The 140,951-nt window shown below is 42.7% G+C and overlaps 6 protein-coding genes across 15 annotated transcripts; 2 read left to right on the forward strand and 4 right to left on the reverse strand.

The window, feature by feature from the left end:
* Window positions 1-6,456: 6,456 nt before the first annotated feature.
* Window positions 6,457-17,105, reverse strand: LOC308220202 (deoxycytidine kinase). 2 transcript variants are annotated; one of them, XM_080615998.1, is made up of 7 exons: window positions 16,812-17,105; window positions 15,388-15,506; window positions 13,205-13,398; window positions 12,496-12,643; window positions 11,296-11,411; window positions 10,717-10,816; window positions 6,457-7,741 (listed from the first exon to the last, which is right to left on the reverse strand). In XM_080615998.1, the coding sequence occupies exons 1-7, from the start codon at window positions 16,879-16,881 to the stop codon at window positions 7,715-7,717; spliced, it is 774 nt and encodes a 257-aa protein (XP_080472124.1). In that variant the 5' UTR covers window positions 16,882-17,105; the 3' UTR covers window positions 6,457-7,714. The 2 variants fall into 2 exon arrangements, with proteins under 2 accessions (XP_080472124.1, XP_080472123.1); XM_080615997.1 differs by having other exon boundaries at window positions 6,457-10,816.
* A 518-nt stretch (window positions 17,106-17,623) lies between these two features.
* MOB1B (MOB kinase activator 1B) lies at window positions 17,624-56,612 on the reverse strand. 3 transcript variants are annotated; one of them, XM_080616020.1, is made up of 7 exons: window positions 54,834-55,608; window positions 35,412-35,482; window positions 34,839-35,005; window positions 31,766-31,859; window positions 26,260-26,393; window positions 24,043-24,206; window positions 17,624-23,467 (listed from the first exon to the last, which is right to left on the reverse strand). In XM_080616020.1, exons 3-7 carry the CDS (start codon window positions 34,891-34,893, stop codon window positions 23,390-23,392), a joined length of 525 nt encoding a protein of 174 aa, XP_080472146.1. In that variant the 5' UTR covers window positions 34,894-35,005; window positions 35,412-35,482; window positions 54,834-55,608; the 3' UTR covers window positions 17,624-23,389. The 3 variants fall into 3 exon arrangements, with proteins under 3 accessions (XP_080472146.1, XP_080472145.1, XP_080472147.1); XM_080616019.1 differs by lacking the exons at window positions 35,412-35,482; window positions 54,834-55,608 and adding an exon at window positions 56,516-56,612; XM_080616021.1 differs by lacking the exons at window positions 35,412-35,482; window positions 54,834-55,608 and adding an exon at window positions 55,985-56,012.
* A 5,352-nt stretch (window positions 56,613-61,964) lies between these two features.
* On the forward strand, window positions 61,965-71,213 carry GRSF1 (G-rich RNA sequence binding factor 1; the record flags this gene model as incomplete). Its single annotated transcript, XM_080621184.1, has 10 exons — window positions 61,965-62,150; window positions 62,550-62,694; window positions 63,561-63,716; window positions 64,009-64,149; window positions 65,532-65,661; window positions 68,022-68,182; window positions 68,335-68,459; window positions 69,202-69,337; window positions 69,573-69,655; window positions 71,048-71,213. The coding sequence occupies 9 exons, from the start codon at window positions 61,965-61,967 to the stop codon at window positions 69,629-69,631; spliced, it is 1,239 nt and encodes a 412-aa protein (XP_080477310.1). The 3' UTR covers window positions 69,632-69,655; window positions 71,048-71,213.
* A 255-nt stretch (window positions 71,214-71,468) lies between these two features.
* On the reverse strand, window positions 71,469-118,542 carry RUFY3 (RUN and FYVE domain containing 3; the record flags this gene model as incomplete). 7 transcript variants are annotated; one of them, XM_080639139.1, is made up of 18 exons in its annotated part: window positions 71,469-73,840; window positions 74,411-74,485; window positions 75,019-75,046; window positions 75,964-76,034; window positions 77,228-77,330; window positions 79,620-79,739; window positions 82,966-83,063; window positions 83,756-83,923; window positions 84,440-84,520; window positions 85,226-85,318; window positions 87,293-87,362; window positions 87,467-87,532; window positions 88,616-88,677; window positions 89,339-89,462; window positions 90,457-90,558; window positions 92,286-92,403; window positions 93,130-93,303; window positions 118,482-118,542. In XM_080639139.1, the coding sequence occupies 17 exons, from the start codon at window positions 93,287-93,289 to the stop codon at window positions 73,697-73,699; spliced, it is 1,683 nt and encodes a 560-aa protein (XP_080495265.1). In that variant the 3' UTR covers window positions 71,469-73,696. The 7 variants fall into 7 exon arrangements, 4 of the variants coding, with proteins under 4 accessions (XP_080495265.1, XP_080495263.1, XP_080495264.1 ...); XM_080639137.1 differs by lacking the exon at window positions 118,482-118,542 and adding an exon at window positions 117,657-117,957; XM_080639138.1 differs by lacking the exons at window positions 71,469-73,840; window positions 74,411-74,485; window positions 75,019-75,046; window positions 118,482-118,542 and adding exons at window positions 75,084-75,299; window positions 117,657-117,957.
* A 3,530-nt stretch (window positions 118,543-122,072) lies between these two features.
* UTP3 (UTP3 small subunit processome component) lies at window positions 122,073-123,802 on the reverse strand. Its single transcript, XM_080626999.1, has one exon. It carries the CDS (start codon window positions 123,739-123,741, stop codon window positions 122,143-122,145), a length of 1,599 nt encoding a protein of 532 aa, XP_080483125.1. The 5' UTR covers window positions 123,742-123,802; the 3' UTR covers window positions 122,073-122,142.
* A 4,538-nt stretch (window positions 123,803-128,340) lies between these two features.
* Window positions 128,341-134,209, forward strand: JCHAIN (joining chain of multimeric IgA and IgM; the record flags this gene model as incomplete). The annotated part of the gene is made up of 4 exons (XM_080613773.1): window positions 128,341-128,404; window positions 132,037-132,172; window positions 133,441-133,521; window positions 134,008-134,209. The coding sequence occupies 4 exons, from the start codon at window positions 128,341-128,343 to the stop codon at window positions 134,207-134,209; spliced, it is 483 nt and encodes a 160-aa protein (XP_080469899.1).
* Between the last annotated feature and the right edge of the window lie 6,742 nt (window positions 134,210-140,951).

The raw sequence follows: 140,951 nt of genomic DNA on the forward strand, positions 1-140,951 counted from the left end.
AAAATTCTGGACTCTCAGAGTTGAGTTTTCTTTACAATATACTTAGCATTTGTGGAGACAGACTTAAAGCATTCTTTCTTATGAGCCACTTGGAATCACGATATACCTGGTGCGTGTTACTGCCACATCCCACAACCTCAACACAGCAGAAGCCAAGCACAGTTAAATGAATTAGATATTCCAAAAGGAGGATCCCCAGCTTTCTCTTGCTGCTGTTATTACAAGCCAGATTTAAGACCCCACCTAGCTCTACAAAGTTTTTACCAATGTGTTTACTCATAGAGTGAAGAATGCAATTCAGAAGACTCGTTAAAGCTACATATATTAGTAACCATTCTCCTAATTAATAATTAGCAAGCCAGATTTAGAAACATCTACAAATTCTGACTGAATGCTTGACAGGAATCTGTATGCAGCAGATAAACACATCAACAAAACAGGACAGAAGTGATCAAACTTGCTCACATACATGGTATCTGCTACATGGTGAAGACATTACTTTGTTCATAACACCCTCCTTGATATGAGTACTTAATAAGTATTTCTATTCAGTAAAAGGCAAAGCTGGACCCAAAAAAAAACCCAGAAGCACCCAAAATCAACCCAGATTATTGTAATCCCACAGCCTATTACTGAAACCCAGGGCTCCTTTGTCTTGTATGATGCACTTACCTGGCTTTTAAAGGTTGCGCAGACACTGCTAGTTCTGGGAAAACTTTGACGAGCTTATCATGTACCCATAAATGAAAAGGAAAGATTGAAACATGACTCAGAGATGCACATGGCTGCTTTGCAAATCTGAGACAATAATACCAAATGAAGAATCACAGAAGCACTTGGATAACTGGTGTCATGCAGCTCGGTGAGGCAAAGCAAAGCTCCTGTCAGTTTCTATCACCTATGGGCTACGGAGTGCAAGATTAAACATCTCCGGCAGAGTTACACCGATCTGGACAGGTTCATTGGCTCGTGAAGATGGAAATACTGGTGGGCTGCTCTCAGAGCTGGGTGTCCCACCCTGGATATCCCACTCAGACAAGCCCATGGGTTTGGGCGAGCTGCTGTTCCACCCTGGATGGCGAGACAGCATGGCAGAAATGGATTTCCACTTGTTCAAGCCTTACCATAAGAAAGCTGAGTCCTGGCATGGCTAATGACCAAGAAGGAACTAAGTGTGGCTTCCATAAAGCTTTAAGCAAGGGTAGAAAATACTAATTCTATTTCATTCTTTTTAATGCAGTTTCAATGTGTTTTATTCGGAAGAGCTACAATTACGCAGCTGTAGAGAAAGGCAACTTCTGAAGGTATAATTTTGTTTTCTTCAGACTGTTCTAGCAGTTTTCCAAATTTCCAGTTCTGGAGTAGACAGACTAAAATCAGGGCCCACAGCTTTCAGAAAGGTAGGTAGGGTCTTAAACCTGGCTTGTAATAACAGCAGCAAGAGGAAAAGCTGGGGATCCTCCTTTTGGAATATCTAATTTATTTAACTGTGCTTGGCTTCTGTTGTGTTGAGGTTGCAGGATGTGGCAGTAACACACAGCATGTATATCGTGATTCCAAGTGGCTCATAAGAAAGAATTTTTCCAGATTACATTTGTTTGCTTTGTTTATTAGATGTCCAAGGCTGGATGTTTCTAGGAGACAATTACCCTTCTTCCTAGAGGAAGCAGCTGATGACTTCACTACCTCTTGCTAGCAGCCTCTTACCTGCATTGTGATCAACACAACCCCATCATCACACCAGCGCTTCTTGAGACAGCTCATATTACCTGGACAGATGCATGTGCCAAAACTTGTCTGTCTTTTTCAGTTTCACCCTTGATTTCATAAACACACTTCCCAACAAACACAACTTGGAGATGAGGAACTAACTAAATCACTCTCAGAACTGAAGTAAAATGATGGCAACTACAAAAGTTAGAACTTGCTCCAATTGTCACAGCATGCATTATGTGGCTTTGCCTTGAACTGAATCACAAGGGAAAAAGGCTTCCAGGCCCCTGCAAACCCACTCCCTTCCCATCAATTCTCTCCTTTCTGCTCCCCTATCCCAATGTAGAAACAAAAAATAAGGTAGCCAGATTTATTATGAATCTCTATTGCGCAGTAAATCTCACATTAAGTTGTTCCCTTGATTACTTCAGTTGACTTGCTGTTCCCCAAGGGCAAGTGGCAGCTCCGATTTGTCTACTGGTAGCTTTTATCTGTGCTAATAATAAAAGGTACAGGGAAAGGGAGGCAGAACACACATCACATTTGCCTCCTCAGTAAGTCAGGACGTCATCCTCTCTGTGCTCCCCAAGAATTAATGCATCTTCAGATCACAGGTGGGGAAGCCTAATTCTTCCACCCAGACTCAGAAACTAATGATTATATGCAGATAGGTATTGTTACACAAAATATTTGGCAAATGGTTTATTTCTCTAAATTGATAATTTTCTGTAAGCTATTTTTTATTGGCAATTTTTGGAATACTTCCTTCAGAACAACATGTCTTTCTTCATTCAGTTTAACCTCTCCATCCAGCAAGCATTTCTTCCCTTCCATGTTTCTGATAGAACACAAATCAACAAAGAGATCTCTTGCAGTTTTTCTTTCCTGTGTGTCACTACAGGACACCAACCAAGTGATGATGATTAAATAATTCTGGAAACCAAGTCTGCAGGCTTCTTGAAGATCCCCATCTGTCTGATTAAGGCTCTGGCCCACCAAAACTACCACACTCAGGGCAGTGTTACAGCAACAGCAGCCACTGAGATCACCTGAAAATTAGATTTGAGTGTTGAAGAAGGATATTGAAGGTGACACCTCAAAGTGACTTCAAAAAGGAATTTAATGTTTGAGGGTTAAAGTTTTGGACCACTGACATAATTTGAAATTTTGTGCTGAAGCTGGATGTATTTCAGAAGGGAGGGGTTTTTTTGGGGGGGCAGAGGGGTTCTTGTATTTCTAACCTTTGCAAAGCTGTGCATGTGGATACACAGGCACACAAATAAAGGAAGATCAATGCCACCATAAGCATTTACACAACTAAGCTCAAAGCGTGCAGCACTTTTGTAATTCTATGCCTTACAAACTAGTGCAACACCTGACACTGGATAATTTCATGCTAAGACACTTTTGAGCCTGCTTCTTGAGATTATAATTCTAAGCATTGAGTTTTGTGGGGGATATATTTAATTTTGTTTTAAAAACCTCTTCACACGATGGTTTCTAAATTAAATGTTTTGGTAATATGTACCTCCACTAGATGGCTCACTTTTAAAATACATTTCCCCATTTCCTTCCTTCTTGCACATCACCAGGAATATGGAACAGCTTTCAGCAATGTCACCAAGAGTTATCCCAGGCTGCAGCTCTTTGACTGAAAAAAAGCTGCCATCCCATTCAGTAGGGTGAAGCAGCAGCAGGTACTGTGGGCTGCTTGTCACCCTCCTTCGCTGCAGGGAGGGCCCTATCCCAAACAGAGCCTCCAGTGGGCCACCACCCCGGGGCCTCATCCAAAGCAGCCTATGGGCTGATCACGTGGCTGAAACTGCAGTTGTCCTGCACTTGCCAGGTATCCCTGTCCTGAAAGAGGTGGCCTTTCACATGGTACGTTTCTGATAAGGAACGTAAATTCAGTCCGTGTGTGCTATTCCTTTCACACACACCTAATGTGATCTTAGGATATCTACTTCAGGATCCAAATGATTCTATAAAATCACCAAAAAAGCAGTTCAAAGTAAGCATTGGTTAGCACTGAAGTTGACTTTTACTCTTCTTCCTGAATTGAGAGCTCTTTACATTTGTCATCATTCTCCATGTACTTTCCAGTTGTCCCTGTTACTCCTTGGAGAATTACTTCTTTATGTTTCCTCTTTTATTGAAAAAAGCAGTGCTCTTTCATTAAAACCATCCTCAGGGTTAATAGAAACTTGTAGGGAACAGCTGAGGGAAAGAGCCAAGGTGGCTTTACTTATCCACCACCTGAGGGAGAAAAGAAGCCTCCATGATGCGCATTATCAAGCTTTTCTCTATACACGTCCACAACTGAAACAAGCTGTGCAGGGATAAGGTGGCCACATGATGTTTGCTCCATCACTCCCCACCTTGTTCTACCTTCTTCTCAGACTTGATCCACCTGCAAGAGGGCAATGAGTGCAAACATTCAAGAACTTGTCCATCCTCACCAGGTAAATCAATTATGAGCATGAACAAAATGAACAAGGAACACCCAGTGATCCAAATCTTCTGGTTACCTTTTAACAGCAACAAACCTTCCCCTTTACTGCTCTATTTCTGATGTGTTGACTGGGCTTTGCTGTGAAACTTTGTGTATGCTAAGTATCACAGTATCACAGTATGCTAGAGATTGGAAGGGACCGCAAAAGATCATCTAGTCCAATCCCCCTGCCGAAGCAGGAACACCTAGATAAGGTTACACAGGAATGTCTCCAGAGTACATTTCTCCAAGACAGTCCTTTATTGTGAACCACGGCTCAACATCATGATGAGCTAAGAGGCAACAGGACCACACAAAGGAATCCTCGAGCCCTGGTCATGGGCTGATTTTACCTACCACCAGAAATGTCACCGTGTGCAGGGATAAAACTCCAGCCTGTTTATATGGGGGATGTAACACAGGCAGCTGAACTCAGATGAATCAAGGACCATGATGAAAATGAATCAAGAACCAGGATCTGCAACTCAAGGTCCCCTCTGGAAACACCTTTTAATCAGTACCTTTAAGGTTCTGGCTAGAAATTTTCCATGACATCTATCAGTTATTTTTCCATTGACCCAAACAGCTTTGCAAGGGATAAAATAATTTGCTAAACCCTTTTAATACAAATACTCTTTCTTGACAGCTTCCATGCTCCCCCAAGTCTTCAGTCCAAGGGCTGCAGCTAACTCCCCTGCCCTTGTGCATCTGGCAGCAGGAGCTGCTCAGTAGCTTACAGCGGGCTGTTTCAGCAAGATTAAGTTATTTCAGGAAGATACTGAGAAATCCTGAGCAATCATACACCATGTAGGATCACTATCAGCAAACACAATGCAAGTCGGGAGGTTTGGGCTGAGTGTAGGAACTGCACCTCAATGGGATGCTTAGAACACGTAATGTACACATGTATCTTCAAAGAGAATCATGTATCCAGCTCCATCTAGCACTTCTATCAAAGACATGTGGAAGTACATAAACCCAAAAATCATTTGCTAGAGAAGAAGGAAACCTCCCTTTTTCCCTACAGCCACCTGACAGTATGAGGAGTGAAGGCATATCCCACTGGAAGGTCCTTTAGATGTAAAACTGAAGGGCTCCTGACCAATGTCCCTCAAGAAACAGCAGAGCTTTGTGACCTGCCATGCAAGACGCAGGGCATTTTTCTTCCAATGGCTGGCATTTGCGGACTTATGAAAAACAGAGCTTCCCAATATTCCTACTATAAAGGAGACTGAAGGAACTGCTCAATACAAAATACCACACTAAGGTCTGAATTGTGAAAAAGCTTTAACAATTTGCCATTAAAACCCATTCCCAAAGACCTACACATGGACAGAGGAAAGCATCTTTTTGCTATAAAAGCAGAGCTGGGCAGTACAGATGACAAAATGCAAGTACCAAACTAATGACAAGAGGGGGAAAAAACAATAAAGGGAGAAAAGGATGACTAACAAGCAAGAAGTTAGAGAGTAAAAAGTGAAAAGCCTTTAGATAGGTTCTCCAGGTGATTGAGAAGTAAAAATAAAAGATAAGGGGGCAAAAGGGTAAGTAGTGGAGCAGTTCATTACATCACAGGTAAAGAAAAGGTAAAGATAACCTGCCACAGAATTTCTGTGTGCACTATGATGGGTTCAGAAAGAAGTCTCTATTAGAGCTCAGGCTTGTTTACTCCTGTCAATGAGCACTGTCATTCCAGTTCTGTAATTAAATCCACAATTTTGACAACTGAAATTGTAGGAATAATTGCAGTTAGTCAAAGTAAGTTGTTACTGTTCAGACTGTTGCCAAGAATGTTTTAAAAGCTTCTGCTTTGTACTTCAAAGAAAATCTGAACTCAATCTTCATCCATTCCACCTCACTTCATTTCTGGAGCAAAGATCTGAAAAGCTCTCCTTTTCCTAGGCAATCTGGAAGTCCAAACCACGACTTTCTACCATACTATTGATACATTCCACAGTAACATAAATACTACACAACCATTTTCACTGATCAGTAAGTTATACATATGACACATTTTATATAATCCTGTATTTTTATCCCATAAACACATTCTCCAGACATAAAAAAAAGTCTGAAGCCAGTCAGTGTTTCAGAAATCTTATAGGACTTGGGACAGCCAACACACTGAGAACACATACTCCTAAATTCCTTTGCTGTACCAATATGACATTCCAATCTACAACATCATTTCTTTTATGAGACAAGAGAGCCAACACTATCAAACACTGAAAGAGTCTTTTCAACCACCTTTATTTTTCAGTCAAGGGTTAGAGCACACCAGCACAATACCAACCACAAAGGAATTTGAGATTGCATCTCAAATTCGCAGGTAACGCAGGCATCACAGCAAAGAATAAAATGCTTTACAATCAACTTTGGCATTCAAAAGCCAACTGTGCAATCATCCAGAAATGTTTAAAGCAGAACAAAGCAGCTCATAAAACACCATGTTGAGATGTGTATTCTGTAGTCTTTTCTGCACCTGAAACAAAAGTGGCTCAGTCAATAAGACACAATGCACTACAGCAGCAGCTACTCCACAAAAATCTCCCCTTCTTACTACACGAGGATGAGAAAGGACAGGGACAGCCTACTGCCAGTATCGCTGGATCTCATGTAGGCACTTAGAAGGCCCAGTGAACAAACGGAGAAGCTGGAAGAAAAGCAGGAAGCCACCTCTGACATCCAAAATGTGATTAAGGGAAGAGTTAGAAACATGTCTTTTACAAATGGAGGACTTTTGCAAAATGTTCTTCCTTTTATGGTAGTCATCAAGCAAACATAATCCTCCACAGGAGAAGACGACTTAGCAACAACAAAAGCATCTCTGTTGTATTAAGAGCTTGGGAAAACAGACTAAACATGCTGAACAATGGAAAGCCTCTCAATAGCCTTATTTGCAGCATACAACCAAAACCTCATTTGATACCTACAGCATTTCAGACACATTTGGATTCGGTTTATTTCAGTATATTCTGTGCAGAACTTCATCTATGAAAACTGTCAAATGACATTTTCTTATATCTTCCAATTTAAAACTCCAGGTTATATTAAAATTCCCTCAGCAGCAAAAATGGGGTTTACTTTTTCCTTCCTCAGAACAAGACATCCATTACAAGTCAATTCCACTAAAAAAAAAGTCAAGAGATCTAAAACCTCACTACCTTCTTGAACATTAAACAGCTATTGGGCACAAAATAAATTTAAAAAAATACAATGAAATACTCCAGAAGAACTTAATGGTCTGATTAGAAACAAGCAAAACATTTGAGAACTCTTGGAATTCGAGTATCTTCAGAATTTGTGTGTGTTACTTCATATAATATTGAACAGACCTAGTGATTCATTTAATAATTTCCTATTCACAAAGCTTGTTTGTTCCTCACAATTAAATCAACAGTATTGAGTCCTGCCTCTCCAGAGGCCTTCTATAAAAGCAGAAGCTGCACTTCAGACTTTGGTCGTGCAGATGTTTGGAACAGTATGACTCTGCCTGTGCTTCAAAGAGGATTATAACATGCTCAAAAATTCTTTGACCTGCAAAAAGAAACAAATATAGTCAATCAAACAAAGTATTTATCAACAGAAATGCACAGCAACTACATTTACCCCCCCATTGCCTTATGCTTTACTACAACCTACAGAAACAGGAACTGGGAAAAAGAATCTTAGGCTCAGCTATGCCATTTCTTGTCCATCAAGAACTTTTTCAGCCATGATACCTGTAATTTAGCAGGTGCAGAGACACACTCAGTGGAACGATGCTCATTCCTCCCATGGTCCTAAACTATGGCCCTATGTCGCAACTGATTTATCTTAAAAGCAAGTCTAACCTAAACATGAGGAAGATAATGAGCACCTCAAAACACCAGCATTTGGAAAACACCAAGTCACACCCACTGCCAGAACACTGCTCACATTTCACGTCAATGAACAACCCAATGTATCTAATTACTATGTTCCTTGGAATCTGAGGATAGCAAACACTACCCAGCAAAACCATAGTTCCTGAAAAAAGATCTGATGCTATAGAACAGTTCCATAAAGAGTTCAGGTACTGTTGAACTCCATTTCCAGTACTTGAATAGTGGTTCAAATGGCTACAGCTACCTAAAAATTAAGTGGCCCACAGAAAGCTACCTAGAACCCTGAGTCAGAAATCCCTGATCCCACAGAGAGCACCAAAAAACAGCAAAGCACCTTAAATAATCCATGCAATGGCATGAGAACAGGATCCAAACCAGGCAGCATGCTACCATTACACTCCTAAGTGTGTGGTCACTTCAGACAACATCTTAAATTCAGGTCACTACCAAAGGTGGCAGGAAGACAACATGCAGAGAACTTGCTTCTTGCCATATATACATGTGCTGCCTTGTCATACCCCCTTCCCAAAAGGGTAATTATCCCTCCCTTTACAGACTTGGGGTAGGAATATACAGCAGAAAGGGCCAGACCACCTTTTTTAAAATACAACAAGACCCAAGGAACACAGAACTCTTATCTCCCAGTTTCAAGAACATCCTAGCAACTAGCTGCAATACAGCCTGAACTGGGAGCATTTTCCTCTCTGTCCCCTCAAGCTAGACTACTGCCTAGAAAGGAGTCGACAAAGTACTAAAGAACATGGTACTATCCCTTTGGCAGAGCTCTCATACACAGAGCGCATCTGTAAGCTTTTAGTCCAAATTCTTGATGTGAAATGGAAACAGATCTTGGATCGCGTTCTCCACCTGTGACCCTTCCTTTTCTAGCTGAGGGTTCAAGGAGGCAAAAAAAATAAGAGGTCAGAATGATTTCCTGGAGAGAAGGGAACACATAACAGTGCCAGCGCTCTAACTGGGAAGGTATTATGAGAAAGCCTCCCTCCACTTCAGGAAGGACCAAAAGCAGTAGTACACTATGAAGCTTAGCACCAGGCATAGTTTCAGGACAGGTCTCTGCATGTCAGCGTTACAGCAGAGGTAAGAAGCAAGCAGACAGGTTTTAGGTCCCCACTGCACATGAGCATACACTGAAGGCCCAAGCACCAAGCCTCATGAGGAGTGTAGCAGTTCTGGGACTCCACTTGGAATTTGAAAATTTAGAAATGCCAGGAAAAAAAAAAAAAAAGCCAACACAGGGCTTAGGCTGCTCCCAGATAACCTGACAGCCCTGCACAAGTAAAATCCTCTAAAATTCCTACACAGGTGCCTGGGCTTGGCCTTATCTCATGGTGCAGATGGGAAGCATATTCACTCCACAGCTGTGATGTCCAATCATTCCATCAAGTATCAAACTTTAAAAGAGCAAATACCATGAAGACTGGTTTTAATCAGATGAGCAGTTCTACTTCTCAGAGGATCAACTGAGATCAAAGCTGGTCTTCTTGTGAGGTAAACAATTTATTTCCAAAGAGCAGAAATATGTGCACATAACATCGCTAAGATCTGTAACTCATTGCAACTACTCAAATAAAAGTCAAGTTGTCCTCAGCTGAACCCCACCAAGATTCAAATATGAAATACCTGAACAGCTAAAATGCTGATGGCTTGGCCTAGCTTTAAAATATATATTACATCTTTTTGTGATAAGGATTAGATCTTAATGCAAACACAAACCTCACCTTGAATTCTTTGTATATCAAATAGACAGTATTTTTTCCATGCCTTCAAATAAAACTAGAAAATGCTTCTGATGAATATTCTGCATTACATCCCAAACAAAGTTAGAAAGCTACATTTGAAAAGTACTGCCTCAAGTTTCAGACCCTGCTTTTGAGGATTTTGACTAACACTTTCATGAGCACAACTGAAGGGAAAAGCTTTCATGATAGTTCCAATTAATAAAGAACGCTAAAAATACTGCAGCAGGCTGTAAGACTGTTCACTATCCAAATGCAACTCGAGGACTATTTTAGAATTGATGGGTATACACTGAAGTGTATTTTTAGAGCAAAGGATCCCTGCCTGCATCAGCTGTACTGCCCTTTGCTGTGACATGTGAATCAGGACAGAGGGCAGCCCATACTTTCCTTCGTTTAACTAGAGACATCTACAAAACCTAAAATCATTTGCCATTGGCTCATTGCTTCAGATCAGAATTCAGCTGTGGGTTCAGAACACTCACCCTTCAGTTTCCCCTTGTCCTGGTTTTGTACTGTATTTTCACAGTACCTGGAACCAAAGTTCTTTTATTCACTAGTCCTGTAGGTGAGAACTTTCACACCTAACACAAGGAAGACTTTCAAACAGTTGACGGATATTTAAAATAAAAATTCCATTTACAAACAAATCTACTAGTGTCAAAGTCTTCTCAAACATGCCTGAAACATTTCCTCCCCTTTGTTTTTTCTTTTTTTTTTTTTTTTAATGGAAATTTTATGTAGGAAATACCACAAAGAACCACAGGTTCTAAGCCTAGTTTGACTTCAAACAGTGCTACGCTTCGGGGTGCAAGAAGTGTACTGAATTCCTTTTGACATGCTGGCAACAAACCTCACTCATCAGTTTGTTCTGCTTATGAAATCTTACCTTTTCAGTCATGTGATCATATCTGTCCTTTTTGCCTTTGAAGTCTTCATTAACATCTAACGTTAAAATAGGTATTTCCTGGAGATACTCAAAATCCGTTCTTTATTAGGATAGGAACACAGAAAATGTTAGTAGCTGAAAACAAGTACCCACTGTTCAAGTCTCTGTCAGCATTTTCCTTGTTAAGAATCCCATGAGAACTGCACATATAAACTACAGCCACAAACTCTGAATATAAAGCAGCTTGAATTTACAGTGGCACCTAAAATACATGACTGATTCACAAATATTCTTTTCCCCCAGCACCTAAAGTTAAATTTAACTGCATATTAAATTAGCTCAGCTGAGCCCTCTGCTATTCAGAGTTCTATGTAAAGAGAACTCAAGGCACATTGCGTGTCCTAGTGATAATTAACATGTTGTCAAGCCAGTACTACTAAAGAACTACAGATAGAAATATTTCTAGAGTTTAACTTTACATATTATACGAAAAACTGAAGTTTCACTGGTGGAAAATGCATTATGGAACATCCTTACAAAGATTTATCCATCCTTAAGTAACCATTAAACAAACCCTACCGCAGTGTCCTATGCTGAAGCCAACTTTCATGTTTATAGTGAAGCTTCTCCAGATATTCAATGGGAATTTCTTGCTCTTCATCTCTTCCACGCAAGTAAATCCTATTTAAGCATTTCTAAAGGCAAAAGATAATAATTTAAAAAACTATTGTTTCTGCAGAGAAAGTCTAGTTTGTGAAAGTTTTTTTTGCCAACCCTTCCTACTGTGCTCAATATACCACTCTCTGCCAGAGATGAATATTCAACTTGTTAACTATCTTACTAGCATAGAAACACTATGCCATGTTCAGCTGATGAAGCCCAGACTACAGTCAAAATCAAAGGGGGACCCAAGCAAATGTATCATGTTATTTCTCCACTACAAATAAAGTCTCAAGTAAGCTTTTTATTAAAAGAAGGGGTACCTGTGTATTGCATGAAAAGAGCACAGACTGGCATTACACAATCTCATTCTATATTTCATACTCTTAGGAAACCAGTTTGCCCATGTAGTATATCATTTGTTCCTGTCCTGAACACATCCAGAGTTTCAATAAGAAGCAAATCAAAACTGTTTAAAACTCTTGTATTTTCCTGTTTAAATACATGTTCTTTACTTAAAAAAAAAAAAAAAAAAAGCCCTCAATAGCAAGCCTAACAAGAAAGCTCTCAGAGAAACTGTAGTTTCCAGTTCCAGTGGTATTTTCTGGTTTACTCTTGCCATGTATTCTGTTTTTATAATTAGAAAACCATTATCATCACATTTTATTAAAAAATAAACAGGCTTCATTTGAAAGAATATCCTTTTAAGTATTTCCAGACTGATTAGTCATAACTCAAGCACTGTAGCCATCAGGGGAATATTGCAACCTGAACTAAACTGGAATCATTAGGACCGTTACAGAGAAAGATAAAGGCAGCTCAAGATTTTAAGAATATCACATTTCAACAAGCATTTTTCAACTGTTTCTTTGCCTGAGACAGCCGAAGCAATCCTGAAAACAAAGACGCAGTGACATGCAGTGACACACAACTATGACCTTACTGGAGTTGACTGCAAGCACATTATTCTGTTATCATAAAAAAGGTCTAAATCATAGTTAAACACTATACTTAAAAAAACCGACCAAACAAACAAAAAATCCTATGGAAGCATAAACAAAGATCAAATTTTACAGGCAAGGCACAGAACATGCACTCTCGTTTTCTGTAAGGTCACACCTCGGGAGTGGCTCTGAGATAAATGATGCCATCCAGCGCCAACCTCTGACCAAAATGCTGATTCATCCAGTAGTGCCAGTCTTGGTAAATAGTCCACTCAGTTTCATTCATGCAATCGGACTCATATAAATTGGCTGCAAAGATGTACCTGTGAACGCATAATAGTTATGGAAACAGAAGTTAGCTTGAACACAGTTCTTGCTTTGTTTGCCTGAAGTACTGTATTGTAAGTAGAGAAGAAGCTGAGCATAGTAATTTTGCAACTTCTTTGAGGTATGCTTGGAGTGGAAATAAACAGCCGGTATCCTCATCCTCTACGTCCATTAGAGCTGGCCAGAGATGTGCCCACAAGAATCAGTAACACTGGCATCTCAGACATAAAATCTAACCTTCTTACTTATCAACTCTAACCTTCCGAACGCAGGAGCACAGGGTACAGCACTATGAAATAGCTGTAATCAAGGACCATAAAAGAAAACAAGGGTAAGTGACAATGGAAGAAATTGTTTGTGACTTTTCTTGATGCCTGCTCCTCTCCTTTCTTTGGAGAGAAACATGCATGCACAAAGCATAAAAAACCTACCCTCAAAGAATGAGAAACTACACATCCTGTTAATTGAGGATATACAACAAAATTACAAACCCTCTAACCAGTAGTTTTACTTAGGAGAATTCTGATGTTTGCTTGAAGGACTCCAGTCCAAAGTACCTGTCACTGTAGACAGATCGCTCAAAGAAGACAACGGGATTCTCCGCCTCCCTCAGCTTGCCATCAAGGGACCTGAGCTGAGCCCGGATCCTGCTCAGGCACGCGTATGTTTGGAAAGTGAAAGACCACCTCTCTGGTTTTTCATACATCATCTGAAGCACATTTCCGCCACTCTTCTGTGACGTGGTCAGCTCCTGGTTGTTAACAAATACAGAGACCCCTTAAGTGAAGAAGGTGGGCAATTAAGGTGAAACAGAATTGCTCTACAACATTAAAGCTGTTCAGCATTTACTTCAGGTTTACAACTGCTTCATTTACCTCTCAACCCTCTTTGTAATACAAGGCATAAATGCCAGAGCAACTCCTATGGCACTGAGCTGAAATGAGCAGTTCTCTGCAAAACACAATGCCAACACACCCAAGTACCAAAACACTTTGATCACTCTTTACAAGGTAAAAAAAAAAACATCCTATCAGTACAAAAAGTCAACAACATGGTAGAAAAATCCATGTTCCTCTTACTCTGGCAAGTGTGAGCTTAAAACTAGCCTTATTTTGGTTTTTCATCTATTAATTACAGTTCTTCCTATGGTAACAGCTACTGACAGACCTCTCACCTTACCTAGGAGGTTCAGAACAGACTTCAGAGCAAAGATCTTCCTCAGCCCACAATGGAGATCCAACACCTTGAGAGAACCACTGAAGCTCACGGAAACAGAAAGCTGTGTGACTCAGGATACCAAAACCCCAGTCTACCAAAGACAACTGCTTCTGTCTGAATCTTTTTGTTACATTAACACTAAGTCCGAATACTGACATATTTTCAAAAGATTCTTGAATTCCAGGTTTCATCCTCGCCTCTAATTCCCTGCAATGATACTTGCGGTAGTAAAGCAAATATGCCCAGCACCATGCTCTGACACTGGCCAAGCAGCATCCTAGAGGACTGTTCATAGCACACCACCTCCAAAGTCTCCAGAAGGACACACCTAAGTGCAGTGCGCTGTCAGCAGAGCCCTGGGCTATTCTACTGCCCAAACCTACCTGGGAACTGCTTGGAAGAGTCCCAGCTGGCACAGGACAGAAGCCTGCTAGAATCAGGGGACACAGCCTGGTTCCACTAACCAGGATATGCTCCCCTACTCTGTCATCAAGCAGAGAGGATACAGCTACAGCAAACCTCTCACAGGTCAGAGGACCCTTGTCAGAAAGGGGAAGGAAAAGGGGAAAAAACAAAGGCCTATTGTTTGGGCTGTACAGTATTCATACCACCAAGCTGGTGTGCAGTCCTGTGCTGTTCTATGGCAGCTGCTGCTGGTACTGTGTGAATGAGACAACAGCAAGAACATTACAGGCTATTGACAAGGCAGAAAAGAGTGTAAGACACCCACAGACACATCCACAAACAGCTTAACACCGAGCATTGTCTTGTTCTTAGGAACCTTTTTGTGTCTCCTGTCTAATTTCAGGAGTCATCTATAATGTCCTCAAGCCTTTCTCCCTTTCCCACTGTGCCCCTTAGCAAGTGGGCTGGGGTGGGCAGGAAGCTGAGAGGAACAGAGCCAGAAGAGCTGACCCCAGCTGCCAATGGGATATTCCACACCATAGAATGTCACATCTCCATTAAAAGCTTCCACTTAAGTTCACCAAAACACATTGTACTTTTCGCCAGAGCTAAAAAAGAAAATCATCTACAGTCCTTCAAAAGCTCCACACAGCCAGGACAGTGGCCACTTGGTAGGAGCTGGATTGCCAACAAAATTACAGGTAGCTGACTCGAAAAAAAACCCACTACAAACCATTTAACAGTTAGTTATTTCCTAGACATTTTAAGAGACACCTTCAGGGTCACCTAGAGAACCCTCTGCCCATTCACAGTTGATAAAGTAACTTTAGTACTCTCTTTTTTCCCATCCTTTGCTTTTATACATAGAACAGGCTTTTACAGCTTTTATCATTTATATCCTGACTATGAATAACATTTATTTTACAATTCACCAAGCAAACTGAAAAACAGGAACTCAAATACTGAAATAAGAATCAGGAAAAAAGTGGCTATCACATATGTTTTCTAACATACTTCATCTATCATATGTACTGGTCTTCTGAAATTAGGAGAACATACAACTGGGGTTTGGGGTTTTTTTGTTTCTAAAAAGAAACCTCAGTTTCTTGTGCCATACCTCACAATCCTCTTCAGAGCTGGACTGAACATTGCACCACCTTGCTATAGGCTCAGGAACAACTTCCCATTCTTCATTAGCTTGTTTGAGAATCTCCACAAACGTCGATTTCCCTGCAGCTGTAGACAAAGCATGCAGGAAAAACAGCAGTTAAAATCCACATTCACAAGGAAGAGTGGCATTATTTAACCACTATACAACTCCAGTTTCAAGTCCCATAAGGACGTCTCCGACACCCATGTATTGTTGACTTGATGTCAAGCATCAGAGACCATCCAGTACCACAGATCAACAACTCAGTGAGCATCAGGTTTTTCTTTTTGGTTGTATACCACACCAATAGCCAATTCAACAACAAAACAACAAGATGTCTCAGCCCAGCTCAGTTATCTACATTATGAAAAGTTATATTTGCAATTAGAACACCAAGTCTTAAGTTTCTAAGGATACCGAGTGGTCCCATCTCAGGCATGGAGTTACAGCCTTCCAAGTTACCTTAGGAATCTAAAACAAACCCCACAAAAAAGGCAAGCAGTGTTGAAAGAAACATAAAGCAGAAGTGACAGTTTCTCAAATGGAGATACCAAGGTGCGTTACTAGTCACTTCCCATGCAAGGGTTCCCATGACCCATGCAAGTCATTCATCTGTCATTAATCTGTCAATAAGCTCAGGAAAATTTAAAGAGAGACACTTGAAGCTGACAGAGGCCAACAGTTGGCGCTATCAATTGCCACAGAGTGGATCAGTAAATGAGCTGACAGCCTTCAAAGTCGGGTCCTCGATTTTAAGCACATCCTCTTGCAAAAAAAAAACCCCAAAACCATATAAATAAAAAATAAAAAATTTCCAAAACCCCAAGCACCAAACAAAACCCAAAACAAAGACCCTCAAAACCACCAAAACAAACAGAGGAGAGTGTCTTATGAACAGCCCCTAACTCCTGCTCTTCATAACAGGCTTCTGCTGCTCATTAGGAGTCTTGAACGTGACAAGTTTGACCCGACAGTCTGCACTGACACCGGTGTTCCACCCTACAGTCAGAAAGGCTGTGAGAGAAGTCTCATCCAAGACTCCAACGCATCTTTAACGAGGTGAATAAACTAAACCCTCAAGTAGAAAGTTCCCCCCCCCTCCATCCCCCCATTTTTATAGCATCAATTCATTAATTCCTACGGTGCCAACAAAGTTATCAACGTTACCGGCAGGCTTGTCGGCACAACACACCGCGCCGGCGTGACTCACACCTCATTACCTCACGAAATGTCTTTTTCGCAGGGCACAGGTGACGAAGAGCCCGGTGAGGAGGGAGAAAGGAGGGAGGTCGCTCGGAGAGGGAAAGTAGGAAAGGAAGGAACGAGGGATGGGGGATGGGGGAAGGAGGGAGGGAGGGAGGGAGGGAGAGATGGCGGCGGGCCCGACTCACCGATGTTTCCCTCAACCGCGATCTTCTTGATCCTGTCCTCCAGCCGCCCGCGCTTGGGAGGAGTGGCCATGGCAGGCAGCAGCCGCGGCGTGAGGGGCCAGCAGCGCGCGAGACCGCCAACGGAAATAACGGCCGCCGAGCTTGCGCCCGCGTTCGAATCTGGCGCGCGGAGGGCTCGAGAGGCGTCACGCGAAACTGCGTACGGTTGGCGGCAAGGACCGAGGCGGGTGGCAGGGAGGGCGGTCGAGCCCAGCGCTGCGGATCTGCGGCAGGAACGGAGCGCATCGATCGGCGGGCAGCACCCCAGCCGGGAGCCGCCGGCCCCGCCCCAGCGGAGGGAGCGGGATGTGCCCCCGCCCAGGAGGCGCTGCCCAGGGGCGACGCTTCGCTCAGACCAAACTGGCGGCAGCCAGAGCAGGAGGCGCAGGGAGGAGAGCGGGTGCTGCCACGAATTCAGTATCTCGCAGAAACATATCAGAAGTCACACGCAGGTTGGATTTAAGAGGGACCGAGGCACTTGTTTACAGTTGAAAACCCCCAATCACCCCCTGACCCCGCACTTGACTAAGTGCTTCCCAGAATACCATCCCAGCATAGCGCTATCTTGGTTCCTGAGGGTCAAAGTTCAACAGGGAAAACCCCTCCTATCAATAGAAGGGAATCGTGACCAGCACCCACGCTGGTGTAAAACGGTGTACGAGCCACTCCTGGCACGGTCCCTCAAACATCCCCAACCCCAAGACATGGGGATTAACAGAAGATGTGAGATTTTCCACCACCTTTCCAAGCCAATGGCACAAACCACTCATCGGGTGCCGGCAAGAGGAGACTCAGCACAGGTACGCGCATGAGGAGAGAAGGCAGAGGGAATCGGATGGCAATAGGAAACCTAGAGTGCTGGGACTGGCAGGGTCGTAAGAGGCTTTAGGGAGAAAGAAAGAAGGGGAAAGAATAAGAAAAGGTGCCTATGCTGCAAAGCAGGGCCAAAAGCAGTCTGGATTTTGGGAAAAGTGGTGACCTGAGGCAGCGCATTGCAAACCTTTCTAATGGCCCTGGGGATCAGTGCCTAGGTAAAACCATGGCAGACCCGTGATCTGGTATCCCAGACCAACTCCATCCACACTGGGTTGACTCAGGTCATGAAATACGGCACTGTCTCAGGTTCGTTTATTGCTATGGTGTCTGCCTGCAATAGAAACATTCACAGATTCCAACAACGCAATTACAGATATCAGATTTCTAGGTGTAATAATGTTCATATATGGACAATATACAGGGAAAAAAAAAAAAAAAAAAACAACAAAAAACCAACCAGCTATCTACAAGGAGAAGATAATTTAGAAACAGGTTCAAGAAGGAAATCAAGACAATCATGGTCAAACATAGCTATTTATTTTCTCTTATAAACAGCCTTCAGCTTGTCATTGAAAAAAACCTAGAATTTAAATATTCTGTCCCATCACATACAACAATCTGTATACAGTATTTACAACTCTCAAATAAACATAGCGCAGATTTTCAGACATTCAACTTTTTTCCTTTGTAATTAAAAGCTGTTCTTATTTAAAACTAAAATATTGATCAGTGACTACCAGCGGAAGCGGTATTGGCACGGTTAGCTCACAGTAAGGGTTCTCATCTTGCACTCTGTAATTTACAACACATTTTATCCCATATATTTCACGATTCTAAAGGAGGAGAAAAGGTTAGTGTTGCTTTCATCATCTCCAATTTCTTTTTTGCCTTCAAAAATGGCCTTTTATTGAAACCTTATTCACTTTATTGCCTTCTCCTCTCTCATGCATGGCACATCAAGGCATGTGCCTCTAGGTACTAAGTAACACCACCACAGTGTAGCCAAGTAGTACCACAAGCCTTGGAAATGTATGTTTCCTCAGCAACACATCTCTGGAAAATGTTCCAAGTTGCAAATGTACAAAAATAATGATTATAGTTTAGTGGCTATAAAAATTAATTTCCCCTAAAAATACAATACTCTATGAACACTTTAGGGAGTTGGAAAGCAGGAAAATCAAAAGATTTAACACTTAAAATAATCAATCCTAGAAGAGAAGATATCCAGGGAATGATGAGGGCATCCATAAAACTGCTAGTGGTTTTAATAGTGCAGCTTGGAAAAAAATAACTGGTATCAGCAGTGAAGAAACTGGACCTGTCATAACAGGGAATCTTTTAGTGAAAGGAAAGCAAAGAGCCTGTGTTCGAGCCACAGCTTTTTAATAGCCCAGTGGAAAGGGGGTGGTTTATATACAGTAACAGAGCAGTCCAGCAGGTAGGAAGGGTGAGAGGGCAGTGAGAGAAGAAACAACTATCCAAAAGGGATGCGTTTAGAGTGAAATTGTGTCTGGTGGTTCCACATGAAGGGAAGGTGATAAATCTGGAAGGTAAGTAAAGTCCATAGCAGCAAATAGGTATCCTTACCTGTTACATGCATGTCAGGCAGACTGGGAGAGTATTCAGTTCCTAAATACTGAGTAAGGAGAGTGCTCCTCTCTAGCATAAAGTAAAAGCAAAAGTCCAAAGCTCTACATTGCATAGTAAGCAGTAAAAGAAACTTGATACTTGCAGATGGGCCACCTGCCCATGGAAACCTATTTTCTCCCTTCCGCTAGCATTCAGCTACCTGCAATGGCAGAACATGGCGGGTTTATTTTTTATGTGCATGATTAACTTGAATCCCTGCCTTGAGTTTGAAAGACTAGAACGTGACGTATCCACACCACCTCAGCAGTGCCACCACTGGCAGCGGTGGCTCAACTTGACCCGCTTGGCAGCGCCTTCCCCATCCCATCTCGAGGTAGATGAACCTCCTGAAGTTACCACTAAAGTCACTGATCTGCTCCAAGATGCCAGTGGCCGGAAACCACCACAAACCATAGGATTTAAGGACCCGCTTACATGGGAAGGCCTCAGGCAGCACTGGCAGCCCAGCCTGGCTCAACCCCACCATCACCTTCCGTTCCCAGTGACAGCAAAGCTCAGTTTTAGTTTGATGACACCACAGTCTGCTTTAACGTGGCCTGGAGCAGCGCAGGGTTTGTTCAGGATTCATTTCTCTGGGGTTTATCTGGGAGGCAAGAGGGTGCTCTCTCCTTTCCCCCCAGTAAATGCACTATTTTATCAACACATTCACTCCACTCAGACTCCATCTGTACATCATGGCAACTTTTGTTTAGCATTTCAATGTGCCCTTGCTTCAAGAGTGTAAACATGCATCAGCTTCTGGTCCCACACCTTTCTGAAGCAAAAAGCTGCAAATATAAACAGCACAGGGATACTAAATCCCAAATGCTGCATACATGTCTTCAGTATTGTTATTTTCAAGTGTTGTTGTATAATTAAACAATGTGTTAATACAGCTGTCAGGCAAATCATGATCTCCAAGCTTTTATTACAGTCCTAGGAACTAGTCTGTAACAGGGTTTTCTACTGCCAGATACTAAATCCAAAGAACACACTATCCACATGAGACTCATTTTTTGCATAAGAAATTCTAATTCTGACTGGCTGAACTGCACCAGATGCCTCTCAATTTCTAGAACTGGCTATTTAAAAGAGGAAAAAAAACACTTTCCAGAGCAGAAGTATGCCAAAAAAGAGAGCTACTGCACTGGTATCACTCCAAGCAAATCCTAACACTTCTAAATATTTTTCTCGAGTTTCTTGCTGGTACATGACACCAAACCAATGAGACAGCTTGACAGCTTCAAATCTAATGGGGGTTATCTCCCATTTAGCACATTGGAGCAGGCTTCTGCCATTCTCCTGTGTCTTGCTGTGATAAATTGAGCTCTAGCATGGGTCAGAAGGCTCCCCTCAAGTGTTATCAGCACAGGGAACATGCACACACAGCCTCTCCAGCAGCACTGACTCAACTCAGCAAAGCAGTTTTCACAGGAAAATTTACAGGACTTTTTAATATCAAACTGCATCTTCAGCACTCTTCATGCCTCTGTAAGCGGGGAATTTCAGTCATTAGATGCTCCTCAGACAGAAGCACACTCTTAAATTCGGCTTCCTGCATGACCGGAGTCCTGCACACAGGAGAGGCAAGATCCTCACCGGCTGAGAAGGGATAAGACCTTACTCAGCCTTTTTTAAATTAGGAGTTTGTTAAAATACTTGAGGGAAAGCTGTTTTTGCATCATCAGCTTAATTCAGCGTGGACTAAGGTAACTCCAATATAATCCCAACATTCAAGGAAACCACCATATAAAAGCTCCTTCCTTTGACATCTGCATATTAAGAAAACTTGGTAATGCTGTATGATATCAAAAAATTAAACATAAGGACAACTGAACATTTCACTTGTCCTTTGAGGAGATTATAATGGGCAATGACATTGATCTGCCAAGGAGCCAAACACAATACATCTTCTTGAATGGTAATGAAGTTCTGAATGAAACCAAGGGCTGTCTTCAAGACAAATGCTGAACTGCAGGTGGTTTGCAAGCAGCCTCGCTGTCTAGTATTACTGTAGCCAAACCTGAATGCAGTGAAACAAGCACATAATGCCATTTTCTAGCTCAGTAGTGGGTGCTCTCAATTGTTGTCATGTCTGTCCAGGGAGGAAAGAAAAGAGAGACTGAAGAGGTAACAAACCATTAAATCGCTTCTCCAGGAAGCAGTTTAAGGAAACCAGGAATTTAACTGTTGAAGGTATCATAGTTCTTAAAATACCCTTCTGAAATATATCATGTTAACACACAAGTAGTAATTCTAGTCTCTCAAATGAGTACATGTTTATTACTGTGCTTAGATGTTCGTCAGAGGGCTGTACTCACAGCCACTTGCATATTTCACAGGCTGCTGCACAGTATTTTCCCCTTTATTCAGCATTTTCAGTCAAGCAAAGGTGTACAAAATGTAAGCTCAACTTCTCTCACATGCTAACTGTGGCTTCACCTGTAAAGTTTAGAGGTTCAAGGTCAGTCGAGCATATGCCAGTCAGTTAAGGTCTTTGTCACTGAAGTCTAAAACTGGTGGTTTGTGTACTCACAATCTAGCAAAAGCCTGGCACCATTAACCACCACCACCTCATGTACTCTGGCAACCACTGGTACTACTGGAGAGCACACTGAAGAACCTAGCACAGATTTCTTTGAATCCAAAACACGATGGCTTTGACGATACATAAATGAACAAGAGCTACTCATATGGGCTTCTGCAATGGGAAACCTGACTGATGATAGAATTTCAGCAGGAATACCCAAGTCACTGCCTGCGGATCATTCTGGAGGTCAACTTCTCCCAGGCCGTTCCAGTATCTGGTTTGAGAAAACATAAGGCTGGAGAGGCAAAGACATGAACCGAGTGGGGGAAGGCCACATTTTGATTTGGTTTTCTCAGAACCAGAAGATGCACTTACCAAATGACAAAGCACTGACAATCCACCAGTACATTCCTGTTACTTTTCCGAACTGCTGTTCTTCCTTGGGGACGGGCTGCAATTTTAAGTGGAGGAGAACACCCATCATGCCAATGTAAACCCAAAGTGGTCCACGGAATCGTTATTTCCTCCAAGATATATCTCCTACCACAGAAAACACTGGCCACCAGAGCTCCTCCATGGAGCTTTTTATTCTTAACTTACAGGATTTTATTCTTAACCAGGTTTTTTATTCTTTACTTAGAAACATTATTTCACTTATTATTTTTCAAGCCATATCTTTCTTACTATTACCCCAGTGCACTTTTTGTTTAATATTAACTATTTTTTCTAACCATATTTGTGCAAACTAACTGTTCATTTGGCAAATGCAAGGAATCTTCACCAAAGTGACAGACCCCAGTGGATGCTTCCCTGTTAAAAAAATAAAAGCAGCTATGAAAAGCCCAAAGCAATGGCAACAGACATGTAACCACTTGCTAAGCACAAGTTGTCATTTTGACACACCTTCATCACTCTGCTTTAGCAACCAAAACTCCACCATTGCTTTTCCTTATAAGAAATACCTACTTTTGAAAAATTTTATATTAATCTCTAAAAAAATAAGACAGATATTTGTATTAAAAGCTGGAGATCACTGATTTCAGCAAGTTATGGCTTTTTTTTTTAGTGTAAGCATATATTTTCTTTTTCCCTAAAACAAGTAAGTGTCCTGGGTGTTAGTTTGTATTTTCTGTTTCCAGCAATGTTCAGTATTGTATGTGCTTTGCACCTCAGAAGTGAGTCTGCCAAGGCACTTAGAGAATGTAAGCAAGTCTTTTAGGGACTTCATAAGAATGGGCTACCACTGACACGATACAGAACCCATCCACCAGCAGAGTCAATCCCCTAACCAAGCACATTTCCTTTACAAACACTCAGCACCTCCTAAAATTCCACAATGAATAATAATGATGAAAAATAAGATTTTTTTTAAAAAAGCTATTTACCACGTGTCACTAACAGAGAAAAGATTTCCCCCAATAAAAGCACAGAAAGTGGATTTGGCTGTTTGAAGTAACAGCTCAGGGGTTTGTTTTGTTTTTTTAAAAAAAAAAACAAATGAACAAAAACCAAATACCACACGCTTGCTTAAAGAAACAAGTGACTTCAAGAAATCCTTTTTCTTTTATCTGTCCTTAGAGGTGAGTTTTTCAATCAGTTCTTGAAGAGGTGCAAGTTCTCTTCTATCAATAAGGTTGAATTCCTGCAACAAGGATGAGGAGAAAGACAGGGTTTTATACATACAGCTCTGGTGAGAAGTCTTATTCAGACAGAAGTTATTTGGTAGGAGGCTTTTAGAGCCCAGGCTTTGCCACTGCCGTATTTTCTGCCTGCCATTACCTGAATAGCAGTGCTCAACTGCCTGAAGCTTTTTTTTCCCACTTAAAGGAAGAAAAGTTAAGAAGATGCTCTTTTTCTTGGGAAAAAGGTGAAAGGGGAAAAAAGGGAAAGAAAAATGTAGCTTTGAAGCTTTGCAGCTTTTCAATCTGGCTTCTGATGCCATCCTCCCTCTTTCGTTAGGAATGCCTGTTCTACTGTACCATTTGACAGGGAACACTTTTCAGTATTCAGTTTTATAGGAAACTGAGAACTTTTACATTTCTTGAAAGCTTCTACCAGTAAATACACATAAATATGGGATAAGACACTAGCTTAGGGTCCTGGAGGTATCGATTCTCCTATGAACATACCAGCTGTTACAAAACTGAAGGGGCATTACTTTGGAACATCACTTTTTCCACAATATACCTGTAACCATAATGCTCCTGCCACACGTACCTGAACAAAAAATATAAAGTGCTTGAAAGAAGTGTTGAGGTGTGCCTCTTCTTGTAGCTGGATCACTGGATCAAAGTGCTGGTGATAAATGTGAGCATAAACTCTGAAGAGCCGCTTTAAAATTGTCTTTGCCACTGACATGAAATTTTTTGGGAATGGTACACCTACAAGTAAGAAAACAGATGGCTTATTTTCCAACGCCCATGCCATGGTCATGTCTTTTGAAAGCCACTATAACCGAACCCTACGTCTTGCACACGAAGGGCTGCTCTGTTTCACTCAGCAATTAATCTATAAATCACACCAATGTACTTGGGCTGAAGCACACCCACAAGCTCATTGAAAGACCACAGGGGATGTTTCCCTTCCTTCAGCAGACCAGTAGCTCCTGAACTTTTACCAAGACAATCTGACAATGTTTCTATGCTGAAGCCTCCTCGCTTCAGCTTCCAGCTACTAAACCTTGTTATGCCTCAGCTGAGTTCCTTGAAGAGCCTTCTCTGAGAAAGAATCTTCCTCCCATTCTGGCACGATTCAGATACCCAAACAAAGGTATCTAATGTGCTTGTAGGTGCCCTCCAAGCATCTACCTGGCCTCTGAGTGCCAATGCTGAAAAAGGGAAGCCTCTTGCAGGCTCTCAGCCTCATCAGGGGCCCTGCGCATGTGTCCAAGATACCACAGGGTATATACTCCAAGGGACACCAGATACCTTTGAGTAGGTAACTGAAATCACCTTTGGTATCAGCCACTGAGTTTTAACGCTTCTCCTGGATGAACTGGAATCAGAAATAGGTTCTCTTCCACCTGTCTTGTGCCCAGCTAAAGAGTCCTCCTTTCCACCCTGCTCACACCATCCCTTAGCCAGAGGCTACTGAATGCTTGCATGACCGCCTAAGTACTCTGAAACATGCTTTTTTCAGTCATTTCTATGAAAACAACCCAACAGCAGACCTTTGTCGTGCACAAGTTTTATTAAAATTGGTTAGGAAACAGCAACCAGCTCCTGGGAGCAATAATCTCTTGACACATCCGCAGGCTAGGAAAGATATGCATCAGCCATCTAAAAAGATTAAACCTGTCTAGTTTGTCATCAGGGAGCAGCTTCCCCAGTCAGCTCAGTTCTCCTGCAGTCTTTCCAACCACTGAAGTCCTTTCTGAAGGCCAGAGGCTAAAGCTGGTGCTCTATGCCAATTATTATTCCACCAATACTTTAAAACCCTAGCAGTAAAATTTTCATACTCCTACTTAAGCTTGCCTTGCTTACATGTACATTACATTTCCTTCACCGGCTGCTGCATCACATGGGAAGTCCATATTTAGTTGGTTACCCACTGTTGGCCTTTAAGTCTCTTTCTGAATTGCAACCTTGCAGAAAGGCATCTTCTTAAAGCCTTCTCTGCTTATCTGCTTAACTACAAGTTAAAACAATTGCCCCTTGATGTTAACAGGTACACCTGCTTTTCTGAAGAGACTTACTGACAATGTGTCAAATGCTTCAGAAAGTCTCCACAAAATAAAAGCAATTAAGAGATCTCTGTTCTTTTTTCCACAATGATCATAAGCCTAACAGTAATGGTGCACTGGAAACCTGCCAGTTAGGAGCTTTGGAACAGTCCTTCACACCTCTAGAAGCAGAGTTTCATTCTTATTATTGTTTCCAAACTGCTGGCAGACCATTATTTTCCTCCAGCTCTTCCGAAAGAAACCTCTTTAAAATGTACATCTTTCATTTTCACTTGAAAAGAAAATAAATCATTAAGTTAAGATCAAAGAAGCAATTCAGCTTCTTTGGAGGTAAAGCCTAGGAGAAGTCCTTCCTGAGGACCAAACATCTTCCCTACATCAGAAAGCTGCCAGTTTGTAGCCATTACTGCTTATGCAGTTATTTCTAAGGTAAAAACTTACCGTTCAAAATGTAAAATCAACAGATTTGATTAACAGCGTTATTAAATGGAAACAGTACTTCCCACATTGAGAACTGTTATAAATATTTAATAACATATTATGTATGTAAGTATTAACACATGGTTCAGAGTTCATGTACTACTGCATCAATTTTATCTTTAGTGATAAAAGTGCTTTTATATATGTAATGTATATTTTAAAATTTGCTCTACTTGTCAGTCATTTAGGAGACCTTTCAATGCTGTAAGATTTGTATAATCCTGTACAACTGTAATCCAAACACATTGTTAAATGTTACTTATTTACCTTACCTATTTTGGAAGGAAATAGCGTTTCATCATCCAGCTGATCCTGGACCCAAGTCATCAGGTAATCAATGTACTTTGGTGCAGAACACTTAATTGGTTTCTTTATGTTGGTCCCATCTGCCCAGTGGTACTCATATCTGGGTTGGGTCAACAACAACAACAAGGTATTTCTTAACACATGTGAATCATGCACATGAAGCCTGGAAGGCTGCTCTCCCTGCTCCTCATTACCCCCCACCCTCCCACAGCCCTTCCTTGAAACTACGGTCCAGGTGCTCCCTAGTCATCTGCAGCTGCTCTGTGCCCCACCTCCCCCCTATAATCCTGCCTTAGCCAGATCCTCTTCGCAGTCTGTGAAGGTCTTCAAAAACTGCATCCTTTACAGCACAATTCATTCACCCTTTGGTGCAAATCTCCTGCCAATATCCACATGACAGCCTGAGGTCAAACCTGCATTCCTGTATGCCAAAAGGTGCTGTATGAGTAGGTTTCCAAGTCCTGAATGGCCAATAGCTACTTAGTCTTTTTTAAAGCTTCCCCTCCTCCAAGAGTCTAGAGAAGAGGAGGCTCAGGGTGGACCTTATCACTCTCTACAACTGCCTGAAAGGAGGCTGTAGTTTGGGGGTCAGTCTCTTCTCCCAGGTAGCAAGCGATAGGTAACAGCCTCAAGCTGCGCCAGGGGAGGTTTAGACTGAATAGTAGGAAAAATTTCTTCACAGAGAGGATAATCAGGTATCGGAACAGGCTGCCCAGGGAAGTGGTGCAATCACCATCTCTGCAAATGTTCAACAACCGTGTAGATGAGGCCCTCAGTGATATAGTTTAGTGGTGGCCTTGGCAGTCCTGAGGGAATGGTCGGACTTGATGCTCTTCAAGGTCTTTTCCAACCTACTTGGTTCTATGACTCTAAGAAAAATCCATTACAGCCTGTTGAAGTGAAACATCCACTAGGTACATGAGATTCTCACACATACAAAAGCTCAGCTCCAGGGCTCAAATTGGTCAAGGTACCCAACTGATTTCTAATGTGAAACTTCACCCACTCCCTAGCACTGAGCTTCTCTTCACCTCCACTGGCAGAGAAGAATTGCAAAGTGAGTGGCAATGCCCAGCCAGCCAGACACATTACACTCCTAAAATTTAGCTAATTTCTTTATATTTCAAAATATTCTTATAGATTTTTTCATAACTAAAGGCCAAGCTACATCAGTTCTTGCAGAGATCTCAAATTACGTTTGTATTAGAGACAGGGAAGAGATTCCGAGGTAGGTTAATATCTAGGAATACTCTTGCACAACTGGAAGCTGGTATAAAATGCCTTTCAGCTAACAGTTAGAAAAAAGCTTCTAGTCTAACCAGTCCTCCTTAGGAAAGGTTCATATCTGAAGATCTTTTGCAGATTCTTCTGAACCATGCAGCGAACCAAGGTTCAGAAGAATCTCAGTAACTGGAATCTCAGTTTCAAGTTACACCACTGGCCCACTTGATGGTTGCAGACCAGTAACTGACTTGTAGATTAATTCTTCCATCTGTAGATAAGCTGATACCACGCCTTTACAAACCACTGACATGACTCTGGAACAGTCAAACATGTGCTCTCTTTACCCTTTTCCATCCATAGAGCTAGTAATGTTCACATCTCATGCTCTATTTGATTGTTATTTCTTAGGACAGCAGTAGCACGCCACAGTGTTTGGGCTGCAACCACCTTCCCTTGCTATTTCCAGTTAGTACTGTGTGGACACTGCAGAAGGTGTTCTATTTTAAAGATCACACACCTCATTTTATGCAAAGCCTCACCCTATCTGATAAATCTGGCTCCTGGTTTTGTTTAATAAATTCAGTTTTGTCAGAACAGTATCTGGGAGAACATTGTCACAATAAACAACTTTACAAGTGATCACGAGCACACTGCTCACAATGGTATAAAAAGTTCCCATTTTTCTAACAGCAACAAATCAGAGTCTCTGGAAACATTTTCACATTGCATCTCAAACACATGCAGAATTTCCATAGACACTACCACAGCATGCCTGGATTTCTGAAAAATCAGTATTTCTCACTACCCAGCACTACCTAATACTGAGGTTTAAGTGGTATTAACATAGGACAGGTACCAACACTCAGTTGAGGTGCCAGTTTCGGCCTGGAGACAAAGAAAACAAATGGAATTGGACACTAAAAATCTCATCCAAATAACACATATCCATAAGAAGCCTCCTTCTCTCCCCACCCCCCAATACTATGGCTTAACTCTGTACATTTTAGAGGAAGGAATGCCAGAGAAGGACCCTTGAAGAAGCTCTAAAGTGAAAAAAAAAACCCACAAAGAGAAATATTTCCCCCAGGTTAGAATCATCTGAACTGCTACAGGAAATGAAGGGTAAAAATCACATTTCTAGCTCAAGCTTCTGATCAGACGCCTACAGTTCTAGTGATAGAAACTAACGGACTTTATCGTGATAGGCAGCTTCCCTACAGAAAAATACATGTTTAGAAACCTCTAACAGCTCAGTTAGAGGTTCTTAAGGACAATCAAAACACTGTGTCAAGGACAGAGAAAAAATACAGTTCACTCCAGCAAGCGCAGGGGAAAAGCTAAGAACTCCCAACGACTCTGGTGGAATTCTCTCATGCTAACAAACAAGTTATTTGCCATCTATAAACAGAAAACCCAACTGTGCTTCTCAAACAAGAAAATATCCATATATATATATATAACCAGCACAGGACCAGCACCTCCACCACACAGCCCCAGTTTTGACATCCAGCTTTGCAAAATGCAGTAGCGACGTCCCTCCTTTGGGCTCTTACTGAACACTTGTAACTAGGAAGGAAAATAAAGAAAATCCCCATCACCCAATGCTGGTTAATAAACAAAGTACTTCTGTGGAGGTTCTTAACTTATTATCATACCTGCTGCACTGATGGTGATCCTGCAACTGACGTAAGAATAGCACAAACCAAAAAGGTTCCAAAACCCAACTAGGTTAGATTGGGTAAGAAATGGTTGGTCTTTACTGAAGTGAAAAGAATGGACCATTACTCTGAATGATCATGTTTTGGGACAAATTAAACCAATACTTTATTCAAATTGTTAGACAAGGAGCTGTACGGCAGGAGAGGGAGAGCTGTTCTTGATCTTTATGTCAATCCTGAACTAACTCAATGTTCTGCCCCCTGATAAAATCTAAGTCAGCACTCCTTACAACAGTCAAGTCCCTCTTAAAGGGGTTTTGAAGACAAAACACCAGCACCCAACAACATACAGGAAACATTACACTTCCACTCTGTTACCCTCTCACTTCAGATATCTGGTTTAACTTCTCCATAGACTGCTACAAGTTTGTCAGTTGTACCTTGAAAATTGTGACTGAGCCACAACTTTGAACAGTCATCTCTGAATGCACCAGCACCTTACAACCCTTTCTCAAGACATCAGCCATAAATACTTCTCCAATGGAACACAAAAATCAGACTTTAAAGCCACAGAATGCTTGCTGTTTTGGTTCTCCCCAGCTACTCATGCTGTGGCCAATCTAACCTGTTTCAAACAACCTCATTTAAGTTGTTTCAGATAACTCATACCGTTTCTCTGAAAGAGGTGAAAATGAAGCCATGGATGTGAGCAGACAGCAACCTGCAGCCTAGAAGCACTAATGAGTACCTAAGGCTCAATGCCTCTTCAATGAACATAAACTGAGCCAGAAGAGGACAGGACACAGGTGTAAGAACCAGAAGAAAAACCCCGTAAGTCTCAGTGTTTTCATGCTCACAGGTTCTCCAGCAGTACTTCCCTGAAAACAATGTTTTAAGCAAAAGCAAGCCACACTCACTTCAACTAAAGAACGAGATCACCTAATAAAAATCTTGTCAGAAAGCATCTTCAAGCATCTCTTTCCTATACTGCTTCATAACTATTTGAGGTCATATATTTCTGGCAATGGTTATCAGCCTCTTTGGAGAGAAATTCTTTAGTCTGGCAACCAGACAGCTAAATCTTTAATAATTAACCTCCACCCCTAAATAACTGCTTCTCAGCAGGCAAACAATAAAGCAGAGAAATATTTTCATGCTCTTATCTAACAATTAAAGAGTCCGCTCTGCACACCAAAGTACAAAGCAGACAATGGGCTATGGTATTGCACAAGTTCCTTTGCATACTGGTGAACTTTCTCTCCTTTCGTACTTCACCCCTTCCCATGCTGCAGCAGCAGGTCTGTCTGCCCACACTGGTTTGGCATTTGGCATCGTCCGTTTTCAGTTCAGGATTGTAGTGCCAAAGCCTTTCCTGGTCCATCAAGCTGTTTCTAACTAGAAGAGCTCCTGCCCTCTCCATCTTGCCTTCCCAGCAGCAGCCCTGGTCCATGCTCAGCTCTCCACCAGCAATTCCTGACTTCACACAGTAACAGGAGGAGGAAGTGGAGGAGAGGACTTGGTTTCGCTTTTGTTTATTTAAAAGGAAGCAGCGCCCTCCCTTGCCACTCACTGAGAAACACAGGTATTTTCCTCTGGAAGATACTTAAGCAACTGGAGAGCAAGAAAAAACAGACATGTTGGATGTCTGTACAAAAGCATAAGCAAGAATCAAAGAAGTGAAACCTCACTGAGGAACAGGGTAGTGGATTCTTATCCAGTCTACTAAAATCTGTAGCAAATTTATTTCTAAATAACACCTAAAGGAAATATTTTGGTAATCCCCAAGTGAATGTTTGCCAATAAAAACTTCAGATCTTAAATTAAAAAGCCCTCATTAACATTTCAGTAAAAAATAAAATTAAAAAAAAAATTAGTTTGATAATGAGTTTACTTCCCAGGACTAAGAAAAACAAAGAAAAAACCCTACCCTAAGAAAACCCACCTTTTCATTCCCTATTCCCTTAAAGGTTCCAGTTTCTCATCCCTTCATGGGTAACAGGAATCACAGAATCACAGACTGGTTTGGGTTGGAAAGGACCTTAAGATCATCCAGTTCCAATCCCTGCCATGGGTAGGGACACCTTTCACTAGACCAGGTTGCTCAAAGCCATGTCCAACCTGGCCTTTAACACTGCCAGGGATGGGGCAATCTGTTCCATTGCCTCACCACCCTCACAATAAAGAACTTCTTTCCTACATATAACTTGAACTCCTGTTGAAGTTTAAACCCATTCCCCCTTGTCCTGTCACTACAGTCCTTAATGAAGAGTCCCTCTCCAGCATCTTTGTAGGCCCCCTTCAGATACTGGAAGACTACTATGAGGTCTCCATGCAGCCTTCTCTTCTCCAGGCAAACTTTCTCAGACTGTGTTCATACAGGAGGTGACCAGCCCCCTTATCCTCATGGCCCTCCTCTGAACTTGCTCCAACAGTTCCATGTCCTTCTTAAACTGGGGACACCAGAACTGTATACAGTAACCCACAGAAGTTATCTTATCTTTGGCACTTGTCTGAGGTAGTATCAAGTTCTCAAGTGCAAAGTCATCTAAAAAATTGCATTTTCACAACAACACATGAAAAAAGACCTTACTTTGGGCCAGCAGACATCACGGGGCAGCTCTCTTCTGTGCAGAAGTCCGTAATGGTTCCGTACAGCATATTGATCTGGTTGAAGAAGTCGACAGCTGTAAAAGCATTTAGACCATCAGTTAACAATCTGCACTTTAACAGCAACACAAGCTTCCCGCAGCCTTAACAGCACACATTGCTCAGAGGGTCCTGGAATGCTTTTTGTGAAAAAACTTCACTGTTATCACTTTTTAAGAAGTATCATAAAGGAGATGCAGAATGCAACCACCAATGTCCTACACCACCAATAGCAATGACTATTCATCCTGCTGTCAGGTTACTGAAGAAGAGCCTTGCTTTCAAAGAGTACCAAGTATTGTGCCTGCCCAATCAAATCTGCCTTCCTTGCCTAACTCTGTTACAGAGACATACACGTTTGCTGTAGTGAGACGGAAATTGGCATCCCAAATGTAAGCACTAGCAGATATCAGGTACTGTGAAAGGAACTGATGGCTGAAGGAAGGCGAGTGTTAAATACCGCAGCTCCTTAAACTTCAAAGATTACACGAACATCATGGTAGCAAGTTACAGCTATTGTCCAGCAGATGCAAGATACGAGCCACAACTGTGTCATGCAACTTCCCAGGTATTAAGAAAGAGAAGCAAACAAAAACTGGTATGGCATGCTCCTAGCACAGCTCATCTCTAGCAACAAAATCTGGGTGGGTTTTCTCCCCCCAGCACAGCTAAAGCAGAAAACAGCAAAACAACATTGGGAAAGTTAGACAGCAGTTACAGAGGCCCAGGAGGACTCCTACAGCTTATTCGGGCAAAGGGAGGAGGCAGTTAACACTACCAAAGACAGGAAAAAGTGGTTATAGACAGCCCTTGTTCCTTAAGTGTACACAAGAACTGTTAATTAATTTTCCATTCCCTGCTCCCAGTGGAAACCACAGACCAATGTTTGCTTCAGGCAAGCATGATCCCAAAACACACACAGACATCCACAAGATGACTGACTGTTGCAAATCCCAAACTCCAAGTCTCAAAAGGCCAGGAGACACACCACCCCATCCACCACCAACAGCCAGCAGTTTGCAACAACCAAGAAAAACCAAGAACCTCCTTTCCAGCACGTGTAAAGCTGTACAGTGTCTCTGCCTATTTTCATTTCCTCTTTTTACTCATTGTTCTGAAGTTTTGAGGGCTTAGACTATTTTTTCCAAGTGCTTTTCTATTGGAAAAAGTGCACACTGCCTGGTGTTCTATTATAAAGATATGGGCAGGATGTACTTACCAAATTAATTTTTTGGTATTTCAAATCAAGGACATTTCAAATTAAACTCAAACCAAACTGATTATAGAGTTTTTACCTTTCTATTTTTTAAACTTATTTCAAAAATCTACATGTACACCAACTCACTGCCAGAAAACATGAGTAAGGCTAAGAGTTGAGCAAGGAGCAGAAAAGCAGAGCCATGCTTTCCTGTGCTTTCACTATTGCAAAGGTCAAACCCAACGACATTAAGTCCCACATTTTATCTCCTTATTAGATATCTCAATCAACAGAAGGGGCTCACTGCTACCATTAGCTGGTACTAGGTGTGGTAGAGGGATGCTGTAAATGAAGGGAGAATGTAATCAGTTAATCACTTGTAAACAAAAAAAAAAAACAAATCACACACCAACAACATTAGAATTCTACTCTGCTGCAAGAAGGCACGACCAAGGACCATTTCATTACAGAATGCAGCTGTTACCCAAAGGCAGCTCCCACTCTTTTTGTCATCCAGCTCGTTTAGCAGTTAAGTCATTTGGGAAGGGAAAAATGCCACTGCCACAGATAGAGAAGAAGAGACAGGGAGGGAGTGAAGAAAGCACCGAACGGGAAGAATGCCAGCAACATCAGAAGCCTCTTTAGTAATGCTTACTCAGAAAAATGGGATGGCTTTTTTTTTTCTAGACAGTTTTGCAATACCATATGAATAGACTTTTGTAAAGAATGGTGCCAGCAATTTCATCATTCCCTGGAAGCAGAAGCAGGTCATATACCAGAGCTCTGTGTGGCTCATTCAGAACTGAAGGTTGAAATCAGTATGACAGTTTCACTTCCTGAACATGTCAAAGAGCAAGAGGAAACAGAACCACAATTAGAAGACATTTCTCTTGAGCATAATTTATACTTCATTGCAATGCACAATCAATACCATGCAATCACAGAAACAGGCCAAGTCAAAGACCTGAAAGATAACAAAATAACCAGATAGGGCAGAGAGTCTAGCAGCCAGAACTCCACATAGGCTACAGAGCATGACAGAACTTGGGTTAATCCACTCTTTAAGAGTGGAAGACAGGCAGCAAGTTCACGCAGCAGGGAGAGGAAGGAGGAAACATGGTCAGGCAATCAGAAAACACTAATTTCGGCCTCATTGTTTGACCTGACCTAGCATGAAGCACAGGGTTAGGACAAACAGCTTTAGAGGAAGCAAAAATAATGACATCAGACACTTACCAGAGCAAAGGCTCACAACTTGGTAGGAAAACAAGGAAGGAACTAACGTTAGGAACATTGTAAAGATGATCTCTGGGTTTGTTATAGGCAAAAGGAAAGCCAGGCCATACACACAACCGTAGTCTTTAGCATCATTTAAGGTCTTCACGCTTAACTAAATTAAGAGTTTATGCTTAGCTCAGAGAGGGTTGACTATACTATTGGGTAAGAACCCCAGCTGGAGAAGAGCTAGATTAAACATATTAAGATGGCACTGACAGGCTACTTTCTAAAAACAGCAGTGAAACTTCTACTTCAGCACTTGTTTGTGATCTAGTGCTCAGAGTTTAAGCACTAAGAGGAAGAATTATTTTGTTAACAGGAACATATTTTTTACACAAAGAGATTAAGAGTGTTTTGTCTCTGGGAGACATACTGCATCTGTCAGCTCTACACAGTATTACATTCACCTTTCTCAATCACAGCAAGTGGTGCACAGAGGATAGAAGACACCCTACTAGAAAGGAGTACAGAGTTGTCCTCCCACTAGTGCCTACCCACATTCAACACCCCCCATTAAGAAAAAAAAAATGAGCCCACTTACTGTTCACTGCAACCCATTCATTTAAATCTTCCCCCTCTGGAAGCATAACGGCCATCCGGAGATTACCACTTCCCAGCGTAGCTTCTGCATGCTTTAGCAGCTCGTACTGGTGAGACCCCTCTGGAATATTCTTCTTTGGTTTGAAGGTTTTGGAAGAGCGACTACCACTGTGTTAGAGGAGGAGATATTTAGAGAACTCATGGAAAGGAAAAAGAAAGAAGCAAACAAGGCACGCATAAGCACAGGATTAACATTAAACACTTTCCCAATCCCGTATTTTCATGTGGAAAAAGGATATTTGACACAGACTGGGATGCAAAAGTACAGGTGCTTTGACTTGTTTGAAACAGTTAAATGATTCTCCACTGCCCTGCCCTCTCACCTGCTCACTCTGCTGTTAAGCCAGCCAGACAAGTGGGATGCTAAGGCTCCCTTCCCTCTCTGGGCAAACTGGATCATGGGGAAGGTGAGATCGGAAATATTTCCTTCCCCAGAATTCGGACAGCTGCTTATCAAGGATAGCACCCAAGCAAAACAGAAACCTTCTTTACTCTGAACACTCAGAAAGCTTACCTTGGTTTCTATTTAACAAAAAATCCCATGTTCTAACATCCACCTTCATCAGACATGAAATGTCATCGCACCTACAAAAGTGTAGTAAGGAGGCATGGGCCTGTTCAGAGCTCTGATTTTCCAAATGAGGTATGATAAGTAATTACTATTAACCCCTCAAAACCAAGCTGCTAGTATTTAGGAAAGTATACTTTCTGCAGGCCTAGCTGATCCAGAATATTATCTTACCTACCAATGTAAAGTAACTTTTCCACTATCTGGTATTGTTTATGAACTTGGCTTTGAAAACACAGTTGCTCAAAAATACATTAACACTTTAGCTGTTGCTGATACATTTCGACATTTCCCCTGAACTATCTCTGCCATTTTCCCCTGGTGTCATAGCATACAGACCTTTCATCCCCCCAGTTAGTAAAGAACTAAGGACGACAACTTTTACAACTTTCATATAAATAATTTTCTTGCCTGTAATTTTGTTTGGAAAACATGGACTGACTTAGAAAAAAATTTAGACATTTGAATTTTAAATGGTGGCAGCGAGCCTGGATGTACTTTATCCCTTAACATGCCAGAAGCACGCTGTGTAAAATTACGTATTTGCAAAAAACTGTCAAATCAGCCAGCATTTTTGAGTGGTCTAGTGTATGAGCTGAGATTTCGGTCAGAAAAGGAAAACTGAGCTCCGAATTCCAACGGAAGAAAGTGGAAGCTATGTAATCCAGACAGCAGAGTTTTCACGGCAAGTATTATCCAGTTCTCATTTCTTTATATAAAAGACTTGGACAATTTTTCACCATCTCTCTACAGGTCTAAACAGAAATTTTTATTAGTGAGGCATCAGTGTTCTCTCTCCAGCTCACTAAACACTTAAACCACATGTTGAACACATGACGGTTGTACCTTCTCATTGCGCAATGCTAGCGCAGCCATGCTGTCACACAGAAGCACTTCAAGAAACTTAAGTCTGCATGTCATTCCCCCCACCACGCCACACCACAGCCATCAACAGAAAATTAATTATGATCTCTTATTTCTCGAATTCCAGACACAAACAGCTCTAGCAGACACAATGTGTAACAAAGAACAGAACAAAAACTGTTCTTTCCAAAATACATGACAGGTGATTGCGAACATCTCATTTGCCAAGCATGTGACAAAACTGCCCAACAGCTCACCAAGTTCAGTTTAGACCTTAACAAGAGCAATGAAGAAGAAAACATACTGAAACGGGAGATAGAATAATGAGCTTTGGCCAGGTAACAACACCTTTTCGCAGGTAACAGCATCTTTGCAGGTGCATCTTTGGGAATTGAAGAGACCCTACAAGTCTGTTTGGTTCAAGATTTACACGGTCCTGGTGCTACCCTGACTGCAGCAGCATCCTCCCCCTTCCAGCCTCCAGAGTTTCCTCCTGTTTTCTAACCTGATAAGGAAGCACTTGACTGGACTAACAGGGATCACGGAATGATACAGTACAACAAGCCACATACATTCACACAGACCGCAGAGCAATACTAATGCAGTCAGATACTAAATACAACTATGAGCCCGAAGTCGGAAGAGGAAACATACGGCTCCCATATATATTCTGTTACAGGACCTTGCTAACATGCAGCCAGTCATTTGCATTTCACCCTATGCAAAGATACCAGATCCAAATCTTAAATAAAATAATTGCCTCCCAGTGGGAGTATGAAGCTTCTATGGCTCAGGGAGTTCCCTTCACTTCCCACCCCTCCAGCCACCTGCATTTGATGCCAGGCCAGTTTCAAACCAGCTCTGACAAGAAAGCAATCAAAAAAGAAACCCCACCAAGCAAAAAAACACTTCAGATCTTTCAACTGACTACTTAAGAGACACAAATTTTGATCTTTGGGAACATATCCACTTCATAGCCACCATGCTAACACATATCTAATACAAACCTATACATCTGGCAATTGCCTTAGTGTATGATCACACAGACAGGACAGACACAAGGTAATATTCAGAGCAACTGAAGAGCAAGAGAGACCGGTATTGTTATCATTCCACATCTATCAGTGTAGGCAGAAGAAAACTAGCACATGCTAAGCACAAGCACAGCATTTCCTACCTTGCTAACTAGACAATGGGGAAACCAACTCCTAATACTTTTATAAAAAGCAAACCAAAGGTTTACAGAGACCTACCCCCACTCCAAAGCTCAAGTCATTCATTTATCAGAAATAAGAAAGTAAGAGATCCTTCCTTGCTGCTTACATACCCCCAATTCCTAAAACTTGAGTCTTCCTTTTACCATGTTTCAAAACTTAACATACATCAGCCTCTCTTCTGCAACACTATCATTTTCATACAATCATCAAGAATGAAAAACTTCACTCCTGTGACTGGTCTGGTGAAGTTGCCCCATGCAAAGTGTGGAAGTTCATTATACAAACTACTACTGGGCATGTGCAGCTCCCCAAGCTGATAAAGAAAGCTCTACCCAGATACAGGGAACACTTACCACTTAATCCCTGCTATTCCCTTTCCAGAATCACTGTTTCCTTCCCATGACCTGGCAAAAGCTGTAACAACACAATACACAATGATTTGCTCCCATCAACCATTTTAAATAAGTCATTTCATATCTGCCTCCACTACTTCTCTGATCACTACATCTCAAATCCAGCACGGCCATCCTAAGACAGCAGGAAATGGTTTCATGCAAAAGGCAGGCAGGCATCCAAAAGGAAAAGCAATTAGGATAAATGCAGGCTGCATTTATCGTCGTGTGCTATGGAAATATCTGCAATTTTGGCAATAACTTATGAGAATTCCATGCATTTATGCAGTTCACCATATGTGAAGCTGGTTAACTGCATGCACTGTCATACATTCCTTGATACAAACAAAAGCTCAGGGACTCAACAACCTAATACAGCTTCCCTAACACAAAACCCTTACAGACATGTTTGCTCCTGGGAAGTCTGCTTGTAAATGTTGCTGCAAACATTATTTCAACTACCTTACTAGTTCATAAACTCTCCTATTATTTAACCAAAACCCATCATCGTTTATTAACAACTTAGCACCATCAGTAAACTAACCTTTCAAATGGTTACTTTACTAAGTAGTCCTACTTCCTCACGAAACCCTGCCCACACCAGCATCTTATTCCTACTATCCTACAGTAGGATTCCCAGTGCTGAGCTGACGGTATCTTAAAAAAAACCCAAAAGAAATAAGTAATGCTTTTTTTTTTTTTCCTATTATGTAAATCTGTTACATGTGACAGATTTAAAAATCTTCTTGTTCCAGGTCTATTTCCTCAACTCCTTGAGCATTCAGGGAAAAAGTTAACTTTAAAGAGATGTCCTGATTGAGTGTGACACTTAATTTTCACCTACATTCCATAACAGAATTAGCTGTATCTGTGTGCTTTTTCTCTCAAGACCCTGAAATGCTCCAAGCTTGTGTGCAGCACCTGCTGCCTTTCTTTCCCAGTTAGTTCTTTGAATCCTCCCTCAGTTCTGAAACATTACATTAATGCAGAAGCAAACCCTCAGAAATACCACACTGAAGATCCTATTTTCCTTGGGCATAAAAAGGTCATAAAATGGGGCACATGATGCATCACCTTCACTATTTGTCACTACCAGTCTCTAGCCTGTCAAGAACAACTGGCTTCTCAAAAGATTCTTGCAATTCCAAGGACGTTTTACTCTCTTCACTCCCACATCTACCATTTCTAGCAAATTATGCCCTTCTATTTTTATAGGTAAGTGCAGCTACAGCAGTGTCAGATGCAGTTTGACCTAGCACTAAATCAGGAAACGTGTCTGAAGTGATTCACTCCCTGTGTCAGGACAACCACTGAAGCTGGCTTGGAAGCCACACCTCCGAGCCACAAGAAGCCCAAACACTTCTTGGCCTCACACAGACGTCACAACTTGCTTGTAAGCAAGAACACAACACTTCCTCCAAAGCTGTAATTTTATCTAGTCATCTGCTGACAAGGAGGGTTATTAATGATGTACATTCTGCAGGCTGCTCTGTCTTAGGTTAGCAAAATGGTGTTTCTAGAAGAAAGGCAAATTTTCAGGCATCCTGCTGACACTTCACTTCCTGAGCTGCCTCAGCAGCCCACTTCAGTTTCAAACACAGCTCTGGCAAATTTTTTACAATCAAAGCCATTAAATATCCAGCTTAAATTCTTGATACACTTCTTGTTAATTGCAGGAAAGGATCCACTTAAACCTTCATGTTCCTAGGAGAAGCACCTTGGCTAGCCTGGCTTATACCACCTCATCCCCAATTATTTGTGCACTCAAGTCTCTTAATGGAGCTTTTAAGTATTTCTGCGAAGTCTGCTGCATACCCAGGGAAGCCTGAATTAAAACTAAAAAGTTTAGGCTCCTTATGCCTAACACTTCAGGCTTTACAGCTTGTTCTTACCACAGAACTAACCTCAAGCTCTTACTGTTGTGTCTAACACTGCTCAAGCTGACAAGCAAACAAACCAAGCATCCTTCACAATCAACCATAAGGATGCAGATCAAAGCCCAAATCCTGCCTCCACCCAGGCTGCCAATCTATTCCTTCTGCAGCAGCATCACAGCCTAAACCACTGAAATACCCAAAGTGCTCCAAGGTCTTCCTCAAATTTCTCTTGAGGGAACAAAACCAGACCAAGTTATCCCATAATTCACTAACAATTCATTACAGCACCTTAAATTAATGCAGTACTTAGGCAGTATGTGATTACTATACCATTGGCAAAATGGAAGAAGAGACGCCACCTGGAGAAGACAGAAGCATCTGAAAGCCTTTTTTTTCCCTGCACACAGAGTTGCACATCACACACCAAACTGACATGTTTTACAAGAAATTTAAAGATATTATTTTATAATACCACAAGCACTCAACTTCCATGGAAGGTATAGAGAACACTGCTCCTCCAACCTGCTTCAGGCTACCTGGAGGCTCAAGAAGACACTGCTGCAATTCCCATCAATCATTTCTTACAGGCTCCTCACTGGATAGTTTTATCAAACACTGGAAAGGACAGAAATTTGCCCTGGGGAAAAATAAATAGAAAATGCTGCAGTGGCACCATTTTCAGGATACACCTAATACCTATATTCTCCTAACTGGCATATAACGCTGAGGCTATGGGATATCATCTTTCTTTCACCACCACACTCCAAGTGAAACATTTGAAAGTGCTCAAGAGATTCTCAAAAAGATGAACTCAAGACAGTATGCAGAACATTCATCTGGGGCATGGAAACTTTTTCATCTTTCAACCTCTGCTTTTTCATCTTCAAAGGCCTTTGTGAGCATTAATTAATCCTCACAACCTATCTTTGAAGTCGGCATCATTAGCATCCTGTTAGCTACACGGAAACCAAGGCAGCAACTCATTGCCAAAGACCAAGGAGTAGATTTATCAGAGAAGTCCTGTGTTTTAGTTCTGTACCTCGTCTTTCTCCTGCTGCTTCTCTTTGTAAACCCTGATGCACAAACACTGGAAGGCCAGAACCAAATTCCAGAAAAGCAAACACTTCAAGCCTTCAAACAATAATATGGAGCTTCAAATGATAACAGCCTGCTAAGAACAGACACACAAGAGTATGACCATGTTAGTTTCCGAGAGCCAATGCATCACCATAGAAATTAAAATGAAAACTCAAGCTACTTTTTGGCAATCGAGTCAATAGTGGCAGTATTTAAATGCATTTTCCCTGAGACAATCACAGCACCAGAAGGACAGCAGGTAAAATAAAGTGGTACACATTCAAGAAATGCACTGACAAGATTTAACATGAGCATTTCTATTTATTAAACTGAGCAGTCACAACATTTCTGTTTTGAAGAAAGACAGTGTGTGAGCCAGGCATTATTTTCTTCAGCTCATACAATATCAAGTTGTTAATTGTTTTCCAGTCAAATTCCCACTCATTAATATGCCTGTCTCAGTCCTCAGTCAGTTCACTTTAATTTGGAGGTAACAAACCCGATATAAGATTACAGGAAGCAAGCATTCCACAACCCTTTGTTCTTTTGACATACCACTATGCAGCAGGTCTCAAGTCAAATGAAGTGGCCACCACCTTAGGACAGAGAAAGACATCAAAGAATAAGAAATCCCAGAGCCCAGCTACTCAAGAGCTACAAGCAGTTCTGCAATTGCTGTTCTATTCCCTGATGTTGCTTCCCATGAAGGAGAATCTGAGACCCCCTGCACAGAGAAGGCTAACGGTTTGAAATGAGACATGATGCTGTCAATCCTGCCAAACAGAACTGAGAAGCCTGAAGTGCTCCAGGACAGTACAATACTGGGTTTCAACTCAGCATTAAGAGGTATCTAAAGGCTGTTCAACACTGTTGAGTTAAAAGTGAGCATGCATACTGGTAAGAGGAGATTCTAAATGCACAAGCTGATAGGGCTCACCCTGAAAAAATGTCCCTGTGTATATTTTTCAGATACAGTCACTGTATTATCCTGAATACTAACAAAAGCAACATGCTTCTAAAGAGCACTCTCATCTGACAAAAATAGCTCACAAACATCAAGCTGTAAAAAGTGTAATTCCCTTCACATGGAAGGAAACACAAACTCTGCCAAGATAACTAAGTAAATCAAAGCAGCCTGTATGGGAAAAAATCAGGAGCTGCCAACTCCTTACACACCATAGCTACTCTCCCAAAAGGTAAGGCATTGGTTAGAAAGCAATTCCAGGCCCAAGGTTTTTGTGTTGCTTTGTTTCTTTGGAGGTTTTTTTTTTAAAGAAATAATTAGGTGGACTTGAATAATTTCCACAGACACATGGTCATTCCTAGAGAAATGGAATACATGTTGTTGATTGCTTATACACTCTACTGTAGAAAACAGTAACCAAAAATACTTAGATCAATGGCACACAACTCAAGTTTGCCAGAGTAGCCAGGATGACATAGAACAATTATATAAATTGTTTACTACACTTAGAGGAAGTCACTGAAATTAGAAACATGATAGTTATGAACGGTGAAAAGCAAGAGTTGTTCAGAAACAGCTCTTCCCAAAGCTAGCACTGCCCTTGGTAACACAGGGCCTCCACTTTGTAAGGAATGTCTTTGTTCGATTCACTTACCTACTGCCTGCCCAAGCCAAAGCCAGTTGCCAAGGCTACAACAGACGATACCACTAGCAGGCTTTCTAACCCAAGGGCTCAGAGCCAAGTTACTTCTTGACAGACCAAGGGAATTTAAAACAGTGTCCTTATCTTTCAGCACATGGACTTGACAATGATGGCAATACAACACAGATTATTCCTAAAAGAAGAGCTTTGTCAGATGTCTGGAAATGGAATAAATACAAATCCAGACAAAACTTCAGATCCCGCTTTTTTTCTTTTCAGTGAAACACCGTTACCCATCCTTCCTCATCCCACCCATTTTTTTTTGCTACACCATGGAGTAAATTCAATTTCTTGTAGGCTTTTTAAGCTGTGTTTCTCATGGGGTACAGTGAGTGTTATCACTATAACTGATTTGAAGTAGTGTCTTCTTCTACCAGAGTACTGACAGTGAAGCAGGTACTGTTACAAATTTTTTGATTCTCTAGCCATTAAGATGGGAATAAAAATCTGGCTTCCACTTCTTGGAAAACAATTGTCTTCATATACTGAAGTTCTACATAGGATGGTGTGACAGGAAACAGATGAAAAAGCCATCATCTCATCAATAGCTCATAAAAAATACAAATATCTTTATACACAAGACTCCACATGTTAAAACAGCAGAAGTTTATCAGATGATTCACATCCAGTAAGGAGAAAGTTATTTAAGGTAGCCTTAAGGAACAGTTTTGCTTTTGCTTGTCCCAACCATCACCACCCAGTGCTGAAAGCTGTCATAACACATCCACATTCTTAAAGTACATTTTTTTTTCTTCTATATATACAGAGTCAGTCAAATCAAGCAAACATGGGATTCGACTAGCAGAAGTCACCACTTCAGCACACAGCTGAAGACCAGCTTTTGCTGGCTTAGCTGTGACTCTGGGACAGGGAACTGGCCCCTGGGAACCGGCTATTTACCTCTTCCCTCTGACACATGGCCTCACCTGCCCTGCAGGAGGACACTTTGTGCCAAATCTACAGAGATGTTAGATGGCCACAGGCCATTTTCCAGCCAGACACCTACACTTCTCCATGTCTCTCCACCTCCATTTTTCTGTCTGCAAGCTCAGAATGTGCCTGTAAACAAGGGGGAGGTGTTACATTACAACCCTCCTGTCTACTACAACCCCACCCATGTAGGTGGCAATGGTGTTCCTGCTGTTCACCCAGTTGGATACAACCCTTCTCCCAAGTAATCACAATTTCTAATGCAAGGAACAACCAAGCATCCAGAACATCATCCTGTAACCAGGAAATTATCATCAGTTTGCTATGCTCACACACAAAATAAATTCCCTTGTTTCATTTACAACATGTTAATACATTTTCATCTCCTGGAAAATCCTCAAAATAAACAAAGCAAGTCACAGCTGCCCTCCCAGGATACTACCAGAGCTGTGCCTGTGCTCTCAGAAACACAATTCAACTAATTCCCAGAGCAGCCAATGGCTGCGGAAGTGACTCAACTTCTCAAGCCTTGTCCTCTGTAGGACACAGCCCTGCTCGCACCGCAAGGATAGGGCGGGCCACAGTCACAAAAGCAGCATGCGAGAGTAGCCAGCAGAGGAAAAACTTGGGTAAAAAAAGGAAGGAAGTGCACATTCAGCCAGGGATGCTCTAGTCACTTGCAGAGACGAGCAGGCAGACAGCAGAGAACAGGAACGTGTCTGCGATATAAAACATGGCTCACTCTGCATGTTTTATCCATGTCACTGTTCTGCTGATCCCCAAGCTCCACCACAGATTTTTTTCCAAGAGCTTTAAGATCAATAACCACCACTTGAAACAAGTTTTCGTACCAATTTAAAAGGAGGAGGTTTTTAGCAGAGACATAAGGAACTCCACATATTCTCCTCTGACACCCATGTGAAATTGTATCATGTGAGAGAAACCACAATTACCCAGAAGGTTTTGCTGGATGCTCCCAGGTAGCCACTGACCACCTCAAGGCAAACACAATGCTGTGTTCACTCACAAAACTTCTGTCTGATTACAAACAGAATGAAATTTCTAAGAAAACTGAGGACTAGTCTTGGCTGTTTTGTTAGGTACTTTCCATCAGATCCAGATTCCTCAGCTGTTTCAATACTAACATTTACTGTGTACATACAGACATCATGAAACTGCAGGGCATAATCAAAACCAGATTTATTTCTCCAGATTCTAATATCCTAATATTTGTGTACTACACTTTACAAGAGCAGGCTACTAGCAGCTTTGCGGAAGCTCAAAGTATTCCTTTCTCTCCAATGGCTTTGTTTTTTCCTGCAGATCCCAGAAATAAGAGTTCAGCATCTTTACCATTTCAGTCACTAATTAAGCTCTCAGCAAACTCAAGAGTGCTATTTTCTCACTAATGTTCCCCTCTTTTCTCAGGAAACCCTTTTTTCTGTCAATTAGCATTAGCTCACTTAAAAGGGATGGCACAGCATGAATTCAAACAAAAGTCAGAACTTCACCCACTTATGCTTCAAAGTTTAGTTTCCACAAATGGTCAAACCTCACTCTACTGCATGAATGTGCCTACTAAATCATCCAGTAGACATAACCACACTTCTTTTATAAAAGCTACCTTTTCCCACACATAAAAATTTGCACTACAAAATCATCTGAACACTGATTTATGCTGTACATGAGTGTAGGGTGCACTTTCCTTTGGGGAAAGAGGACTCAATCAAGCTGTAAATAGCAAGGCTACACAAAGCAGCAGAAAGGTTGCTGAAAACAATGCAGTATGTACCCTGCAGCAAGAGCTGCTGTAGGAGAACTAAGTCTATACCAGAGAGAATGCAGTTCTGCCCTGTGGCAAGCAAATCCAGAAACAAAGTCAAAGGCCTGTGACAGAAGATGATGTAGCATTTCTGAACAGAAAGGTATCTATGTGCTCCATACCCACTGAAACCTGCAGAAAAACTCAAACCTGTACTGTCTGCAGTCCAGACTATTTCAGATGGTCTCCCTCTAGTTTGTGATCACAGAATCACAGAGTGGTTTGGTTTGGAAGGGACCAAGCTCATCTAAGTTTTAATTCTCCCTGCAGGGACACCTTCCACCAGACCAGGTTGCTCCAAGCCCCATCCAACACTGCTAGGGATGGGGCAGTCACAGCTTGTCAAGGCAAATACAGAAAGAAAAGCATATGTTTATTTTTGAGAAATTCTTAAACCCTGTCACTCATGCTTTCAAGAAAATGCTGTGTTCTAAAGGAAAACAATTACACAGACAGAAAACGCTTGGTAACACATGTGGGAGTGAGGACGACATAGCACATGTTATGCAGATACATAGAAACATGAAAAGCAGTATTCGACAACTCAAACATCACGCAGAACATAAGGGAATGGAACATTTTTAGGGTTTGGGTTGTTTTTTTTTTTTAAGAGAGAAGCAGTAACACTCAAGTCCTGGCCAGGCAGTCAAGTACCAATAAAAGAAGGAAACCTATCAAACACAGAATACAAGCACCCACAGATGATCAGAAATCGAAACTACAAAAGTACCATCATGGACACAACTAAACAAATTATAAAAGAAATATTAGGAAATACATAAAGCTATGAGTCTAGGTTATTTCTTTCAATAACACATCTGATTGTGTTTAAAGATACTGGAAACTTTAACACAGGTTTACTTAGCCATTTAAGAAGGCATGAGGGAGTTGAAGACCTTCATATACCATGAAGTAAAATACCATGAAGTGGCTTGGAGAGATCCATCTTGCCTTGGGCCGCCTTGCCTACTGCCAGTCCCATACAGCATCATCTACCAAGGGCAGGAGGAAAGGGGCAGCAGGACAGCTAAATAAAGCAGGTGATTAACCGTATTTGCCTACCTGTGATTTCTTTACTATAGTACTTTTTCAGTTTGATAAAACAGAAACATCCATACAAAAGGTATACACCACTTTCCATAGCAAATTGTTCCTCCTGCCACAGAGATTTCCTTAGATTCAGCTAAATTCTCTTTCTGTCTTTACATTACTAATGCTCTCTCCATCCTAAACCAGATCTGCTGGTAACATTCACACCCTTTAAATACATTAAAGCAAGTAGGAAGCAGAGCTTTCCAGAAAGCAATCTGCAAGCCACTGAGGATGATAAACTGCAGCAGTAAAAGCTTGGCTCTAGTATCAAATTAGATCCTTACTTATATACCAAATATAGTGCTTGGAGAACACGCTTCAGAACATGGATGGTTTCCCAAAATGCTGATCAGTGGTTTTAAAAACCAATGCTTTATGAATGACTAAATCAAACCTAGTCATACAATCTAAGAAATCACAGCAGGGAATTGGAAAAAAATAAAAAACTGAACATCTTAAGGAAGTCTTCAATCCTTTTAAACACAAAAAAAATGGACAATCTGTTAATGCTTTTAGGAAAAAGACAAAGTTAGAAAGGAGAAACTTAACTAAATTTTAGTGGGAGAGGAATCACTTCAGCACTTTACCAAAGGCTGTCTTCTGTTTTAACCCCAACATGAAACAGGCTGATGATACCAACATGGCAAACGAGAAATACTCTACAACTTCCCCAAAGAAAACCTCAAAGCACATACGTAAGATTACACTTACATGTTAATTAATAGGTAAAATGTAGGTCTGAATTCAGGAACTAACAGAACAATCATTAGAGGCAAGAAATAACACAGAGAACAACAGGAAGAAGAAACGGACAGAAGGCAGTAATGAATAATCTAAGAGCTTTCCAAAAATATGGTGCATTATCTCATCTCTAAGTATTTCTTACACTACCCCTGTTTTTAATACAATCTTGTGTAAGCTGTGTGGAGCTATCTTCAATAAAATTTGCTTACACCTTGCAAAGTAACAAATCAGTAAAATCCACCTGCCCAAAGCATCTGAAAGGGAACAATAGCTCCTACATACACAGGAGAACATTTCTTTTGACATCATTTAAGCTTGCGCATTTGACAGTTGAGTCCCCAGTCAGTTTAACTGTTCTATATTGAGCTTAAATATAAAGATTTTTCCTCATTTCCACTCACACTGCAGCAAGGAATTTTAAGAGCTGTCAACCACAGAAGGTAACAATAGGACATTAAAAACACTTCATTTTTTCTAAAAGTTACACTTCAGCATTAGAAAAAGCAGTATTTTGGTGACACTAAGTATGACAAGTAAAAGACACAGTAATGCCATTTGATTACTGGATCTGAGGAAGGGATTAAGACTCCGTACGTCAAGAGTGCCCACATCTCTAGGACACAAGCAATCAGCTCTGGAGGTAAGCTACCTGTAAAGATAAGTGCAATGCTACACAACAAAAAAAACCTCAAGTATGTGGAAAAGAGGCAAACTTTAACTAAACCTCAAATGAAATATGGGTATGATCACAGAAGGTATGTAAGACTAACAAAAGGAGTGGATTCCTGCCAAGGAACAGCTGTGTACTGGAAAGGGAAAAGAGGAGAGAGTGAACAAGATAGAAACTGTCTTCACAAAAAAAGAAAAGAAAAAAAATCCCACAGAAGGGAGGTTGGGACAAGAAGCTGATGTCACAGTTGGATTTCAAAATGAATGGGAACAAAGGAAGAAAGATCATTTACATTTGCAAGTTATATCAGAGCAACAGAAGTCAATGTTGTGAAGGGCAAGGCCTAAACAGACCAAAAGCTGCACCTAATCCTTAGCCTTCCCCTGAAAAAAACAGAAAGCACAAGAGCAAATGAATTCACTTCAAATACTGCTTTTAAAAGTCTCAAAATACAATTTGCACAGGGAAAAAAAAAAAAAGGAAAAAAGGGAAAAAAAAAAACCCAACCAACCAAAACCCCAACACTGTTACTTTCATGAATTCACAGAGAGGGGGGCTCTCTTTTTGTTAACACAAAATTACCATCTCATACACATGAATTCCCTGTCTGCTGAGTCAGGCTACAGATCTGAAACCAGCAGCAGAGACTTTAATTAAACAGAACACATCTAAGATATACAGTACATGGTAATACATTGAAAAAACTGGGTATTAGGTCCTGGAAGGCATACACTTACTAAGCTTATTAAAAAATAGAAGTTATTTCAGACTTATGATCAAAAAAACAATTTAAGCTGCATGGGTATGTGCCACTCCAGCTCCCATTCCCCACCTTTCAATTCCCTTCCCCACAATACTGACCCGAGCAGCAGTGCCTTAGGAAAGCATCTGACAGATCCACAAGCAGATTAACCGCCTTGCTGGCTCAGAGAAATTATTTGAGAAATTGTAAAACTAACTTTGTGGGTATCTCTTTATGATGTGCTTTAAAGTGATCCAGACAAGCTGAACACATGTGGTTTTAGATAACCTGGTCAGGACGTACCGTAACTCTGAATGGAAATTTATAGCACCCTGGTCCATTATAAAATTCAGTGTGTTTCCTTCTAGAAGAGTTAAACAGAACAGATGTCTTCCACTGGAAGAGAGCCCCCTGAAAATTTGATGAAAAGTGATCTTCTTGCCCCAAGTTGTCTCACAGAGACTCCAAACAAGACTTTTCAAGTTTTATCTCCCAAATGCTTTCAACATCATTCACCTATGGTGACCTCCCTACATCACAGCATAGTCCTTCACACCAGTACAAACATATCCATCACTCTCCTCAGTAACATTCACGTATGATACAGCAGGGGAAGGTACAACACCAACAACCAACATGACACTACAGCCACAGAAGTGCTCTGAAGTGAAAGGGAAGGAAATGCCATGTTTAAAAAAGCAACACGTGCAAAGACAACAAAGCAAAGCACTGGATCCTAATAATCTCACATGATGGAATTTACAGGCTAGAAAAAGTTCAAGAAGTCTGTGCAAAGCAATTAAGTTCTATTCACTTATAGCTGAAAACAGATTCTACAGTGTTTGAATACACAACCCACAATCTCCCTGTGTACTTCAAAAAGAAATTTTTAAAAAAAAAAAAAAAGAAAAGGAAAAAAACAAACAGCAAGTTCATTGTAGCTCAGCTCTAGAGGGAAGTGGCTTAGTTTACAACTGCTAAAAGCATCACAAAGCTTATCCTGCGGTTTAGGTTGATTTGGGGGTCAAAGGCTTATTGATAGCTTTGGCAGCAATATCCTTCTGATTGCTTACTAGGGAAGACTTCAAGTGGCCTAATTAAATGCAGTGATTTGCTTCTCTAAGAAAAACAAGCAGCTTCATCCTGTCAGCCTTCTGAAACTCATAAACTACCCCTCAATGGATAAATGCTTCTAATATTTCATGCTTTTTCAAGCAAGATAAGAAAGACTATGTATCTCTCAGGACACAAACAGAGTAAGACGTAACTTGACCACTTGAGGACCCCCTGTCCTCACCGTGGCTGTCTGTTGCCATGTCGAGGTCCTAAATCCAAAGACTTGACAGAAAATTATCACCCGCTTTTCAAGCAGAAAAACCAAGCCACTGTCCATGTGCACCAACCCTCCCCTGAAAGTGATCCTTGTTCCACCGCTGCTCTTGCCTGAGGAATGTAAGTATCTAATTGCATAGGTTCACTTACACTGCAAACACAATGACAGAAGGACAAACAAGGGAAAACAATTGTTGCATAAAAGCAAACAATTAGGAAGCAATTAAGACCGGGCATCACTGTGATGCCATAAACACAACTTTCACACTGAACAATGCCTTTCTTCCTATGTTGGACTGGGGTTTTTTTCATTCCAAACTAATGCTTCTATACTGAGAAGGAGGCATCCAAGAACACTCGCTCAGTTCTTCAATTACATGTTCCCCAAAACAAAGTATTAGCAACAAAAGTGGCGCTTTTTTTCCAATACAATTCCAATCTCAGATACCTTTCAGCCTGAATTACCTGTGCACAGCCCTGTTATTCGGAGGCAGACTCGTTCTTGCTGAAATAAGAGCCATGCACAGGGTGAAAACAGCTTCATAGCTAATTCCCACCTCCCTGATAAGGCAGCAGCACTCATACATTGCTGGCTACAATTAATTTCTACTTCATCATACACAAATTTGATCAGGTATTTTTTGAAAAAGTTTAGCTTACAAGCAGACATTTCATCCAACTCATCAAGAAAGAACAAAGTAATTGACAAAGCAATGGCAAGAACTCAACTACCTAAACAGGTAGTAAGGCACACACAAGTTGGAGTTGGAAGAAGAGTATTGGCAACACAGCTGAGTGACTAAATTTGCAAAACACTAATCACACCAAAAAGGAATTAGTAGTTCTCTGCTGCTTTAGCTTCTTCAACCAGCTCATTAGAAGGATAAGAAGTGCCTCAGTAAGTTTAACCCTATCAGCAAGCTGCAACCTTACAAACGGATTTGGGGTCTCTGGGGAAGATAAAGAAGGGAAGCAGAGTGACAGGTGATTGAGTACCACAGGCAGTACAAGGGGCAACACAAACACCTCTGTGGAAGCTTTTCATCACCATGGTTTTTGGAAAACTTTCTTGATGGTCCCTTTCTTAAAAGCAAACCCAGCTGCCAGCCAAGGGACAAATCTTTCCACAGCAGGCATTTCAAAACAGGAATGAAACAGGGTTCACACTGCAAGTGAAGTGATGGACTTCAACAACATGAAACACAATTTTCAGTTAAGAGCATGTATTTTGACAGTCACTAATTCAATGAATCCTAGAATCACTTAGATTGGAAAAGATCCTTAAGATCACTGAGCCCAACTATAAGACTAGTACTACCAATGAAAGCTAGAGGCAGCTACCAAAATAAAAAATAAAGAGAAAAAAAAGTCTGCTTTCTGTGAAGTTCACTGTCAGAGCTGATAACACAGAAACTCTACCTCTACGGAATCCTTTTGCTTCCCTCAAAGCTACTATAACCAAGACTTACAGAAAAAGAAAAAAAATCTTTAAAAAGTTGGCAATAACTTTGCAATTATCTCTGCAATTTACTCATAGGCAAACTCAAGAACTTCTGACTCTCAATGCTCTTCAAAAAACAAACTAAAAGTATCACTAATGCGACTGGTTAAACAACAGATTTCACAGCAAGGTAATAGAGTCATGTGTCAGGAGCCTCTACCCTGATCTCTGCTCTAGGAACACAGCCTGCACAGTAGAATTACATTCATGAAGCCAAATCTGAAGAAAAACAGTACATGAAAATACAGGGAGAAAGACCTGAATGTTCAGCAAGCATAATTTTCCCATTTCTAACAGTCTCTAAGTGCCTACACATTGATTTTCAATGACCAAAATTCCAGTTTAGAAGTGCCTAACAGTCTTCTGTGGGAAGCCTTGATAAATAGGAGATAAATACCACATCTCCAGCTTTTATCAGAAGAAGGAGCACTCATGAAGCACTTGGTTGCTCTCCAGCTAGCGTAAGATCAAAAACAGTGCCTACTTTAGAAATGGCCTTCATTTGTTAAATAGTAGCATCAAACCAAGCTGAGAAAAGGGGAAACAACAAATATCCATGACGTTCTTCAAGAGCAGGAGCAGGCTGGGAAATTAGGAAGGCCACAATGCTTGTCAATCTGAAAACAAACACATCAGCTCTGACTTTGGTATTACTCTATAAGAAATGCAAGGAAAAAAAACAACATCCCATTGTACCTTCTGCACATATATATACACACACAAAGCGTGATTTTAATTAAATTTATGAAAATAACCCACATTGTCGTGGTTTAAGCCCAGTCGGCAACGAGAACCATACAGCCGCCCGCTCACTCCGTCCCTTCCTCGCTCACTCCACCCCTTCCTCTCCCAGCTCCCGGAGGGATGGGGAGGAGAATCGAAAGAATGTAATTCCCACAGGTTGAGATAAGAACAGTCCAGTAAGTAAGGTATAACACAAACCACTACTGCTACCACCAACAGTAATAATGATAAAGGAAATAGCAAGGGAAGAGAATACAACCGCTCACCACCCACTGACCAATACCCAGCCTGACCTGAGCAGTGATCTAGCCCTTCCAGGTAACTGCCCCCAGTTTATATAGTCGGCATAATGTGCTGTGGTGTGGAATACCTCTTTGGCTACTTTGGGTCAGGTGTCCTGTCTCTGCTTCCTCCCGGCTTCCCTTCCTCCCTGGCAGAGCATGAGAAAGTCCTTAGTCAGAGTAAACATTACTGAGCAACAACTAAAAACATCGGTGTTATCAGCACTGTTCCCAGACGGAAAGTCAAAAACATAGCACTGCACCAGCTACTAAGAAGGAGAAAAATGACTGCTACTGCTGAGCCGAGGACACACATGCACCATCAGAAGAAGCTGCTAGGCTCTGACGTGCTATATTATGAGACAGAGAAGGAAGAGCAGCACATCTTTCCCCCAGTTTGGTGTACAAGTTAACTTTGCATTGATTCATCAACACATGCACCCTGAACAGCTACTTGTCCTAACCCCTATTTGCTGTCTCCATCAGCTCCTAGTCTTTCCAAAGTATATATAACTTCCTACTTAAAGGAATCTCATTTTAAAACAACTATACACTAGAATTTTCTGAGAGGGATTTACTAATACATAAATGGTTTGGGGTTTGTTGGTTTGGTTTTTTTTTTAAGAAAAGACAATTTCACAACTTCGATAATAAAAGTTAATCTTTTGCTTTTAAAAATAAAAGCTTTTCATACAGCTTCTTTTTTATGTAAGTTTTGCCAGTGTAGGATAACACAAGCATGCAACCATATGGCACGCCTACTAGAACTATCTTTAATTTCTTCCTTGGAGATGGAAGCTCAAGTACCTGCAACTATGCTGTAATTTCCTTTTAGAGAGAACTTATCAAACTGGGGTTTTTTTGGGAACTGAAAATAGTTTCTAGTCCAATTCTTTTTTTCTTTTTTCTTTTCTTTTTTTTTTTTTTTTTTTTTTTTTCAGGGAAAAAAAAAAAAGAAATTGGACTACAAAAGATTTAGGATAACCTATTCAACCATTGGAGAGGTTTATAAAGTCTTTTCAGAAAGGAAGAAACAGATCAGAAAAAGAAAATAACAGTGCTGAAAATAACTGCTGTCAAAAACAAGTGGTATTAATTCAGTGACTTGTCTGAAAAGACAGTCTTTCCATAATGTTATCCATAACAAGAGAAGACAATGGTTTGCCTTGATTTTATTTCCCCCCCCCCTTGTAGCTATATGTCCCTGTCCCTAGCAACAGCAAAGAATAGCAATGGGTTTGTCAGTGGACAAGGACTGTGCAATGGGCTGCAAGGGGGGCCCCAAGCACCCTGTGTTATCCAAGCACAATCGCCCTGTTATTTGACAACAAGCAAACCTCCAAGCAGAGCAGGGCTTTGGATATCATACTTGAGTGTCAAACTGACAAACTACAGCCCAGTTACTGATGATAATAAACCTGTGCAACAGGTTCACTGCAGTTTAGAAAACGTTTCTGGTCTGAAGTGCAGAAGGACAATCTTCATCTGCCACATCTTTATTGTTTGTTCGAAATTGGGAGTCAGTTCACAAAAAGACAATAGCATCACCAACACAGAGAAAACAGCATGGATAATCAACTCCACTACCTCCATACAAAGGAAACTCTTGGTGAAAAAAGAGGTGAAAATAGTACTATGAAAAAGGATGTAAGAAGTACTGTGAAAATGTGGGGAATTTGCAGCTCAACATACAAGCTTTTGCTACTAAATCTGTAAACTGCAAAGATATCCAACCACTATCTTTGAATAACTCTACCAAGTTAACACAAAATTCAAGTTTGTCAAAAGGTGATGCTAACTTTGTGGATACATTAAAAAACAAAACAAAACAACAAAAACCACACACACAAAAAAAAAGCATACCAAAACCAAACACTACTTCCCAGTAACATAGAAAGTTTCCCTGATCTCCCTGAGGCCTACCAGGCGTATTTTAAAATTATACTTTAAAAATCCATTTCTAGACTGCAGATGAGCAAATTAGGTGCCATCTACAACACTCTGCCAACAACAGCTGAGGCAGCCTGGCTAACATTTCTAGTTTTGCTCTGCAGTAACTTCAGTTTCCATTCCTGTATTTCATCCAGTAGGACCACTTCAAACAATGGAAGTGGGGGGCAAGGTTTGCCTTCCTGGGTTTCAGAAGGGTCTGAAAAAAAACCCAAGCATCTCATTATTGCCCATGACAGAAGGTGGAGGGTTTCTTGCTCTTCTGTTACTAGTTAGACAAATGCCACAGAGAGGGAGGCTCTCTGATTTGTAAACCAGACTCCCAGGACACCACTGTACTCGAAATCCTGTGTGTTGTCCCCCCCTTCTCCGTTGCAGCAGCTGAGAATTATGAAGGAGAGGAACAGCTGGGCTTCTCATTAGGAGAATTCACAGACTGAATTCATGGACAGTCATTTGTACTCACCTCCCATTTGCAGCTTCCACCCTGCAGTTGATAAGTGTCTTTCAAAACCCTTCTTGGGGTAACACAACAACAGGCGAGCTGGTTTGGTACGGCAGAGTTAAAAGATACATGCAGCGGAGAGATTTAGAAAGAAGCCAGCGCCAGTGTTACTTGTCTCCATGAGAACACAACTTACTAGAACACTCCGGTTCCCAAGATAAAGTATCTTCTCCAAAAGCAAGCTACATATACATCTGTTGGTTATCAGTATAAGCCTTTAACAACTGTCAGATATTATGGCAACGGTCCCACAAACTGCTCGCACGTAACTCCAACTGCACAAGAACTCTCAGCAAGACGAAGGCCTTAATGGAGCTCAGCTCTGCGAGGGTGCCTTTTTCAGCTGCTTGGATTTCCCTTCTTTCCCTAGAGCACATCTTCAGTTTAATTAATAGGTCACTGAACCGGTTTATGTTAATTGTCCCAAGTACTACGTCTTTGTTCCCAAGGGGAGGGACCAAAGTTCATTCAGCTACTGTCCACGAAGCAAAATTCCAAAATGTAAGGCTCTTCGCACACCTAAATCACCACCAACTCCTAAGGGAGCTTTTTTTTATGCCGCAGTAAACAACTGCCTTCTTATTAGCAACACACACCCTGCCAGCAATTCCTCGCTCGCTGGGTTTGTACCAGATCACTGTGTCCATACCAGATCCCTCTGTTTGTTACAGACTTCCTATGCCGGTAATAGATCGCTCTATCCATACCAGATCCTTTATGTTCGTACCAGATTGCTCTGTCTGTACCACATCTCGACCTATCCGCTTCAGACTCCCCCAGTCCCTACCAGAATTCATCCCTTGCCCCTACCAGAATTACCCCCTTGTCCCTACCAGATCTCCGTCACTCATCTGCACAACCAGTACCTGAACCTGGAATTAACTTTTCAACGCTGCTCCCCACCAGACCTGCGTCAATCCGATCCAGTTTTAACTTATCTACCCCAGGTAACGCTACGGGCAGCAACTTCTGCCCACACCGGCCTTGATATGAGCGAAAAAACATTGTTTTAAATAAAAAGAAAGGGAGATTCCAGCAGACGGATGTCCTCCCCTGAAGGCTGCTCTCGCCTTTCCCGTGACACCCCTTTCGGCTTGCAGCACAGCGCTCACCGGGAAGGTCCCTCCGGCCTTCAGCTAAAAGCCTTGTAAATTCACGTCCCCGCTGTCGGAGGCGCCCGGCCTGTGAGGAAGGTCGCGGCTCCGCTCCACCGCCAACCACCGCCCTCCAAACTCCCGAGCGGCGCCGGCTGGCCCCGAGCGGCCGTTAACTCACAGCCCCCGCGGCTGAAGGGATGTGGCCGTTACAGCCGTTAGCGAGGCCGGGGTCCCCCGGGGGACTGGGGCACAAAGGGAGAGAGCGGGCAGGGCGCTGCTCCGCCGCCGGAACAGGACGGAGAGCGGAGGAGAGGTGCGGAAAGAGACGCCATGCCGGCGGGAGCTGCCACCCCGCTCCCTCAGGACGGCGGGAAGTGCTGGCGGGCGGCGGCCGCATCCCCTCGGCGGCCGGGCTGCCCTGCCGGGCGGGACGGAGCAGCAGAGGAGGAAGGGAACCTTTTCCCTTTCTCAAGCAGGAGAGGCGACCAGAGCAGGGGCAGCCCCCCCTCCCCATGTGCCGCCGTAACCCCCTCCACAATTACTCACAACAAGAAGCTCATGGCGATGGCGGCGGAGCGGGACCGGCGGCTGCCTGGGCTCGGCGCGGCGCGACTCGGCTCCCAATGGCAGCGGCAGCGCACGGCGGGCGTGTGCGGGGAGAACGCCGCGGGGCGGGGACACAGCCCCGCCGCCGCCACCCGCGGCCCGCCCGGCAGCCATCGCCCCCAGCAGGCCCCGCGGCCCGCACCGCCTCTCCGCCGATCTAGCCTCACTCCAGTCCCCAGGCAGAGGTCTCCTCGGGTATGCCTGCGTCCCCCCGGCTGCAGATCACTCAGGCACCCTGCCCTCCCTTCAAACACTCTTTTCTTCTCATCACGCGTCCCCCCTCTGCCCTCACTCTCTTCTGCACCCTGGGGCAGCACAGGGCTCCCTGGAAGCATTTCCCCCAGCCCCGGGTGACCCAAAGGCCACCTTCCTTGGGTTAAACCTCTGCACTGCTCCAGGTCGCAGTGTCCCAGTGTCACTGGGCAATACTTTTTGGGCGCTGGTGTAACATAAATGCCCCTGACAGCTTTTAGGTAGCCGTGGTGCTAAAATCCCTGTAGTTGCCCACCAAATGTCGCAGGGGAACCACAAAATGTGCCTGAATAATAGTGCAGCCTGCCATTATTCACCCCTCTTCTATCTCAAACTGCTTCCTGTGAAGCAAGCCTGGGGTGTACAAGAACAGAGTAGTTTGCTTCAACATGTCAAGCCAGGGACTCAAAACACATTACAATTTCATTATTTGTGCCATCCAGGCTTCTTCAGGCTGTCTATCCACCTTCTTCAGGTACCTGGCAAAGGAGTTCAGGTACCCAACCTAGAGATAACCACCACAGTCATTAACAAATATCTTAATCAGTATTTCTGCCCTCATCACTCAAAAGCCTGACCCTTTTTATAAGCAACATGTCAAAATGGCTTCAGATATTTCAACACAAATGTTCGGTTTGTGAGCAACTTTTAATGCAGCTGGCTAGGGCAAGCAGTTAGCTAAGAAAGGACCCACCCCCAAAGTGAGGATATGGGCAAACTACTGAGGTTAAAAAAAAAATAAACCCAAATTTTCTTACACACATTGGCCAGTCCTTCACCCTGAACCACCTCACCTTGTGTGAGCGTGGTTAAAAATTCCACGTCCTCCCACTAAAGCACAAACAGAGGGTGTGCAGTACCTCACAGAAGATGTCTGGCAGCCCACCTGACACCAGATGACAGATACCTGTTATGTTTTGGGGGGTTGGGGATTGTCCTCTAGGAATCCCCACCTCCCATTCCCAAACCAGGAACAAGGCTCTTAATTTTGAGGTTTGTCTTGGTCAGTTTATACATTCCAGGGGAAAGACAGGCAACAGCACCCAGAATGCTTCGAAATACAATGTATTTGTATCAAAGGACCACACATTCCACTGCAGCCTTAGCCACATCCAAGTGCTTCATCTTTATGGCAAAAATTATAATCCCAGGGTGTAATTTCACATGAAGATCTGCCTCTGTTTAGGTAAATAAAAAGCCAGCTGGATTTCGGATAAGAGACAGGACAGGCAACATAACCCGCAGAGATTCCCTCATGCCCCAAGGGGGTTCTGTGAGGCCCAGCAACCCCACAAAGCTGTAGGTGGGCCAGAGGAAAACACGCAAAATCCCATACAGAGCATTAAGCTTCTGTGTGGCTCCTAAGGGGTTTCAGCTATAATGCTTTATGTGGCAAATGACAGTCATCTGCTTGTCTCATGTTCTTAAACGCTGAAACTGCATTTTCTACTTTTCTGGCTCTGTCCTTCAGACCAAGTCAGAATGCCAGGTCAGTGCATTTCTAAGCAAATTAAAATTACATGACTGGTTTTAGGACACTTTTAAAATCAAGTGTTTCAACTAGGCAGTGAAGTCATAATTAAAAAGCATTTCATGACGTTTGCAATTTTCCTTTCAGCTGTATTAGTAAAAGCAGGCATGCAATGGGTCTTGGCGTACTTTTTAAACTGTCGGACTAAGTTGGCGACGTAAATCTAACTCAAAAAAACCCCAAAAATTGCTGATTTCTCTGGCACATTCATGTTGGAACATGAATAACCTCCGTTCTCTGTTCCCACCCATACACTTCCTTCTACCCACAGAATGTTTTATTTTAGTGGCAAGTTAAAATTAAATGTCTGTTGCTGCATCAGTCAGTAGGAAATACTTGGCCTGGGCAACTGTCAGAAGGAAGGGTTAAATAATGTGGACATTTCATGTCTGACATTAATATTGGTCTCTTCAGAATGGATCAGGCTCACACAGACCACTTGCTTTGGACACTGCTGGTAGAAGGGACACGCAGCATGCTGCCGACTTATGTAAAACCACTTGGTTGCTCCAGTGAAGGCACTGTGAATGCACCCGTGGCCTCACGTCTGTCACTTTGGTTTATCCATTACACTAGAGCTTAAAGAGAATTACTCTGAAAGGGCCCTCCAGCTGACAAAGTGCTTTGGTCTTGAAGTTTCCAGCTTCTGCAGCACAGCTCGTTAAGCACAGAACATTCCAGCTGAAAAAAAGTTCAAAAATTAAGGTCAAAAAACTTAATACGTATGTTACCAGGAGTGAAAAAAAACCCCAAAAAACCCCAAAAAACCCCCCAACAACAAAAAGAAACAAAAATGTTTACAAAATGTAAATAATACAGTATGTAATTACTAAGCTCTCTAAATATTCTCTCCACATTCTAGATTAAACCAATAGCATCCATCAATAACTTAATTCAATGCTTGTTTGTGCATTAAGGGATTTGATTTATGACCAAGTGAAACATTTAAGTATTAATATCATGTCAAAACTGTGGTATGTACTTGTAATTATTCTCTACAAAAAGTGCAGAGCATGAAGAAATTACAGGAACTATGAGGTTATTATATCGTGGTCGTGAGTCATTGTAGTTCTGGAGCAGGGATGGAACAACTCAGCAGCCCTGTGATTGCTGGACTGTAGAAAGAGTAATAAATTTGTCCTCTGTTACCTTGACAGCTGTTAAGGTGCTCAGATGTTACCATTCCTGCTGCAATTTTCATACACTTTAGGAATAGCATCTCAGAAATATATTATTAGTGTAGGACCTACTCCACAAATCTCTGCAGTGTGTATAGTGCAGACAAATCCTGCTCTCCTTTCTGCTTCCCAGAGTTGGTGGGCTCACTCAAGCTAAGCATGCTATCTCCTGCTGAACGCTGAGCTAGCTGCAGATGAGCAGTTGTGTAACAAGCTCATCTTTCAAAGAAAATGACGGAAGCCTCATTGGTCCAGTGGCTTAAAGCTAAATGAGCAATTTTGGAAATACTACAACAAAAAATATTAAGTCGATTTTTCTTGATGACAGATTAAACAAAGTGATAAGTAACGTTTCCCAATATAAGATCAGTAATTGCTTTAGTATCAACTCAGAAGCTTTTTCTTTTTCCTCTGATCAAACTAAAGCACAGCCAGTATTAAATTATTTTTAACAATAACCAGTTTAACATTAGATATTGAATAAGGCATCTTCCAAAGCAGATAAATCCAGCTTCCTGGTCAGCAGCAGAATGGAGGGACATCTCCTGAGGTTTTTTATTTTTAGTTATATTAACAAATTTCCTCTCATAAGTAGACTTCATTTAAAACCAGTTCTGTCGAGAAAATAAATGCAAATTCTATTGTCCCTGGATGATTTTTTAATTTATTTTTTCCCCTGATCTTAGGTGCAGAGACTTTGATCCCTCATATTTGCCAAGGAAGCTCTGAGATTTCTGGAAAACTTCAGTGCAGATGCCCAACAAAATGCTGCTCTCTAAAGGTAAATTCATACACACTGACAAGCTGCAAGACAAACAGCAGTGGGATATACTTTACTGTACTTGGAAATCAAATATATTGAATGAAAAATGGGTGGAAGAAAAAAATCTCTTAAAGGGACTCTTCCTTGCACTGTGCTTTGTTCAGGAGAGGAATGTGCATAACATTCCCTCAGTTTGTAAGATTCAGGGATCTGTTTACTAAACTTACAGTGCAAAAGCCAATCTAGATAAAGTGCTCAAGATGAATTCCTATAGTTATCTCAATTTTTGCTCTACAAAATTTGCTTGCTTATTTAAAGAAGGTTTTGAAGAGAAATCTGACATGTAGACTATGAAAAACTGGAATGTGAACCACTTGGGCACTGAGGTCAACATTCCTTTGAAAATGTGTATAATAACCAATTTACTTTGAAAATTCATGAGTTCAGAGTGCTATTCTCAAGAGACTGTGCTGTTTTCAAGGTAATAGTCTGTCGTATGGAATTTTGTTACAAGCAATAGTTTATTAAAGCAAAAGCCAGCAACAACAAGGTGACAAAACAGCTTAACATTTTCAAAACATTGATAAGAAAGAAACATTCCAGGCTTCAGATAAATTAATGGACTGGCACTACTACAGGCTGAAAGACTTTTTCAAAAACCCAAGACCGTATTTTGAGAGATAGTTTACAGTGGCTTGAGATGGTGACTCTCTCTTGGTGATCCCAAGACAAGAACGACAGAAGAGGAAAATCTTCCCTGTCATGACTGTCACCTGCCTAAATACCCTGGATCTGAGCCACCATATTCTCCCTTGGTTTCCTCCACTGTTTTTCTGGTGTGGGTTTTCTGGGAGTTGTTTTCTCTTCCTGCTCATTTTGCTTCATCCTAAATACTCTTCCAGGTTCAGCAGGGCCTACCTTCTCTGGTAAGCTGGTGCTGGCTCTTCCCTCCTCATCCCTCTTCAGTGCAGCAGTAACAACAGGACTGTGTTTTCAGATCATCTGGAAGGCATGTGTTTCTCACAAACAGGTTTAGCCAGTACTGCCTCACAGACTGCTAAGTTAGGATGGGAGCAAGAGGGAGAATATCAACTCTCTTAAAGCGTACAGGGAAGGGGTGCAAAAGGGTTGCCGTGATTAAGTCTGACTTGAAACTTGACATTGCAAAAATATTGTGGATTTTTTTTTCCTTCGCGTTTGGTTTTACAAAGATACATTTATATAAAAAAATGTTACTGGTGACAGAGACTACATGAGCATAAGCCAGTAGTAATTTGTGAATCCCTGAACCACGTTTCTCTGTTCACCCGTGTCAGAAAAGGAGCATCCCACTGAGCGCCCTCCGCCACACACCACAGGGCAAGAGACTACTCCACCGCCTCCCCCCGCGTTGGGGGCACGGTTTCGCTCCGTCCTCTCACGCCTGAAGCTCTTCGAGTCGGGCAACAGCAGCAGCCGCGGCCTGCCCAGACGGGTGAGTGGAGATCGCCGGCACGAAGGACGCGAGGCACGGGGAGCGGTAGGCCACAACCCCCCTCAAGCCGCTGGGAAGCGAAGCGGGGCGAAAAGGCATCCCTCCTCAACACAACCCCCCCTGCTCCGCCCGGCACCACCGGCGCCTCCTGGGAAGGGGAGGCGGAGCCCTCGAGCCCCCACGCGTCGGCCATGGCAGTCGCTGCAGCACGCCGCGGCCTGGCTGCAGTGGTGCTGGGCCGCTGCACACCGCTGCTGCCCTGCCTGCTCCCGTCGCCTGCCCGCAGACTCCCCAGCGCCGCTGCCGCTCTTGGGCTGGGACTGGGCGCGCCGCGGGCTCCCTCTGCGCTCCGTGTTGCCGTCCGCAGTTACAGTCAGGTACAGCCGGCGAGGATCGGGACTAAAATGGCGGCGGCCGGGGGGAGCCCGCCGGGCCGCAGCGCGGGACGAAGCTGGGGGAACCGCGGCGTTCGCGGCAGTCGGGGTGGCCCCGCCGCAGCGGGGGTAGCCCCCACCGCCCTGGCATGCGCGCGGCCCGACGGTGAGGCCGTGGGCAAGAGTGAGAGCGCTGGCACACTGATTCCGCTTAAACGGGAGGCGGCGGCTGCATGCGCCATGTGAGCCGCTGGCTTGTCCTTTCGCCTCACTGCCCCTTCCCTCCCACCTTCCTGTGCCATTACCGTACGCCAGCTAAACAGGGGCACAGAGCCGAGTACCGCTGCTGACAGCTCTCCGCGCCTCCGTCTTAATTTGGGATTTGTTTCTTTTTGGTGGCAGGTTACAGATGCACCGTCCCACCAAGGTCACCTTTCAGAGGAAGAACAGGAGTCACCCAAGGCAGAAAATGACAATGTCTTTCTCATCAGGGCACAAGGATTCCCATTCTCTTGCACTGAGGAAGACGTGCTCACCTTTTTTGATAGTATGGGACTTAATTCTCCTTGTAACTGTTCACTGTAGTGCACTCGGGAGTTAATTAGTTAACTGAAAAAAAATTTGAAGATCATTAGCCAGAGAAAGAGGAGTTTTTATTATTGCTGCCAAATTATTCATGATTTACGCATATAAAACAATCAACTTCAAAACTTATCCTTATGGCATTTTATATTTAATTGGCAAGTCTTTCCCTTCTTAATTGATGTCTCCACAGTAAAGGCAATCCAATTTGAAGTGGTTCCTTTAAAGGCCATTGTAGCTGGCTTCCCCCCCCCAGCTTTCGTCTTGTAAACAAGTTGGAGTGGGTTTTACGTACTAGTTTAAACTTAAGTATTGCTTTCCAGTCCTAATTAATAGGCCTGTGCATACCCTTGCAGGACTGATCGATCCATACGATTTTATGATGCATCCTTCCAGAGGCCAGATGCAAGTTTTTCCAATGGTTTCATAACCTGCCTAACTAAATTGGGTCCATTTAAGGTCTTGGGGACAGGAACATAGAGCAGGAAGAGCATAGCTGTAGAGACTGAAAACCTATAGCATTTGTTCTTGATTTCATATAAATCAAACGATTCAGTTTACCAACAATAGAATATACCAAAACAGAATATATCTTATCCAGTTATACAACTGTGGACGCTAATGGATATCACTTTCTTATCCATGATAAGCATGGTGCATTAGAGTTAAGATTAGAAGTAGGAGTGTTCTAACCTTTGTTTCAAGACAGTGTTTTGCATTGCTGAGGAGGGATAGCTTTATGCAGAATATTCAGTTTTCATCTGTGATCAAAAGGCTCCGTGTTTGATGCAGTTGCGTATGTTCCTGTATTATGTGTTCCTTGATTTCTAGGCTGTAGAATTCGAAATGGTGAGAACGGCATACACTTCCTGTTAAACAGGGATGGGAGACGCAGAGGGGATGCCTTGATTGAGCTGGAGTCAAAAGCAGATGTCCAGAGAGCCTTGCAAAAGCACCTGAGGTACATGGGCCCGCGTTATGTGAAAGGTGGGTTTGCAACAGCACAAGTTACATTGTAAACTCATCATAAAGTGGCTAAGAACTGCTTGAATAATAAAGGGGGCTGGTGTGAGTGTGGGGAGATGCAGGATGTGAAACAGAGCAGCAAATTAGCCAACAGGGCACCATTTATACCTAAATTGCTGGGCTGGATGGGAAGAACAAAGTGGCAACATTGCAGGACCATAGAATATGGGGTGGGGGAAGAAACAGGAAGTTTTGCAGAATGCCACCTGAGTACTGTGAGGGAAAACATGTTTTGTGCCTGTGTTCCTTGTAGTTTTTGAAGTACACGATAGTGATGTAGAGAGCTTACTACAGAATCTGCGGGATGAGTCACAAGCCATTAATGATGGAGTTGTGCTACTCAGAGGCCTTCCCTTCAACTCCACTGAGGATGATATCGCATATTTTTTCTCAGGTAATGCAGCCTACTCTGTGATACTTGGTTGTGAGGTGTTTACTTCTCCAAGTTGATGCTGTTGGTCCTCTAAGTGAGAAAAGCAAAAGCACACACAAGCTTAAACACTATGAGGAGTTGCTGTCCTCCTGCAGCTAGAAAGTAAATCTTTCTGAAAAGCTTGTGGCTAACCTAAGATCAGTACTTGCAGCGCTCTTCTGAATCCAGGGGAAGGAAAGAGAGGAACCTAGATCCTATTGTCTGCAGTTCTATTCATGCCAGCAGATGATTTACAAACATTAAGAGCAGCAAAAAATGCCTGTATTATCATTACAGTACAAGTGAATACAACATGGAGTATTCACAGCTGTATAATCGTGACAGCTAGGTCACATATGCCATGTTAACAGCCATGTTTTGAGTTTTTTAGTATTACTGGCTTGATGGCGATTGTGGAAGTTCTCAACTGAGCAAGTATCGCACAGCATGTGTGCACATGGTCATGTACCCCACTTGATGTTTGAGCAATCCAGGTGGTTGCTGCCTGCATTCATCTAGCAAGTGTCCCTTCTAGATTTTGCAAAATAGCTGGACATTTCTCTAGGTAAACTTCGAAGTTGTAGACTAAACCAAAACCAGTTCTTCCCTCACCACTTCCAACTCTGTGTAGGCATGCACACACAGTCATGTAGCACTAAGGTTCATAGTAACCATGATCATACCAAAAGCAAAGGCCACCGATAGAAAAATTTTCAGCTGATAACAAGTAGTCCAATATGTCTGGAGGCATATAGTAGCAGAGTGATCACAATGACTAGGGCAGCATTGTGAAGCAGGTATTTCCATTTCGTCAGGATCTTGGAGAGACCCTTTGAGAAAAGAATAAGTTGCAGTGAGGTACACAAAAGCATTCCTCAAGAAAATAAGTGTAATAGCCTAGCCCAGCGTGTGCTCTGTATCATGTCAGATACAGTTACCTACTGGAGTACAGGCTTCCCAAGATGTTTTACAAAAGCACAGAAGTTGAAGTTCAGTGAATTTGAGCTGAGTTTTGAAGACATGGGAAAAAACTACCATAATAAGAAACTGTTCCAGGAACTTTTGTGCTGTGGGTGTCTCTGTTGTCTTGAAGTTGGATTCACTTGGTATTTTCATTGTTGTTTGAAGCCTCAAGTCAGTTCATTATTGGCAATTAAGCTTATGTGAAAAGTAGCAAACCAAGCAAACTTGAGTAACTAGAAGTTTAACAAAGCTATGTAGGCCAGCATGAGCACTTGTTTCGCAGCTCTGTAACTACCTTATTAGCTTCTCAAAAAACTTGCAGAAGAGTAAGGAAAAAAGATGCCTCCCTGAGCACAAGTTCCTGACAATGTAAATGCCTTTTTCTCCCCATTCTTCTATAGGTTTGAAAATAACAGACATAGTTTTCGTTTACCGGGGAGAAAGAAGAACAGGAGAAGCTTTTGTGCAGTTTGCAGCTCCTGATATGGCAGCTAAAGCCCTGCTACGACACAGGGAATATATGGGAAATAGGTAGGTACCTCACTGGGGTTTGTGAGGGTACAAGAGCATGGTATGAAGCATGCTGTGTGACTTACAGCTTGTTTATTACCTGGTGCAACAGGTAATCTTCAGCTACACTATATTTATTAAGGAATCTTCTGCCTTTATTACTCTAAAAACTAGAACTCAACTTTAGGTTCATGTTTCATTAGAAATCATAACTAAACTTTTGTCATAGTTGTGTCAGGCTGTTACTTTGTGCCTTATTTAAAAAGAAATGTTTTAGGACCTCTGAAATACTCAAGTATTCAAAATACTCAGTATTTACCCTCAAATAGCCCAAGTGTTAGCTCTCTTGGTCATGTATTCTTTAGAACTGTGAGAAAAATCAAAGAAAAGAGCCTTTTGCAGGCCTCTGTGTGCTGCAGATGTCCCTTCAGCACTTGTAGCTTGGGGGAATTTGGGACCTCTCAGAAAACATTTGTTCTTTCCAAGTATTCCTGAAGGCAGCCTCATCCCAACAGCAATGGTTTGACAGCATTCAGAGCTCCGAACACTAACCCGCCTGCCCAGTCGTAAGTGCATGGGGATCCTGCCCCTCCTACAGACATTTGCTCTCACCAGATTTCCACCAGATTCCCTAGCTTTCTGCACTTTTGGCAACCCTTGTCTCTAGTACCAGACACAGTCAGTGTCTCCATTTGGAGAGTATGTTGTATGAAGCAGAGTTTATCACTTACCTCTAGCTTGAATGCATTCCCAACCCTGACTGCTGGCTAACACCATACAGTTGTTGGCCTCTATGGTGACCACATCCACCTAGGCTGTTCTTCCTCAAGAATCCGTATTTAATAATTTTCTTCCAGAGCACTGAGCCCTGTGCCAAACACTTCCCAAGAGCCCCTCTTTTCTCAAGGAGAAGTGTATATCACTTTTCCCCAGAACCACAGTACTTTAGGTTGGAGAAGACTTCTAAGAACATTGATTCTGACTGTTAACCTAAACACTGCCAAGTCCACAACTAAATCGTGTTCCTGAGCACCACATTTATACTTCTTTTAAATACCTCCACAGCTATACTCAGAGGAAAAAAAATAAAACCTCAACAAGATTGCTTTTACCCTGCTGAATCTTCTTTAAGCCACTAAGTTCTGTCTTTAAACATCATAAAAAACCTCTCAGCTTTCCGACTTCCACACAACACTTACTTCCTTTCTTCTATTTCCCCACTTCATGTTCCCAGGCTGCACTTCTTTGTGTTTGTGCCTCCTCTCCATATTAAAAGAGAACAGCTGCTCTCTAGGTGTGCCCAGTAACTGAATTAACTACTGTACTTCCCTGCCGTCCACTAGAAATCAATGAATTCTGAATCTGCCATTTTTTTGGTCACACTCAAACAAGAGCTGATGTGACTCCCCCACCCAAGCTTATACATCTCTGGTGCTAGGGGATTAGCCAAGAAATTGAGTGGTTGCCGAAACTGCTGTCAACTTGAACTTAATCTTCCTGAGCTAAGAATTTTATCCAGAAATGGCCTTCAGCTGCACACAGTGCTGAACTGGGGCCTCTGTCAGCCTGCACGTGGAGTTACTTTCCTTACTCAAGGCAGAGAGGAAAGCCTCCCCACCTGGATGTCCATATTCTCCTCTTCATCACGTTATTCCTTCAATGTTGTGGAAATCACTTCAGACTAGCAGTTAAATTTTCTGTGCAGCCCAGCTGGTACTGTCACCAGCTCTGAAAGATGAGCACAGGCAGCTCCAAGTTCAGGGGTTCTGGGACAGGCAGCTGGAAACATAAGGAACTGTAATTTTATACTTTGACGAAACCTATGAATAAGGGTTGGTTGGTGGTTTTTTTATCTGTTTTCCTTTCTGTGGTGTAAGTGGGTCCCTTAATGTTGCATTACACATTGGTGTATTATGCCCAGGACTTTCACATACATTACATTTTATCCCATCAATTTCAGAGCGATCTGTAAAATCTTAAGAGTTCCACTGAAGCATTTAATATGACCCTGTGCATCTTCTGTGCCTGCCTGTTGCCTCGTTTGGGGTTGGGTGGGGTTCTAATTAGGGGTTTGTAGAAATTGGAAAGTGCAGTTTGCAGATGTGCAGCGAGGGGAGAATAGGCTCACATAAAAGGGTGCATACTACTGAAAGAAATAGAAAACATCTTTCAGACGAAGTAAGCGTGTGGCTGTCACTGCAAGTTGAAAAAGGCTTTCATAAACAAATTCATCAAACCCGTTGCTTACTATACTATGGCTCTCACACCCCATACGTGAGCAGAGTTGGAATGGGATAAGATCCTGGAGGTGCTTTCTCAAAACCTTGGGTTCTCTGCGGAGGTGCAAGATGTGCCATGTAATCTTTTCCTTTGCATTCCAGATACATAGAAGTGTATGTCAGTAGGAAGCATCAAATGCAAAAGCATTTGCCTTATGACAGGCAGCCAGTGGCCTACTACAGAGTGAGGAGAGAACCTGAATATGTTCCTGAAGAAAGGGAATCAAGTGACATGGGTGGCTCCGATGCTGAAAGAGGAAATAGTGAGTCCTTCCCTGTTGTGTGTGTTCTCTGAAGCCTGTTTCTTTCACCCTGATTGTCTGCTGTGAGCATGACCCCACATGTTTACAGCTTTCCCATGAGGTTGGTCATCATTGCCAGCATTTATGATAGTTTTTTTTCCTCCATTCCACAGAATTGTGCGGGGAAGGAATGGAAAGCTCCGGGCATGTTGTACAATCTGGGAATGTTTCATCACCACTGCACTTTGTTCATATGAAAGGTTTCCCTACCCAGGCTAGTGCCCAAGACATTATAAATGTAAGTAACAGTAAAGCTATGAATGACATTTGGTAGTCATTACCAATGGAAACCCTTGATTAATTGTCACAGATGGCCATGCCCCTGGCAGGGGATTGGAACTAAATGAGCTTTAAGGTCCTTTCCAGCCCAGCCTATCCTGTGATTCCTATGATCCTACAAGTGGTATAAAATATTTAATTTATCCATGTTGTTCTTAGTCCTCAGTGCTGCGTGGCTTCAGGCAGAATGTGTTTGAGAACTGGAGTTCACTGTGGGTTACAGACTCCAGGGTAGCTGTCTCTGTAAATACCAATGGATTAAAGCTTGTGGGGCTGTCCTAATGCCTGTCGCTTTGGCTCACGTAGCCATTTACAATCTTATGTATGTTTCAGAGTAGCTGATTGTACAAAAATAAATTTCAGAATTAATTTATTCTCGGTTTTACAGATTTTAATAGCAGAGCAATGTTTCAGAGTGAATGGACCTGCACTTAGTGACATTGTGTCTACAGAACATGTGTGCTATGTGAGGAGTTTTGTTTCCGTCAAGCATTACTCTGCCAGGAGCTTACAGAGGGTGGGACAGGTGGCTTGAGTGTGCCCCAGCTTCACCTGGATGGAGAAGGGGGGGCCTTCTGCTACCCAAGAGCTCAGACTGCCCCACAGCCAGACAGGCTTTATAAGTAGAAACAGCATTTTTTTTTGTAATGGGGCATGTTCTTGTTCTCTTTCTTTGTTACAAAACTCTTTCTCCTTTTCAGTTTTTTGCTCCGCTGAAGCCCACAAGGATCCTGATAGAATACAACTCCCATGGAGATGCCACAGGAGAAGCGGACGTGCATTTCGAGAGCCATGAGGACGCAGTGGCTGCGATGGCCAAGGAGGGGTCCCAGCTGCGTAAGTGAAGACAAGGGGATCTTACAGACCCTTGGGTAATCTGGCACATGGGCACAACTTGTCAAGCTGCTGTTAACCGCCCTTGTAAAGGGATCATCTTAAATGCAGATTTCCAAATTACCCTGTAATCAGACATTGGATTTGTGCAAAAATGAAAAAAAAGAGAAGCTGGAGAAACTGTAACTCATCAAGTCACTGAACCCAACCCCAGCCTGCCTCTCTCTTTGTCCTCCAGAGTGCAGTGCCATTGAATTATTCCTGAATAAACACCCGACAGCAAAAGAAAACTGCTAGTGACAGTGGCACAGTCTCAGATTGGTAAGTGCATCCTTCTCTCTCAGTCCTGTCTGTCCCATTCTTACCAACGTGTGCCTCACGTTTACTGTTTCTGATACTTTTGTTGATGGGATTTCAACCAGCTTAAAGGCTAAAAGACTGACTGAAGGGCCTCATCACAGCTAATCTGAGGTCAGGCATTGAGCGTACACCCTCCACCCAGTGAGTCTGCTTCCACAGCATAGCAGTCTTGAGGTGACAGGGCAGCAGCTCCTTATGGGGTCACAGCCAGAGCTGGCAGCGGTTGCTGTGGTGCCCAGGCACAGTTTGGCTACACAGCAGCTTCCACTTGCAGCTGAGACCTGCTGCAGGGAGTGGGAGAGCTTTGTTTCCCTCCTCCCTTTAAAAGTCTGCTAGCATGATTGATGTAAGGTTCTGATGGGGTTGTATTCCCTGACGTGAAGAGGAAATGTGACTAAACCTTTTCCATGGATTTAACAGTAATCGGTCTTTAGGCTGGGGGGATGTTGCTTACAATTACAGTGGAATCTGACACAGTAACATTCTTCAGGTTATTTCTTAATGTTTTAATCCACCCACTCTGACAAGCACCCTTGCTTGTGGTAGCCAGCCTGTTCTCAATGCAAAGGGCGTGCAGTGCTTTTCATGATGTTAACCACGGGCTGATGGGGGTAATGTCCTGTAGCAGGACAGTTCTTGCCTTCTTTGTTGCACAGGAACAGCATCTCTTGCCATTTGCAAAAGAAAACTTGCAAGCTGTGTTGGGTGCATGAGGGATGTGGCCCTTCCTTGGAGGAGGTCGCAGTGTGGCCTGGCAGTGCTTGCTGCCAGAACATCGTCAGGTCATGCTCCTTCCTCAAAATGCACCAGCCCTCCCTGTGGCAGAAGGGTTTCCCAGCTCCACTGCTGTGAGACTCTTTGTTCCAGGACAGAAGCTTTCCTGTGTCCTTAAGGAAGGCCCTGGCTGACTTGTAATACTTCCTTCAATTCCCTTGGAAAGGTGGGGTGCCGGTTGCTGCTCCCCACTGCAGCAGGGAGGCCTGGCGCCCCCCAGTGCCCCATCACCCCTGCAATCTGGATTGTTGTTACGCCAGGGAGCAGCTCTTGTGGGGGATTCAAGGCATGCGCCTGGCTGTGCCCTCCATCCCAGCCAGCCCTACTGGCACCAGCACAGCCAGAACCACTTCTGACCCTGAGCTGGGATCCAGCAGCAGTGGAATTTAACACTTCCAACCCCATGTGCGTGTACTGGCACCCCCCATGGAAACATCTCCCTGTTAGAGCTGTTTGTGTAATGCCAAAGTCTACTATTCTGTTGTTGGAGGCAATAATTCAGAATAAAATGTAGTGAGGCATTTGAAAAAAGGAAAGCAAAAAGCCACAGCAAGGCAGTGATTTTTCTTCTCTTTTTAGGCCAAGCAAACATTCCGGGGATACAAGCATAAAGATGGAGGACAAGTGTCACTGTGCACTAACAACGATAAACTGTATAAAATCTAGGTTAGCGTGGTGTAAAAGCATGTAATAAATTGTATTGCCATACTGTGGACAGATTGTGTGTTGAAAAGCAGAAGCAGCTGCACTGGAGGGATGGCAGACACCGCAGGATGGAGCCCTTCTAGTCTCCAGCTGCATAATGGTGTACAAAGGATTAATAAACCACCAGTATCCACAGTTAACAAACCACTGTGATTTCAGATCCCCACACGCAGGTCGGTGTGGAGTAGGACAGCCAACACCTCATCCCTCCTATATGTAATCAAGGCAGAAGGGTATGGAAAGACCACTCAGGACATGGGATATAGATGATGTTTTTATTATTGTGTGGAACAAAATGAACATCAGAAAAACTGCCCTCTGCTCCCCCAGGCTTGAGGGCCAGTGTCAGCCCACACTCCAGCATTACAAGCTGTAGCTGAGCACACACACCCTGAACATCTGCAGCATCCAGTATGTCCCAGCAGAGACCTTCACTGAGGCCGAGATACAAGGGAAGAGGCAAGTGCTTACACAGAGCACCCCATCGCTCTAATCTTCCAAAATGCCTGTTTCTATGCTAGCTGCCAGAGCTGGACTCTGAAGGGTTTCAATCACCTCCCTGCTTGTGTGTAGGGATCTTGTGTGACTTCAGGGCACCTGCTCACAAGCTGTCCTCTTTTCCACACCAACAATAGTCACAGCCTTCACCTTGAGCAAGCACAGTGGCAGCCACTCCAACTGGAATGGTCAAAAGCTGGCACAGGGAACACACCCTTGGGAGCTGCAGTGTGCTGGTCATACCAGCATTAAAAGTGATTGACAGGGAGGGCCCAGGTTCTAGTTAACCCTCTCACATGGAAATTGTGTGGGTCTCACTTTCTCCATGCGGACGAGTCACACTGGGTTTGGGTGCAGGAATTTGACATCTTTTCAACATGTACAGCACATACACAAAACTGTAACACTGCACTTGGTGTCTTCCCCATTCATCTCTGGTGTCTCACCCCCCTGAAGGAGGGCGCCCACACTCAAAATCTAGGCTTTTCGTATTTCAACACTGTTTACTAATCTGCTGTAAGGGACAGCAGCAAGGAAATGGATCTGGTAACTGCCATGAGGGGGAAAAAGAGCAGAAAAAGAAAAACTATATGAAGTTTCCCCCCCTGTGAAGGGCAACAAAAGGAGTTGGAGAACTTGGGTGGCTCAACACACCAAAGCCTAGAGGGATCTAGAAAAGTAATTCATGGTCCAAACTAGCAGCAGCCACAAAATCTCAGCTCCGACACACTTTTTAATGCAGTCCCAGCCAAGCTACTGAACAGAAAATCCCCTCTAAAGAATTAAACCACTACCCCCAATAATATTTGTACAAACCCAAATGCATTTGTTGTTACATAAATACATCAGTTTTCTATGGACTACAAAACATTCTATGGTCTTCAAGACTGACGCAGGCTTCCAATACAAACCCAACACAACTATGACCTGCTGTGTGTTCGTGAGGAAGCTACCACTGCTTTTTGGAGTAACGAGAAATTCCGTGAGATGACAGCAACAAAGAATGATGTAGCATAAACTGTGAAACCTCTTTAAACTGTGTTTCAAACTACCACTTCTAGTAGGTGCAAAACATTCCAATTTCATCTTGCCTTCGTTCTGATCTAGCAGAAAGTGAAACACCAGGTTATCCATGGCAACTCTTTCATGTGTGCAAGGGGATGAGCTGAAGTGGCCCTAAACCACTTTCTGTGTCTAAATACTTGGGACTCCAATTCCTCCGTTACCACACCAAGGTGGGAGGTACAGTTACACCCTTGTGTAGTCGCAGTCACAGTGAGGGTCTCTGAGAGGGAAGTCAGAGATGCCATAAGGCACTTACATGCCAGATCAGTGCAGGCCATCAGTTTTCATATTGTGCATCCATCAAAACCACCCCCACCCCTTACAATACAGAAGGAGAATTTTCACAGCTTTGATTGGTTTTGGTACAGATTTGCATACCAAGCCCACGGCTAGGGGGCTGAGCCAAAGAAATGAAGCTAGGAAGGGATTACTGGCATCTCACCCACCTCCTGACGCCTGGCACTGATGTAGCAGGTAGAGCCAGATTGTCAAAGGCAACCGGGAAAGGAGAAATGGGATTTCAAGTGCAACCAGACATGAGGATTAAAAAAGCTCCTGTTCTGCTTTCAGTGAGCCTCTGCTTCACAGCAGCATGCTTTCACACCACACGCCTCACAGTGAGAACATTCTCAACTTGCACACACACAGCTTCTTTTTTTTTGTGGGGGGGTCTGTTCTCACTGTGTCCTGAGGCTGCTCAGGCACATCCTGGGCTACTTCCCATGATATTCCCAAAGCAGTTCTCCAGCACAAGCTCAGGCCTCAGAGCAGGCAGATTTTTGTACAGGGAAGGCTCAGACCGTTTTTTGTCACAAGAGACTGTAAACACCATGAAGCTGCTTCCCCTCTGAGGTCCAAAGAACACAGGCAAGTGTCTTCTCTTCACATTCCCCCTGAGCAACCCCAGAAACCATCATCAGCTACAACCATTTCTTGTCACCTCTCTCTGCAGCCCATCCCCTACAAGGGACTGGTTGAGTACTGTTGGATGAGCTGCTTGTGGCAGGGATTGCAGACACGCTCGGGGTTGATACTAGATGGGAGGGGCAGCTCATTCACTGAGCAGGCTTCACAGAAGATGCCACCGCAGTTCTTGCAGATGTTCTGGAAGGCAGGAAGAGAACAGAGGAATTAGAGATGCTCAAGACATGACCAACAAAAAAACTTACATTTCCTCTCATGAGTATTCAGTCAACCCAAATCTTCTGCTGGGTTAGAGAAATGCTTCACAGCTCCACCATGGAGTGGAGCACTCCCACTGAACACCCTTTTTGGTAACTCTTGTAATCCCTCTAGATCCACATTAGAACAGTGAGGAAAGCAAGAGGGGCTTAGCCACAAAAAAAAAAAAGAGAATAAAAATAAGAAAAAGGCAAGGTGGCAAGTGGAGAAACTAGAACTGTACCATTGCATATTCTCACTTCCCACTGATCCCTGAAAACCCCGCTTAGCTGAAAAGGGAAGAAGGGAAAAGCAAACCACTGAACACCAAGCAGAGTGAGGAGCCCTCAACCAAGCACTGTTCAACAAGTTTACATCAAGGGTAAAGTGGAGCTCAGAACAGGGCTCACTTCCTTGTCCCAAGTCACCAGCAGGAAATCTGTACTACTGAAATGAAAATCGGAGGAAACACAGTGTCACCATACGACAGGGACGGTGAGTCCTTGAAGTTACCTTTCTTTTACTCCGGCTGCTTTCCTCCCGGCAGAGCTGGCAGATCTCAGCGTTTCCAGGTCCTGAGAGCTGCTCCTAAACCCCAAGTAAAAACCAAGATGTTCTGCTTTATGTGCTACTTTACACAGCACCTGTGTTAAAGCTCTGTGGCTGATCCACATCATATAACCGTGAGGAAGGTTTCACGTGCTCATGTGTTTAACCCCCTCTATTCACAGCACATCATGCATTGGCAGGATCATCTACAGTCACACTGGCTACACCACAGGGCAGACAGGGAATCACAGCATGGCTGTGGGAACCACGGACCATGCAGCTCCGTTTTCAGGCCAGTGTCAGGCTGCTGGCCCAGCATCAGGCTGCTGGCCCAGCATCAAGGTGGGAAATCAACACCTTTTTCATTGCGAACAAGAGCTGACATGCGCAGCAGTGTTTTTTCTACTAAGGAACAATTGCTTCTACGGACTCTACAGCCAAATCCTCATCAAGGCAAAACCCAAAGGGCAAACTTTGGGGTATCTGGGCAGGGAAGATGCTGCAGTGACCCAGGAGCATCCTCAGCACCCTTGTCCCTTCAGTATTTCAGTGCAAGAAAAAGAATCACCAACCTGCTCTTCCTGTGTGCTGCTCAGTAACCTGCAAGAGAAGAACATCACCACCTGGAGCTGGTACTTCACTCATTGCATTATTTCAGAAAAACATCTGGACCATCAGAGAATTCCTCATCGGTTTTTTTACATCCTACCCATACAGAGCTTTGGGTTTGTTTCTTCAAAACCATGCTGCCATGGCTGCTTGAACAAGAGATGAGGCCTTTATAAGCTTTGTCAAACAGCAAAGCAGAGCGGCAGGACGTGACTGGTGCTGTTTAGACATCCAGCACACCTGGCTAAATGGGAAGAGCAGGAGAAAAACTAGTAAAATGCCCTCAAAAAGGGAGCAGTGCATAGAAAAGACTCTTTCAATGGTATAAACACAGTTTAAACCTTGCTTTAAACTTGTTGCTGCAAAATGTTTGAACCCCTCCAACTGCTGCAAACAGGTAGTGATAATGGATTTAGATGCAGGTACAGCTAAGGATCATGCTACCTGAACTTGATCTTCATATAACCATCTTCTTGAAACATTATTTTGATTCTCTTTCTCCAGCAGCTTCTCTTCTGGTCCAGGAGCCACAGCTTATTACCTACAAACACCACTGATCCACCAACCCTTCTCCTTTCCCTCACCAACAGAAAGGCTTACAAAAGGCTCACTGAGTAAGAACAACTGATCAAGAGCAGGTTTATAGACAAAAATTGAAAGGGAACTGGGAGAGAGACAGAGCTTTTCAGATCCAGAAGGGCTGAGGGCAAGCGGTAGAGCCTCCTCCTTCCCTTTGAGTGCTATGAAAAAGCAGCAGAGACCTCAACAAAGGGCATGAGATTGAAGATCTTTTTAAGAAAGGGGAGCTGCATTATTACAAACTTCCCATTAGCATAGAAATCAGCGAAGGGGAAGCAGGACTTAAAAAAGGAGAAAGCAAAAAGGAGATTTCCTTTGTTGTTTCATACCTGTGGACGTTGTTCTCTCTTAGCGACTGTTTCAGTTTAGCATTTTCTTCCTGGATTTTGAGCTTCCCATCCTGCCAAAAGGAAACATTTACCCATCAGTTGAACTGTGTGACGACTCCAGTTTCACCCCTGCCACACTGTAAAGGGAAACTTTACCTTGCTATTTTGAGAATACTGATCTGCCCCTCCTTGGCACAGAGGTGTCTTTGGACACTATGAGAAAGCACATACACACCCATCCACCCTACATGCTTTACTTTCTTTTGTTGTGATCAAAAAGCAGACTTCACATTTTAAAGATGGACTCTTCAGTAGGTCCAATGACCTCCTTTTGCTAGAAGGTACAAGAAACTCCACAGTCACTATTGTTTATGTTAACAGCAGAGGCTGAAGAGGCAGATGGGCTGAACAGGCTTTTTAAAGACATTTCCACTGCATCAAGCACCGCCTTACAAGTTTTGTGGCAACAGACGCATCCATTCTGCAATTGCTTTTTTGCACCTTGGCTCACTGAAGCAGCCCAGTGGAGCCCAGTGAAGGCAACTCTCAAGGGCAGCACACATGGGAATTGCTGATACAGTCTCTGTTACTACTTCACAGTTCTCATGGTTACAAGTTTTGTTCTCCAGAACAACTGTTCTACTGCCAGTCTCCAGCAGAAAAGCCTGGTCTGCTCTGCAGAAAAAGCTGCAGAGCAGATTTTAGCTTTCAAAGGCAAACTTCCTACTAAAAAGGGAGTTTCACTTGGGAACTACGAGGTCTGCTCTCGAGATAAACACTGCCCTTTGTTTTAAAACCACCAAATTCACTAATGGACAGCACTAAAAGAACAGTGAAAGTGATTTCTGATGCCCTTGAGAGAATTTTGCCTTCTAAATTTTTCTATCAATTCCTTTTGGGAGAATTTCCCTTCTAATACAAAAAATAAAAGCAAGGAAACTTGCTTTCCATTAGATGGAAGGTGTACAGCATCTCCCCTGGTGTATTACCCTTGGTTTTATTCATCTAGTGAAAACAAACCACAACCACTGCCAAAACTTTGCCAGGTACCCAGCCTGGAAGAGGAAACCAGTGTTCTTGCAATTTTTTTGGTGAGGCTCAACTCAGGAACAGCCTATTTAGTGTGTGTAAACAAATGTTCCAAAGCTCCCTTTGCTGTAGTATATTAATATTACACACTTATCACCCCACAAAGCTCAGGAACAGCAAACGAGCAAAATGGAACTCTACTTCAAACACAAGCCAAGAATACAAGTTGTCTTACCTGCCTGAGCCAAGTCTTTGTGCCTTTTTTGTTTTCTTGGCTGCTTTGGTGACTGTGTGACCATCTGTCCCTTTCCCGCTTCAGTTCTAGTTCCAGGTGGCTCCTAGAATATCGAGGTGGAATTGTGAATAAAGGCTATGGTTTTCTAACACTTGACATTGAAACATAATGAACTATTTAACCCTCTCTTCACATTAAAGCAACTGAACCCCAACTCAGGAGCTGAAAACTGCCTCTTGAGTAACAATTTATCTCAGTGTGTGTTAAGCCATAATATGTCGGGATGGATAATCTAGATGTTCGTCATCTAATTCCAGTTTTGAGGGAAATAAACCTCCTGATTATGTCTGGAAGTCCTGAAACAATACTTACTTCTTCATCTGTTACAGAACTGTCAATATGCACTTTTTTCAAAAAGACATTCTTCAGGACAGACTCTGAAACCAAAGCCAACATCTTCACTTCCCAGAGCTATCCACATGGGATTGATAGACTGTTACCCCCTGAAAGCTGTTGCAATTCTACTGACAACTCACCTAAAAGTGGAGCTTCGTCCTCATGGAACAACTGCAGGCTCCTCACCAGAAGTGCTCTGTAGCCCCTGGTCTAGCCTAACCTGTACTAAGGGATGACACATGCTGCTTCAAGACTGCCCAGCAGCCTAGGCTTTGGTGTCAGTCCCGTGCACCATGCACAGTGGTGCATCAAGCCAGAGAGAAGAAAAATGTGGCTGAGTGCAGCACATTCATATTTGGGAAAACAACTCATCAGTGATCAAGGACATCTGAGGTCCCTGACACAGCCTGAAGGAGGCTCAAGAAGAGCATGACTCTAAATCTAGCTGTGGATTGTAGAATCACAGTTTGGTTTGGGTTAGAAGGGACCTTGAAGCTCATCCAGTTCCAACTTCCTGCCACGGACAGGGACAGCTTCCACTAGACCAGGCTGCTCTAAGCCCTGTCCAACCTGGCCTTGAATGCTGCCAGATCACAGAGGAGCCTTCACTCTGGGCCACCAGAACGCTCACTGCCTCCATGACTGCAGCCTGCCTGTGTGGAACACCAACAAAGCTCTCTGCACACATAGACCATAAGGGACCAAAGCACTAGAAACGCTGTTTTCTGAAATCATTCCAAGTGAAATGCAGTAGCTGCTGTAGGGAACGATCTCTGCTCTGAAATCAGAGCCTAGAAACTGAGTATCTGCTGGTAGAAGTAGCAGCAAGGCTTGTACTATAAAACGCTCAGAATCCCCTTTGATATTTAAACCAGCATTATCCATTATTACCCTTGTTCATCTCCATACCACTCCGACAGTTACTGAAATAACTGTTATGACTACAGCTGCATTAATTCCAAACCCCAACTGAAGTGAGTTAAGCTGGTGGAGACTTAGACCCAGAAATGAATACTTGGCCATGTTGACACTTAAACCAACTGAGGAAGTTCTTGTTTACAACTTGATCTACAACCAACACTACCACAAAAAGCCCCATATCCTCTTAAAGGAATGTAATTCAAGCAAGACTGCCCACATCCCACTGCAGCACCCTCCAGCAACTCCCTGCTGTAGAACCTCAGTGAAATAAAGCAGTACAGCCTCCTGGTAAAGGAGGCTCAATCATTTTCACACTTTCATTGCCATTTAGGTTGAGAAAAAGTCCAGCTGATGTAAAAATAGACCAGTTTGCATATGCAGAGAAGATGCCTTCCCCCTTTATAACCAAGAACACTGCTAAGCTCACCCACACACACCCAGGACCTCACACAAATTTGTGATAAAAACCATTTGCTGGTTTTCTGGGGAGCCTCTGTAACTTTTTGAACAATGAAACAAAAAGCTGTGCCAGGAGAGGAGCAGGGGATGAAAATAAAATAAAAGCACCCAGCAATGCTTTTGCACAATTCATCCCAGTAACCTTGCAACAAAGCAAAGATGCGTCATGGCTGCAGAAGGAGAGACACTCTTCTATTTTAAGATAAGAGGATTTGTTTGTTTTCCCAATACTGGTAAACTGATGACACTGCAGGGGAAAGTATGACCCTAAAGTTCATCCTGTTCCAACCCCCTGCCATGGGCAAGAACACCTTCCACTAGACCAGGTTGCTCCAAGCCCTGTCCAGCCTGGCCTTGAACACTGCCAGGGATGGGGCAGCCACAGCTTCTCTGGGCAACCTGTGCCAGCATCTCACCACCCTCACAGGGAAGAACTTCTTCCTGAGATCTCATCTCAATTTCCCCTCTGTCAGTTTAAAGCATTTCACCTCCTCATGGAGTTGGCATCTAACACACCATGTGTCTTTCTCCACCTCAACCCCCTCTCTTTGCCATCACTCTGCCTGCTTTCTACTAAGAACAGCCCAAAAAAGAGGTTGGAAAAGGGTCTCTTCACCGCTGCCTGGAGAGCTCTTCCACTTCGAGCTGGAGGCTGTTGATTTTGTCCCCAAACTCCTGCTTGAAGAGACGGTTGTCTTGCTCGGCCAACTGACGGTCCTTCTCTGACTGTCGCAATCTGGATTTGAGCCACATGAACTTGTGATAAAAAACAAAAGCCATGGTGGGGAGGAAGACTGAGTTTAACCAACAAATAAAATACCCAGTGAAAAGGTAAAGCCAAACAAAAAAAAAAAAAAAAGAACAGAAAAAAGAGAATGGTAAAAACAATGGGAAGGAGGAAAATATTTTAAAGAAAAGTAAAACGTAGGTGAACCAGGCAGAAGCTCTGACTTTCAATAGTTTTTATTCTACTACTACAGTTTACAGCCATTAGATGAAAAACAGAAAACATCACTTTTATCCAGATTCAAAGCAAACCTCAAGTACACAGAATTTTAAGTCCAATTTGATTTTAATGTACGTTACATTTCAGCTCTACGCGTGTAACTGGAACTTGCAACATAGGTTAGCTACTCTATTGAGAATTAGTGCATTTTCCTGGTCTCTTCCATGGACTGACACAAGGCATTAGTATACCAAAGCCTTTCCACTTTGGGCCTGACATCAGATCCTTAATTCTGCATACTTTATCATTATTGTGACAGCAAACAAACCCAGCACCACCCCTTAATTCCACAGAAGAAATCTGGAGAAGAGCAGGGAAGTCAACTCTTCTAATCAGCTACGTGGATACCTTGATGAAAGCTTCCACCTTTTAATTATTATTTTATTATTCCCCAGGTAGTTAAAATGAGTTTCTAGTAAAAGGTTATTAAAAGTTAACTTTATATTTCCAAGCACACTACTTGGGCATCACATAGAGATTTCAAATGGGGTCTCCAAGTCTGCTTGTGTGCAGGAGTCCATTAAATAAGCCAAGTGATGGTACACACTTATGTACAGTAGGACTCGGCTGAGCCTCACTGATTTTAAACATACCTAGTGCGGATCAATAGGGCTTCTTTCTCCAGTTGTGTTTCAGTTACATCTGCCACCTAGTACCCCAAAGAGCACTATCCCACAGAAAAAAGGGAGAAGTGGCATCAAAGAATTTTTACAGGAATCTCACTAGAGCAAAAAACCCTTATTCAATACAGAAACCCCCCAAATATGATCTTCTTGAAAGCAAAAACTAATCTCAAGGAGCACTTATAGCGTAAGGCCTGTAGCAGGCCAGCATGGTGAACTTCCGTGGACCCAGGGATGAGAATTATTAGTTTCTAATAGTCCCAGCTACAGTTATTTAAAGTTTTACACTGGGGTGTTAAATTGGCAAGTATTTTTCCTATCAAGAGCTGATTCCTAAGCTTTAGCTGTTCTTCCATTAGCAAATTCCATTTGTATTGAACAAGAAAATCTCCCCAAGCAAATGAAAGAAGTGTGACAGTAAAATGTAACTCTTCCTTTTTTAATCACTAGCTACTCAGACAAGGAATGGTCAAATTACCATTTCCACTCCCCACCATTGCACATTTTGTTCCTTTCTTCTATTTTTATTTTATGCTTTTGTTTCTTTTAAACTCTAGAGTAAGAAGATCAGATATTTGTTTTTAAACATGTAACTTCCCTTCCTAGGAAGAGGAAAGACCTACCAAAACACCTCTCCTCAGCTTCCTTCGGTTGGGAAGAACCTCAATGCACATCTAGCGGGATTCATGGCAGAGGTAGAAGGCAAGGCAATGCAAAGATAAGGAGGTTTCCACTGAACTTACCACTCTATCATGTTACTCTAAGACACCTAGCTACTAATTCTGGACACATGAAGTTTAAAGGAATAAGGAGAAGTCCCCACCCTCCCACCAAGTCACTAAGGCAAAATCGTTGCAAGCACAGTCTTGTTTACAAGAGGGCTGGTCTTCACGGTGATGAGCTATCGCATCGTGGACTTGGGGCTGAACCCACACAACAGAAGTGAACAGGGAACGGCTTGGGCTACGCACACAACTACTTTCAACAACTTCCAGGGATGCATTTTTTTCATCTACTGCACAAAAAGGGGAACACAGAAAACTATTTGACTTCCCAGAGCTGGCCAATCTGACAGTGGCTTGACCAACGCGCCTAGAATCCGTAACGGTTGAAGACTTGTGCTGCTGTATACGGTATGCATCACCAGGGTGTACAGAGCCACAGATCTCCTATTCCTCATGCTTTCCTGGTGTGTTTATTGGCCAACTCATTGGTACTTTAACATGGTTTAAAGGGCAAAGTTAGGGATATTTATACCCAACTCTAAATCTCTGAAGAAAAACTCACTGATTTTAAAAATTCAGCAAATTCCAAACCAACTTTAGGTGACAATTAACATTTTAACAGTTGCTTTTAGCAATTTGCAAGTTCTCCCCTCATAAAGGAGTTCTGATGTCAGAGCTGTGAGGTGACCAGACATAAAAATGTCTAATGATGCTTCTGGATCAGTTTGTTTGCTGCACTATTTAAGGTTTTTGCCTGTTTCACCAAATCCTTTTCACTGTTTAAGTAAGTCAGAATGAGGGTGATGATAAAAAAGGAAAATAAGAACAGCAAGAGAAAGAGAGCAGATAAATTAGCTGAGTAGGTGTAATAAAACATTTTAAAATACACATTTTCTACAAACAAAATGACCTTTTTATAAAGAACCACTCAAAACACAATCCCTAAAATGAGAACTTTAATTTAGTGCAATGACCTACTCATTAACTAAGTCCCAGGCACCACATGCTCCTGAGAGCTACGCTTTTCTTGGAGCTAGCGCAACAGCCAATGAAATTCCCAGACTGAAGTTCTGAACCTCTGGCCAAAGCTCTGCAAAGCCTGGCTTAGAGAACAGGACAAAAAAGGAAAAATCAATCTGATTTCTCATAAAGAGAATGCTTCAGTTGGGGGTATTTTTTCCAAAGAGCATCAGAGAGATGTGGAATAACCAAGGTACCTCTAAGCCTGGCTTCTGCTGCTCCTTCTTCCTCCTCCCTCTCTAATACTGTCATTAACAGTCAAGAACTTCTTTAAGTTCCTATTTCTATTTTTTAATCAGTGCTATCAGAGACAGTGATTGACTTGTAATGACTGAACAACATACAAAAGGCCAGCTGATGTACATAAACAAAGCTGCTGTGTTCATTACTGGTTTAGTCATATATTCTTTTCTACTGGAAGCCCTCCAGAGCATGTACAACACTCCTAACAGCATCTCAAAAATCAGAGCTCTCCTCATGTAGCTCTGTTCAGCAGTGGCTGAGCAGAGCACTTCCATTCAGGGTCTGCAGGACATTACCATTAGAATATACACATGCTTTTGTAATTGTCAAAGCTTCATTTTTTACCTTTGTTCAAGCTGTTTGATGGTGGCAGCCATCTGATTTGTTTTTTCTTCCAAACGACTGTTTAATTCACTCTTCTGTTTCACTCCCATGTCTGAACTCTGCAAAAAGTAGCATTGGGCGGCTTCTGTAAGTAGCAGTAAAACCAAAATACGCCACCATAAATCATGTGGCCAATGAAACCAAAGGGATGGAAGCCAAAGAGGTAAGAAAAGGTGCCCAAAAAGCAGAGGCCAGGTCAATACTGCAAGGACAAACATCTTGCCATGCCGGTGCAGGCCACATCTGGGCCCCACAAAAAGGCAATACCATCATCAGTGAAGCTTCCTGTACAACACATATTAATGTGGTTCCTGCTAATATAATTCAGCTGCTTTGCAGAGAATGACTGACTCAAGGAAAGCAGAAGCAACTCTTTCCTGTTCTGAAGTTTATTTTGGGATTTCTTTCTGAGCATTTTGTGTTGCTCTTTGTCTTAAGAGTCTGCTTTTCCATTACTCAGTAATGTACGTAATTACACCATACACCTTCAATACTGAATTGTACTGGAACAGAAGCTACCATGGCTCAGTTTTTATACCACAGAAGCACAGAAGGTACTTTCCCCAGTCACACACACATATTTCCCTTAACCTCCACCTCAAATACTAGAGCTTTCTTGCATCAAGACAGAAGTATGCTGTCCAGCCTGTAACCCTGTAACTCACACACTTGTACCTTTTAAATAGAGAGGGGAAAAAGAGGAAGAAAAGCCACCACTTTTATCCAGAATTTGACTGAATTATTTTCCTACCTGCAGCTTGAAAGACAGTTCATGCTTTAGGGCCCTGAGATCATCCAGCTGCTGCCTGAGCGCCACCAGCGCATCTTGCTTCTCGCAAACATCTTTCTCCAGCATCTTCATGGCTAGCTCCATTTCCTGCCGCATCCCGATCTGCGCCTCCAGCTCTTTCTCCACATCCTGGAACATACAGATCAGGCAGCATCAAGCTGGAAAACTTTAACTCCTAAAAGCATCCTGCTCAGGCATTTTTCTCCCCGCTAGCTGAACATACAATATGGAGTAACAGTTCACATAATGGAAATATTCTTAGAATCACAGAATGGTTTGGGTTGGAAGGGACCTTAAAGCTCATCCAGTTCCAACCCCCTGCCATGGGCAGGGACACCTTCCACTAGACCAGGTTGCTCAAAGCCCTGTCCAACCTGACCTTGGACACTGCCAGGGATGGGGCAAGAGGGACAGGTTAGACCCAGAAACACAACTGCACTGCTCATTTTGAGAAACAGTCCTGAAACTGATCAACAGAGCCACAAAATGAATCAGGTAGATGAGAATGAAAAAGAAAAAAACAAAAAAAAAAACAACAAAACAAAAAAAAAATCTGGTCAAACACTATCAAAAGTGATTGCCTGACATGGAGTTATTAGGTGAAAAAGCCATTTACCAGGAGCTCCCAGTTCACACAGCCCTTACCAGCCGCAGCTGAGTCTCCTCCTTTAACTGTTTTCGTGCCTCAGTCAATGCATGTCCATCAGCAGTTCTGTCTTTAGTGACCTAAATTAATCAAGACACCAAATCAGCTTGTCATTATATACTACTAACCCTCACATTTGCTGATTATTTGCTTTTTCCCACCACTTGGAAAACGAATTCTGCAACTATCAAAAATCAGAGGTCCATTCAGCATGCAGCTTCCATAGGAATTTATTCTACTTCCCTGTCTCTCCAAGTGCTCCATGCACTTTAGTGGGTATGCATTAAGCAGACGGTGTCAGTTTTCAGAACTTTCACAGTATATTATGGATGGTTACAAATCCTCAGGAAAAGATCTTCGGGGTTTTAAAATTAAAACCTGATTCTGCCATAGTTACTAGAGATCCTGCCCCTTGATTTCTGAAGAGGGTAGTGTTTCAGGCCAGAAAAGCACAACTCCTACATCCAAATTGTTCTGCCAGCCTCTCAGTAAATTATTCTTCCTCCTGTTCCCTTTGATACCTTGCCATGAAAGCCATGAACATGCTGTGTGAGCTCTCAGCTCTGCACATGCTCATGGTTTCATCAGCTATGGCCAGGCAGGATTTACTGTAGCCAGGATTCATCTGTTACCCTCCGTGAGGATCCACCTGCAGTCACTCGTATCTATTGCATTTTTTTGTGTGAGATACATAAGGAAATAAAGTCTCTTTCAAACATGGGCTGCATGTTCAATCTGGGTGGAAGCTACCCCAAAGGGTCAGTAAATCATTCACACACACCAACCTTACGACTGGACTCTAAGATGTAAGAGCTTTCTTCTTTAACCCGTTCCATCTCTTCTTGCAGTGTAATAATCCTGTTGTTTGCAACTGCAAGCTGTGAACAAAACAGAACAACAGTAACATATCACAAACATACTTGGCCGGGTTTTTTTTCCCTCTTTAGACCCATCTTCTTCCATATTTGGAGTGGCTAAAGACAACTTGGCCTCTAAAAACAGAGAAGGGCTACTAGAAAAACCAAAAGCATCAGTTAGTGCCAGTGTGATGGATTTTGAATCCAACAGAGACTTCCCAACCTATTTTGGTTCCTGTCTTCCAGTAAAATTGCTGACTTCTTGAGGATTCTACCTGCTAGACTTGGTGTAACATGTGGTTAGCGTAACTCAACCGAAATCCTCACTCCATTCATTCCCTTCCCTTGCCAAAGATAACAAGATGGAAAAATGTGAGCACAGAGCAGCTAAATTTTGTGACTTCTAGCAACTGAAATCTACTACCAAGAAGAAATGCTTGTGTGGGTTTGCTAAAGCTTCAGTGGTTTGGGTACACAGCTAGGCAGAGCATCTGAGATGCAAGATGCTCAAGTATTTGGGCAGGAGAAGCACAGTGAGAATCTCACCAGAGGCACATCTGCCTCAGAGGAATTCCCAATGAAAACGTCACTGCAGACTAACAGCATGTGTTCAAAGGCCAAAATAACTTCAGAAAACTCCTCCTGGCTTTGTAAATCGTAACTTGTGTAAGCCTTGCACACTAGAAAACCTCAGTGGCATTCCAAGACATCAGCCAAGTTATCAAGTGACAAACGCAAACATAGATCACCCTGATAAAAGCCTGAGCCTTTGGTACAGCTCAAGCCAAATGCACAAATTGATGTCACATGTGACACAGTTCATTAACTACATCCTGCAAACACCCCTGGGCTGGCACAGTGTGTTCCAGTGTCACTTGAACAGTGTGCAGACTTCACTGAGATGCAAACAAGTAAATCATTAAAAATCAAAAACCACTTCAGTCAGCACCGAAATTACTCTCATGGGTACAATCCCTAATTGGCACAGCACCCATACTCTGCAGGTGATAAATCAAAACCCACTTACAGTAGCACTGAGAAAGGCAGCCTCTACTGCAGATCTCATATTTAGAACTAAAAAAATATTTTAATCATAAAAAGCATTTCTTACTCCTTAATTGCAAGAGTGGATACGGTAATTTCCATCGCTAAAGCTTCTCATTGTCTGGAATACATCCATTAGAGTAAACGTTCAATAACCAGACACGCAGACCTCTTAATGAGGATGAACAAGCAAAAAAGAATTTCTATTTCCTATTTGTTCTGCAAGAGCACTGAGACATCCCAGTCAAAGTCATTCTGCTCAGCTAAGTGACATGAAGACAGAGATACTGTACAACCATTAGGATGAGACCTCCTATCACCCATTTGTCAGGGAACTGGCCCCAAAAGATTTTATTACATTTATGCCATTACTAATGAACTGCAAGACCAATTTAAAAATACAGGTTAGACCTCTGACTCATGTACCAACCATTTCTCATACTCAGACTGAGAAAAGTTTCATCCGTAATAGTAATTTTTCCTTTATTTCTTGCAAATTGTGACAGGCTAGAGAAAGTTATTGAAACATTTCAATACTGTAGCAAATTTCTGCACCATCAAAACAAACAGACATTTAAAAATGTCTTTGTCATGGCTGGACCTCCCATAACCTGCATCAGCTGTAGGGCATTTGAAACTACATGCACCATACAACTTATTCTGGCTTAAACCACGACAGATTTTTCCAAATATCAGAAAGCACACAAAGACTTCAAAGTGATCAAGTGCATTCAGCAGCTTTCGGGTTTTTTAACATCTACATTCAGTTGATTTTCCACCTCACGCTTCGTAGCAACAGCCAGTGTAATTCTTCAGCAGGTCAGTTATTCCAGGTTCATCGTTAAACACTCATCATTACATACAACAGACATCCAAAAATAACTCCTCCATTACCTTTTTAAACCCAACTCCAAAAGGCCAAAACATCAAATTATTTCCTATTACACTTACCTCTTCGGTCAATTTAGTGTTGGATTTTTCTAAGGCATCCACCTTGGCCTGCAGGTTGTTTACTGTAGCACTGTTGAAGAGAAAAAGAAGCCCTACAGTAATTCCTGCTTTTTAAAAATCCTGGTTTCTATCTTGTTACACTAGATAATGAAGAATAAATAAATCACATTTTACCTTAAATGCCTATTGAGTTCTTCTACATAGTTTTTCTGATCCAAAATAGCAGTTATCTGACCATCTCTAGAAAGAAGAAATACCATTCAGCTCAATCATTTGGATTCAAGGAACTAAGAGACACTGTTAAAGGTCAAAGAAGAAATGTTGCCCTCTATATATCTCTCCAGCATAGCACCAAGACCCTAGGTCTCAATGGACAATAGGATGCATGCGAAATAGCAAAGTCAAGTTACAGCCTATGCCTGTATCACCAGTCACTGTCCCCTGACTTCTCAGAAGCTGCAACTGCTACATTCACCTGGACTACACTGAGGTGACACACCAATCAGAATGATTAAAGCAGACGGCATTTCAAAGAGCACAGCATTATTTCAAAGACCAAAAAAAAAGGGTCCTGAACTACTCTGATACTGGACAGGAGTCCAAGAGTCATCCCACCAAAATCCAACTGTCAACAAACACGTTTTTATGCACTTCTAGCAGGAAATCTTAACTAAAGAAAAGCATGTTCTAAAAACTACAGCTAAAATAAATGCGAACAAAACACCTGATCCTGAAGGATAATTGTTAAATACATACCTGAATTTGAACTAGCAGGACTTCCTTAGAAGGAAGGAGTACTCTTAAAGAAGCTCAGAAAACCCCAACACCTGATCCATATGTCTGTGTGCCTGCACTTTATTTTCCAGCCACTTGCTCTGAATGTTGCAGAGCCCATTTGGATATGGTGGCACAAGTACTTCAGGCTATTATTAGTTATGGTCTTACCCGACTGGAGAATTTTTGTTTTTTCTAAGGATATTCTGGTGCCAAAAATCACCTACCTGCTAGCCATACAAGGGGCAAAGGCTACTAAGCTGCCTACCAAAAAGGCTTTAAAGAAGGGCAGTCCTAACTCACTCTTAGAACATTTTTATCTTCAATTGCTAGTTGAGGAAGAACACAGAATTCCTAGGAGAGTTTACTTTTCCTCTGCCCTCTCTCAACATTTCCATTATCTTATTAATATATTATGGTTTATCATAGAACAGCAGTTCAGCCTACGTAGCTTTTTAATTAAAAACACAACAGCTTGCAGGGCAACCTGGAACACTTGAATACAAGTTACCAAGAGGTAAGAAGCAGGACAATTGTGTATGTACCTACCCTTCGCTGCCTTTTGTGCTGTTCCCATCTTTCAAATACATTGAGAAATCAATAACTCCAACCTAAAGGTAAAAAAAATGCATTTAACATGAAACACTTTCTCTAAGACTAAACACTGTCTGTAGTTTGAAAGTTTGGAGTCATTCAGTTAGGACATCGATACATGATGTATTACAACAAGGACTCATTATACCAGTTATCTATCCAAAATTAATGAAAACATGGCTTATTTCAAGTAAAACTATCCTAGGATAAGCTGCAAGTCTTAGGTCGTAAGAATAAGCCGTTACCATCACCCTTATCTGTACGTACACCACTTGTGCAAGCTCGAACATAAGTGCAGACAGGCTGATTTTCTTTTAACAGCTACAATGACTTCATCACACAGCATGAGCGAATTAACAGTTCTATCCATTTCTCCCCTTATTTTAGCCAAGTCCTTGCCCATTTTCACCTCCTTTTCATTTACTACATTTCACTCCACAGTGACCTGTGTGCAGACCACAGCAAAGCATAACAGCAAAGAGCAAACCAAAACCTTGGGTCTCTGATCTCAGTGCTACCAGCTAATCAAAGACCATAGTCACAGTAACAAGCCTATATGAGCCTTGCATTGCATTTAGTAGCAAACTTACATCTCAGTTGATTAAAGTCCTCTACAATGCAAAATTCTTCCAATTCAAATGAGCAGAAAAAACCCCACATTAACTGAATACCAAATACCTGTGAGTCCAGGTCTTCACCCTTCATGCAGAAGTTGGCATCGATGACATTCAAACCTACTAGGAGGCCAGCAATGATCGCACCTTCTTCTTCCATCATCAGTGCATTAGGTTCATAAAATTCACTGCATGATGCACAGCAAGAGAAGACAAGTGTTGAATTTTTAAAAGTCAACTAAAATCATGCCAATTAGCATGGGATGGATCCCTTCTATTTCATACACAATGCAAGCTCAGCCTCAACAAAAACCCAGGCTGTGGCACACTGTTCACATAGAAACATACTTCTATGTACTGTCCATGTAATTTTGCTCTGACTGAACATATCTCTCTCAGCAGATTAAGTTTTTAGGCAAGGCAAAGACCCAGTGAGTAGGAGGACCTGGTTCCTCACCACTGAAATGTGGTGGGAAGTAAGCATGGTTGTGGAGTAATGGCACAGCACATTGAAGATTTAAGACTGGGGCTCAATATCAGACTTTAAGTAGCACCATTCTACTCCTCTATTACTACTGTGATTAACACAAGCCACTGCCACATTTTCCAACAGACAATACCAAGTTGTTCTTTCTAACCTCAAGTCAGGTATGGACAGCCAACAAACACCTACTGGTTTGAGTCAAGGAGCACCCAACATATTTGTTATATCCTACTGCCATACACAGACATAGTAGTTCAAATCCATGGGTTTTCAATTAAACTACAAAGTTATTGCTGGTTTATGAGTAGGAAGCAGAGATATGGGGAAGTGAAATTATTTGTTCCAAGATAGACAGTAATGGAGTGACAAGGACATAAAATTTCCCAGAGCCAAGATTGCAGATGGAGAACACTGTATCTCTTCTTTATCTGTATCTCACCTAAACAGTCTCTTTCTAGCCAAAATTTGTGTTTATTCTAATGAATATTTGAGACAAAGTGGAGAATTAATGGCTTCTGAATTAAGAAAGAATACTGAGCTTTTTTAATCCCCCAGAAAATGGTCTGTATTTCACAAACATTACCATTTCTCACAAAAAGTACATACATACTTTAGCGTTTGAGTGTTGAAGTTCATACAGACCTTACAAGAAGACAGAGGTGAACATAACCTGATCTGAGGATGAGCTCAGCACTCACCTGAGAAGATCCTTTCTGTTAATCAAGGCTTTCATGTATTCAGAAAGCTTCTTCTGCATTAGAGCCAGGCGAAGCCAAGCTCTTCCTCTACCCACAGGTGTCCTACAAACACCAGAAACAAAACAGTTACAGACATACTGCAATGAATATTCACAAACAGCTCTAATAATCCCCTTCTATCTGAAGGATCCACATCTCCAAGAGAGCTGGCACTGATGAATGGATGGTATTTAAGTGCAAATAGTTACAAAATACTTTAAGCAATCACTGTTTCTCTCATAATTAATTCTGCATTTTTTTGTTATACTAAAAATATTTCCCTGACTTAACCTTGCTGGATGTTACTACACAGACAGAGATCAACTGCTTCAACACATCACCTTCTAATTCAAAATCAGCTTTGCACAAGGCAAGTCAGAATAACATGTATACTTCAGTTCATCACAGATGCCCAAGCATCACTCCTTCAGAGAGGTGTTCAGTTGAGTGAGAACCCACAAAGACAATGAAAACACAACTTCAGTACTGTTCTCTTCAACTAGTTTGCTTATTAACATGCTCAAAGGATGCAATGGGTTACAGCCACAGTTCTTCCCTCCGTTTCTTCTGGCATTCTGAAGCATACAGCTTTAAAAATACAACTGATACGCTGCACCACAGCTCTGGCTCATCTACCCTGGCCAGAAGCCAGCACCAGTTGCTCCAAAGGAAGGTGTAAACCCGCCACATTGAGCAATATACTGATCAGAAGGAAATTTCTTCTCCACCTCCAGCAGTCAGTCAACTGTCTTATACCAAAGAGCACATGGTGCACTTCATTTTCTAACCTTAATTGGAATAAGCAGCAACTGCCCATGAAAGTCATCTTCATTACTCCCCATTCTTGACCTCACTAAAACATGACATTTCCCAAGGGTTAGTATGAATCCAAGGTTTCAACACTTAATTCTAAAACTGTTCTTTATTTCAATTTATTTCATATTTTAATATTCTTTCACAATAGGAAAAGGTACAGGAGCTCTGGCACAACACTGCTGGCACTGCGACTGGTCCTGTTACCTGTGCCAGGAACAGTCTTGCACAGATCTCCAGTAAAAGCACTTGTCCATATGCACATTGCTAAATACGAACCCGAAAGAAGCTGTTATTGAACCTATTCATCTCTTCTTTCAGCAAAGAAGATTTAACCTTAGTCCTGCTGCTCATACAAAAGCTTCCTTGCATCTTTTTTCTATTCCCAGGCTGAAAGCCTCTTACAGTTTCTTTTTTAGCATGGGAATAATCAAACCTGAATCTGATGTCTGAAATGTCTATGGAATTTTTAAAAGCAATATATGTTTTAGGTGATTTTTTTCTTCCCCTCTTTAACACAAGCTAGTATCTTGTCCAACTTTGTGCTGAGCTTCAATTTCACACAAACTTTACAAGTTTACGTGAATTTATTTAGAAGGAAAATTACCTCTATCAGCCTCAGAACTATTTAACCTGTAATCACCTTCCTCCTAATTCCCTTCCTCTTCAGTCTGACTTCAGAAAAAGTCAGTAAAGGCTGTTCCAAGCCCTAAGACTCATGGTCACTGGTTTAGTGCTAGTAATAAATGCACTATTGTCCATAAATGCACTACTGCCCATAAGAACCCATTGAGGGAGTATATCCTATGCTGTCCTTCTGCAGATCCTTGATTAAGAAAAAGAGAGTAACGATCTACTTTTATCAGCCCAAGGTGGCAGGATTATTCCTGAAGGTTATCTTTACCTTTCCTTCTCCAGGATCCCACATACAATAAAAAAACATATTATGTACTTGTGCAGTAAAAGACTGTACTTACTTCAGCCCTGGGAGATCCTTAACGCTTGCTGTAATCTCTGCAGCCTCAGGAACAAGTTTTTCTACTAGTTCTAGAGGTCCCCAAAATGACTTGTTTTGCCCAAGAAAAGTCTTTTTGGCTAGAAGAGAAGATGATGTAAAAACAGCGTATTAGGCATGGTCAGAAGTAAAGAAATGGTAGACAAAGACTGCCAGAAAGGTTCTTCTGGGTCTGCTGCTGTAGGCAGCAAGTACCGAAGATGCCTTCTTTTGCTCAAGCGTGACAATTACTGATATCATTCAAATAAGGCAACAGGAGCTCGAGACAGATGCCAGAAAACAGTCGACACATCCCAATGTGCCAAAACAACGACATCCAGTGAAACCCAGCAACTCAGACTCACTGCTAGAGGTCAGAATTTCTACTAGGATGCTGTTGCTCTCTCTACATTACACCTGATGTGTGCACACTCATTTTCTCTCACTGACCATTACCTTACAGGGAGAAGGACCACACCACCACTTGGAACCTGCTCCTTCTCCACAGACAAAAAGGGAGTCATGAGGTTGCTGAGGAGCTAATTTTATCACTGATAACTTAGCTGTACTCAAATCACCAGAAAAGCTGGTTTAAAAATGGCAAGCTCCAGCAACAACTGTGAACTTTTCACCTGCAGTGTTATACCTTGGGGGGATTTTTCTCCCTTCCTATGGCCTCACAAGTCAACTGTGACCACAGAGGTGACCCTGGTCCACCCCTTCTTTAGCCTACTGCAGATTCCAAAATTAGATTTTAGAAGAAGATTTCTCTTGCTCACTCCTAAGCTCTGACAAACAGCCTGGAGGACTCCTCTCAAGCATCTTACCTTTCAGGCCATGTTTAAGGCAATGTTCCATCACAACGAAAAACTGCTGGAGAGGTGCATAGTCAGAGTCCAGCGTCCTGCCCAGATTAAGTGCCGATTCGATCAACCCCTTGATACTCAGTTTCGCCATGTTCATCAAGTTCATGCGTTCATTCGCCATGAGATAGTTAGGATCTATTAAAAAAAAAAAAAAAAAAGGAAGAAAAATAATGTCAAGTAACAAAAGCCATTTTTAATACAGTAAGATATACCATCTCTCTCTTTCTGTTCCTCAATTTTGAAGACATTTTTAGGGGGAGTGAGAGTTACACATGAGGCACTTTCTTCAGGCCTTTTGTAGGAAAAAAATCAAATTTAACTAGCATTTTTTGGCCAAAGCCACAATGACATGGGAATAAGCAATATATCACATTAAGGGTGCCTCAATACTTCAAATAACTACCAAAGCTTTACATTTTCAAGACAGAAAAGCTTGAAGACTTCTGTTAATATTCTGCTTTACATCTTGATGACATGTTACTGAATGTTATGCCTATCACTGGTTCCAACTCAAATCCCCAGCTACGTCCAAAACTACAAACTCATAAGAATTCACAACTCGGTATTTGTTCTTCCACCTAAAGGTAACCATTAATCAACTCACACTTAATCCAGCAATGTGTCTCTACCCAGTCTTGCATCTTTCCTTCTCATTATTTCTTTTTTCCAACTTGGATGGAAAATGGAGCCAATTCTCACCTCTCTCTCTTCATTTTATCAACACTACTGAGTTTTACCCTTCAGTAGTGGAGCTGATCTTCATGGCTCCTCTGTCAGCTCACTCTATGTTCCAGCAAAGACATATCCTCTAAGATTATATTCTTCCTTTACTACATTACAAGTATTTAGGACTTCATACTTGCTAGTTGCTTTTCATCACATGAAATAAATACAGGCATCCATTTTCCAATCTACTCCAGGCCTTCAGGCCTCCTGCTCCAGGACTTGTACAACACATGCCCATACCAACACCTATCCTCTCTTCACAAACACCATCAGTGCATTTCCAACACCTCAAGAAAGATACTCATTTACAACATTGCTGCCCCCTGGTTCCTAAAATGATGTTACATCAGTTAAGTTTTCTGTTTCTATCTTTTCCCAATAATCGCACAACCAATTTTTGCACTGAAGCTCTTCAGTGCAAGCAGCTCTATTCCTGTAAGGTACAGGTATTCTGTAAACAGCCACGGACCCTTGAGCCAACTTGCCACCTTTCATGAGTGTGAATTTACTACACCTACCAGCAAAAACATGACCAGAGGACATCTAAGACTACGTATCTAAGCACAGGGTACACATTTTATCTGCCGTACTGACAAAGTATGCTTGCATGTAGCAAACAAGTAAAGCAAATAAACATTGAAGACCAAAGAACTAGATACAATTCCCTAGGGGAAGTCTTGCAGAAGTTTGGGGTTGCTTTCAGCAGGTTTGCCACTGAGTATACATCAAATCTGTACTAGGCAGGTAGACTTGAGCCATGTGGATTGTTAACATTTCTCATCCTCTTGTCAACACAACTGTGAAGAACTATAGCTTGCAATTTTAAAAGCAACAACCTAGGCAGAAGAGGCCAAGGTGTATATTCTCCTGAGACTACTGCAGACTCCTACAGGACTTGTCCTGATGATGAAAGTAATCATTCTACTTCATCATGATTCTGATAGTAACTCCAGCTGCTCTAACACAAACTTCTCGTCCTCTCAAACCTAGTGCCACTGCAGTGAGGAATCTTGGCAGCACCCATTAGCCATAAGGAGAGCAAGGAGCAACACTTCATAGAACCGTGAAAATTCACATTGTTCCCACCTCCAACCTTCACTATCTCCTGCAGGTTGGAAAGCACTGTAGGCCCAGCAACCTGTAGCTGATAGGATTAACATTTTGATTTCAGTAACCTATGGCTGAATCCAAAACAGGCAAGAAGAGCAACTAGACTGATACTGCATATGCCAGACAGAAGGAGACACCGAAAGGCACCTCAGGGTTGGGAGACAAGAAGCAACTACTGAAGCGGAAATGCAAACATCCTCAAAGAACCTGAGAAATTATGAAAGGGAATGGAAAGACAACATTTGTGAAAACTTGGAACAACGGAGGACATGCTGAATCTGCCTTTGAAGCATGGCCAGGTACCCACGGCTTCACAGCAGGCAAGGTCTCATTATCGCCACTTAGTTTTGGGTGGCCTGTCTGCCAGAGGACAGACTGTTTTACTGGGGATGCTGATGATGACTTGCAAAAATATTCAGACCAAGCACTGTGGCAACAGCACTAACACCCATGTACACATTATTGAAGCTGAGGGCTGTGAAAAAATCCATGGTGTAGAGGTGAGATGGACCCCATTCTTCTCCAGGATAAAGCAGGACCTGACGTCTCCTGCTCTAAATTCCACTAGAACTGCACTAAGCAGCTCAAGGAAGGGACATGTTTGCTGGAGAAGGGGAAAGTACACATGGCACTAAGCAATGCCAGCTGGAATTGCCACCAGTTGACAGCCACAAGTCTAGCTGTGTGCCAGGCCAAACCTGCTGCCATGGACAAACACCTCCTTCTCCAGGGTACTGGCAAACAAGTCCAGTTGTTCCTCTATCTCCATCCAATCTTCCATTGCTGAGGGATAAAGTGATCAGAAGCCCCCAAGAGTTTTGTTCTACTAGCACTACGCTCTTCAAGCACTGATTGCTTTGGCTCACATCTTATAAAAGGGCTGAGATTAGGCAATTCCAATTTATTTTCATCATTTAGGAAGCTTCAAAGTACTCATTTAAGAATGAAATTCTCACAGAAGCACTAGACTGTAGAAAGATTTCATTTAGTGGGTGATTTTTATTGCCTTTGCAGAACTACTACTATTTTAAGCCAACAGATCTGGCACGTGCATTAAGCAGATCACCTGTTCTGTGATTTGCAATCCATATTATGATTCCCAGCAAGGCTAACAGACACCATTACCAGGAACACAGACTCAGGAAAAACAAGTCTCATGTAGTATTTGCAAAAACTATTTTTTGTACATGCAATTAAAACACTGTTCTGCATACTTCTGGATAAAATTAATGACGAACAGCTCCAAAAGCATCTATCACAGCTGTCTTTTAAGAGTATATGAACATAACTGTGGCATTTGTTTCTACTGCAGACAAATATTGTCACAAAATTATGCTCTGCTTATTCAGAAATATTATTTTGGCTCTAGTTATTAGCTAATCTGAATTATGGTAGATCCTGAGCAGTGTCCTACTCCATTACACACTCACAGTAAACCATACGCATTTCTTAAGAACATGGAGAGCTGCTGCCTCACACAGACCTACACTGAGGTTAAAGGCACTCTTTTAAAGGTAAGGCACATGGCTTTCCATGAGTCTGAGAGGTCTGTGACTGTTGCATATCACTACCTTAATAAACATAGGGCTATGCTTTCACTTAAGACTAAAATGTGCAATCATAGTCTAAAGAATCATCACATTCACTAATTAAAGATTCATTAGTCTGTTGTGAATGATGGTGCTCTGCATATGCAGCTCATCCAAGACTGTCATCTTGCAAACCAAATAACTGTTATATAGTATGAAACAAGATAAAATCACAAAGATTTATTCCAAAAATTAAACCCTAAGTAATTTATATCATTGTTATGCACACTGCAACATATACAGCTTTAAAACAGCAAGCAAAGATTACTTTTACACAATAACACTACCCAAAGACCTTTAACTCAACCAGACATGTTTTGCTTTGACAAGTCTGACCCTGATGTGCAATTGAAAATCTCTGTGTCAGGGCCTTCCCCAACTATCTCTTGCTGCCTCCAACTGCAAAACCTCTGCGTGTGTTTTACTATGCATGCTGTATTTGTAAACATTAAAAAATAAAATCTTGGCCCTTAAACTTTGCCTGTCAATGTCATTTGGCTTTGAGAATTTTAAATTCTCAAGACACTTTGCTACTTAGATATTGCAGCTTCTACAGAACAGAAATTTTTTCTAACCACGCGGGATATAAGTGGTCATGACTGAACTGGACTTGCATCCCACCAAAATGACAGGGTAAAGCAATCAGTTCATCTATTTCCTTAAAACACTGAAGTCTGGGGTTTCTAAAATACCTAGGAACCTAAAATTCAAGGAAAAAGTCAATGCAAAACCAGATCTCAAAGGGTTCAGCTGCAACTGTGGTCTAAGCACTTCTCACCTGCTAGCAATAATTTGTCATTAAGTTACTCTAAAAGTATTAAGAAACTAGAATAAAACTAGAACTTTGATCAAATGCTGAAAGTCATGAAACACTGCAGATGTGAACAAATCTCCTCAAAGTAATGCCAGTGAATTAGTATTTGAGCAAGGTGTTCCATGTACTGAATCCATCCTCAATCAAGAACACAAAGCCATCTGAAATTTAGAAAGGCTGCTTCTGCCTATGAAAGAGAAATAACATCCTGCAAGCTGTTCATACTGTTTTCAGATTAACTGAGATATGTTAACGGGCAAAGACATGCTTTCGAAACAAACCAGCCTGCTATCTACAGAGCACCAAGTTTCAGTTAAGCCAATTCACATCAGCAAAGACATTAGTTCCAGCTGCTCAGACTACGAAATCATGAACACATGTACAATTTCAAATAAATGTGGAAAGCAAATCCCTAGATAAATTAAGGATGGTCATCATTTAAACTGGAGTTCAACATCATTATCTATTTTTTAAGCTTCTTCTATTTACTGACATCCCCTCCGGTCCAAACGCTTCATCTGCCTTTCAGCAATGCAAGTCCTCAAGTACCACCTCAAGGATGGGGTGATGCACGTTCTGTGTGTCATGCAAACATTCCCTTAAAGGGTGATAAAAATAAAAATGACATGACTATTCACAAGTGAAAAGCAGAAGCATGTCTGTTTCTACACAAGTATGTTTAAGTCTACAAATCTTTTGATTCTATATCCAAAATACTACCTGTCTACTCTGAGGGACTGCTAATAAAGAGGAAAGCAGTGGGACTAACATCTTACCAAAATGAAATTTCATTTCCTTGAGAGAAGATGCATTTTCATAGAATCATACCATAGAACAGTTTGGGTTGGAAGGGACCTTGAAGCTCATCCAGTTCCAATGCCCTGCCACAGGCAGGGACACCTTCCACTAGACCAGGTTGCTCCAAGCCCCATCCAGCCTGGCCTTGAACACTGCCAGGGATGGGGCAGCCACAGCTTCTCTGGACAACCTGTGCCAGTGCCTCACCACTGCTTCATCTGTCCTTGCTATTATGTCCTTACTATTGACTTTTGAGGGAGAAATCCCAGCCTACATCAAGCATCTACCAGTTCCTGACCAATCACCAAGGAAGACAGTTTCAGGCACACACCAGCATGTAGGGGTTTCAAAAAAACAGAATGGTCATGGAAAATAAAGACAGAAGTGCAAACAGCCAAGACACACATTTCAAATGTATCCATCCACCCCCCCCACCCCCCAGCAAAATAAATACAAAATAACTGCACAATGACTTATGGGGGAGAAAAAAAAGTCTCAGCCCTTTTTTTTTTTCTTTTCTCCATAAAGACTTCCTTGGAGGTGCCTTGTGCTGGAGGTGCTCAGAATTAGCTGTTGCGCCAGGAAAGAACATCTTCATGTATCGTGGCTCTGTTGAGAAGCCTGCTGTGTTTACCAAGCCACCAGGCAGAAGCCCAGGCATTTAACTAAGCACAACGGTTAAGAAAGGCACAATCCACAGAATATGACCAGCCAAAGATGCAGTTAATGCATCAAAACTAATTTTTGTGCAGACGATGCCCTCTTGAAAAAGATCTAAACCATCCAAGTTTCCAAATACAAACAAATTTTGCTTTGTCATGGTTGATTTTGCTTTTTTCTTAAGTAAGCCCCAAACCTAGCTGCATTACCTTCCTTAACTATCAGTTACCACTAGTAGTAATCACAACTATGTATTTTAAGATAGATGTATCCTTCATGGTGTTGCTCATACTTTACCCTCTATTTATAACCCTGAATCTATAACATAAACCCACTCCATTTCACTGTTTGCCTTTTCCATGTCTCATGTTTAAACTGCTTATCTGTGCTATAAAGAAACAAACGCAGCTTTTGGTTATCATCCTACCAGTGAGAATTAGACCAAACTGAGTAAAACACTGGTAAGAAGAGTGACACCATGGGATCTGCAATCCACAACACCTTTGAAAACATTCCATGCACAAATTGGCAAAAAGAGCAGAAATGCACCAGCTGACTTTACTCCTTTAGGATTATCAGTGTGAGATTAACAGTACTTCTGCTCATAAATCTTCTGGACACCAACAACCCTATCTTTAGCTTCTAATTTGAGACTGCCATTTTAAACCATTTGACCTGTATAAATACCCTAACCATCCTTCTACACACTCATTTATGTTCTTCCTAGTGATGAGCACTTAAAATTTCCCAGCCACAAAAGAAGTCTTTTGCCTCCCAAAGGTGTATTAGCCTTTTGTACTGCAAACACTTCCATTCTAGCCATGAACAGTTTTATTTTGTCATCAGATTACAAATTTACTTGAGTGAATGCTGAATTGGAGATTCAACTATTTCATGAAATAGGGGGGTTTTCACCATTTTTATGAAAGAAGAAGCACTATCAAAAAATAATCTGAGTACTTGACAAGTTTTAATCAAAATTCACAATTCCAAGTTTTAGAGTCACTGTTGCAAAGTCTGGAGTTGATCAATAGAAATATTTCAGAAAATCTAAAGCTTTGGGGTGATTTCTGAAATATCTTTTTACAATTTAGCTTCCGTATATTGCTGCAACCTTTTAAGTTGTGTTTATATAAGGATCAGAAAAATCAGTGCCTTAGAAAGCATTTGATATAAGTAAATTAGCCTCTTGTTGAATCACTTTTTCTACCTCTACTTGAAGTCACAATACCCCAACATTTTTGAAACATATTTTTAAGCAATATTATATGCACATATTTTCAAGAGAGATCAGTAAGAATTTAGAAGCCAAAACTGATCACATGGAACCCATGAAAGGGCTGATAAAAATAAGAAAAGCCTTCACAATATCCATTGTAAATGTAAATTGAGACAATTTCAAGAGCAATGCATAGACTTGAGTGATCAAAGGCATTTTGTTTAATACTCTTAACAGCAGAAACCAACCATCCACACAGAGTGCAACTAGTACAGCACGTTCTGGCTGGGAACCTGGTTCAACCAGACAAGCACGTTCAGAAAGCTCCAGCCATCAGCACTGGCAAACTGTACGTTGCACTCAGGCTCAAAATCATAAGGCAAAAGCCAATCATTAGTGGAAATAATAGCTGAAAGACGTTGGCGTGGCACGCACCTTCAGTATCATCACGCAATTGCTCCACCACATCTGTCAAATCCTCCCAAGAGTCTTTGCAAACAGCCAAAAGAAAGGAAAAGAAAGAAAATGTCATGCAAGCCATGATCTAAAGGAAAGATTCAAAATCAAGGTATAAAAAAAGGATAACTGAAAAGGAGATTTGCATAATACAAGACTTAATTCATAGTGGCAAGAGATTTGCAAGTCAAAAGGGTTTTAGTCTGCACAAAGCAATACAGCAAGGGGTTTGAGAGTCAGATTAAGGTAGGCTTCAGTAAAGCTTTGATAGCTTTGTTTCTTTCTGCATATAAGACAAGCAATGTTTTTGTAAAGCACATCCTAAGAAGAGAAGCAAGAAAAGCTTTTTTTTTTTTTTTTTGCGAAATCAAAGCACTAAAGTTGGTATATTTGTACAAAGTCAGCATTTGCTTCAATTTCCTCCTACCCAGCCCCAAAATAACCCCCCAAGAGGTAAATACCGCCACACATGAAAAGCAACCACCTTTTGGGAAAAGGACATACTGAGGACATTGTAAAAGAAGCTTGAACAGAGCTTTAAGTCTATTGTGACTGTCAGGCCAAATGAAAACTCCTGCTGAGACAATCCAGCTGAGCCTGGACTTGGGTTCCAGGTTTTGTGCTGTCTTCCTGATGATGATTTAGTAAGTCCTAGGTCAGGAAACACCTCTATATCCACGGCAGGAGTCTGCAGACGCTGACAAGCCTGGGGAGGAAGAAGGTGTCCTGGCAGAGGAGCAGGCAGGACAAGGGAAACTTGTTTCAGCATGCCCACTAATTCCCTGTTTTCCAACCCAGAAAGTGAAGCCAGACGAGGCCCTGGAGGGTCTGAACCCCGCGGGACTTTCAGCTCCCTACTTACATGCCCGCTCTCCCCAGCGCTCATTTGCAATCAGTTGAAAGTCCCTTCCACTGCCCAACCTCGCCAAAGTCCTGAGCAAAGTACACAAGGTACTGGGACCTCCCCCCTCCCACAGAAAAGCTATTGCCTGCTCTTCCTGCCGTCAGAGCCAGCAGTGCCCAAACAGCGCAGCCACAGTCACTGCATTTAAAGAAAAAAACCCTCTAAACTCTACACACTAGGACAGCTTTCGGTTCAGCAGGGATTTCTCAGTTTGTCAGGCACGGACAGTGAGCACATTCGGGTTAACCTCCCTCTGCTTACTAGGAACCACTAGGAGTTTCACCTGAGAAATTCCCTGCTATTGCAAGAACAAATCCTTGGTGATGTTCCCCACCACCACCAGCTTCCCCCATATGCTACACTTCATAAAAGGATGTAATAGTTTGGGTTGGAAGGCACCTTAAAGCTCATCCAGTTCCACCAGACCAGGTTACCCCAAGCCCCGTCCAATCTGGCCTTGAACACTGCCAGGGATGGGGCAGCCACAGCTTCTCCGGGCAGCCCATGCCAGGGCCTCAGTACCCTCACACTAAAGAACTCCTTGCTGATGTCCAATCTAAATCTCCCTTCAGCTTATGGCTTTTGGTCTTACAAAGATGCTACAGCTTTCTAAAGGTTCAGGAGACTTGTAGCTTAGTGCAGCTCTTCCCTGGACCATACTCTTACCTTGGAATGCTATAAATTGATCTCCCTCCATCACAAGTAACTTTCACCTCTTTCCTTTTTTTTTGGTAGGATTTAAAATACAGATGGTTAGTGTGATTGAGAAGTTCAGTATTTGTAGAAAATGTTGCATGTAGCAACATTACATAAACAAGCTAAAGTTTGATATTGTCACTTCGAACTCCTCCCTACACGCACCATGTAGTCTCCAATTGTTTAAGCTCTCTACTCCCCGAAGCCTTTCTTTGCTCAGCTCCGTATCTCCAAAAAACCCAAAACCTGCGATATACTATGACAAATGTTAACAACAGCGAGAAAGGAGACTTACACACAGTAGAACAGGTTTTGCTTTTCCATCACTTGGATACACAGCCCCTGCAGTCCCCTACCCCACCTCACTCAGCATTTGGGCTACGTTTCACAGAAGGCAGCAATGACCCTCACAGGACTGTGGCTGGCTCTGCCTGGACAATTGCTACCCACTTCAGGGGAAAGAATTAAGGCATATTTATTTATTTATTTATTTATTAACCCTTAGCAAGTGATTCATGTAAAGGTTACAGAAAAATACCCAGAGTCACAAATATTTTCTATTATATCCCTACAGGCAATAACCCTTTTTTCCAGTGAGAAATGCTTGTAAAAACTGCATGAATTCATACTGGGATAAAGACACTATGAGATCTGTACAGATTTAGAGGCAAAAGCATACATTTAATTACCACTTAGTTTCATGTTTTCATACATTTCTTCATGCATCTAACTGGCATTTGCATTTAATTTCTTCTTTCACACTGCAGTTTTCTCTACTTGTCTGGAATTTCCACCAAACAGCAGGGAAAAAGCCTTCACATACACACAAATAAATCAATAAATCACAAAGACCTGCAAATTGATAGCTTCCATGCTCCCTGTCATGCTACATCTAAGACAAACTCAATACTTTAGTTTATTATGGAAAAATACTCAAGTCTCTAACTGATGCATACCAAGTTTAAGAAACAGGATGACCACAACTTCATAAAACGACTACCTCATTCCAACTAGACTCCCAGGAAGTTTAGTATTAAGGAACTGAATATCCCACTGGAATAAATGTACAAGGAAGCTCTTTCCGAAACAACTGGAGTACTTGTGATCACTAACATACTAGCCATGAAAATCCCACCCATTATTTTAATTGGCATAGCAGCCACAGTGTCTTTTAAAGCCAATGTCAAAGGAAACAAACAAAACCACCCCATCCTAACTTTATCTTTCTGAATTTGCTCATATCTTCATTTTTGCTGTAGTATTTCTCACGTACATACGCAATAGCTAACAGTTACATTACAATCTGGAACAACTCGTACAGGAGTAGGGATATTGCCAGCGGATACGCTTTCCCATGCAAATAAAAGCTTTTAAAAATAAACCCTGGGAGAATGTACCAGCATAAAATTATTTCATGCTGTTATTAAACAGAAGGAGTGCTTCATTATTTAAGATTGAAGTTATTAGCCTAAAATAATTGGATAGTAGAAACCTTTATGAATATTCCAACCTACCACTGTACCTCTCCAGCTCCCATCCTGATGTGCTCCTATCCCTCTTGGCAGCCCCCAGCACAGCTGTGCAGAAGTTCCAAGTCCATAGGCAACACTGGTAAGCAGTGGGCTGCAATACTACCACACAGTGCTGAGAAAACATGCTACATACAAAAGCTGAGTTCCCAACACACACAGCTTCCAGGCCATCCATTTTTTGTCCACATCCTCTTTACTTTTATTAGTAAATACCTTGTTAGCACAACTAAGAGGATGGAATGCTCCAAACTACTTATATAGCTACATATATATTCAGAACAAAGCAATAAATCCATACATCCTTACTATAATTTCCAAGCATCATGTGATAATCTAGTTCCTCCAAAGACAGATTAAATAGGTCAGGATTTGGCTTGGGTTTTTTTTTTTAAGTACAGAAGTTCTTAACAAATGCATAAGGAGAAGCTGAGAACTAAAATAACCTAAAAAACAACCAGCACCAGCCTGGGGAAGTAAAAGCTGAGCTTGATACAGCAAGTACTCCAGCCATGGACAAATATCAGTCATGCTGCTGTGGCTATGAAAGGCTTGACTCAAATCTGTTAGCTCTGTACTAACCTTACAGAAAACATGAACTCTGTTGAAGGGTTATAAACAAATAAAACTGCATCAAGACCAGGGTCCCCATGTTCTGCTTACTGATGAGGAAAGGGGTGATTTTTGAGCTTGCCCACAACAGTCAAGATAAATACTGAACATACCAGCAGCTGAACTCCAATACCAGGAAAGACAACTGGAGTGCACTTTACCAACACACTAGTGTTAAAATCACCGGTGCTCCCACCTAGCCATTTGCCATGACTGAAATAAGGTCTGAAGAAAGAAGGAAAAACAACCAACAAGTTTAAAATAAGACCTGCACAAGTGCAGACAAGTTAGGACTGAACACTAAATGCAGGAATCAGATGATGGTTGAGTGAACCCAATCCAACTGCAAACAGAAATGTCAAGTAATAAGGGTTGCTTTCTAACAATCCGCCTTTTTTACTCAACATCTTTCTTTTATCTAAGCCCTAATATTCAAAGCACTCTTTTTCATCCAGAAAGGAGAGACAAGAAGACCACTCTACCATGCCTCATTGCTGTGCCTGAATCAGAGCACCAGGAGTGACAGCTGCAAGTCCCATGTTCACTCAAAGGCACTTTCAAGTGGAACTGGAAGTGAAATTTTACAACAGCCATCAGTATAACCAGGTAGTTTCAATGTCAGTTATGCCTCATTATGCCCTACATAGGAAAAAGTATTCCAGAGGAGGATGCTACTGGAAGGAATGCTGATACATGTGCTCTTCAGAAGGTTCATTATAGGATAATTTGTCTGATTTTAACTTGTAGTCTGCTGCTCTAACCACTTGCTGTTCTTTTTGGGGCCACAGCACAGGGAAAAGTTAGAAGAGCTTTCCAGGAAATACTGAATATGCATGACAAATTGGATTCACATGGGGGCTTTTTCCTACAGCTAGCACATTCTCCGTCACTATATGGACAACTACTACTTCTATCATGAAACAGAAACTTATAGTCAGATTATTATATTTATTTGAATTGCATTAACTTGTATTTGTTGCCTTAGGAATTATAAATAATACATTTAATAAGAAATAATTGAAGTGGTCAAGAACAAATCATAGAATCCACACTTGTTTGGGTTGGAAGGGACCTTAAAGCTCATTCAGTTCCAAACCCCTGCCATGGGCAGGGATACCTTCCACTAGACCAGGCTGCTCGAAGGTGCTGTTAATATCAGAAGTATGAAATGATATTTTGCAGATTAGTTTTGAAAATCACGTGGATCATGAAGTGTCAAGCAAGGACAAGGGACCAGCAGAGAGTTTCAGTGTCATGTTCAAACACCTTGCAGTCCAAAAACCCAGGAGGTGACCAGCCAGCCTGCAGCCTAGAAAGTCAGAAACAATCTGTTCAGAACTTAGAAAGTAGCTTACAAAAAGAAACCATTTTTAAAAACCTGCTACATAAAAACCCCATCTCTACACTTTGGCTATGTGTGCAGGGCAGGAGAACAAAATGGAGAACATGCAGGTTTTGATACTGCTGCTGCCTTGGGCAGCTTCCCTTATCCTCTGTCATCTATAGCTGTCCTTCACCAATGCTCCTGACCTTGCTGTAGTATCAGCAAGGTAATATATACCTGCAGATAATAGTTCATTTTATGTATTGCCTCTGACTACATCAGCACAGCCATGATCGCCTCACTGCTGTCCTGCACCCATCTTCTTTGTTCTCTCCGTTAATGCATCCTTATCCAGCATCCAGTTGCCCAGAACTGCTCCACCTCACATTACAGCTTGTGCGTTCATTACAAATTGTGACAACTGACTGCAATATTTTTAGAGTGAAATTGTTAGGAGATTATGTTTGTTCTTTTTTAAAGGCCGCTGTCATCACTTCTGTTTTAATGCACACTGCTCCTCATTTGGCAGCACCAGGTCACCATTTGGCAGCACCAGACTGACATGACCATTTCTCTTGTGCCATGCACATCTTGATGTAAGTTCAGGCTTGTGCTGTGCCAAAAGAAACAGCAGTGACAGATCTGCAAACTGGGAGGGGATAAACAGATAGAAAAAAATCCTAGAGAACTCAGGAATTCCAACCCCACTCTCCACTATATGTATAGGACAAGGAAACAGCAAATGTACGTCACATACACTAATGGTGCAATCCCACCCTAAGCTTTGTTCCTGTCTCCACATGTGTACCATTAGGCATTTCCATGTGTTGCAACTGCATGGAGGTGCATGGAATGTTTCTCCACAACTATCCTCTTTCCAGAGGGAAATAACCTGAATAACTGTTCCGGGAAACTTCTCATTTTATTTTGGCACTTGATAGTTCGCACAAGGAAAAGAAAAAACAAAATCCTTCCCCCCTCTCCCTTTCCTCCCCATCTTTCACTTCCCATCTTTGTTGACACCCAAGAGGTTTCTCTGCAATACTTTTGATTCATTATTTCTGAGGGAAATAAATCTGCTCCACATTCCCCAGATCTGACTTAATTTGGACTAAACAAGCTTAAAAGAGCAAAGAAAAAAGCTCATGAATGTAATTTCTCAATTACAGCATTTAAAATATTAACAAAAGTCTAAAATGTAAAATATAAACCTTAATTAGGCACTCAGTCTCTTTTTCTCTAAATTGCTTCAGATCAGCTGGAGGGCTGGCACATTGCACTTATTATCCTTAGGAGCTTTCAGAAACTGAACCTTCCATCCCCCTTGGTTCAGGGTCAAGTGTCCATCTTCTCCTGGACGCCTCCTTTTCTGCCCAGATCATGATGGGATTCAGTGCAAATACAGTAAGGAGGACATCTCCATCCCTGGGGAGATGATCAACTTTATCATATTACTTTCCTGTACGTGCTGTCAGAGTTACAGGACCTAACTGCTATTCGAAAGATTTATGACCATGAACACATTGCATTTCATTTATCCTGCATATTATTCACTTCGTATTTGTTCTATTAAATCTAGCCCCCAGCTCCTTTTGACCCGTTCAGGGGTTTCTGCCACCATATGTATTTTAAGAGTACTTCTGTGATGGGAAAAGCACAAAGACAAAAAAGGTAGAATCCAAAGGCTGATTTAGTAAACAGTGCAACAGTTTAATGGGTATCTGAGCACTGAAAAGAGTATTTGCTTTTCTGGAAGAGCTGTACAACTTCTACTCAGGGCATTTTACACAAGCATGTGTCTGAAACCAAAACTTTTGAAGTCATGGTCAAAAAAGCAGAAAAAACACCAAACTGACCTTAGCTACCAAAAATTGTAATATAGAAAAGAAAATTTTTCCTTTTCAGTGCAAATGGCACAGGATTTTTAAAAAAATACAAAATGGGAATTCTGTAATTCCTGGCAGCTGCAATTCAGATCATAGTGTTATCATGTGTATTCCTTCTGTTCTCAATTACAAGCTGATCCCATGAGGATTAAAACTTCCACTGCTCTGATGTGAAGCTCCTCGTGATTATTCCAAGTAGAAATTTAACATTCAGTAAAACTGTGTAAGGCCTTTTTTGCATTTCATAGCTTCTCCCAAAGTTGAGATTAGGGTCCAATCCCATACACACATTCATTCTTGAACATGCAACAGAAAAACAATCAAGATGTTTTTCACACCTTGGTCCCTAAAGATGCCTCAATGATCATTACATCTTGAACACAAACAAGAGGTCAATAGCCACTCCTGTCACATTTCATTTTGTGCTGCCTGCAGAGCACAGTGAAGTTCTGATTACCTAATGAACCACTGCTTAAAAAAATGAAATTATTTCTCTAAACCAAGCAGATTTACAGTATGTAGCAAAATCATCATCTTTTCATACACACAGAATTGTTCCAAACAGCTGGAAAAGCAAACTGTGCAACAATAACAAGCTTTTATTGTTAAATTGAGCATCCATGTTAGATGCTATATTGAATACATACAAGCAGCCAGAAACTCAGAAGCTCTACTAATGGTACATGCTTCTCCTAACTTGACTAAAACTTGTTTGCTCAGAGTTACACTCAGAAACAACCAACTCTGTGTCAGGAACGGAGTTACTCCAGATTTACACTGTTCCAACTCAGCTCTGAATCTATTTCCCAAAGTATACTGCCTTTGGCTTAAAAAGTAGTGGAATTGGGCTTGGGCTTACTAGAAACATCATGACCACAGGAGGATGCCTATTGTTTTTAAACACCAGTCAGTAAGACTGTGCTTACCACTATGCACTGAACATTACTAACTCTCTCCCTGTCCCAGCCTCTAGCTTCCCTGGCACCCCAATTCTAAGATTAAAACTATTCTGATGCCTCTCTCTCACTGGAATTAAAATATGATATATCTGGATAGAAATATCAAGCCAGAGCAGATTAGAATTGCTTATTTAGCCTCTTTCTGGATGTTTAAACTGTCATTTCCAAGTGATCTGCTTTAAATAAATAACCAAAAAGGAAATACAATAAAACTAACCACTATTAACAAACTACTTCCACTGGAAAGAGAAAGAAGAAAGTACTGAAGCTCCTTGCTTATCACAATTCCATTTTCTCAGATATTTTACTTTTCTGCCTTACCTTTGGTATAGGTTCAAGGAAACAAAAACATCTTTAAAAACAGCAAAGTGGAAACTCACACCACAGCCAATGGTATGAAGAAAAGCTTGAAGGTGCAAGGCCTGTAAGATAGCTCAGCTGAAAAAGCCAGGGACCCACGAGAGGAGACACTTGGGACCACTCATCCCCCATATAACAACTGAGTCATTCACAGGACCCTACAGAAGAGCAGCCCAGCAGAAGTGTACAGCCATCAAACTCTTCAAGACTACCATCTTATTTTCCCATGGCATTTTTAACCTTCCCCATCCTGCCTGCTGTTGTGTTTCTGACCCTTTGTCTTCTCTTCTTACTTCCCCACTGCCCACATCCGTGCTCTTCCTCTTCTCACTATGACGCTATGAGCAGACAGTTCTGGGATGCAAGGATAGGTGCAGACACCTACCATGCAAAACAAGGACCACATGATTGGTGCACAAGGAGGTGGAAGGCAGGATGGCTGCTTGCGGGCTGGGGCATAGCAGATGACAGAGTGAAGAGAGGCCAGAGGCAAAAAACTGTCAGGAAGCAGCAAGAGCTGAAGGACAGCAACAGGAGACTTCAAACACTGATGATAACAAATTGTTGGATTTGCTGCTGCAATATACTATTTTTACATGTCTTGATTTGTAAGGGGAAAAAAACGCAACCTTTTGTTATGTTTTTTGACAGAAGTCTAGAACTTTTTTCCCCTCCTTCTTCACAATCCTCACCTTTTTACTTCAGTTTTATGGAGATATTACAAGACACACCAGCCTCAGTTCTTAGTTGTCCTGCTTTTTCTCTCAGACAAGCACTGGATGCCTGTCCTGCACACACAGTGAGGACACAGCGGCAGTGCTGATGCAGTAGCACCAGTTCAAACACTAGGGATAAAGCTGTGTCAGCTTTTCTACTGTGCACGCTACTTTCTGACCTTCTACCTCTGTTAAAAACACGACTTGGGTTCAATCACCCCTCACTTCCCCAAAATAACCAGTCTCACAGCCTTTCAACAAGCAACCTTAATTTATGAATGTAAGCATCTCTGTAAAGGTCATTATGATACAGCTCTCTTTATTCATTTTCTGATATAGAATTTAATATAATGGCAATGAAATAAGCAAATATTAACCCTTTGCTGATTTCTAACCCTTTATGGTACTTGCAAGAGAGTGACTGTAATTAAAGCTTTAAACCCAATTATTTTTCTAGTTGGGGAATGGTCAGTCTAGTATTAGTGTCAGAATTGCTTACCTAGGCAAGCCAGGGGGAAATCTATACACTGAAGTGTACAGATATATTCAATACACTGAATATTCAGTGTATTTCAGTAAGGCAACCCAGAAAACATTCCAGACACTGGATTCAGCCAAGCCTACTTTCCCCATGAATTTGCTCAGAGCAAGAAGGCAAACAGAGAGGAAAGAGATGCATACAAAAAATAAGGATCTGCAGGACTGACTCATAGTGTGACTGCAAGGTTTTCCAGGCTATACTAAGAGAAGAGCCCTAGGCTGCTTGGAAGGCCATTTACTGACTACAACATGACAAGTCAAGAGAGTAGATACTATTTATGAAAGAGGTAGAGAGAATATATAAAAATCATTCCACCTATACTAGAATGTACTGTTCAAAAACCCAAAACACTTAAGTCCAAAACCAGATGAGTGAGACCAAGCAAGGTCTGAAATGGTCTGCACCCCATAGAAGAATAAGACAGTTGAATTACTACATCCCTTTATAAGAAGAAAGCAAGATATGTTACACTTTTCAGGCTTCCAAGCCAGTATAAACAGCAGCACGCTCAACAGAAGCGAGCGAGCAGATGTGTGTGATGGTATCATCACCTGACTATGGGCCGAACTGCGTAATCACTTGGGGCTTTCCAAAAACTACCCACCGACCATATGCAGACACAGGGCTGTGTTTTGCCAATGTGCTCCATTTGTATCAGCTGGCAGCTAATAAAGCTATAAGCCCTGTTTTAAGAGTAAAATTGTGATTAAATATATCACTAAGCACACATCACAGTTATGTTCCTTCCTGAGACTTACAAAGCTGATCTTTCCAGATACATCTTAAAAAATACTAACAGTTAAGCATGAATCTCTCTCGGGGGGGGGGGGGGGGGGGGGGGATTGTGAAAGACACAGCAAATTCTAAGGGCAGTCTAAAGCACCAATGTGGCTTTCTAACTTGTCAAATGGTGTCCAAGGCTCTCCAGGCAGGACAAGAGCATCTCATCCTGGAGACACCCCTCCCACTTCGTCTATAAGAATGCGATGGGTGAAGGGATCCCGAGGCAGGGAACTGGACCGTACCTTCATGGGTAGGCTCTGGGTCAGGTGTTAGCGAGATGTCATCCAGCTCGCGCAAGCAGAGCCATTCTCCATCCATCGACACTCGGAATTTGCAAAGATAGATGGTCTCCATGGCAGCCTGAGTGATCTTGTCTGTGGTGGGGGTTGGCATGTCGCTTTGAGGCGTCAGAGCAGACATGATGACTCAGCTGGTACAACAACAACGGGAACAGGGGCAAAAATCACGACTGAAAAGCTTTCCGAAGAAGAAAATGAGAAATACCTTGCCGTTAAAGGACAGATGTGCTCAGGGTCGCACAGGCTGCTCTGGCCTTTTCATATATAAAGCAAGGTAAAAACGCTGCTCCTTCAGGGTCCTCTCTTCCTCCCTTCTTGCCACCAACTGTTGTTGTCTTCAGCTGTGCTAGAGGCTATTGATCCTAAGCAACCACAGGAGACCTTGCTGCTGCATCAAAGCCAGGAGGTGGGAAAAAACAAGGCAAAAAAAAAAAAAAAAAATTATATTAAAAAAAAAAAAGGCAGAACAAGGAAAAAGAATGGCTTCCTCTGCTGATTACCCAAGCAAAAACAAAGGAAGAATGCAGAGATGGATATCCAGGTTTGCCAGAATCACACTGCTGGTCTCTTTCTCTCAGCAAAGCCGGAGTGCCGACAGGATTGGCTGTGCGCAGTGAGCAGGGTGGTGACCAAAATGGCTGACTAATGAACTCAACTGAAAAATCAGGCTCATGTGATCAGCTGCTCCGAGCAGAGGGCAAGCGATTCCCAGGATGCTGATGCAGGGACAGCAATTAGGCTCTCTTCATGCATAGCACCTTCTCATCGGGGTGTGCTAGTCCATTTGGGAGCAAGCATAAGGCACTATGCAGGTTTCTCAACCGTCACCTCCATACTACAAAAGAGGCACAGGCTGCCAGCGTGAGGAATACAAAGCCACATTTGTATTCCTTTCGCATGCCTGGATGCCACTACAGGAATTAAAGTACCACCTTTGTTTTCACAGTAGATGTGCAAGTCACAGTTTGTGTTTTAGTCGTTGTGCTACCTTCCCAAAGGGTACCTTTGAGCTAAGATTTCCCACACACAAAACAATGTTCAGATGGATTTATTCTTTCAGGGAAACAATGAAGGGGAAAAAAAGACCTGGCTCCAAGCACTTCAGTGATCAAGGATTAAGCTTTTTTAGGAAGGCACATTCACATGGAAGAACAATGAGGGTGAATACCACAAACATCTATAAGGTTCATGGCTGAATATTAGTGCTTCAAAACCTCATCTGAAAATTGGTACAGCTCAGGTGAGGCTGATGAAGGAGTACTGCCCCTCAGCAGGCAAACAAGCAGGCTTTCAATGACTCAAAAATAGGTGACAGCACTGTGCTGCTCTGTCCCTTCCCAGCCAGCTCCATCTCCTCCATTTCCCCAAGCCACCTCTCAGCGACAAGAGGTCCCAGGTCACAGACACCCTCCTTATTTTGGAGGTCACTGTTTAACCAAGGCACAGGACACAGTGTCACCACCCACCTCAACTGTGATATCAGGCAACAATAAATTAGTTTATCTTGATTCCTGGGTGGCTCCAGTATACCTATGGAGAGCAGATACGGCACATCTACCTGAAATGGACGCCTAGTCCTCCCAGCCAAATTTGGACAAGGCTGACTGTTCACCAGAACAGTATATTTATAGGAACACATGAATGATTAATGCATTGGACCTTATTCTCTGTACTTTCTCTTCCCTGAAGAAATACAAAGATGTACATCTATTGCTTAAGGATGTGCCATGCAAAACCTGATTATTTGACAGAGTTCAGCATACCAGCGCATACAGATTTTTGAAGAAACGCACCCACTACATAATAACCTCCTAACACTGGCAAAAAGGGTTAAGAGCTGTCATTTCTAACAGGCAAGAGGAAGAAGTTGCTTTTAGTGAAAGCCTTCTGCTCAGTGCATAACATTTTGACTCAGCAACTCTTTCCCCCCCCTCAGACTAAAGCAAACAAAGAGCCATGCAGCGTGTTATTACAGTGATGCAAAGGAGAGTTATTTCATGAACGACAACAGCTACTATTGTTCCTCCTCCCTGAGACAGAATGGGGCTTATAAACTGTGCTGACAGCATTTTAACTCCTGTGATATTTATATATCCTGTCATTAACGACAACCTGTAGTTTCACTGCTCTTAACCCAGTGGAAATCACCATATACAAACAGCTACAGGAGAACAGCTGGTCCCTCCTGCTAACCTTTTCAAAGAGTCTAAGCAAGCAGCAAACGATCAAGATAAACCCCTTAGAATCAACATAGTACCATAAGCTGTTGTGTAAGGTGTTGTCCAACATACCTAATCCTCAGACAGTTTAATTCTTTTTTGGTTTGGACCAATTAGAAAAGCAAACAGTGTTAGGTGTGACCCAGCAGTTCCCGTTTCACAACACAGGTTCTCAACTGAACTCAGCACTGGCAAGCTGAATCACAGCATCACAGCAGAGCTCTGTTAAAAAGAAATAAGTAACTGTTCAACTTCCACTGGATTTCTTTTATACAATTTACTTCTTAACATGAAGAAATAAACGAAGCCAGTCTGCACTGTCCACCTCAGTTCTATTTTCAGGCTCTTCTACACCATGTTCCTGCTGCAAATACTCCACAAGGATACTTAAAGTCCTTGGAAAATAATTTTCCAACTTCGAATAATTTCAGCTTATTAGTTTGATTTGTTTTGCTTAAAACAAAGGTTTGGACACAACATACCACTTAACAATTGCTACCTTAAAACAGAGCTACTTCACCTCTCTAAAACCGTACCTTTTAGTCCTATAAGAAAAAAAAATTAATGTAGCATGGATATACTTAGAAACACTGATGAAAAAAAGAGAAAGGTATCAAACATTTGTATTTTCATAATTTCTTTGATAAAACTACTGTGCAATTCAAGGCCTACTGATAAAACTCCATCAGGATTCAAGGGGTGGTCCACAGATGAAAGAAAACCAAGTGCAGGTATATATGAAGAGGAGTTATTCACAAAGAACCACTTTCTCAAACAAGTCAGACAGCTTTGGCTGGTCTTACAAAACCCTCACATTAGCCACACTTTGGCAAAAGCAGACGGAGGCTTTGGCTAGATGACAAAACAAGGCAGTTTTTGCAAAAATGTTTTCATGATTAAAGAATTAGAGATTGACTGTGTTGTAATTTTAAGACTAACCACCTGAGAGCATAGCACTCCATCAGCCACCAGGATTTGAAAGCTCAGCTGTACTGTGAAGTATTTTTAGTTTCAAAAGCTGAATAACTTAGAATCATCTAAGCAATAAAACCCAAATTCCCAAACAGCCTTTTGGGCTCCAAGGGGCACCTTTGGGTGTACTTTTACCTCCATTGCCAGCAAGCTGAGCTTCAGTCATTACAATAAAACTTTCCCCATCACTGTGTACAGCAAAGCAGCCATACAGCAAAGTGCCAGTGCTGGCAGATGAGACTATTACTTCAGACTATGAAGAAATACAAGTCTTTATATTGCAGCCTATGACAAATATGAATCATGAGCAGATTCCTCCAAGTTCTCCTAATGCCTGTAACCTGTTTGTGGCTGCTCTATCAGACCCAGAAGCCTGGCAGCCTGGTCCAGTAAGGCAGCTCCCAATTTCTAAGGGAAACAATTCTGATGTTCCTATTTTCTGCCTATGCTCTTGCCTGGCACACGAAAACCTCCTTCTAGCAAACCTATGAACATAACTTTTGCTCTCTCTTTCACTTCAGGTTCGACTCCACATCAATGTGCTGTCCGGCAATGGCTTTACCGGTTGTGACGACTACAAACAGCATCAGGGCTGCGCCTGCTTCAAGAAACAACAGAGCTGCAACTCCACAAATCATATGCTCTTCCAATAGCCTCTCTCCAGGCAATCTCTTAGGTGGAATATAATCTAAAATGAGTAACAAAGCATCTACAGTGCAAAGCCCATTTCTGACTCTTCTGTCAGCACAGATTCATATATTACCTCAAATAACAGCAGCACTTTGAACCCCGCGTGCTAAAAACGTAAGTGGGCAAAAGAAAGTTTAACAGCCTGAAAAGCAGTGACACAATCCCTTAATTTCTAGAATAAGTGACAAACTGTTTTTTGCCTCCCTACTGTGAAATGCAAACATATTACTTAAGGATTAAAGTAAATCCCCTAATTGAGGATACCATTAAAAAAGAGGAAGGAAAACTCTACTTGGTATCTGGTAGGCTTTCATTGGGAGCAAGGAATTATTTTGGCAGGGGTTTTTTTTTTTTGTTCAGTTTTGTTTGTAAAGACAGCATAATCAAGTTGCTTTCACAGTAGTTCCTGCAGCTCAGCATGTTTAAGTAAATCTTCTTGTTCCTTCTGTCTGTCTGGAAACACCTGTATCTAAAAAGCAGCTTAAAGTACCCTGTCTTAAGACCTCTTGAGAGACAACAATTTAACCATTGGGTCATAACAGGAAAAACCCCAAGACTAAATAAACCTCCAAAACATTCTGAAGTATTGACTTTTCGGTGTATTGGTCTCTACCTCCACTATAACACATAAATGCCAATAAAGAGTAATTATTTTTATTACTAATCATGGAAATAACAGCCTTCGGGTGCTGAAGGGAGGAACCTGTGATGCAGCAGGAAACACCCTTCACTTGCATTGCTTCTTTCATTTCACAGATACATAGAGGGGAACTAGTATTCATAAAGTGTATCACTGGGATTTTTTAATACAGACGCAAGCTGCAAAAACAGCCTTCTTTACACTCCTTGGTTCATCTGAACTCTAAAAGTAATTCCAGCACTGAAGAATCAAGGGAAGCAGACATGAAAAGTCACTTCAGACACTACCGTGGAAAATGGAGAAGCAGAGCACAGACATGACAGTCTTCATAACCCAGATCACGAGTAACACCACTGCACAGAATGTCATTTATAGGAGATACAAGAAGGGGTAATACCTGTAAGGACACATTACTCTACAGGTAGCCAGGATTAGCGTCAGCATTTAAGCACACAACATACTGTCTGCTCCTGAGTGAAGTTCAACCCGCTGCTTTAAGGTCAACCCAAGGCAGTAACTGAATGTGCAAGACAGCAGCAGAATCCATTGCTCCTGCTACTCAATGATAAATGCTCTTACAGACATGAGAAGTGGGAAAAAAAAAACACAACAGAAAAAGCAAGACATGATGAAAAAAATTACTTACAGAGTCTCCCCCGGGAGAAACAGATTCCAGGACACCATGCAAGCGGATCATGATCCATGCTCCCTTCAGGCACTGCTATCACCACATCAATCACTGATGCCTCCTGAGGAGGCTTTGACATAGGATATTGCACAGACATCTATTACCTCAGAGTCAGCAAAGAACAAAGAAACTTGTACATTTATTTTATGAGGGTCTTCCACAAAGCCTACATGAACAGCCACTGAACAAGGCTCACACAAGTGATAAAGCGTTGCTCAACAAGTGAGGTTTTACACTAACTCCTTGTGAACCAATGCTGCTCATCTCAATGCCTCAGTTTTGCCACATCTACACAGAAACCTTCTTACAACAAAGTTTGAACAGCAAAAGCATAATGGCTAAGGTTACATATTTTTCTTAAAAGCTTATTATCTATCAGAAATAGCTCAGTACTTTGCACGCACATCACAGGACTACACTCGGTAAAGATTTCCTGATTGGAGAGAGAGAAGTAATAATGGAGGTTTTGACAGGACGCTCTCAGTTTAAGTAACTCATTGGGAGGGAGTTTTGGACTGTGGACAAAAGTTTGCCATCAGAGACAGCCCTTCACATAGCTCAAAGCAAAGCTGGGTCATTTCATCTGCTGCTGGCATGACAGAAATGGACTTTTCCTTCACGGGTCTGTTGGGGTGGGGGGGGATGAAGAGTGAGGAAGAGGGCGAGAGAGAGGGAAAGACACCCTCCCCAAATAATCAGCTAATATGTGAGTGAACCCTCACCTGGGATATAGGCAGGAGGAGACACAGCAAAGGCAAAGAGGTGGGTCACCCGCACCCTGGCCCAAGCCCAGAAGCTGCAGCTATCCACTCCTTTAAAGATGAATGGATTGAAAGGGGGAGACCTCTTCTATATGCACCAATACACATAGGTTTTGTTTGGTTTTAAAACACAACACCTACTTCACAGTACTCCAGCTTACCCAAATACACCACAAGAACATTACAAGCAATTTTACAAAGCAGAAAACTCTTTGCCACCCATCCATCCCGGTCCACAGGCAGCAACATACTTCAGCCTCGCCAAGTACCCAGCATAAACGCCCTCGCCTTCGGTTTGCCCTCGATGCCAGCACCGGGCGGATGCCCCAGCGGGTGTTGCCCACCACATAACTACACCCCAAGCCAAAGGCAGGGCGACTTCAAAACCTCACGGGCACCGCTCGATGCACCAATCGCCGCCGGAGCACCCCCCTCGCCCGGCGGCCCTCAGCCTTGCCGCGGCACCTCCCGGCACCACCCCGCCTCGAGGGAAGCTCCCACCGCCCGGGGAGGAGCCGGAGCCCCGCAGCTACTCACGGGCTCCGGCCGGCCCCGGATAGCTCAGCACCAGCACGGGCAGGGGGTCCCCGCCGCGGGGCGCCGGGGGTCTCCACACACCGGGCGGCGCGGCGGCGCCTCCATGGCCGGGGTAGAGGAGGAAGAACGGCGGCGAGGCAGGCGGCGAGGCAGGCGACGCCTCCTCTTCCTCCAACGCCGCCGCAGCCCCCTCTCCAAGCTCGTCCCGCCGCTCCATGGCGGGGGCCAGCTCCGCAACGTCCCCGTCCCGGGAACTTTCAGCCAGCGGCGGCACAAGCGACGCCCGCTCCGCCTCCGCCATCGCCGCCCGGGCCCCGCCCCGGCTGGGAAGCAGGGCCGCGGCCCGCCTCGGTCCGCCCTCGCCCGCTGCGGGGAGGGGCGGCTGGTTCTGCCTCTGCGACCCTCTTACACCAGCCACGCCGACCCGACTTGACCCAACCCGCGCCCACCTGCCGCCGCTCGGGTCCCGGAGCCCGGCGGTGCCGTGACTGCAGCGGCCTGAGCCCGGCCCTGCTCCGGGGAGGAGCTCTCCCCTCGGCCCGGGGCAGCAGGCCTCTGCTCCCCGAAGGATGGATCACCGTAGACTGACCAAAACCGGATAACCAAACTCCAGGCAATATGAACAGAGCCTTGCGTCCACCCTTCTCCTGAGAGGGTTTTTTGCCTCCATTCTCATACCCGTAACACTTCCTTTGTCATTGCTGCCAATTCGTCTTTCTCACACTTTATCAAAAACAAGCTGAACCTACCTCAGCTTCTACCATAAGCCTCCCACCCTGCTACAAACACCACCCACCCTGTTCCAATTAAATGCCATCTCATCACCTGTATTTCACCGGGCCAGAAGGAAGGAAGCAGCGGCCTTGTACATGTAAAGATGCCTTCATGGGACCAGAGCCTGCACAGGGAAACACAGATTTTAATCTCAAGAAAACCACTTCGTACAGCAATAAGGAAATTGGACTCACACATGCTTTAACTCACCCACAAAGAAAAGCCATTGCACCACATTCTGCCTCCCCCTCACCTTCCCAAGGGCAAGATCCTGTCAACAATGTTTTCACATTCTCTGACGAGGTGACAATACAAGGGCCAAATATATTCCTTACTATCACAACTACCACATAGACCATTACAATTGGAATTTCACTTAGGAGATTATTTCTCTGAAGACAGTAATAAAGACTTCTCATTAACGCAGGGCAGTTACTGTGGACTGTAGTGCTGTCAATAAGAAGGGAGAACACGAATCTGCCTGTTTCTAAAGAATATCCTGCATTCAGTGCCCTGAGGTGAAGCTGAAACATGTTGCTGCTTTGCTGCAACTAATTTAAAAGATGCTTTAACTCATTTTCCAAATCTAAAGGTTGAACATTTGAATTTCAGTTTTCCAGTGCTAGCAAGAGTGAAACAACACCCACACTGTGATGGAGTATTATGGAAGACAATGAGGAAAGCCTTGACAAAATTTAAGGCAGCAGCAGGAGTATTTCCGTATGAGCTATTCAATATATTTTCCTTACCTTGCATCAAAAGAAATTTCAGGTTGTGATGCAGAAAAAGCACTATCCACCTCTGCCACTTGCTTCCAAAGGCAAGCCAGGCTTTCTGTGGGTGCTGATTGCCCAAGGACTGTTTGCCGTGTGTAGAAAGACAACAGAGCACCTTCTACCTCTCCTTAGAACTTGCTACACACTGCCTGTGTGCTTTTTAAACACAAATCATTTACATTTAAGTGCACAAAGGACTGTCTTTTGAATTTCCATCTGCTTGCTTGAAGCATTGTAACAATGCAGGGGCAGGTATCTCCACAGCAACGTGGGGCAACTCGCATGAGATATGGCTGTTGCCTGGTTTTTTAAATGCTAACCTGTGTTAGGTGCTGTTGAGGCAGACCCCACCACCAGCCCCTTCTGAGCAGAGCAGCCAGCACTTACTAGGCGGGAGCCTGGTGAGGACAAGTGCCATTCGGTGTCACTTGGCAGTATCAGAACCTTCTCCAGAAGCACTGCTGGAAGGAAAATAATCTCAACCCCAAAACAGCATTAACCACAACCTTGCTCCACTTCTCACTTATTTTGCTGACCATCAGCCATGGTTCTCCCCTTATTTGCACATGTCCATTTTCACAGGGATCTTCAAAACCTGTTTAGCACCAGGGATTTCCCTTCAGCTCAAAACATCCCTCTAAGAAGCATCTCTTAGAACATCACAATGCCTTCCCTTGCATGGCCATACTCACAGCCTTCCCACAATCACTCATTCATAAAACCATATGGGAATGAGCTATTCATGGCTTTGTCCAATCTCTGAACTAACCAACTGAACTTAATGCTGTGGTTAATCTTCATTACAGTGCTGGGCCATCTGCTGGCTTCCTGTGTGGGGTGTGCTGAAACACTGAGCTCCCTCTTCCGTATGGCCTCAATCGCTACATCCCTTGGGGACGTGTCTGTGATGGTGCACTAATTTAGTATTTCTCTTATTTATTGCTCAGATGGAAGTTGCTGGAATTTTGCATGCCAGCTGCCTAAAGCTTTTCAAGGGACCGCAAAGCTGCCGTGGATACTTACAGCTTGACTGCAGATCTACGAACCATCATCAGCCTTTCATTTTTGTACAAAGTGTGAAACATACATGGGCAAGTGCTGTACTGAGATCTGCTGGATCTTTTTCTCACCCCATGTGATGACTGTTACACACCATTCTTCACCAGAAAAAGCTGCTTTTTATCCAGCAGGTTACCTTTCACTGACCTCAGGAGCGTAGCTTGGCATTACCAGTGGTGGCCTCCATCGTGATCCCAGCACAGGGTTAATACAAGGTGCAGTTTTGCAAAGCTATGTCTCCCTCCTTGCTAAGGCTGGAACCAGCTCTAAGCCTTGCATTTCTCTCTGGGAAAAGCAAGAGGCTAACTCTGTTGGTTGCTGCTCACAGTAAGGGAAGACAAGAAAGCACAGGTAAAGGACATCTTTATCCCCACAGCTAATGTTTCCCATCTCACCTAAGGCCATCAAGTTGCAGAGTATTGTCAAATGAGAACACGTATTCAGCAACCTCTTGAAGAAATCCTCAACTTTGCCTGCATGACCCAGGCAATTCTATGGCAGGGATTGATTCCCAATGCTTTGTAGTTTGTTTCTGTGGAGCAATCTTATTTTTTTTTAATCATGGAGCACTTAGATGCCTTTTGGCCTGTAAGCATGCAGGTCAGCAGAACTTGTCATTTCACTGTTTTGTTCTATACCCCTACCTACCATACCAGAATTCCCTCTGAAATCACCATGCATAGCTCTGCATCCCATGGATCCAGGACATAAAAGGACTACAAAAAAGTCTCCTTATTTCTGTTCCCAGCTTAAGTTAATTGTTTTTCTACCTCCCCCTTTAATAATCAGCTTTGAAAAATCAACAGAATTGCTTCAGAACAACATGATCCTGGCAGAAACAGGCCTAGAGTGTAAAGGTTGACATAAAAACCTATGGAAGCACATTTTACTTGGAGAAAATGAGCAGAGCACACAAAAATAACCCCTCAAAACAAAACATAACCCAAAACAAACCACCTAGATACACTAGGGTTTCTGTAATATTCATTCCCCTTAAAGGATTTCACAGGGAAAACTGACAGCAGTACCTTTCACATGCTACTGGAACACAAATTAAGGATGAGCTCCCTGAATACTGTCCCAGACTTAAGTGCAGGTCCTACCTGAGACAGTGTTTGTTCAGCTTTTAAGAAAAATTCATCAGTCATTCTTCCTTTACAGCCTGAACCGGAGCTCCCAGTCAGAAATTCAGTGTGCAGTTAAATGAGTTTACCTTCAAACAGCTTAAACAGCTATGAAACGCAGGAAAGTCTTTGCTTGGCTTCTCACTGAATCCAGGAGGAGGGGAAACAGTATCTCAGGCCACATGGCATTTAAGTAATAGCTTTCTGCTTAGTTAGAAAATTAGAGATTTAAGAGAGCCTCAGAGTAGTGAGTTCCAAATCATGAGGGCAAAGAGGAGATAATCAGAACAACAAAATACCATATGTATCTCATTCTGTAGTTCAACACACAAAAAGGATGGACCAAAACAAGACAGTAAAAAGGAAAAGGTGGTGACAGCTGCACCAACCTTATTCACAACCTGCCCTCAGGTCACTCCATCCCATTCCATCTCCCCACTGTCCCACACAGCCTACTTTATTCCCTTCGCTTGACACATCCCTTGCAGCCCCTCAAACTCACCATTTACCGTCTAGAAAGATGACAGCATTCCAATGGAGGAAAACACCTTAAACCACAGGCTGGATGAGGAAGGGTCCTGTGCTACTTTTAGAGGTGGCACCTTCTCAAAAGCATCCTGTGAAGAAAACCCAAACCTGAGTACCACCCCAACCTCAATTTGCTTAAGAATAAAAAGCACATCATCTTTTATAAAATCTTTATTGGATTCAGCAGTGCTGCTTGCAGCTCTCAGAAACAGAGAAAAAGAACTATCACTTGAGCTTCCTGCTTTTCTTAACACCTGCGCGGATGCCAGACAGCTCCCCGGCATATCTGTCCAATTCCCTCCGGACTTCACGGACCTGGCCCTTGCGGCGGATCTTGGCTCGCCGGAATTTCTCCCGGTGCTTAACCCTGGGGTTCCGATCGATCTTCCTCCTTTTGGGTGTGAGACCTTTGTTCTTGATCATCTGGTAAGTGACACCTCTCTTTTTATTTGGATCCTCTCCATCCAACACTGCTTCTTCTCCAAGCCTGTCTTCATCTTCAGTTCTCTTCCTCTTGAGCTTCAACTTCTCCTCCATCATCTGGTAGTATTTTAAGGCGGCCTCTTCATCCAGGTCCGACTCATCCGAGAGTTCACCAGCAGAAGCTTGGCCATTAGCAAGTGCAGCAGCACGTTTGGATTTGGTTTTCTTAACGTCCAGTGGTAGAAACACTGCAAATTTCTTCTCCTTCCGTAATTTGTCTTCCTTCCTATCATAGTAGTTTTTCAGAAGCACACGGACTTGCGAGGACAGCTTTTGATCTATAACAGCTAGGTCATTGATTATATTTCTGTAAGCAACCAGCCGTTCGATAACAGGGTGATTATGAACTGGCATCCTCTTTGACTTCAAGACTAAATAGAAACTGATATTGGCACAGTAATTCAAGTAGAGATGATACTTGGTTTGCAAATAGCGGCTGCCTTTCCCTTGCGGGATAGTGCCATTTTTGACCATCTGCAGTAGTGGGTGCAGTTCATCCTTGAGCTCCATTAGCTTGACTTCAAAGTCTTCAATCAGCTGCAAGAGCTCAGGGGACTCCTGCTTCAGCAGTTTGAGCTGCTCCTTCTTAGAAAGGGCCTGCAAATCCTTATCAATCTTCTGCCCTTTGCTGTCATAGGTTTTCTGTTGATCAGCCAGATAGCCCTGAATCACATCTAACCCATAATCATCTTCCCCCAAGTCCTGCACCAATCGCCTTTGGATGACCTGTGCTTCCTGCTCCTCTTCCTCCTCCTCAGCATCAACCTCTTGCTGGCTACGCTTGCCCTTGGCCTGGGCATCGCTCCCATAGTCTGTGTCATAGTAGAGCTGCTTGCGCTGGCCCCAAGAGAGCTCGTGAGGAAGCTTGGTGTCCCAATGGCGCTCCTCCAAGTCGCTTTCCATGGACAAATCCCCATCTTCATCTTCAACCTCGTTTTCCAACTCCTCTTCACCTTGCCCATCCTCATCTTCACCTTCCCCATCATGCTCCTCCTCACCTCCATCCTCTTCTGCGCTGTGGTCCAGGAAAAGATCCACCCCTTGTGCTTCCTCCTTCTCCTCCTCCTCTTCTTCCTCACCGTGTCCATCCTCCTCACTGTCCTCGGGCAGCTGCAGCCCCAGCACTTCTTCCTCCTCCTCCTCCTCGCTGCCTCCGGTCTCCTCCCCGCTCTCCAGGGCCGCCATTACCGCTTGGAACTGCGCCTCATGAAATTCCTCCACCTCGTCGCGCAGGCCCTCGGAGCCCGCCTGCCCGCCGGCCCTCTGCTCCCCGACATCCTCCTCTTCTTCCTCGGCCGGCTCTGCCCGCGGCCGCAGGAGAGTGCCGCGGCGCGTCCTCATGATTCCGCTCCAGCTCTTCCGCCGTGCCGTGCCGTGTTTCCGCTTCCCGACGCTTCCGCTTCCGTCGTGCCCGCCCCGGGGCTGACGTGCGCGGTAGGGCTGACGCGTGGTGGCCCGAGCCCAGAGGGGCGGGCTCCCAGCCGGGGTTTGGGAGTAGCTCGTCAGCGTGTTTCCTGGAAGTACTTGCACATTCAAACCCCACGGCTTGCAGCTAAGCTTCTAGTTCATAGGCTGAACTCTAGTTCGTAGCCACTCCCAAGTCTGGAGTATAACTGAGTTTACTTCTACTATTAGGTTTTTAATAGAGTAATACAGAGCCTTGAGGAGCTGCGCCATGTAAGCAGCCCGCAAGCAAGGAGTTAGTTTAGTCGTGGCAGGTATCAGCAACGAATAATGCTGCACAAAAATAAAAGAGTGCCTTTTTCCCTCCTCATGAGTATTTTTCTTTGCCTAAAAGCACAGACACATACAAGCGCTGTCTGTACAGTCTTACAACGAGGGGGAGGTGGAAAGCAAGATATAAAGTGCACCTGACATCTGTTCCCTTGTATACTGAAACATCTTATTACTCATTTCCCTACAATCACATCAAGCTTTCAGGGAGAAAAAGAAGTATTCGAAAACCGTTCTGAACACATCTGAGATCATGAACTCTTCCAAGTGCTTCCCGTCACCCAGTCTTTACATAACATTACTACTGAGCCACCCAGAAGCGGTCTGTTCTGAAGATGCAGGTAGCTGTGCCGCAAGAGCAGAGGGGGGCACAGTGCTGAGTTTAGCCTGAGCTCAGAAACCCAAAGCCTGATGAGTTAAGCAGGCACGCATGCCCACAAGAGGAGCTCTGTAGAACAAGTGCAGGTCCTCTTTCTCACCACAGAACAGGTGCAGTGTTATTTATAAATACTCCTGCACACCTCATTGTGGAAAAAGAACTGTCAAGCAAATATTAAAGTTAACTGAAACATGGGGGGATGGGGGTGTGTGCACAACTTTACTCACTTTTTGGTGATTCCTTTGAATGCTGGTAGATCTGATAGCAGACAAGTCTCACTTAGGAGCCTTTCTTCTGACATCTACGTAGTCACTTCTGGGTCTAAATTTTCCATGTATGCTCTTGTACCAAAGATATGTTTCACCTCAGGATAAGATACCCTTTCCAAATCTGGCTATGACAATTTTCAGATACCACCTCCCCTGGATACAGGCCTGCATAACAAAGAGCAACAAAAAATCAGTTGGTTTTGGTGAGACATGGCATTAATTCGATTTGTTAGCCACACCTCAGTGGAAATCCTCACTTGATACTAGTTGGCCACTAAAGCACAGCCATCTCTGCTAATCAGGCTTTGTAATCTTGCTGCTTAATCCCATCCTCTTTTGTGTGAAGTCCACCCAGAGAAGTCTGCAGCTGATTTCTGTGTCATTAAAATTCCAGGTAACTTTTGCAAGTGTGACCTACAGAAGCCCAGGCCTTCAGTGTGTCTGTCCTGGTTTAGCAGTAGCAGTCATTTTTTCTACTGGTGCAGTGCTGTGTTTTGACTTTCGACCTTGGGAATAATACTGATAAAGCCGATGTTTTCAGTTGCTGGTCAGAATGTTTAGACTGACCAAGGACTTTGTGAGTCTCATGCTCTGCCAGGGAGGAGGGGAAGCTGGGAGGAAGCAGGGACAGGACACCTGACCCAAACTAGCCAAAGAGGTATTCCATACCACAGCACGTCATGCCCAGGATGTAGAACTGAGAGTCCCCGGAAGGGCTGGATCATGGCAGGGTGGGGGTGAGGTACCGGTTGGTGAGCGGTTGTATTCTCTTGCTTGTTATTTCCTTTATCATTATTACTATTAGTGGTAGCAGTAGTGATTTGTGTTATACCTTAGTTATTAAACTGTTCTTATCTCAACCCGTGGGAGTTGCATTCTTTTGATTCTCCTCCCCATCCCTCTGGGGAGTGTGTGTGTGGGGGGAAGTAGACTGCGTGGTTCTAATTTACAGCCGGGGCTTAAACCACGACAGTGTCCCTGACACTTGCCATGTAACTGCCCTCACCAGGTAGTGCCCTCATCTTATTTTTCTTTTTTAAAGTCTTGTCCTTTCAAAATTCAGAGCCTTAACACCAGACAAACTTCCACTTGGATTTAAGTGGAATTGATGTGTTGCCTCTCAGTCCAAGGTTAATGTCTAAGAGCAGAAAAGAAATCGCATCTACAGACATGTGAACCTTCCCCAGGACTTGCTGAAAACATCATGCATTTCTGATGAAGCTGGAAACTATATCTGATGTGAGTCAGCTCATCCAGTTAGTGGGAACTGCTCAAGCCAAACCACAGGGGTTTGCTATAAGCAGCAGTGGAATCACCACCACCAATACAATAATCAGTGACCACTGCAGGTCTGGTTTAACCCACCACTTTCTTTGCTTCCAAGTGAGAAATGAGGAGAGAAGCCAGCTGCAGGACAGACTGCTAGCAGGGGTGTGTTATCTGGAGATGGCCCATGCCATGGTACAGCTGTCCTCCTTCCTGCTCCTCAACCAGCCTGGCAAGGACACACACACATACAAGTTTGTCTCACTTTATCCAGGCACCTACCCAGCATCTGACCTGGAAAATTCATTCAGCAAGTCCAGGGCTGATGGGAGGCACAGGACAAGTGAAGGGAGACTGAGACTACAAAGATGGTTCCCATTTCTTTTCAAATTCTCAATTTGAATAGCCTCTGCCAGCCCCTTACCAAACAGCTGCAGTTCTTTGATGTCTGCTTCCCCAGATAATCTGGTAGTTCATAATGTCACACATTAGAAAGGGGATAGTCCATAAAAGTAACAGACCAGAAAACAAATCTTCCTCTAAAGAGCCTGCAAGCAAGATCAAAATGCTCAGAGACATGCAGGTGGCTGACCGGTACTAAAATAGCTCTTGTGCCACCATATACAGCCCAAAGGGCCTGTATGCAGTCATATCGATTTAGCAACCGAAATTCAGATGTGCTGAGCACCGGCAGTTGGGGAAACCCATCAAAATCAACAGAATCACACTAAATATAAATCTGCTCAGTCTCTCTCCCTTTGGGCTTGAAAATGGTCATGGATGACTCTGCTTGGATCTTACCAGTGCTGTGTTTTATCAGTGCAGTTTCGCAAAACTGACCAGAACCAGCCTCTTCTACTGCCTGCATCCCACCATCTTGTATGTTTTTAATATGTTACCTATTTTGTTACAAAGGTGACTGAACCAAATAGTGCTTTAGACAGACACCCCTACCACCTTATAGTTAGCCAGGCTTATTTTTAACCTTCTGCAAAAGATGGGGCACATTGAACCTCTTGCTGCTGCTGCTTCAGAAGAGAGCTCCACATGAAACTGTTGGCAATATTTTCTGGGGAGGGGGAAAGGAAACAAAACCAAATTTTGCCCTCCTAAAGATGGAGCCCTAGTGAGAGAACAAGGTTTATAAAGAGCTATGGTATAATCTGATGATGCCCTGCTGGGAGGTGGGCTTGCACCCATCACCCCCACCACCTCCCAGGAGAAACCTTGTGTGTGAGCACTGCTGATGCAACACAACAGCTCATTGCATCATGCAGCTGCCAGAGGAGGTGCTTGTGCTAGGAGAAGAAGCTCAGGGGACAGATCCCAGGGTGTTTGAACACCTAAAGGTGTTAGACACGCAGCCTGCAAGGTCTGAACAAAGGAAGTGACAGGCTGCCCTTTCAGGAACTGGGTGCCTGGCAGCACTGCCTAAAGACTTCAGCCTCTTGAGAGCAACCAGCCTCGGGTGAGCCCAAGATGGCACTGGCTGGGTGAAAAGCCTGTATCTGGTCACAGGGCTGGTGCTCTGCTGTACAAGGAAAAGCTGGAGGATGCAGGAAGATTTACTATGTGCTTCTCATGTTAATTGAGAGAAACACGCATTGCAGGAGGAGAAATTCAGGAAACACTGAAGCAATAACCCTGGCTAAGAACAGGCCAGGGGTGCTCTGCCAGCATTGTACTTTGCTCTGCCCCCAGTGTCCCCCAGTGCAGGTGTTTGGAGGCCCTTGCTAACACTGGGCTTCCCTTAAAAAGTGGGCTTTTCTGTGCAAGTCACATAAACATCCTAAAGACAGCTTTCAGAGCTATACAAGTGATCCCAAATCTGGGAGAAAAGCTAAATCCCAGGTCCTCCCCAGGGTTCCCCTCCATCAGAAGTCTGCTTGCCTAGTACCTCACAGAGTTTGCCCAGGACCTGACTCACAACTTTTCGTTAACCAGCAGCTCCATGGAATTCCTTTTCAGCACCACTAGCCCTGAAGACAAGATGTCCCTTAGTGACCAGGGTGAGTTTGCACTAGCTTGCACTCAGCAGCTTTGTTACTTTGTGATGAATAGGATAAAAATGCACAGTAATATTGCAACCATCTGCCCCTCTTCACCTCTGAAAGCCAGAAGCCTTCACGCATTGAACTTGCCTGGTTTCAGTCCCCAGCCACATTTTCCACAGTGGCTGTGCTGGCGGGCTAGGCTTTTATTTTAGGAAACAGATAGCTGTATCATTTCCACGTACCCTTATAGGCAGAGGCAGGCTCTCCACTCGTGTTCTTTGAAAGAAGGGAAGGCATGATGAAGAGCTCGTTGTTGCTGTGTGTGGCCTTGGCCATCTCCTTGGGGCTCGTCCTGGTGGCAGGTAGGTGAGAAATGAAGAGCATGGACAGCTGTGCTTAAGAGATCGGTGATGGGGTTTGTGTAGTCAGTAATATTTCTATAAGCCAAAAATACCACCTCAAGTCCTGCTCAAGCAGTCACGCTTCAGTGCCGCTTGGACACCTCAGGGTCTTTCCGCACCACAGAGCTGTGTGTTTTTAATTGCTGCCTTGAGGATAAAAAAGCCATGACTAACTGCAAATTTAAAACTCTAGCCATTTTTCATTGGGTTTCTGAAGCAACAAACAGCAAACATGTATGCTTGCTTTTCTGCAGTGGTAAGAAGCTTGCAAGACTGTTGCCTACCAGATTTAAAGGATTCCAGAGTCTTTCTGGTAATCCTGTATATGGCTACAGCAAATCTATTTTCGATTAAACTGTAATTAATTGTCTTAACTCCACTGAATTTTCTGGATACTCTTGATTTAGACTGAGATCAGACTGTCATCCCAACACACTTCTCAGTGTGGTTCACAGCTAATGGGTGCTGACTGTACTAATACTATACAACAGTCATCCTCATTTACAAGGTGGGTCTGGTCCACAGGATTAAATCAATGCTCAAGGATAATCATCCCAACAGCATGGACAGCAGCATCCCTGCATTTCCTTCCTCTTTTGGGAAAGGGCATCTTATTGCCTACCCAGGCAGGTCCTTGTAAAGTACTGCTTCCTTTGAAAAGCATCCAGCTGTATAATTTATTTGCTGAAAAGACAGAAAATGTTGAGTTCACCAACTGTAAACTCAACAGAGTTCACAGAGCCCAGTCTGGCTTTCCCCATTTATATGCATGGCTTGAGACATATATATACATGAGCAGCTTAGAGGGGAGGTCAATTTAGAGTCATATGTAGCTATGGGATTGCTGTTTGGACTATTTACATTGAAATGAATGTATTTTTTGGCTGTTTGAACCTCTTCCTAGTTTAATAAATCAGCCATTTGGACCTGCAGCAGGGTTTGAACAGATCTTTGGAGTGCATTTGCTTCTTCACTGTGCTGAATCTGGCTTCTGTTGGGCTTCATAGTGTGTTATAGGACCAGCCAATATTGAAATCTGCATAACTGTTAAGGAGGGAAGGAACACCATCTTGCAGTGAATCACGCACCAGAAAATCTAACCTGCATACACTTAAAAAGGCATGAGGAGATTTTTTACTTAACTACCTTCTTCCCAAAGGGACTTTACTGGGTTGGTGCATGGAGATAGTGCTGATAAAGCCACCCTTTTTTGAGCTTTGTAATTTTAATTTGAAAACATTATATAGAATGTATCTAATTTATGCTTACTGAAGCCAAGAGCATTACACAACGAATTAAATAAGGACACTATTTTTAGAGTACAGTCAAAAAAACTCTGCATATTCATAAGAGTATGTTAATATACTTTTAGAAGATGAATTAAAGCCTGTTCCCAAACTTTTTGGAGCAATTCCCAAAGCCATTTAAATCTGACTTGACTCTTGGGTTTGAAGTAAGGATTTATAAGAAATTGCACACATTGTTACACAGAATACACTGGCAGACACCAGAGGAAGGTCTGTATGAAGGACAAGAAGCAAGAGACTTTGTATAAGACAAAAGAAAGGCCAAGACTCAAGGAGGTCACAGTCACATTTTACAGTGGCATTTGTACTGCTGGGTTGTGCTGGGTGCAGTACAGAGAAATCCTAAAAGCCAGCCCTTGCTCCAGAGGGCTCAATGGGCACATGCTATAGCAGGACATGCTATAGAGAAATAAAGAAAACTGTGGGAATATGCCCATGGTGGCTTGCTCCACTGCCCAAAGTAAGAAGGCAAAGTAATTTCCTTCCTGATCAAGAAACTCCACAGTCAGTCCTATTCAGAAAAGTATTCTGGTGCTGCTTGACACAGAAACCACAATTGTAACCACCAGGGGAATTCTAGGGTCACTCTGAGGTATCATTTTCAGTTCTGGTGCCTTTTTCACAAAACCAGCATCTGCAAGGATCACAGAAAATAACCCAGAGGAAAGGAAGCAGATGAGACCAACATATTGTGGAGCAGGAAGGAAGCTATAAGAAACCTTAGGTAGAAAACCTGGAATGCAATTGGCATGACATTGCATGGACTAGATACCTGGAGGCTCTGCCAATCAACACTGCAGAGACCTGTCCTTGCCTGGTCTTGCATACAGCTTTATGTAACAGTTGAGCTCTGCCAACGGTGACTAACAATCAGAAAACTTAAAGCCCACCTCAGAGTCCATGCACTGCTCCCACAGGCTTTGAGCACTATCCCTTTCACCCTGTAGCAACAGGGTCTGTTGCTAATAAAACCCAGCAGCTTTGGACATGGAGATTAAGAGAAAAACCAGACATGAGTTTATACAATGTGTGTTTCTGCTTCATTACTGATGTGTGCTTTGATAACTCAAACCCAGCTGCTGGGACCAAACTTTTTAAGTCAAAATGATTCTGAAATCCTTCACAGATATGAACACAGACATCATCAGCCTGTTTCTTCTTTCCCTCCATAGTTAAGCTAAGGCACTATCAGAGTAGGAAAGTCCCCAGAACTGAGGTCCTGCTGAACCCAATATAAACTACTCCATCTTACAAAGATCACTGGTTTTGGTACTTCTAAGCAGGCTGAAGATGCTGTAGGAAGAGCGATACCATAGTGATGGCTGTGAACATTATTTCAGCAGCATTTAGAAATACAGAGGAAGATAACAACAATCCCTTAAGAAGGATATGACTGCATGCATATAAAAGCAGGGCTGGCTTATTATGGGTGAAGACAGCAGAGGCTCTGGTTTGTGCAAAACCAACTAGCAAAGAACCAGCTACTTAAAATCCATCTACCTGCACAATAAGAAGGTATTGCACACAACCAGGAACCTTCTAAAAGCCCCTGGGTGACAGACAGGATGTTTTACCCCATTTTAACTGGGTTTCACATTGAATAGCAATAGTTCATATTGAACCTAAGGTGGTTCTTCTCTATTTAAGAACATCAAAACTGGAGCTGTCCCTGCAAACCACAAGCATGAGGGCCACCTGCTTTTCACTGCCAAGTCAGCAGGCTGCTGTATTGATGGGTCCTGTCATGCTTTTTGGCATCTGTTTCCTGAAGGGCTTGAAGGACAACATATTACTTAAGGAAAACTGTTATATTGGCAAGATAAGGGACACTTATTTAGAGGCCAGATCCAAACTAGGATTTGGATTGTTGGAATAGTCCTGTTGCATGACAAAGGAATTGAGTAACTTCTCCCATTGAGGTAAAAGCAGCACTTCAGCTCTCAGGTGTAGCTTGAGGCTTGCAAGGGGATTTTCTTCCTATTTCATGAGAAACCCCTGCATGTTTGCCTCTGACCAGCCACACAGCGTCCAGGTCCATCATTTGCTCCTTCCCAGTCCTGTCACCTCTGCATACAGAACCATACTGTAGATGAAGCAGGGAGGACAGCGGAACTCATCTTTGCCAAGAGGCTCATTTGTACCTGTTGCAACCCAGATTTTAATCAACCCAGATGCTGTAATGGTATCTCTAATGCAGTTCTGGCATTTTCATCACTTGGCTTTCTGCTAAAGCAGGTTTCAGGGTTTGTCTTCTTGACTTTGGGATTGCATATCCTGTGCTCACAGGTTATCCACGTGACCCTGAGGATGAGGAGCACGTGCTGGTCAATAACAAGTGTCAGTGTGTAACAGTGACCTCAAAGTTCGTCCCCTCCAAAGAAAATCCTGATGAAGAAATCCTACAGAGAAACATACGCATCCTGTAAGTGGCAGATGAGTGTTACATGGAGATGAAGTGTTATAAGAGTTCCTTTTTCTTTGCATTGTTTCCCATGTTCTTGCATTAAGGAATTGAACTGTTTTTTCCTGTGGGTTGCTTTCTATGGTATCTTGGAATGTTCCCTTTGCTTCATGTTTTTATAGCTTACATGAACCCATATGTGTTTTGTTCCTTCAGACACAAAAAGCATTTTCATGTTTTAAGCAGTCCCGTTGTAGCTTTACATAATAGACTGGGGAAGCAGAGTGTAACATTTCTACAGTTGATTAAATCTGAATCCAAATTGGGCCAATGACACTGGACTCAAAGCAAGCCTGCTATTTATATAGGCTAGGAAAACTGGTTAATGCCTGAACTATCACAAAGGTTAATCCTATGAGGCAGGACGCAGTTGAAGAGTAGGATTTTGTCTTCTTTATTCACACAAACCTTACAGCAGTGTGTGTGTCTTTGAAACATGGATCAAGTTCAGGCTCAGAGCCACAGGAGTTCTGGTAGAGCTCACAACACTGGAAACAGTAATTAAACATGTCCATGTCCTGCAAGTCTCTCAGGCGTCTGAGAGCTCAGAGTTTAAAATAAAGGATTTTTAGTGTGAGATGTCCCTGCCCACGGCAGGGGGGCTGGAACTTGATGATCTTAAGGTCCTTTCCAACCCTAACTGTTCTATGATTCTGTATCCTCATTAATGTTCATAAATATATAAAGGGTGAGTGTCACGAGGATGGGGACAGGCTCTTTTCGGTGACAACCAATGGTAAGACAAGGGGTAATGGGTACAAACTGGAACACAAGAGGTTCCACTTAAACTTGAGAAGAAACTTCTCAGTGAGGGTGACAGAACACTGGAACAGGCTGCCCAGGGGGGTTGTGGAGTCTCCTTCTCTGGAGACATTCAAAGCCCGCCTGGACACATTCCTGTGTAACCTTATCTAGGTGTTCCTGCTCCGGCAGGGGGATTGGACTAGATGATCTTTTGAGGTCCCTTCCAATTCCTAATGTTCTGTGATTCTGTGATTATCAGCACTATCCCCTTCCAAGTGGCACTTTCAGAAATTGCTGCAGTCACCTTGGGGTTGCCTTTGAGGGCACTGAAAGGCCAAAATGTGCTGCTCCTGGCCTTTGTTACAGAGAAAAGTTGAAACGCAAACAGCCTGAACAAGACAACAAGAGCTGAGAATTGTTCCCAGCAGAGTAGTTCTGGTTAATAAGGAGTTTTCATGACAGTGATTCTCTTCCCTCCTTTGCAGAGTCCCCCTGAAGGCTCGAGAGAACATCTCTGACCCCCTGTCCCCACTCAGAACCACTTTTGTCTACCGCATGACTGACCTGTAAGTAATTATTTACTAAGGTAATTTCCTAAGACTTCATCTCCCCAGCAGCATTGTCTACCCAAGCTCAAAACCGTGCTTGAAGGCCAGTAGAGAATGTGAGGGAGGGTCAGTGAGGAAAATTCCCCCCCAGTCTAGCTTTCATATTCTGTTCCAGGCCAAGAAATTGTTATCTCCATGATTAATTCACATGAAAAGGGCTCACACTTACAGGAAATGTTTCATTCTGACCCTTGTTCATCTCAAATGTCTTAAATATAAGCAAATTACACGTTGCCTGCTTAACCCTCCCTTTCAGAAACCAGTCTTGACAATAGCAGTTTGACAACACTAAAAGCATCTGGCTGGGGGTTCCTTTGTAAAACCTAAAAAGGCCACAATACTCTCCTAGCTCCATGTGCAGATCAGCAAGGAAGACAGGGGTTTCACCAGGGGCATCTTCTCATCACAGCTGTGAACACTTGTTCTGTTCCTCATCTCTTCCAGCTGCAAAAAATGTGATCCTGTAGAAATTGAGCTGGGTGGTGAGATATACAAGGCCCAGCAAAGCACCTCCTGCGATGAACCTGAAACCTGCTACACGTACAACCGGGACAAGTGCTACACTACAAACTTCCCATTCCTCTACCACGGAGAGACGGAAAATTTGCAAGCAGTTCTGACACCGGCATCCTGCTATGCTGATTAGCTTAATCCACTGCCTCCTTGCATTCAGTGTTCTTGTAAAAAAATATTGTATAGCACCATTAGCACCTGAACAACAGTGTCCAAAATACCAGATCACAGAGTAATGCCAACTTGCTTCTTCATACTGTTTTCAACAGCAGACTAGTACCATCTCCCAAGAGCAGGTACTGGTTGTCAGACTCTTCATCCCCCTGCAAATGCCATTATTGTATGCCCGAGATGTTATCACCATATAGATCAGATCCTAAGCAGATGTAAATCAGTAATTCCCTTTAAGGAAAGGGAACTACATAGATTTACGACACTGGAGAGCCTGTCTTTCTGGTGGTCTTCCAACAGTTTTCATCTGAGCAAGGCTGCTGTGTATTTCTCTCCCTGAGCCATCTCGAGCAAGCCTCTGCACAACCTTAAAAAAAACCCCCTTTGACTGCATTAGCAGAATCCGTGTCATTATTAGAAAGCTCTGGTACAATCAGATTTGAGAGAAAAGATGAGGGATAAGACCAAGAATTCCAATTTCAAAGGTCATATTCATTTGGGCATCCTAAAGCATTTTGACCATTGCAAGCTTCTAGCTTGCATGTATATTTAGAGAAGACCAACAGGTAACTCTACCCTGAACTCTTCTGCAAAGTTGCCAGGAGCTCAGCTGTGCCAAGAATAGTAAACCTCTCTAGAACGTTAGGTATTTCACTTTTCATGCTTATTTACTGATACTGGTGCCTTCTTCCACTCCTGCTTCCAGTTCAATTGATAAAAAACGCCCACAAGGAAGCTCAGATATCTCCTCTTGTTCCTCACTTCGAATTTAAAACTTCAAGAAATTCCATGAAGGTGACTCAATTGCTCAAGCAGCACCTTAGCTAGGGATTTATTCCTTCTTTCACACCAGTAGACTTGCTCTTCATACAAGAAACCTCACCCAAATCAAGGAGCCGATGCTTTATTGCATCTGACATGTAAGTGTTTTACTCTCTATTGCCCATAGAGACATCATGAATGAGTGCCCAAGGTGTCCAGCATTACCCTTGGGATGGCTGGTATGTTTCTCACTGTTGTCAGAAATTGATTGTTAAGCCTTAGGCTGATCTGTGGCTTCACACATAATTGAAATAAACCAGCAAAAAACTTGCGCCCTTAATTGTAGCTTTGTTAGTGAAACTTCAAATAAAATATTTTCTGCAGCAGCCTGTGTGTTATGTTCCAGTTCAATGAGAACTCAGAAAAAGCCAAGTCTATAATCATATTCTTCCCTCCTTCACAGTGAGGAAGAAGTTCTCCCTAAATAACTGCCTATACTTACAGGCAAAGCCTTCTGAAATACTGGGATAGAAATATCATAATGCACTTGCAGAAGCTATAACAGAACAAGGCTGAACTGGTTTATGATTTTAGGTTCAGTTCCACCTGACTGAACTGCTTCAAGGCCCTGTCAGTCAGTGCAGGACCAGAGTTTGATCATCCGAACATCACCTAGATCACTCTTGAAGTTGCAAGGTGCAGATCAGAATTCTACCTTACCACTGCAAAAAGTGCCTTCAAGACAGGTATGTCAGGGGCTAGTCATTTGTATACAAGGTGTCTTGTCCTCTAAGAAAAAACAGTCTTGAAGAGGAAAAGAGCAAAGAGGACAGACAGATTACCCTAACTACATTCTGTTACATCAGAGTTATTGACCATGCACTCAAAAATGAAAGATGGCAAAAAGATGCCAACTGAGAGAAATGCAAAGGGAGGCAAAGAGACTCCTGCCATCTACTGAACACAGCTATACGTATTTCAGGGGTTAGGTACTAAACTCACCAACATATCAGACATTTTCATCTTCAAATATGATATAAAAAATTAGTATGTCATGGTGAGGCTGCATTTCATCTCCCAAAACAGCTCTTGAGGTTACAACTAGTCAGTCCTTGGGGCTCTGCCTCTAACTCTAGAACCTTGTGTCTAAATACAAAGTTTCCATATTTATTTGTGCATCCTGTTGTAGAGACAATGGAAGGTTCACCTCCATAAGACTGGAAATCACCCTGTTGCAGATCTTGGAAGCCCAGCAACACCAGCACAACAGAGTACTCATGAGAGGCATTCAGGAAGAAGGAAGTCAAAGCAGCTGTGAGCAAGTACTCGCTTAGATCACCTTGGGCAGAACAATCAGCCATTGGGAAACAAGAAGAAGGCATTCAATAAACTCCCTATGGGCTTTTCAGCTTTATAATGCATCAGGATTCATTCCCTCCATGTTTTCTAAAAGGGAGAAGCCTGCATCACTAACCTGGATTATGTTAACCAGGTTTTAGACAACTCAAAGCAACACAGCAAGTTAAACCAGGCTCTGAATCCTTACCTGAAAGGCCAAGACAGTAAAATAGGAGCAAGTGAGGCCTACTTATCTCTGAAAGCACCCTGGAGAGTGTCTGCAGCTTTCTAACCAGTGGAAGCGTTGATGGATGAGACAAATACCCCTTGCTGGAAACTTAGATGTGTGCCAACAAAACCACACCTTGCTGTGAAAGATCATGGTTCTCAGACTGTGCAGCTGCTACGTCAAGTGGGACTTTTTCAGCGAGTCCTGATGTTGGGGAGAAGAATGCATGCCTTGGTGTGAACTCCTCCATTTCATTCTCTGACTAAGGTGGGACAAGGCTTCCCCCTTGGGCTTGCAATACTTACCTACCAGGTCCTTGTTCTTCACAGGTCAGGGTGGTTCTTCAGCTGCATTTAATGTTTCTTGAATAATTACTTAGTCATTTAAGCTTAATTCATTTTGCCTCAGACTTGTAGGAATACATTTCTATTTCATCTCCTCACAGACTACTTTTAGACTTAACTCTTCTCAGGTCTGTCTTCCTTGCCTGAATCCTGTTCTGTTGCTTATGCAATGTGGAGTTAGAGGGATTTTTTGCTAGTTGTTTCAGACATCCTTTTTAAACTATGGAAATTTATTCTCAAATCCAGTTTCCAGTTAGATCAAAAAGTTTAATTAGCAGCATAAACTACAGCACATATACAGGCTGAGAGGAACAAATCCTTGAGCTCAAAGGCATTCTTTTACAGCAGGGAATTCAGCCATGAGGGCAACTTATTACAATAACAAGGTAAAGCTGCAGTTTCACTGACAAATAGGCCAAAGGGCTACAGGACAGCCCAGTTCTTGCACTGCAAAGGCTTCAGCTGTCTTTATTAGGCATTTCTTGTGGAGTTATAGCTAACAGGCTATGGTTTTTAGTGACCTCACTATGCTAAGTCTGCATTTGACAGTGCAAGGTTTGGGCATGGTGAGATCTTTCTGCAGAAGTATACCGCCTTATACACTTTGAGCTGGAAGGTTTCATTTTTTTAGTAGGTGTGTAGATTGCAGCACCAGTTATACCTTCGAGAATTCAGAGATCACTTATTTCTGTTCTGTAAAGCAGTAAGCACAAAGTGAAAGCTTAAAAAAGCAGGAAGCTGTTTGTGGACCAGGATCTTTGTCTAGACAGCAGCTTACAGCACAAGACATCATGACTGCCTTCTAGCCAAGCGCAAGCATTGCTAAGATAGCCAAGTGGTTTGTGCCTGGAATTTAGTACTCCAAATCCAATCTTCAAACTATCTGCCCATTTCAGAATTGACTCAAAACTACCTTAAGGCTTATTCTAATCAGAGAATATTCTTCTAGGAGCAACTCAGCTACTAGTTTTATTCATTTTAAGAAAATTTATAAATCTGTATTAATTCATGGTCATGAAGAGCCTTCTCTTATTTTGTCATATCTCTTTAGACACTTCCTTGCAAGCTTTGGTTGACTCCTCTGGAGCTGTATCATTTCCTCCAGCCACCATTTTCCAAAGGAACTGAAACAAGAGATTAAACATAAATATGATTAGCAGCCTCAAATGATACTTAGAATTGAATAACAAGGTAAAATACATGAAAAGAAAGGGTAAAAAATCTTGTGCACCTATGGCTGAGTTGCAGCTGTTGCTTGTGATGCGAGATCCAACTCAGTCAAGTCTCTTCTCCAGCACTAAGGTTTAAATCTGCTTTGCATCCACAGTTAACACATAGTACAGGCTTTTGCACATGCTGATGGCATTTAAGAATGCCAGCCACACAAGCTGCAGAGCTACACAAGTCCCAGGTGTACATCACAATACCTGTACACTTGTTCCCAGGATGGCACTTTGCACTGGTCCTTCACACTAAGCCTGAACAGGGGGAATTGTAGCATTGTTTTCAAGACACCCTGCTCAACAGAGCCTCAGCTGCTTTCTGAAAACCCCCCCCCCCTTTGCTATTACAGCAGTTCCTCCCCTCCAAAAGCTGCAACACATAGGAGAGAATAACTCCAAGTCCCTGGTCTAAGCATTTTTACAACCAGGACATTAGGACAACACAGCAATAGCCACAAGCACATCAACCTGGGGACACACACAACACCCTAAGCAGATTCTCATGACTCACCAAAGGCTGTCTGAAGCCCTTTCTTTCCAGGAATTCCTTAAAGGCCTGTGTGCTGTAGAGCTGTGTGACTTCTATCTCCTGAATTAATTTCCACAGTAGGTCAAATTAAAACATGCACATTTCATATTTATGTACGTTTCACATGCCTAAAGAAACCACGCAGTGTGTATCTGTCCAACTTTCATGAAAACTTATCAACCAATACATATTTCAACTGCTAACAGCTCTAACTAGTTCAGATTTCATTTTTGCTTCTAAAAGCAACAAGGTTGCTTTGTGAACATGAAATTGGTTTTATGAAATTATAACCTATGGTCCATAATCTGATGTCCTGTATACTACACAAAGTCATTTCCCCCAGCAGCTTTGGCAAGCGTCAAGGCAGGAAGAGTTATTCTTATTTTCTAAGTAAGCACACCTCCTCTCACTAATTTGCAGTCTATTTGCAGGAAGAGCTGAACAAAATGAGGTAGGTTATTGTTCAATTGTAAACTTTTCCTTTATTTTTAGCAGCATCAACTATAACCTTTGCATTTATGTTCTTCTGAGCTCAGCTGTTCCCAGGCATCCTCCCTGCCAAAATTACTCCTTTGTCTTTTTTCTTCATAAAACGGGAGCAACACTTGTCATCAGCTTACCAGCCTTTTGCATGTGTCATGGTTTTAGTCACAGCAACTCCTCAGTTTGACCTTTGGAAGGACTGCCCTCTAGAGCATTAACAGCGTTTTTTTCCCTTTGTACTGTGTCCTAAGTGTGAAGGTGGAGTAATTATTTTTTTTAATAAAGTGGAAACTAAACCTACACCTAAGGCCAGCAGCTGAAGAACCTGCCTGCTCTTCAAACTCCTCCTAACAACACCTTGTGCCATAGCTGAATCCAGCACCTTTGTCAAGGTGGGTATTGCAGGACAACTAAACCAAGATAAGCACACCCTAGAACATTCTTAAAAGAACTAGATAAGCACAAATCAAGCTTAAATAGCTGTTGCACATTCGCCTTCTGGGGCTATTGTCCACATATTGGTGCCATGAAGCCACAGGCGAATCCAAGTCAATGAGCCTGTTTGAACCATGGTTATCTCAGCTTGGATAACATGGTCTGTTCCACATCTGTTTGCGGCTGCCAAGTACAATAAAGTGCCCAGATATATCCCTGTGAGAAAATCTCATAGCTATGTCACAGAAGAATGATGCTACTTTTGACTTTCACAGTACGTTTTCAGATCAGTTCTTCACACTCCCAAGGCTATTGATTGTGGCCTCTAGTTCTTTTAATGGCTCATTTGCTTTCTGTTTTCTCCAGATCAAGGATCAAGGTACCATGCTCCATATCTGATCTTCTCCCATTTTGTTTGGGAAGGGACCTGCAAGAAAAAAAAAAAACAAAACCAAACAAAAAAACCCAACCAAACAACTATTGCAATGTTCTTTCATCATCTTGGCATTTGGCCCTCATGCCGTAGGCAGTACAGACCATTGCAGAACCTGAATGCCACCTCTGAAGGGTCTACCAGGGATGATCTTGTACCCTACAACTACACAATATTTAGGCGACAGCTGATGACAATGACTAGCAATTTTTTCCCTTCCCTCCCTGCAACTCCCCTCCAAGGGAAACAGTATTTAAAGGTACTTCTGGAAATCTCTACCCTCAAGTCATCTGGCCATTTCTTAAACTCACTTTTGTAAGAACCTCGGAAGGAAGCATGTGAGGTTCATACTTTGGGAGCCAGAGGCTCCACCACAAACCATCCAAGCAATTAGATCTTTATCAAGTATAAATGCGGGGTCTCTTACCTTAACCTGGCAGGGCAGGCTTCTTAGGTAGTGAGAACTTCTGACAGCTAACCGTGGAGGTGAAATGTCCTGGCTCTTGAGCTGCTTTGTTTCCACATCGATGAATTTCACAGCATTGAAAAGTGAAAGGACAGTGGCCTCCTTTTCACAGCTGGTGTTGAGCAAGCTCATGAGGGTATCTTCATCAATATTGCAATTCCCTCCACCCTGGAACAACCACCCCAGGAGAGCCAGAATGGGGAAGAAATCAACATCTCCTTAGTAGTACTTTCTTGCTTCGGTTACCCCCTCCTCGCCATCTATACTACTGTTAACTCTGTGTCATAGTTTCAGCTGATCTACAAGTACACTTGCATTAGAATCATCACAGTGACAAGGCAAGCACAAAGACAGTTTGGATCTAACAGATGCATCGGTGTATTAATTTCATATAAAAGGGGACTGCTACAAGGTGAGGCAGTTAAATGGTTATTTGGACATGGATGGCTTCCCTGGGGAAAA

Source organism: Psittacula echo, assembly GCF_963264785.1.
Source record: "Psittacula echo genome assembly, chromosome: 1".
Taxonomy (NCBI): Eukaryota; Metazoa; Chordata; class Aves; order Psittaciformes; family Psittacidae; genus Psittacula; species Psittacula echo.

Coding starts and splice junctions, on each gene's coding strand:
- LOC308220202 (XM_080615997.1), bottom strand. CDS start 16,881: ATGGCCACTCCTCCCAAGCGCGGGCGGCTGGAGGACAGGATCAAGAAG. Junction 15,507..16,811: donor CGCGGTTGAGGGAAACATCG/GTGAGTCGGGCC, acceptor CTTTGTCTACAG/CTGCAGGGAAATCGACGTTT. Junction 10,817..11,295: donor CTTCAGCATAGGACACTGCG/GTAGGGTTTGTT, acceptor ATCCTAATAAAG/AACGGATTTTGAGTATCTCC.
- MOB1B (XM_080616019.1), bottom strand. Junction 26,394..31,765: donor GTGATGTCTGCTGGCCCAAA/GTAAGGTCTTTT, acceptor GACCCAACCCAG/ATATGAGTACCACTGGGCAG. Junction 23,468..24,042: donor ACTTTATATTTTTTGTTCAG/GTACGTGTGGCA, acceptor TCCTTGTTGCAG/GAATTCAACCTTATTGATAG.
- UTP3 (XM_080626999.1), bottom strand. CDS start 123,741: ATGAGGACGCGCCGCGGCACTCTCCTGCGGCCGCGGGCAGAGCCGGCC.